Source organism: Pongo pygmaeus, chromosome 13, assembly GCF_028885625.2.
Source record: "Pongo pygmaeus isolate AG05252 chromosome 13, NHGRI_mPonPyg2-v2.0_pri, whole genome shotgun sequence".
NCBI lineage: Eukaryota > Metazoa > Chordata > Mammalia > Primates > Hominidae > Pongo > Pongo pygmaeus.
The window spans coordinates 16,554,350-16,698,528 of NC_072386.2; the positions used below are offsets into that span (position 1 = coordinate 16,554,350).

At 41.8% G+C, this 144,179-nt stretch overlaps 3 protein-coding genes and 1 pseudogene across 5 annotated transcripts; 1 reads left to right on the forward strand and 3 right to left on the reverse strand.

Annotated features, from left to right (window-relative positions):
* Positions 1–21,021: 21,021 nt before the first annotated feature.
* Positions 21,022–27,339, reverse strand: LOC129044577 (spermatogenesis-associated protein 31A6-like). The gene is made up of 4 exons (XM_054502582.2): positions 27,015–27,339; positions 25,759–25,888; positions 25,124–25,184; positions 21,022–24,885 (listed from the first exon to the last, which is right to left on the reverse strand). Exons 1-4 carry the CDS (start codon positions 27,243–27,245, stop codon positions 21,168–21,170), a joined length of 4,140 nt encoding a protein of 1,379 aa, XP_054358557.1. The 5' UTR covers positions 27,246–27,339; the 3' UTR covers positions 21,022–21,167.
* Positions 27,340–27,873: 534 nt separating this feature from the next.
* LOC129044580 (ankyrin repeat domain-containing protein 18A-like) lies at positions 27,874–101,310 on the reverse strand. 3 transcript variants are annotated; one of them, XM_063650444.1, is made up of 23 exons: positions 98,697–101,308; positions 94,582–94,696; positions 94,246–94,419; positions 89,878–89,984; positions 88,941–89,078; positions 86,082–86,149; positions 83,522–83,575; positions 81,467–81,540; positions 75,805–76,722; positions 74,079–74,228; positions 68,768–68,880; positions 66,415–66,544; positions 58,082–58,363; positions 57,266–57,477; positions 55,692–55,914; positions 53,315–53,360; positions 52,240–52,293; positions 51,020–51,434; positions 49,591–49,763; positions 49,286–49,437; positions 30,306–30,416; positions 29,869–30,121; positions 27,874–28,345 (listed from the first exon to the last, which is right to left on the reverse strand). In XM_063650444.1, the coding sequence occupies exons 1-18, from the start codon at positions 98,900–98,902 to the stop codon at positions 51,421–51,423; spliced, it is 3,078 nt and encodes a 1,025-aa protein (XP_063506514.1). In that variant the 5' UTR covers positions 98,903–101,308; the 3' UTR covers positions 27,874–28,345; positions 29,869–30,121; positions 30,306–30,416; positions 49,286–49,437; positions 49,591–49,763; positions 51,020–51,420. The 3 variants fall into 3 exon arrangements, with proteins under 3 accessions (XP_063506514.1, XP_063506516.1, XP_063506515.1); XM_063650446.1 differs by lacking the exons at positions 27,874–28,345; positions 29,869–30,121; positions 30,306–30,416; ... (2 more) ...; positions 51,020–51,434; positions 83,522–83,575 and having other exon boundaries at positions 52,157–52,293; positions 81,467–81,537; positions 98,697–101,310; XM_063650445.1 differs by lacking the exons at positions 27,874–28,345; positions 29,869–30,121; positions 30,306–30,416; ... (2 more) ...; positions 51,020–51,434; positions 83,522–83,575 and having other exon boundaries at positions 52,157–52,293; positions 98,697–101,310.
* On the reverse strand, positions 99,358–100,359 carry LOC129044579 (uncharacterized). Its single transcript, XM_054502587.1, has one exon. It carries the CDS (start codon positions 100,357–100,359, stop codon positions 99,358–99,360), a length of 1,002 nt encoding a protein of 333 aa, XP_054358562.1.
* Positions 101,311–119,295: 17,985 nt separating the features above from the next.
* Positions 119,296–121,615, forward strand: LOC129044427 (14-3-3 protein beta/alpha-like; annotated as a pseudogene).
* The last annotated feature ends 22,564 nt before the right edge of the window (positions 121,616–144,179 follow it).

Genomic DNA, 144,179 nt, shown 5'->3' on the forward strand with positions numbered 1-144,179 from the left:
AAATGAAAGGATGAATCACGTATTTCTCACTTTAAGTCAAAAGCTAGAAATGATTGAGCTGAGTGAGGAAGGCATCCTGGAAACCAAGACAGACGGGAAGCCAGGCCTCTTTCACCAAACAGTTGGCCAAGCTGTGCATGCAAAGAGAAAGTTCCTGGAGGAAATTAAAGTGCTACTCCAGTAAACACACAAGTGATGAGAAAGTGAAACAGCCTTATTGCTGATGTGGAGAAAGTTTGAGTTCTCTGGACAGAAAATCAAACCAGCCACAACATTCCCTTAAACACTTGTGTGTTTAGTGGAGTAGCACTTTTAATTTCCTCCAGGAACTTTCTCTTTGCATGCACAGCTTGGCCAACTGTTTGGTGAAAGAGGCCTAGCTTCCCATCTGCCATTCCCTTAAACCAAAGCCTAATCCAGAGGAAGGCCCTAACTCTCTTCAGTTCTATGAAGGCTGAGAGAGGTGAGGAAGCTGAAGAAGAAAAGTTGGAAGCTAGCAGAGGTTGGTTTGTGAGGTTTAAGGAAAGAAGCCTTCTCCGTAAATTAGCTTATAAAACTTTTTTAAGCAGGCAATCTCAGACTTTGCTTCAGTACCATTTCCTTCCCCTGCTCTTTCTCATTTTCCCCTTGCTCATGCTTGTACCTGCTCATCTTTCTCTAGTACTAAAGTTTGGATAAATATTTGATCTTTGAATAATATTTTATATTGTTATATGCCTCTCATTTTATCCTCTGGACAAACTTGAGAGACAGTGCAAAAATTTCTTTATATCTTTATAATATAAAGAATTATGGCAAATTTTAAAAGAAGTACCAGCTTTATTGAGGTATAATTTATGTATAATAAACTGCACCCTCTCCACCCCCTCCCCTCACTGTCTACCAAAAAATGTCTGATGATATCCCGGCAATCTGATCCTGCCTGGAAAACACCACAGAGAATGACAGCAATGTGCTTCCTCACTCTGGAGTTCTATTGGATTTTAATGGCCATAGATGTCGTGTGAGCCACACAAACCACTACTAAAATAGAGAATTTTTTTCCAGAAAAGGTGTGCTAAAAAAGCATGTAAATGAAAGCTTTTATTTGTTTTATTTTCAGCAACCAAGATATAAAATTATTAGGTATGCCATGATACACAAACACTAACCACTGTACCATCCTTTGATGTTCATTGCAATGGATTCAATGTTTGTGCCCCCCACACAAATTCATATGTTGAAATCCTAGCCCCCAAAGTGATGAGATTAGAAGGGAGGATTGCTGAGAAGTGATTCAGTCACGACGGGCCCTCGGAAATGGGATTAGTGCTCTTATCAAAGAGACTAGGAGCACTGGCTTGCCCCTGTCACCACATGAGGACATAGCAAGAAGGCACCCATCTATGAACCAGAAAGCAGGCCTTCACCAGACACTGAATTTGCCAGTGCCCTGATCTTGGACTTCCCAGCCTCCAGAACGATAAGAAACACATTTCTGTGGTTGATAAGTCACCCGGTCTATGGTATTTTGTTGTAGTGTCCCAAATGGACGAAGACATAGTTCACTGTCAGTTCAATTGACCATGAAGGATTATGGGGCCTGCGTGTCCCTGGCACTGAGATAGGAACTGGGGAGAACACAGAGGGAAATTAATAATACTTCAGCCTATATTTTAATAACTTAGAGTTTAGTAGAAATAAACTGAAAGGCATAGCAGGGTGAAAAAAAGTGTAAGTAATGTACTAATATTTGTTGAGCCCCACCCACCATATGCTAGACTCTATTGTCTTACTTATATGTCTCAGCAAACCTATAAGTTAGGTCCTATTAGCTGATTTATAGATGGCAAAATAGGCTCAGTGAGGTCAAGTAACTTGCCCAAGGTTATAGAGTTATCAGTGGGAAGGTTGAAAGTGGTAAAGGGCTATTTATAGTCAGGAGAAATTAAGCGAGTTTAGAGTCATTCCTTTTCTGCAGCATTACATTAGTCCTGAAATAAAGCAAAATGTATCAAATTTATATACCATATATAAATATATATTTTATTTTATTATTATTATTTTAAGACAGAGTTTCAGTCTTGTTGCCCAGGCTGGAGTGCAATGGTATGATCTTGGCTCACTGCAACCTCCGCCTCCCAGGTTCAAGTGATTCTCCTGCCTCAGCTTCCTGAGTAGCTGGGATTATAGGCATGGACCAACACACCAGGCTCATTTTGTATTTTTAGTACAGATGGGGTTTCACCATGTTGGTCAGGCTGGTCTCGAACTCCTGACCTCAGGTGATCCACCTGCCTCGGCCTCCCAAAGTACTGAGATTACAGGCGTGAGCCACTGTGCCTGGTCCTATGTTTTAGATAAGAAAGATGCTTTATCTCTCTCCCATTGGAATACCCTTTTGTTGTTCATTTTTTTTAACTTAATTAAACTTGAAAGCCAAGTTTTGTCAAAAGAGAAGAAAATAAAGCAATTTTTTAAAAAATCCAGTATATAAAATAATTGTCATTTATAATAATACACATATAACAGAAAAGAAGAAAATAATTCTGCATTTTAAAAGCTTAGCTTCTACATGGCAAGTGTGGTACTCGACCATTAACTGCATGTATTCTAGATTTTCACATTTAATGATAATGGATGTGTGCGTCTTATGGTCAAACTAAAATGATTTATTTCTTACAAATTATCTTTATCATTAGCAAACAAGTCTTACTTTTATTAGTCAATTATAAGTCCACAGAGATATAGGAGCTCAATTTGTTACAGGGAACTTGAGGATTCCATGGATTATCTGAGCTGAATTTGAAGAATATACTGTGGAAATCTTCTATGTGACATATATAAAGGACGTAGTCAACTACTGGTTATTATTTAGAAAATACTTTTGGAAAAAAATTATCTTCTGGGGCCAATAATTGAATTCTATTAAACTATAGAGGTAGATAATTTTGAAATGAGAAATCAAAATATGTTTTGATTTTATATTACTCATATTTTCATTTTATTCATTAAGTCTTTTGGAAAAAGACAACAGAAATTTTACTTTGTTGGGAAGACTCCTAGGGCCAAATAGTCACACACTCAGAACACACAGAGACAAGCAAGGATGGTTCCAGCAAGCTCCAAGGACACAGACTTGTGAAAGAGGCGCTGAAGACACACGAGGACTGATGCATGGTAGATGTCACCCTGATATGGCTGGGCTTCTGGACTCACTGCCTCCTCCTTCCAGAACCCAGCACCTCCAAGGCTGGGAGAAGAGAAGTTTGGGGTCTATGGGAAATGACCTCTGGAAGTGGCTGTGACTGTTTCCAAAGACAAATACAATCTAGATTCTCGAAACAATGCAAATGAACAAAAAATGTGAGTTTAGTGGTTAGTGAAACATTAAGATAAGATACAGGAGTAAACACATTTTTTTCCATAAAAGTAGTGGATGTTAAATAATGAAATACAGTGGTAAAACAATTACATCCTGGAGACTTTAAGATGTAAATCAAAAATGGAGACCAGTGGTGTTAATATCATATGAGAGGATTAAATATGAGATGCTGGTCCAACTGTGTTCTGCAGGAATTCAGGCAGATGGATGAGAGACAGGCTATGAGTACAGCATTACCACAGCTGGGGGTGCGGTGTATGGAAGCTCATCCTAGCTAGCACTTGGAGAAGAACTCATACATTGAAAACATATCCGGTTAAAAACTGGCATCTGCTGCAACTAAAAAAGTTAAGTGATGGCCTAGGTGAACTGCCTTTTCTTTCTCTCCTTCCAAAGGACAAAATTAAATTTTTTTTTTTTTTTGAGACAGAGTCTTGCTCTGTCACCCAGACTAGAGTGCAGTGGTGCGATCTTGGCTCACTGCAAGCTCTGCCTCCCAGGTTCACACCATTCTCCTGCCTCAGCCTCCCGAGTAGCTGGGACTACAGGTGCCCACCACCACGCCCAGCTAATTTTTTGTATTTTTTAGTAGAGACGGGGTTTCACCATGTTAGCCAGGATGGTCTCAATCTCCTGACTTCGTGATGTGCCCGCCTTGGCCTCCCAAAGTGCTGGGATTACAGGTGTGAGCCACTGCACCCGGCCCCACAAAATTAAATTCTTAATTGAGGAAACTGTTTCTTTTACATCTATTTTTTCATCCCAAACTCAAATGCCGAATATTTAGCTATTATACATGTTTTCATTTTCTTAGGATACACTCTATCCAGCTTGACATTTCTTTTAGATTTTCCCATTACATAATTAGATTCCTGATCCTCATTTATGTGATGTTTCCATCATTTGCTGGGTTTTATGCTCCAAATACATGTCCTTTCATACTTTAATGGACACAAATGTGCTTTATAAATATTTTAAAATCCATTTTAAGGTAATTTATTGAGTGAAAATTCTGGGCTCGGTATTTTATTGGGGTCGGTGATGGGGTAGAAGAAGGAAAGGACATGGCTTTTGCCCTCCAAGAAAGTTGCAGGGAAACCGTCTCTGATTTCATTATCAAAGCGAGGCCCCTTTCTATTTCTCCATTTCAATACCTTTTCTACTGACTTCAGATCTATCAGATGTTATAGTTATTTCCCACTTGTGTTTGTGTAACTGTGTTCTGACTGTCCACACATTAGGTGTGGGCTCTGTGAAAGCAGGTACCATATTGATCCTGTTCAATGTCATACCATATCCCTAGCATAGAACTAGTAGAGGCATAACAAAGATCTGTGAAAAAGTAAATGCATGCATAACTCAGTTGATCAATTAATGTACATCACTTGGCAGAAGAATAAAAGGATCGCGAGAGCAGATGAAAGAAGACTTTATATTTTGCAGGAGAAAATCTTCTGTGTCTTCAAATGATCACAAATCTAATCAATAATGTTGATGAGGCTTTCTTCAAAATGGTGCTTGTAGAAAAAGTGAGAGAAAGGCAAAACAAGAGAAATAATATGGATATTTAGCATTCTGGATGTTTGCTAAGTGACAATTTAACCCCAAGAATACACTTCATGGGCCGGGAGTGGTGGTTCACACCTGTAATCCCAGCACTTTGGGAAGCTGAGGCAAGCAGATCACGAGGTCAGGAGATCAAGACCATCCTGGCTAACACAGTGAAACCCCATCTCTACTAAAAATACAAAAACAAAATTAGCTGGGCGTGATGGTGGGCGCCTGTATTCCCAGCTACTCAGGAGGCTGAGGCAGGAGAATGGCATGAACCTGGGAGCTTGCAGTGAGCTGAGATCGCGCCACTGCACTTCAGCCTGGGCGACAGAGCGAGACTCCGTCTCAAAAAAAAAAAAGAATACATTTCACTCCATTGTCGAGAGAGAGAGAGAGAGAGATAAAATACATATTAAATTATATGTGTATATATATATCTTTTAAGATCAATTTTATTGAGATATAATTTATAGACAGTTAAAGGCACTCATGTTGTGTATAATATAATTAGAATTTGGACAAATGTGTACATACAGTTGTATAATTGGTACCACAATCAAGATATAAAATATTTCCATTACCCATAAAAAGTTTCCTCAGCCCCTTTTGTGGCCAATCAATCCCCACATTCCTGCAACCAATGGTTTTCTTTCAGAGACTATAGTTTTTTGTTTTCAAACTTTCTGTGAATAGAATATTACAGTGTGTATTTGATACTTGTTTTCTTTCAATCAGCATGGTGTTTTTAAATTCATCTATGTTGTGTATATTATTACTTCATCCTCTATTTTTGCTTGGTAGCATTCCTTTTATAGCTAGAAAGTAGTATCAATATACTAAAATATATTTGTTCATCACTTGTTGGTAGGCAACTATAAATAAATTTATTGCCATAAGCATGTGTATACAAGTTTTCTGTGAGCATATGTTTTCATTTTTCCTGTGTAAATTTCTACAAGTGAGATTTTGGGGTCATATGGTAAATCAGTACCAAAGTATTTTCCAAAGTAATGTATTATTCTACATTTTCATCAGCAATATGTGGAAGTTCTAGTTGTTCTACATCTTTACCAATATTTGGAATAATCAATCTTCTTAATTTTAGTCATTCTTTTCTTTTCTTTTCTTTTTTTGAGATGGAGTCTCGCTCTGTCTCCCAGGCTGGAGTGCAATGGCACAATCTTGGCTTACTGCAACCTCTGCCTCTCAGGTTCAAGCGATTCTTCTGCCTTAGCCTCCCAAGTAGCTGGGATTACAGGCGCCCACCACCATGCCTGGCTAATTTTTGTATTTTTAGTAGAGACAGGGTTTCACCATATTGGCCAGGCTGGTCTTGAACTCCTGACATCATGATCCACCCTCCTTGGCCTCCTTGGCCCTCCGGTAGCTCCCGTGTGAGCCACTGCTCCTGGCCTTGATGACGTCTCTCTTTCACTTTTGTTCCTGACATTCCAGACTGCACAATTTCAGATGTGGGAGACTGGGTGATTTCTTTGATCTTCCCAACCAAATATGACTTACTTAAGGATTTTACCTGTAAAATACATTATTAAAGGTTAGGAGAAGGGTGACAATGGTGGCCTCCTTAGCTTAACTGAATGGTTATGGTTTTTAGTTGTAGTTGCAATCTTATGCTTGTGTGGTTCTTTGATTAGCATTTGCTTTCTCTATCCTATACTATTAGCTTCATGAGAATAGGAAAATTATTCCTCTTTGAACTCACCATTGTATTCCCAATTCTAGCACAGTGCCTGGGATTTCCTCTGTATGTGTTTTTGAAATGCACCCAATAGATCCATAGACAGATTTTAAAAATATAAACATAGAAAGAAATCCTTCTGGTCTTAAAGCTTGAAACTTACATTTGTTTTATCTGAGTTTCTTCCTCAGGAAATGGACTCTCAGCTCTCTCAAAAAGTATCAAAGAAATGAAATTCATCAGACCACTGTATCGAGACAATGAGATGCCAGATTCCTTATTTGTCATGATTGCTTCCTTAGCCCTCCCTAGTTCCTGTTTTCCTGCTCATAGTTACATTTCTTCCTTGCTATATAAGCCCCTAATTTTGGCTGGTTGAGGAGATGGATTTGAGACTGATATCCCATATCCTTAGCTGCAGCATGCAATTAAAGCCTTCTTCCTTGGCAATATTCATTGTCTCAGTGATTGGCTTTCTGTGTGCAAGTAACAGAACCTAGATTGACCTCCTGGTATTTCAGTAACATTTTGTGTGTAAGAAAGAGGGTGGAGGAAGGAGAGTAGGGGAAATACGAACAGTGTCTTAATATTTTTGTTGCTATAACAGAATACCACAGACTGAGTGATTTATAAAGAAAATAAATGTATTTAGCTCTGAGGCCTAGGAATGCCAAGAACATGATGCTGGCCTCTGGAGGAGACCTTCTTGCTGCCTAACAACATGGCAGGGGGCATCACATAGTGAGAGAGCAAGAGCAAAAGGGCTTATGATAAGGAACCCACTACTATGCTAGTGACATTAATCCATTCATGAGGGCAGAACTGACATAAATCTATTCATGAGAGAAGCGGGATTAAGTTTCCAATCTACGAACTTTTGGAGGATACATTCAAACCATAGCAGAAAGACAGACAGAGATAGATATGGAAAGAGGGAACAAGCACACATCACACATACAGAAACTGGATAATATTTTTGTAAATGAAATGCCTAGAGCCTTTCTCGTATATTGTATTTGTTGATATTTTCTCAATTTAAACTTATCACTCCATAATTTCTCTTTTTCTTCCCCAAAATGATGTACATGTTTCTTCCTTATAACCATAAAACACAATAATTGTTTCCTGGAAAATTTTAAATGTCTCACTACAATTCAAGTATCATACTTACCATATGTTTCTTTTTTATCTTCTGTATATTTTGAAAATGTAAGAACATTATTGTCTTATACAAAATAGGTGCTAGCAGAGTGAAGAGACAACCAAAAATAACTCAATAAGAAATGGACAAATGATCCAAATAGACATTTTTCAAAGGAAGACCTACAGGCCAACAGGCATATAAAAAAATGCTCAGTATTACTAATCATTAGAGAAAGGCAAATTAAAAACACATTGAGATATCACCCCATACGTGTTAGGATGGTTATTATAAAAAGACAAAATATAACCACTGTTGGAGAAGATTTGAAGGAAAGGCATCTTGGGAAACAGCATGGAGGTTCCTTCAAAAATTAAAAATGAACTACCATATGAACCAGCAATCCTACTACTGGGTATATATCCAAAGGAAATGAGATCCATATGTCGAAGAGATATCTGCAACACCATACACATTAAATCTTATTTATATATTAGCCCAAGATGTGGAAACAATGTAAGTGTCCATCAATGGATGAATGGATAAAAAAAAGTAGTATATATACACAATGAAATACTATTCAGCCATAAAAAATAATGAAATCTTGTTATTTGTGACAACATGGATGAACCTGGAGGACATTATGTTAAATGAAACAAGCCAGCACAGAAAGACCATATGATTTCACTTTTATGTCGAATCTGAAAAAGCTAAACTCATAGAAGTAGAGAGTAGACTGGTGGTTACCAGGGGCTGGACTTGGGGTGGGGAGTGGGGATGTTTATCAAAGGATTCAAAATTTCATTTAGAAGAGGGGAAATATTCAAGAAGAGATCTACCGCACAATATGGTCACTATAGTTAATAACAACATATTGTATTTTTGAAAAAAAATGCAAACAAAGTTAAGTATTAAATAAAAACTGGTTCTTTGAAGCTTTGGCACTATAATATATGAAGGCCAGAAGCCACATTTATACAGTTCCGTTTCTTGAGCATCCAAGCCAATGGATGAGATGACAGTGTTGAGGAGGACAGGTCACTCACTGCGAACACTAGATTCAGCTTCTCCCCCTGCTGTTTGACTAATTCTGCAGAAGGTGAGAATTTATCTGAAGGAGTTTATATATTTTTATGTGACAATGTATTCCTGAGAAGATACTAAATTCTTTCTTCTACATCAAAAATACAGCATGAAACTGATATGAGAGCAAATAAGTGATGATTTTTTTTTTAGTTTCCAGGAACATCACATGTATCATATTACTGAAAAGAAAAAGAGCATTTTATGCCATGAAAAACTTTGGATATCCTTGAATAATGTTGACTAAAAACAGTGAGTTTATTTAGTATTCATTGTGTCTATATTTGGAGTGTATATTTTTAGTGTTTGTCATCTTGCTTATCAAACTTCTGAATCTCACTTAAAAAGTATTTTCCAAAGTTTTTGAAATTTCTCCACAAAAGAAGAAAAAAAAACAAAAAAGCAAGTATTGGAAGTCAAATAGGTTTGAGAAATATTATGACACACGTCCTTCTTGCACATCGTAAAGCCTCTAACACTTTTCATAGTAAAAAATAAATGAAACTCAGACTTCTTGCTTTGCTTAATCAAAAAATTAAAGTTTTCCAAACTTCTTTGACTACAGAATCTTTTGACAACACAATATTGGTCATTGCACACTTTGAGAGATATTGCTCTACAAAAGTCACTGCACAGCACCACTAAAATATGGTGACCGATAAAACGGACAAAGGTCATACAGTGAAAGGTTCAAAGCAAAGGGAATGAATATATATATATATATATATATATATATACACACACACATATACATATACATATACATGAGGATGTTCACTTTTTGGATTACAGTTTTCAGATTATGTTTGTTTTAAATAAGCCAGTCTGCTTTGATAATAATTATAGTTTTAAGCCATTTTCTGATGAGACATTTGTAATCATGAGAACAATGTAGTAAAAGTTTGTTACGCTGGGGATTAACATATTAGAGTTTCCATTCAAGATTCCCTAATACTGGAAGAGGTTCACTTAAATTCCATGATTCTATGAGAGGAGTCAAATCTGAGGTGCAGGCTCTGCACCTTCCCAAGCCTGCAGGGGCTTTGCACCTTCTTGTGGAAGAGTTGCCAGCTGTTATCACTTCATTCTTAGGTCACTGCCTTCAGTCAAGTCTTTTTTTTTTTTTAGACAGAGTTTCGCTCCTGTTGTCCAGGCTTGAGTGCAGTGATGCAGTCTTGGCTCCCTGCAACCTTCGCCTCCCGGGTTCAAGCAATTCTCCCGTCTCAGCCACCTGAGTAGCTGGGATTACAGGCTCCTGCCACCAAGCCCAGCTCATTCTTTTTGTATTTTTAGTAGAGACAGGGTTTCATCATGTTGGCCAGGCTGGTCTTGAACTCCTGACCTTGGGTTATGCACCCACCTTGGCCTCCTAAAGTGTAGGGATTACAGGCGTGAGCCACCGTGCCCGGCCCCAAGTCTTTTTCACAGCCTCGGTTCACCATAAAACTAAGGTGGACAATTGTCATGGACAGAACTGTGTTGCCTCAAATTCATGTTGAAGTCCTCACCTCTAGTACCTTAGAATGGGGCTGTATTTGGAAAGAGGACCTATAAAGAGGTGATTGAGGTAAAATTAGGTTGTATGGGTGGGCCCTAATCAGTAAGACTGATTTCCTTGTAAGACAAGGAGAGGTGGACAGACACCACACACAGACCACGCGACAATCACATGAGGACACAGTAAGAAGGTGGCCATTGGCAAGGGAAGGAAAGAGGCCTCAGAAGAGACCAAATGTGCTGATTTCTTGATCTTGGACTTCCAGCCTCCAAAACTGTGAGAAAATAAATTTATGTTACTTAAGCCACTCAGTCTGTGGTATTTTGTTATGGCAGCCCTAGTAAACGAATACAAATATTTTAGGGACAACAAACCATGGAGTTTGTTATTCTAGTAAGATGACTTTAGCACTATTACCTACTTCTATCTTGAAGTGGTAAAAAAAAGGCAGTGAGAAGCATTTCCATGGAGTGTATAAATTGTGTCCTGTGAAACAGAGTTAGCTAATGAGGTTAACACCTGTCAGCTGTATGTGATGCTGCGTCTCCAATCTCCATCTGGACAGCAAAAGGGAAGGCATGGACAGGAGACCTGCCTTCAGAAGAGCAGCTGACAAAGGGGCCCACAGCCTGGGGACTGTGACGGCAGTAGCCCCCGAGGCCTGGGATCCCACAGCACAATTGTGAAGGGAAAGTCTTACTTGCTGGGCCCAGATGTGTAATTTTCTCCCATCACTGTTTTTTTGTGAAAAATTCTTCTGAATACGTAATTTTGCCCCTAAATAAATGTGGTGTTGGACATTTTTCTGACTAGGAAGTTGGTAGGATATTTGCTTCTCTAGCATCTTTATTAGATGACTTTTTATGGTTGCAAAGTCACTCAGAAAAAACTTCATCCTCCCAACACCTCCCTGGACCACTGTCCCCACAAATGACATTGAACTCACAACATAAAGGAACTCACCACTAGGTAAATAGGTGCTTGACTGTGATTTAACACCTCAATCACTAAAATGGATTGCAATAATTATCCAAAGAAAAACAGCCAAGTGCAGCAGTAACGACAGCCTCTGAACTCTCTCCACATCTTCTCTGGGACAGCCTCTGAGCTCTCTCTTGTTTGGGACATCCTCTGAGCTTTCCATGACTTCTCCGGGACAGCCTCTGAGCTCTCTCCATGTCTTCTCTGGGACAGCCTCTGAACTCTCTGCACGTCTTCTTGTAGACAGCCTCTGAGCTGTTTCCATGTCTTCTCCGAGACAGTCTCTGAGCTCTTTCCACGTCTTCTCCGGGACAGCCTCTGAACTCTCTCCACGTCTTCTCTGGGACAGCCTCTGAGCTCTCTCTTGTTTGGGACATCCTCTGAGCTCTCCACGTCTTCTCCGGGACAACCTCTGAGCTCTTTCCACGTCTTCTCCGGGACAACCTCTGAGCTCTCTCCACATCTTCTCTGGGTCTCCCGTGGAGTCTGATCACCTTTGAGTTAAGGCATCTCCTGTGAGCAGCCCAGTTGGCTACTGTGAGTTCTGGGGGTAGCTGTCCTTGGTTTCTCTGAAGTGCCCGGAAACCAACCTTTCTGTTGCCCATTGTAGTGCATACGTGGCTTAGCTGGAGCCCTACCCTGCTTTTGTTGCCCAACCGATGCCTATGTGACAGAGCCAAATTCCCATTCATCTTTAACTCTGCTTAGTTTTAGAAAGCAGGATGTCTGGGGTCAGAAGTTCCTTCTTAGGACTAAACTGGCTGAAGCTGGCAAAATCCGCAATGGCAGCTTGACCTCTGAAAAACCTCTAGCTTCATTATAATTCAATTTCCATGCTAAACAACACTCCCACTGGCACCTTGACAGTTGACAATCACCATGACAATGGCCAGAAGAGACCAAAAACAGGCAGAAAAGAGGTGGCTCTTTGATTCCAAAAAAACCTACCTCCCTTCCCAAGAAAAGCTATGAATATTCCTCCCTTTCCTCGAATACCCAGCCCCTTCATTAAGAATCCTCAGTTCTCAGGCTCTGAGAAGTTGATTTGCAGGCTATGCTCCCACTTCTGCAATTCCATGGCCATTGAAAAAAGCCTGCACTGTTTGATACTCACTCTCGGTTTCGTGTATTGGCTTCACACCAAGCAAGAAAGAGCCCCTTTTGGGGTAATCAGGACCCTGATTATATTCCCACATAGAAACTATTCCCACTCACTACTGGCATAGCAGAACACGTAAACTGTCAGATGGCTCCGTTTCAGTGATTTGACTTGTAATTCTCAATTGTTTCTGTTCCTAAGATTTTAGGACTTTCTACCAACTCAAAAAAAATCTTTAAAAAGGTAAGGCAACCTTCAAATCTAAGATGCTCAGCTTTAAACTAGTAAGTTCTTAAGGATGTTTTTTTTCCTTCAAGGAAACAATTCTCCTCTTTGCTGAGCAATAATAGAAGTTTTAATATTAAATAAGTACACAAAGTAAAAGAAACAGACAAAAATGTCTTCATAGCAAGGCTGTTAACAGATTTCTTTTTCTTTTTTTTTTTTTTTTTTGAGATGGGGTCTCACTCTGTTGCCCAGGCGGGAGTGCAGTGGCACAATCTCAGCTCACTGCAACCTCTGCCTCCTGAGTTCAAGTGATTCTCCTGCCTCAGCCTCCCAAGTTGCTGGGATCACAGGTGCCTGCCATCATGCCCGGCTAATTTTTTTGTATTTTTAGTAGAGACAGGGTTTTGCCATGTTGGCCAGGCTGGTCTCAAACTCCTGACCTCAGGTGATCCACCCACCTTGGCCTCCCAAAGTGCTGGGATTACAGGCGTGAGCCACTGTGCCCGGCCAGATTTCTAATACATGTAAAGAAAAAAGAAAAATTTTCAAATACTTGTTTAGATAAGTACTGATATTTAAAAAGACAACAAAGCCTAAATCCCTAGATTTACAATTTTTTAAAAATAAGAAAAGCTGTGTAATTCACAGAATAAAATCTTTTGGAGTAAAGTAATATAACTCTAACAAATTGGTAAATCTAGGCAAGAAATGACTTGCCCAAGTAACAGACCTAGTAGGTGGAGAGTTTATCTGACTCCAGAAACCACACTCTACAAAATAAACTTATTGACGTGAAGTATGTATATAATCTGTAACTGGTGTGAAACTGCGGCAGAAATACAAAGAACCGTGGTCTTGCTCATGATGTTCAAAGGCAATATTTGAACTGAGGGATGGCTGTGTGAATTGAAGTGGTCACTGGAGAAACACGGTTGAGATTGTGAACCATGGGGAACAGGGGGTGGTAATTCTGGATTTTCAGCATAGAGGAGAAAGAAAGAACTGCAAACATCATTACAGTGAAGGAGGGTGAGGCCCTCCTAAAACTGATTGCATTTCACCAGATGCACTGATCCAGTGGGGGCAGCTGAAGCACAAAAATGATTAGAACCAGAGTGATGTCACCCACGTTTCTTTCTTTCTTTCTTTCTTTTTTGAGACAGAGTCTTGCTCTGTCTCCTAGGCTGTGGCACCATCTTGGCTTACTGCAAGCTCCGCCTCCTGAGGTCACGTCATTCTCCTGCCTCAGCCTCCCGAGTAACTGGGACGACAGGCGCCCCCACCATGTCCAGCTAATGTTTTTGTATTTTTAGTAGAGACAGGGTTTCACCGTGTTAGCCAGGATGGTCTCGATCCCCTGATCTCGTGATCCGCCCGCCTCGGCCTCCCAAGGTGCTGAGATTACAGGCGTGAGCCACCGTGCCTGGCCGATGTCACCCACGTTTCTTAGGAAAGACGTTAGCAGTCTCTAAATCCTCACCAACTGTGCCTGGCAGAGCATTATTTTGCAGCTTTCTGGGATTTACAGTTGGCATCATTTGCACAGCGGCAGCGTGACGAGGCTGTGGAGAGCACGGAAGCCCTGTCCGCAGGGAAGTGGGCTCTTCTGGTTGCAACATGGTGGAGGCCAACCCGGCCGCAGGTGAGGGCAGGTGCCACAGCAAACCTCTGAGCAACCAAGAAGACAAGCACCTGCTTGGAAAAGGAGACAAGCCACAAGGCCATGGGCCCAGTTATAAGGATGAATTGTGTTACAGGAATGGTTATAAACCTGACCGACCTCAGAAGGTATATGGAGGAGGCAATTATCAAGCCCTCTGATGGTCTGTGGTTGGATGCGCCATACTTTGCCAACGGTGTGAGCATGGCAGAAAACGTAGGTGTGTATATAGGGGAAAACCTCCAGAAAGTTTTTTCTGTGGGAGTTCTTTGTAAAATAATAATAATGCAACTGGCAATTATATTGCAGTCTATAAAGGGAAATCACTCTTAGGGATCAACATTGTAGAAAGACAACTTGTTTTTTGCTTCTTTGCTCAGTGTTAAGAAGTCATCACATCATTGTCACCCTCCCCACATTCTGTTCTGTAGTGCCTGATTTATTGAAAGCAGTATGAGGCCTGTTTCAAACATAAATCTATTCTAAATCTAAATTTGTAATACATTCTGAATGTTATTTAGACAGTCTTTTGCCTGGAGATTAAAAATCACTTTATTTCTAGCAAAATGCTCTGACGTAAAACATTTTAACAACAAAGAAGATCTGTGTTTGTTGTTTTCTCCATTATCTAATTATTGATATCCATTTCATCTGGGCACATATAAATGGTAAAAATATTTACAAGCTTTGAACTAGGTGAATCTAATTAAAAATAAAATATAGATGTTAATAGAGCCTGGAAATATTGTCAATATCTTTTTAATAGATTGAGCCCCGTTGATTATTTCTTCTGGGGTAAAGGCTTAAATTTATTCTGTGAAATTAGACATACAAATCATCTGAGGCAATGTATGGCAGATGAATATACAGTGATTGATGGCAATGTTGCTTTAATGCACACTGTTCATTGCAATTTTGCATAGATTACTGAACTATGAATTACTATTGAGGAACAGCACATTCAACATGTCATAGCAATCAACTATTTAGTATGGACATTTTCTATGTTTCTAGACTTTCTGGCCACTCTGAGCAAATTTAAATCAAATGACTGAAATATAATCACTTATTTTAACTCTGTTAAGTCAATTTGAAAAGTATATTTTTCTGTATGAATTTTTTTTTCTAATTGACTTTATTTTGTTCTGATAACTAAACTTACTTACTTAAGTTGTGCTATTGAAAAAACTATAGGCCAAGCGCGGTGGCCCATGCCTGTAATCCCAGCACTTTGGGAGGCCGAGGCGGGTGGATCACATGGTCAGGAGATCCAGACCAACCGGGCTAACACGGTGAAACCCTGTCTCTACTAAAAAAAAACAAAATACAAAAAAATTAGCCACGCATGGTGGCTGGCACCTGTAGTCCCAGCTATTCAGGAGACTGAGGCAGGAGAACGGCGTGAACCCAGGAGGCTGAGCTTGCAGTGAGCCAAGATCACGCCACTGCACTCCAGCCTGGGTGACAGAGCAAGACTCTGTCTCAAAAAAAAAACCAAAAAACAAAAAACCTGTATATATATGTATATGTATAATCTGATGATCCATGTCGATTCTATTATTTTACGATGCAGTGACATTATAAGGAAGTAGAAAAATTAAGTTAAAATTTTTTAACTATGATGAACACAGAAAGGGGATTTCTTGTTGAAACAAGTAGGCTAAAAGAGTCCTGGTGTCAGCTATGCCTCTCTTAGAGAAAAGACTGTGACCCTGTCATCCCGTTGGATAATCTAGTGATATGCTTTAACAGCTATTTTTAAAATAGATTTTACCAAGGCAAGGACAACAGTTTGCTTATGAGCAATGAGAAGTAAGTAGTCTTACCAGAGTGCACCCTTTGGAAAGTGCTGCGTATATAATTAGTCAGGCCATTCATAATTCATTTTTATTATACAAATGCTGATTAAATGTATACCTTCTTCCACTCAAATGTTAACGTGTCCCTTCCTCAATATATTTTATTAGGCTATGTGTATATCTCAAGCATAGATTAATTTGTTTTGTAAGATTTCAAAACATTCCTTTTTTAGCCCTCTAATGAATACAAAATGGATCCCTACTGCCTATCTTAGAGAATGCGCGTTTCATAGAACTATTTAAAAAATAAATCCTTTTAAATTGCCCATCTGCTTAAGCTATGTTTGTGGAACATTAGGACTATGTCATGTCTTAGAAACATGTGTCATACTACTATTTGAGGGCATTGCTGCATTTTAAGGAATAAAATAATATTAAGAAGTATAATTTTTCCAAGTGATACAATAAGAATATTGCTAGAGATATGACCTATTTGTGAAAAATCTTTGCATGATTATTAGCTTGCTAAAAATAAAATGAACTCTGCAAACATGATCCAAGCTGTTCTGTATGAAATTATATGCTAGTTGCACAGTCCCCTGGGAGACCAGTGTGAGTCCAGAGGCCTCTTTGCTGGTTTGTTTCATTTCTGGGGTTCATTTTCTAGAGGTTTTTATCGTATTTTCAAAGTATAGAAGTCAGGCATCTCAAATTCAAGTCTTGTCTCCCCTATACTTTAAAAAATATATGACATTGATATAATTTGGCTGGATAATAACAAACTGAACAAATAAGATATTTTCTTTCATTGAAAGTTGGTAATATTTTCTTCATTTAAAAATTTTTGGTTGGGCACAGTGGCTCATGCCTATAATCTCAGCATTTTGGGAGGCCGAGGCGGGTGGATCACCTGAGGTCAGGAGTTCGAGTCCAGCTGGCCAACATGGTGAAACCCTGTCTCTACTAAAAATACAAAAATTAGCCGGACATGGTAGTGCACGCCTATAATCCCAGCTACTCAGGAGGCTGAGGCAGGAGAATCTCTTGAATTCAGGAGGCGGAGATTGCAGTGAGCCAAGATTATCCCACTGGACTCCAGCCTGGGCAACAGAGCAAGACTCCATCTCAAAAAATAATTTTAAAAAAATGAATTTTCTAAATTGCGGGTCAGAATTCAAGCTAATGGAAACCTGTGGAAGAAATAATTTTGCAGGTCTGCCTGTGGAATCCATAATTCTTTTCAGAGGCAGCGATATTACCAAAAAAAAAAAAAAAAAAAAAAAAAGTGTGAAGATGTCCCTAAGCAGGAAACCACCTTCACTGCAATGCTGACAGTATCTGGGTGTCCCAGGGTTCCTGGGGAGTGCAACTGATATCCCGGCTGTGCTGCTACTGTGCTAAGTGGTTTTATATCCACTGAGAAGGACGTGTCAACAGGTGGCTGCTCAGGTCCCTAAAGAATGGATGGATGTGAGGTCTCTGTGAAGCCTCTGGGCCAGATCTCTGAGGAGTATCTGTGAGGGGCATCTCACCTACGGCGAGGATGCTGTGTGAGCGCTACATGGGAGGCCTCAGTGCCAGGCTCCCAGTGAGAACTCTAAGTGAGGTCTCTGTGGAGCCTCAGTGTGAGGTTTCTGCGTGCGTTCTGTGTGGAAAGTCTCTGAGAAATCCGAGTCAGTTTCTGTACGAGGCCTGTGAGGCCACATGTGGTTTCTGTGGGAGGACTCCATGGGGCAGCAAGAGGGCTCTATTGCCTCTTGTGAGGCCTCTGTATGAGGCCTTTGCAGAAGGTCTGTGTGGAAGGTATCTTCCAGAGGTCTCTGTGGGGTCTGTGTGGGAAGTCCCTGTGTGAAATCTCCGTGCTGAGGACCCTGTGTGAGGACCCTGTGAGAGCCCTACAAAATCTCTGTGTGGAATGTTTGAGGGAATTCTATGTGAGAGGTTTCCAGGCAATGAGTGTGGAGCAACCTGAGGCCTGTGTGTGAGGAATCTATACAAGGTCTCTGTGGAGAGTGGGAGATCTCCAGGCAAGGTCTCTGTGTGAGGAGGACTCTGAGAGAGGTCTCTGTGAGGCAGTGGGGGGTGCTGTGTGCCATTTCTGGGGCTGGAGGCCGGAGGTTGCAGTGAGCTGCATGAGTCTCTGCATGAGGTCCCTGTTTTATGACTCTGTGTGAAGTCTCTGAGGTCTTTGTGGGGTCTCTGTGTGAGATCTCTCTGTGAGAACCATGGAAGTTCTCTGACATTTGCGGGAGGTCTCTGTGGGACTGAGTGAAGTCTCTCAGCATGGTCTCTGTGGGGTTCTCTGTGTGAGGACTCTGGGAATCTCTGTGCTAGGTCTCTGTGGGGCACCATGAGGTCTCTGAGAGCTCCATGGGGTCTCTGTGGAGGCTGCAGTGTGTCTCTCTCTGTGGCAGTGAGAGGTTCCAGTGTGCTCACTCTGTATGAGATGTCCCTGTGAGGTTCCTGTGGGCGGTCTCTGTGGGTCTCTCCATTGCTGGCCTCGCTGCATGTCATGGGAGACTGAGCTGCAGAAGGGCTAAGGGCTTGTGGCTTCCTGTGTTCTTGCTGGTCTCTCAGCGTTGCCTGTGGCGCTTCTCCTGGCCCGAGCCGTGGGCTCCACGTCCAGCTCCTCCACATCCCAGAACTCGCCTCTTGGTTTCCTGAGGGAACCCAGCAGCAGCCAGGCATGGCCCATCCTCAGTGGTCAGGGTCTCAGGGGACCGGGGCTGCTCTCTGCTCCAGGTCCCAGCTCCTCCTGCTGATCCTGGCTCCGCTGTCACCGCTGGGCCCACCTTGGAGGCTGCTTCAGTTATCCGGGCCCCAGACAGGACCTGGCCCCAGGAGAAGCCACAGGCTGGGGACTGTGCCCACTGACCCCTACACCCCTGGTGCCGGCCAGTCCCACATGTTGGGGGCAGGGCCATTTCCATTGTCATCTAGATCAGTGGCACTGCCTGGCACTAGCCTCTCCACCATTGAAATGAGGGCCCCGGAACTGGGCCTCTTGCACGCCTGTATGTGGCACAAGGCAGAGAAAACTCCCTCTAGAGACCTGGCTCCTCCTGTCCCTGATTTGTGGAGACCTCCTTCTTTCCCATATGGACAGGGCCCAGAGAGGAGGAAAGCTGTGCTGAAAGCAGAGGGAGTCAGCAGGGACAGCAGGGACAGCAGGTATGCCCTACCCATACCCTGCCCTTTCTGGACAGGTCACCTCCAGCTCCCTTGTATGTTCAAATCCTGCCTGCCTGCCTCTTCCCCTGCTGGTCTCTGGGGCAAGCAAGGATGTCAGGAGCCAGGGGAGATTTGCTCTGTGACCCCAGCTCAGCTGCTGGGCCCTTGTAAGTCACCACCTCTCCCCAGGGAGCAGTCCTGAGGCTACGTGTATATTAAAGTACACCAGACTCCGACTCATGCCTGGGGTTCTCTAGTCCTTGCTTTTCCACCTATTGTCAACACATCCTTTAAAAAATTCAATAGGTAGGCCAGGCGCCATGGCTCATGGCTGTAATCCTAGCTCTTTGGGAAGCTGAGGCCGGTAGATCACCTGAGGCCAGGAGTTCGAGACCAGCCTGGCCAACATAGCAAAACCGCGTCTCTACTAAAAATATAAAAATTAGTCAGGCATGGTGGTGGGTGCCTATTCCCACTCGGGAGGCTGAGGCAGAAGAATGGCTTGAACCCGGGAACCGGAGTTTGCAGTGAGCCGAGATCACACTATTTCACTCCAGCCCGGGCAAAAGAGTGAAACTCTGTCTCAAAAAAAAAAAAAAAAAAAGTTCAATAGATTATTATGTGCAAGCTTATCACAGATGTTAAGAAATTCATCTTCCTTATTCACTTTGCCTTCTCACCAATATGGCCCTCTGTGTTGGGGGTAAATGTGGTTTTTCTAGGGGTCTGTGATCTGGGAGCTGGAGCAGAGACAGACCCTGGGGTGGGGCCAGGATGAGACACTAGGCCCCTCTAGGCCTGTCTAAGGGGTTGGAATGTCAGAGTCTCCTGGGTCATGGCACCACTTATGGCTCCCTCACACATACCACTTTGCCTCCTTTTCAGTTCTCTGTCTGCATCCCCTATAGCTCTACAGAGTCCCACCATCAGAAGCCTCTGCACACACAGGCATACCCTACTCCATTCACCCAGAACTACTTCTCTGAAGCTGAGAGACATGTAGGTGAGATAGACAAAGGCTGGTGACCCAGGAGCAGGGTCATTCACTCATCTGGGGCAGGGGAGTTCACGGCCCTCAGCAGCCTCCATGAAGGCCGCCCCCCTGACCCCCCAGCCCCCACCTACACATGCACAGAGCTGGAAGTTCTGTCCCCACCGCCACTCCAGAGTGTGAGAAAGGGAGAGGCAGTGGGATGGGGACTCTGTGCTTTGCATGTTGGCTGAGCTAAGAGGGCCCATCTCTATCCCAGCCTTTGTCAGAGAGAGAAGGGGCTTCCCAGGGGCAGACATTATCTATTCTCCACCAGAATACCCAGGGTCAAGACTTCTCCCACTTCTGAACTCAGGGCCCAGCACTTTCGCACCCAAACTTCCACTATTTTGAGACACATGAAGCTACTGGGCTGTGGCACTTCCTGGAGCCTGCATGGAGATGTGCAGTCCTGTGACATCTCTGCAAACCTTCTCCCTACAGCTGCATGAAGTTTGAGGTAGAGTAAGTAGTGGAAAGATGGATTGAACCTTATTTCAGAGTGGGACCTTCATAGGTTTTTCTCATCTTGTTTATAGAATTTCTTTTTGATTGTGTAAAGATGATATTATGGAAACGTAAGGTTCAGTGAAGGAACCCAGGAAGAAGGTGAGCTTACAGCACCACTGTCAACATCCCTCCATGTCCTGTCGCTTCTGGAAACCAAGCCCACACGAAGCACGGCACAAATAAAAGCCATCACCCTCTTATGAATAAAAAACCATATATATTGTGGAATATTAAATGTTCTGCATGTACTAACATGAGAGAAAATATTTTTTCTCTACATAGAGTGAATTTTTTCTTGGGGACTTGTTTTACTCCAGGGAAGGCTAAAAAAGAATTTGTGACTGACCAAATCAGATACCTTCCCAAAGAAGACAGTGCCTTGGACAGTGGTGATGGTGGCTAGAGGCACCGGATGTCTTCGGCCAGTGCTTAGGGGGACTGACTGGGGATACAGCTTTCTTGGGGTGCAAGAGTTGGGGATGTCGCAGGCCCCATTGCTCATTGTTGCACCGGACACTTTTCAGGAGCTGTTGATCTCTGATTTGCCTGCCTCTGTTTGGACAACCCTGGCTCTTGAGAGTGGCTTGTTGACTGCTGGCTGCATAGCTCAGTATTCTGCCGTGTTCTGAGTAGAAGAGGCGCCTGTGGTTGCAGGGAAACCCACAGACTGGGACTTGAAACTCCTGTTTGTGCTGATTTACCTTCGAGGCATGGCGCGCATGGCAAAGTGACATTTTCTCCTCCAGCATTTGTCCAACTGCTGTCATGAGACCCTGAGCTTCAGCACTGCTGCTGTACACACATGATCTGTTTTTTATTGTTTTTTGGCTCTCAGCAGTGACTGGTGCTGGCTTGCTTGTTTTCTTTGAAAAAATCCACTGAAAAAATTGCTTGATGTTTTCTCCAAAGTGGCTTTTTGATGGCAGCAGCTGGACGCCTTCATCCTGATGGGTGTCTTCTGTTTTCCTGACTGGGGTAAGTTGAGGAGTCCTCAATCCTTCAAGCCTTTCTTCATGTTTTTCTAAGTTGGGCTTCCTAGAGTTCTCACTCTTGTGAGTAGGGGGAAACATTGGCCTTTGGATCTTGCATGAGCCTTGACAGTTTTGCTTCCTGGGCTCCTTGTGCCCCAGGTTGCTCCTTCTGGCTGCCATGAGGTCACGTAGCTCCTGGGAAGCCTGCATGTTCCCAGTGGGCATGCTCTGGAGATGGGCCTGGGGCACTTGAGAAGCCAAATTCTCTGAAGCATAGGGCACAACAGATGCTTGCCCATCTGGAAGAAGCGCAACAGCGGCACAAACTTGAGGCTGGGTCTTTGACTTTGTGGCCTTTCCAGGCTCAAATTCACTAACAACCTCCTCCATAAGACACAGCTTTCTTGGATCTTGGGAGACAGACACTCCAGGGAGTAGAGAGCTTTTGCTGGTCCCTGGAGCCTCGAAACCATGCACATCCTCACTTGTGCCTTGGAGGTTTGCCAGCATACAGGTTTCCAAGGGGACTCTGCATTGTGGCACTGCCTCCCTTGTCTCTCCAGCCTTTGAAGATTGGGCTCCTAAGCTCCTGCTCTGCTGTGTGCTGCCTGTGAAGCTGTATGTGAGGGGCTTAGATGGCCTCCTGCCCTCCTGTCCAGCTGGAGGAGCCTTCAAGGGCCCCTGATCATTCCAAGATGGGATTCCTCGCGGGGCCCTCTGGAACTGCTTACACGCAGGTGAGAAGGCCAGAAGACTCTCTGGCATGTGAACAGATGCTTCAGTCAGCACCTGCTTTCTCAGACTTGCCATTGGTGGCTTTCTAAGGAATGTGGCCACCTCAACTTCTGAGCCAGCCCCAGATTCACAGGTGGCTGAGGAGGGACCGGCAAGCTGTGTAAGGGACAATGATGAAACCTTTTCCAGTTTAAAGCAGTGAATGGGCTTGAGGACCCTGAGGGGTAGACCCCACCTGTGTTTGGCCCAAAACTTCACAATATGGGCTCCCAGCACCTGCTGAGTACACGGCTCGAGGAAGGAAAGCACCTTGGCCGTGTTCACACAGGCTTTCCCACTTTTCGGGGCCGCTAGATTGCTGGTTTTCACGTGGGTGTCGGAAATGGGAAAAGCCTGGTCGACAGCAAGCCAGGATCGACGCACACTTACGGGGATCAAGCCCTCGTTGGTCTGGCCCAACTTCCTGCCCATGTGGGCTTTCAGGATGTTTTCTATATGAGTCTTCTCTGTGCATCTTAATAAGTCACTTCCCAAGTCACTCCTCAAGGGCTTCCTCAAGTTCCTTTCTGACTCCTCAGAAGTCACCCCCAGAACCTTCCCTGGGAAGCTTTCCATGCCCCTGGATAGATTTTGTGGGGTCTCACCCAGAACTTGCCCCAGATGTGGGCACAGGTCCCTCTCTAGCTGGAACTTCACCTTCTGTGCCTCCTTGCTGCTTTCACCTGTGGACCTGGAGGACTGCCAGGGCCTGGGTTTGCCCTTGGCCTGACTTGTCCCTGGTGATTCGTCTCGAAGGTGCATCAGATGCAGAGACTCTTGGATCCTTCCCAGGTTGCCCTCATGTTGGATGATCCACTTTTTTATGTGTTGCTCCAGTTGTCTTCGGAGTTCAGGACTGATTGGAAAGTTCTCAGGCAGAATGGATTTCAAGCTTTCCTGGGGAAGGTTAGGAGTGGAGACACTAAAGACGTCCTGAGATTTTTGGACCCTAGAGGGTAAAGCCAACCTATCTTCTAGTTGTTTCCTCAACAAAGGCCATTCAGGGTGCTGAGTTTCAGGTAGGGAGAGAGCTTGCACTTTATTCTGCAATGCAGGGCAAGCTATTCCAATGTTCCTAATCGGGGATGGAAAAGCAGGAGATAGGACTGGGAAAGAGGATGGAAGATGGGCCTGACCATCGGCCTGAGCCACAGGTGTGGGCTGGAATTGGGGTGTGGATGAAATAAAGGGTTGGGACTTGGGCCCCAGATGGGACAGGGGCTGGGCCTGGAAAAGCAGTGGGGACATTGTAGTCTGCCTTTGAATTGGGCAGACATTGGACATTTCATTGAACAAGAAAGGAGGAGACCGTAAAGTATAAGACATGTCAGTTACCCAGGCATTAGCCACCAGGGACTCGCTGTGCAGAGAGGGGAGGCCCCAGAAAAGCTGGCTATAATTCTTCTGAAAACTTTCCTGCAAGAGCCTAGGATCTGAGAGCTTCTGAGGTCCGGGCAGCTGTTTCGAGTTCTCTCCCATGTTCCAGAAGGGTTTTGGGGTTGTGGTGTCCTGCTCAGCATCCAATGATTTAACCAAATTCCCCAAAGAATTTAAGTGCTTTTCTGGGGTCATTTGGTTTGTAAATGATCCATCATTTTCTTTTTCTTCCCAAATGTTGACCTTGGCTGTTTCTGTGACTTGTATCCCCACGACATTCTGGCCATCAGAGCTGAGCAAAAATGGGTTACCAGCTTCCATCTGACAGGTCTCTGGTGGGTGGCGGGAAAGATGATCTTGCTGGACTGACGAGTTGAGGGCGCACCAGGTTCTGGTAGTCTCCTGCCACCAGGAGGAGGCAGAAACATGACTGTTTGAGCTGCCAAGGCCTGAGATGGCTGGGACAGAAGCCGCCAAATCCTCATGTGTAGACAAGCTTTGAGGGACGGTGCCCGGTGGAAGTGCCACTGAGTCACAGTGAGATGGAGTTATGAGTGTGGAGTCCCGCAGGGGAGGAGCAGTGAAGCCTTTTGGAGGAGGCGGAGAGCAGGCCAAAGGATCAGGGGTGTGTGGTGGGTGAGGGAAAATTGCAGGTGGCTCGGGTGAGGGGCGTTCTAGGGGAAGCGAAGGTTCTGGTGGCTGGGAGGCACTTAGGGAGGAGACTGAGGTGGTCATTGGGCCTGGTGATGGGGTGGAGGCCAGATCCTGAGGATGCTTGGCTCGAGGATCCGGGGAAGCTAACGGGGAGAGAATGGGAGCAGCATCTTCCATAGGCTCATGAGAGGACCGGGAGGCTCCATCAGGTGCTCTTTTGCCCACCTCACCTGGGGGGTCTGGACCGGAGAGCTGACCAAAGTCACCTTTGTGAAGGTGTGGCCCCAGGAGGCTGCAGGAGACAGGAAGCACGAGCTGCAGCCAGGAGCAGGTGGGGCCGGAGGGCAGAGTGGGCGCTCGGGCCACAGCCCCTCCACCACCCCACACCCTGACCGCCCAATTCTCCTGTTACCCCTTCCATCCTCTGTCCCCCTGGTCTCCCCATCCCAGGTCAGCTCCAGGCTGCCTATGGCCCTGGGGTGGCATCCCAGCCCTGGTAGGAAGGATGCAGGGAAGGGGAAGTGCCTCACCTCTGCAGTTGTGAAAGCAGGTCACAAGTCTCTTCCAGGCCTCTCGGGCACTCTCTACAAGCTGGAAATCAAGAGACTGGGTTAGGGCAGTGAGGGAGGGGCCTGGGATCTCACAGGAGGCTGAGTGGCTGTTTCTTTAGGGAAGACCATGGGGAATTAGACCCTGGAACCCACCCATCTGTGTCCAAAGCCACATGGCCCCGACAGTAATAGCAAGGCATGGAGGACAGGGCTTTTTCATTCACAAAGGGCTTCCACACACGGAGCCCCCCCTCCCACCCCCACAGTCCTCACAACTGCCCTGTGGGGAGAAAGGACTGGGGTGGTCTCAAAGAGGAATCAGCCTTAGCAGAGTTGAACAGCTACTCCCAGGGAGCGGGAGGCCCCCTCACCCCCCTCCGCATCCAGGCAGGCATTGGTCTCCCCAGGACACACACACTGCCCCCTGCTGGGTAACGCCCAGTCCCTGGCCCACCATGGCTTCATTCCGGCATGGAATCTGAGAAGGACCCGGGGTTCTGATTTCCTTCCTAGGAACCCCCACCTCAGGCTTCTTCAACTGACTTCTTCAGAGTCAGTTCCCTCTGGGACAGATGAGATCAAATTCACTCTAGTGTGCTCTGGCAGAGCCTTACCTCTCAGACTGTGGTTTTTCATCCTGCCTCTGGGCCTCCCCCTCCGCCCTACTGGACAATAGGAGACACGATGACGTGGGGAGACAAGATGACGTGGAGAGACAAGATGACGTGGAAAGACAAGATGACACTGGGAGACAAGAAAGGGCGAGAAGCTAGGACCGGCTCTCCCTCTCCGCCCCAGCCCAGCCGCAGCACGCTGCACTCAGGAACCGCATAGCTCTCTCTGTCTTGCTCAGGGAGCTCTGTGTGCTTCCTCCCACTCATGTTTAAATGGATGATAAACTGCTTTTCTTCTTAGAAAAACAGCAAGAGGGGGCCGGGCGCGGTGGCTCACACCTATAATCCAAGCACTTTGGGAGGTCAAGGTGGTTGATACCTGAGGTCAGGAGTTTGAGACCAGCCTGGCCATGGTGAAACCCCGTCTCTACTAAAAATACAAAAATTAGGCGGGCATGGTGGTGGGCGCCTGTAATCCCCAGCTATTCAGGACGCTAAGACAGGAGAATCGCTTGAATTCGGGAAGCAGAGGTTGCAATGAGCCGATATCGCTCCATTTCACTCCAACCTGCGCCACAGAGCGAGACTCCATCTCAAAAAATAAAATAAAATAAAATAAATGAAGTAAAAATAACACACACACACACACACACACACACACACACACACACAGAGAGAGAGAGAGAGAGAGAGGGATTTTCAATATGAGGTCCACCACGGACGCCTTCAGTCCCTGTTCCTCCGCTCCAGGAACACCCAGGCTCAGGCCCGCAGGCACTGCTGAGCTGTCAGGTAGGATTCTGCTTCCCAGGAGACCAGAGGAGACACCAGGCCCTGGTGGGAGGCCCTTGGGGGCCCAGCACAGGCCCCAGATCACCCCACACAGAGGAGGATGGGCCCTGAGCCACCTGCCCCAGAAAGGGGCTGATGAGCCATGGCTCAGGGCCTGGTCTCGGACAGAGACCTCCCTACTCAGCTCATGACTGGTACTGGTGCTGAGTCCACTGGTTTGATTTTGCCTTGATGCCTCCTGTGCTCCCCGACAGATGGACTGAGAGCTTGGGATGGAAATCCCAGTACACTATCTACCCCTACCAACCCCTGGCTGCCCTGCCTCTCCCTGGAAGGATGATGTTCTGGTCTCTTCTGAGACTTCCCATCATAGAAGGCTCTCCACTGGATTTGGAAAAGTGGAACCAATAATAAAAAGAAAGGAGAGAGTCAAGCTCTGTGGGTCCGGCCTGAGGGCTCCTTACCTTTCTCTTCCCAGGCGATGGTGAGGGTGGGTCGTCACAACGGACGTAAGAGAAGTAGGGGAGTAACAGGAAGAAGAACCCCAGGGCAAACACCAAGGTGAGGAAGATATCCAGCACCCATGGTGTGGAGCTGGGGGCGTTTAGCGATGAGGCGCTAAGTAATCTTAAAGGAAAGGGAAGATTCTCCATGTGAATAGGCGCGTTGCTTTCAAGCAACTGAGCTCTGGGCATCCGGGTGGAGACTAGGGACTGGGGCCCAGGCCTGCGTCACAGAGCTGGGGCCTTGACATCACAAAGGGCTCCCTTGTTGGGGAGAGGCAGTGGGAGGGGAGGGGCAGAGGGAGGGGGAGGCACAGAGGGAGCCGGAGGCCCAGCAGGAGGGGGAGGGGAGGAGGAGGGAGGGGGCAGGGGGAGGGGTAGACTGAAGCACAGCCCCTCCCCACCCCCCAAGCTGGGGATCCCTCCACCATCCCACCTTCCAGATCCCTCCTTCCCACTAAGTTTTGTCAGTGGTAGCCAATTTTCTATTCTTTCTTCCTGGAACATAGATATTACCTGGTTCCTTTTATCTTTTGGAGACGGTGGCTTGAGGTTACCTATTTTATAGCCCTTGAAAATCTGAAGTTCTGAAATTTTGGCTATGTACCAGGGATTTTTATTCTCAGAATCTCATTCATCCTCAACTCCAGCTTTCCCACACAATGTTTTTGTCTTGTATCAATCCAGGGACAAAATGTAAATTTCTTTTACTCTTATTTAGTTTTGCAAATTTTGAATAGTAAGTTTTAAAAAATTATTTCTATCTCACTTTCAATCAAAGGGACCTACCCATATACAATTAAGACTTTTTTTATCTTTTAAAATTTTATTTATGTACATATGTATTTATTTTAAGTTTCGGGATACATGTGCAGGACATGCAGTTTTCTTACATAGGCAAATGTGTACCATGGTGGTTTGCTGCACCTATCAACCCATCACTTAGGTACTAAACCCAGCACGCATTAGCTATTTTTCCTGATGCTCTCCCTACCACCGGCCCTCCCCTGACAGGTGCCAGGGTGTGTTGTTCCCCTCCCTGTGTCCATATGTTCTCATTGTTCAGCTCCCACTTGTTAGTGAGAACATGTGGTGTTTGGTTTTCTGTTCCTGTGTTAGTTTGCTGAGGATAATGGCTTCCAGCTTCATCCATGTCCCTGCAAAGGACTTGATCTCATTCCTTTTTATGGCTGCATAGTATTCCATGGTGTATATGTACCACATTTTCTTTATCCAGTCTATCATTGGTGGACATTTGGGTTGATTCCATGTCTTTGCTATTGGGAACAGTGCTGCAATAAACAAACATGTGCATGTATCTTTGTAATAGAATGATTTATATTCCTTTGGATATACAATAATGGTATATCTGCCACAGCCTCTGTACTGCACTGTGGGGAATTCTGCCCAGTGCAAACCACCCAGTCTGCGGGTCTAGTCGCTGCCCAGGGAAAACCAGCGACTAGACCCGCGGTAATGGCGGTCACCCTTCCCCCCAGGAACTTGGTCTTCTTAGGCAGACTCCAGGTGCTGTGCTGGCCAGTGGGGATTCCATGCCAGTGGGTCTTAGCTTGTGGGGTTCTGTGGGAGTGGGTCTGCTTGGCTCCCTGGCTTCAGCCCCCTTCTCATGGGAGTTGATGGATCTCCTGCTTCACTGGATTTCTGCGAGCCGCCAGAGTATGCAGAAACTTCTACAGCTCAGTACCTGCCCAAGTGGGTGCCAGCTGGAGCCCCTGCTATGGGTCTGCACAGCTTTGTGCTTGGGACCCAAGGCCCTGGTGGTGTGGACTCACAAGGGGATTACCTGATCTGGGATTTGCAAAAATCTGTGGGAAAAGCATAGTTCCCCGGGCGGGTAGCACAATCCCTCACTGCCTCCCTTGGCTGGAGGAGGGAGGTCCCTTTGCCCTGTGCAGCTCTTGGGTGAACTGTCACCCAGCTCTGCTTTTCCTTGCTCTCCATGGGTCACACCAACTGCCTAGTCAGTCCCAATGAGGGAATCTGGATGCCTCAGTTAGAAATGCAGAATTCACTTGCTGTTTATGTTTGTCTCAGTGGGGGCTGCAGAGTAAGTAGAGCTGTTTCTACTCAACCATCTTGGCCCCTCCCCCCCATTAAAACAATTAATATTCAAAATGTGTAATTCTAACCAGCATGGTACATGTATACTTATGTAACTTACCTGCACATTGCGCACATGTACCATAGAACCTAAAGTATAATAATAATAATAACAAATACTAAAAAAAAAAAAAAAAAGAACCTGCGTTTTAAACAAGCATCTCAGGTGATTCGGATGCAAATGGGCTGGTGAGCATGCCAAGTGGAGTACTGGTCTGGACCTTCATTCATTCATTCAAGAAGTGTTTGAGGCTGGGCACGGTGGCTCATGCCTGTAATCTCAGCACTTTGGGAGGCCAAGGCGGGCAGATCACGAGGTCAGGAGATCGAGACCATCCTGGCTAACACGGTGAAACCCCATCTCTACTAAAAATACAAAAAATTAGCCGGGCATGGTGGCGGGCACCTATAGTCCCAGCTGCTTGGGAGGCTGAGGCAGGAGAATGGTGTCAACCCAGGAGGCGGAGCTTGCAGTGAGCCGAGATCGTGCCACTGCACTCCAGCCTGGGTGACAGAGCAAGACTCCATCTCAAAAAATAAATAAAGAAGTGTCTGAGCACAAAAAAAAAAAAAAAAAAAATTATAAATAGTTAAACCTTCAAGTGGTATTTCTGTAAATGTATAGCATTTACAGTTCTCGACGTGGTAATGCTTAAAGTGCATGATAACTTATGGGACTGCTATATAGGCATACCTCAGAGATACTGTGGGTTTGGTTTCAGGCCGCTGTGGAGATGAGCTCTTTAGGGCAGTGCCCAACGGAAGTGCCATTGAGTCACGTTGAGACGGAGTCAGAATGCAGTCCAGCAGTGGGGGAGCAATGAAGGCTTTTGGAGGAGGTGGAGGGCAGGCCAGACAATGGGGGTGGGGTATGATGGGTGAGGGGAAAATGCAGGTGGCTTGGGTGAAGGGCGTTGTAGGGGAAGGGAAGATTCTGGTGGCCGGTTCTGCAATAAAACAAATATGGCAATAAAGCAAATCACACAGAATTGTTGGTTTCTCAGTGCATATAAAACTTAGGTCTATACTATACTGTAGTCTATTAAGTGGGCAATACCATTATGTCTAAAAAAGTCAATGTACATACCTTAGTCAAAAATTATTTTACCGTTTAAAAATGCTATGGATCACCTGAGCCTTTAACGTCATGATCTTTTTGCTGGTCGGTGGCCTTGCCTCAGTGTTGTGGCTGCTGACTCATCATGGTGGAAGCTGCTGGAGGTGAGGTGGCTGTGGCAATTTCTTAAAATAAGACAAAGAAGTTTGCTACATCAATTGACTATTTCTTTCAAGATTCCTCTGTAGCATGCAATGCTGTTTGATAGCACTTTACCCACAGTAGAGCTTCCTTCAAATCGGAGACAATCCTCTCAAACCCTGCCACTGCTTTATCCACTAAGTTTATGCAATTTTCTAAATACTCTGTTGTCATTTCAACAAGGTTCACAGCATCTACACCTGGAGTAGTTTCCATCTCAAGAAACCACTTTCTTTGCTCATCCAAGTTCTCATTTGTTAAAATTTTGTCATGAGATTTCAGCAATTCAGCCACATCTTAAGTTCTCTTCACATTTTTTAATCTTAGTTCTCTTGCTATTTCCACCACATCTGCAGTTACTTCTTGCACTGAAGTCTTGAACCCTCAAAGTCATCCACGAGGATTGGAATCAACTTCTTCCAAATTACTTTTAATGTTGATATTTTGACCTCCTCCCATGAATCACAAATGTTCTTAATTTTAACCTCCTCCCATGAATTGCAAATGCTTCTAGAATGGTGAAACCTTTCTAGAAGGTTTTCAACTTACTTTGCCCAGATCTATCGAAGGAACTACTATACATGGTGGCTACAGCCTTATGAAATGTATTTCTCAGATAATCAGCCTTGAAAGTCTAAATTCCTCATTGATCCATGGGCTGCAGAATGGGTGTTGTATTAGCAGGCATGCAAACAGCTTTAATTTTCTTCTAGTTCTCCATCAGAGCTCTTGAGTGACCAGGTAAATTGTCAATGAACAATAATACTTTGAAAGAGATCTTTTTTTAAAGCAGTAGTTCTCAGATGTGAGCTTAAAATATTCATGTAGTAAACAGATGTGCTGTCATTCAGGCTTTGTCCCATTTATAGAGCACAGGCAGAGTAGATGTAGCATAGTTCTTAAGGGCCCTAGAATTTTCAGAATGGTAGATGAGCTTTGGCTTCAGCTTAAGCCCCTAACAAAAGAGTCATCCTGTTCTTTGAAGCTTTGAAGCCAGGCATTTATTTTGCTACCTGGCTGTGAAAGTCCTGGATGACATCCTCTTCCAATATAAGGCTGTTTTATCTGCAGTAAAAACTTGTTTAGTGTAGCCACCTTTGTTGCTTATCTTAGCTGATCTTATGGATGACTTGCAGCTTCTACATCAGCACTTGCTGCAGCTTCTACATCAGCACTTGCTGCTTTTCCTTGCTTGCACTTTTATCTTATGGAGAAGACTTCTTTCCTTAAACCTCATGAACCAATCTCTGCTAGCTTCAAACTTTTTTTCTGTAGCTTCCCAACCTCTCTCAGCCTTCAGAGAATTTAGGAGAGTTAGGGCCTTGCTCTCGATTAGGGTTTGGCTGAAGGAAATGTTGTGGTTGGTTTGATCTTCTATCCAAACCACTCAAACCTTCTCCATATCAGCGGTAAGTCTGTTTCATTTTCATACCACTCATGTGTTCATTGGAGTAATACTTTTAATTTCCTTCAAGAACTTTTTCTTTTCATGCACAGTTTGGCTAACTGTTAGGTGCAGGAAGCCTAGCTTTTGGCCTGTCTCAGCTTTTAACATGCCTTCCTCACTCACCTTAATCATTTCTCACTTTTGATTTAAAAGAAGAGATGTGTGACTCTTACTTTCACTTGAACACATAGAGGCCTGTGTAGAGTTATTAATTGGCCTAATTTCAATATTACTGTGTCTCAGAAAACAGGGAGACCTGAGGAGTTGGGGAGATGGAGGAAGGGCAGATCGATGGAACCATTCGAACACACATATGTATCAATTAGGCTCATTGTCTTTTGGAGCATGGTTTGTGATGCCCCAAAACAATGACAATAGTAATATCAATGATCACTGATCACAGATCACCATAACAGATATAATAATAACAAAACATTTGAAATATTGCAAGAATTACAAAAATGTAACACAGAGATACAAAATAAGCACATGCTACCAGAAAAGTGGCGCTGGTAGACTTGCTTGATGCAGGGTTGCCAGAAACCTTCAACCTGTAAAAAATGCAATATCCGAGAAGCATAATAAAGTGAAGTGCAATAAAACAAGGTAAGCTTGTATATGTATGCATGCACACACCAATACACATCCACCTATCCACACACAAATCTTTGTACAAACAAATCCTGTATTTTCAAATCCAAGAATACATCATTTGCACCTTAAAAATATCTGTCATCCTTGTGGTGTCCTTTTCTGTCTTTATCAGTGTAATGCTGGCCTCATAAAAAATGTTTGTGTTGCCTCCTCTTCAACTTTTGGAAGAGTTTATGAAGAAATGGTATTAATTCTTCTTTAAACATTTGCTAGAATTCTCCACTAAGCTATCTGGTCTTGGATTTTTCTTTTTCAGGAGCTTTTTGACCACTGACTCAATATTTTTACTTATTATTTGTGTTGATTTTCTATTTCTTCATGTTTCAGTCTTAGTGGATGTATGTTTCTAGAAATTTCTCTATTTCTTCTAAGTTAAACAATTTGTTGACACATAGTTGTTTAGAGTAGACTATTATTATCCTTTGTATTTCTATGGTACCAATTTCAATATCTGCTTTTTTGTTCTAATTTTATTTATTTGAGGCTTCTCTCTTTTTTCTTAGCCTAGTAAAAGGTTGGTCAATTTTTATTATTTTTATTTTATTTTATTTTATTTTTTTGAGACGGAGTCTCGCTCTGTCTCCCAGGCTGGAGTGCAGTGGCGCAATCTCCGCTCACTGCAAGCTCTGCCTTCCGGGCTCATGCCATTCCCCTGCCTCAGCCTCCTGAGTAGCTGGGACTACAGGAGCATGCCACTCCGCTCCGCTAATTTTTTGTATATTTAGTAGAGACGGGGTTTCACCATGTTAGCCAGGATGGTCTTGATCTCTGACCTCATGATCTGCCCGCCTTGGCCTCCCAAAGTGCTGGCATTACAGGCATGAGCCACCGCGCCCAGCCATTATCTTTTCAAAAAATCAGCTTTTCGTTTCATTGATCTTTTCTATTGTTTTTCCAGTCTATTTCACTTATTTCTGCTATGATCTTTGTTATTTCCTTCCTTCTTGTAATTTTGGGCTTCTTTTTTTTTCTTTTCTATTTATTTGAGGTTTATTGTTTATTTGAGATATTTTTTCTTCATTTAGCACTTACCTGTATAAACTTCTCTGTTAGAATTGCTTTTGCTTCATCTTATAAGTTTTAGTATGTTGTGCTTTCATTTTAGTTTGTCTCAAGATATTTTATTTCTTTTTTGATGTTTTCTTTGATCTATTGGTTGTTCAGGAGTGTGTTGGTTGATTTCCACATATTTGTCACTTTTCTAAGTTTTCTCCTGTTTTTAATTTTCAGTTTTATGTCACTGTAGTCAAAAAGAATACTTGGTAAGATTTCAATCTTCTTAAATTTGCCAAGACTTGTTTTCTGGCCCAATATATGACCTGTGTAGGAGAATGTACTGTGTATGCTCAAGAAGAATGTGTATTTTGCTGTTTTGGAAAGTAATGTCCTGTATATGTCTGGTCCATTTGATCTATAGTGTAGTTCAAGTCATCTGTTTCTTTATTGATTATCTGTTTGAGTGATCAATCCATTGTTGAAAGTGGGATATGGAAGTCCCCTACTGTTACTGTATTATTGTTGTCACTTCTCTCTTCAGATTTGTTAATATTTGCTTTATATAATTAGGTGCTCCAAAGTTGGGAGAATATTATATATTTGTAGTAATTATATCCTCTTGATGAATTGACCCTTGTATCATTCTATAATGACTTTCTTTCTCTCTTGTTACAGTTTTTGACTTAAAGTCTATTTTGTTTGTTGTAAGAATAGCTACTCTTTCTTTTTTTTTGTTCCCTGTCTTTCCTTTCAGTCTATGTGTGTCTCTAAAGGTGAAGTGAGTCTCTTATAGGCGGCATATATTTGGTTCTTGTTTTACTGTCCATTCAGCTACTCTGTGTCTTTTCTAATTTGGTCCACTGATATTTAAAGTAACTATTGATAGGCATTTTGTAGTTTTTTTGTTCTTGTATTTCTCTCTTGCTGTGCATGATTTTATTACTTTGATTATTTTCTGTAGTGGTATACTTTGATTCTTTGCTGTGTCTTTGTATTAATTCTTTTTTAAACATGTGGTAAAATTCTCATTTGTGTATCTATTACATGTTTTGTCTTTGTGATTATCATGAGGCTTACATAAAACATTGTATGCTATCATGTGCCACATAAGGATGTTTTGGTCAATGATGGGCCACATATACAATGGTGGCCCCAAAAGGTTGTAACATTTTTATTGTATCTTTTATATGTTTAGATACATTTGGATACACAAATGCTTATCATTGTATTACAGTTGCCTACAGCATTCAGTATAGTACAATGCTGTACAGGTTTGTAGCCTGGAAGCAATAGGTTATACCATATAGCCTGGGTGTGTAATAGGTGGTATTATCTAATTTTATGTAAATATACTCTATGATATTCACACCATGACAAAATTGCATAATGAGGCATTATTCAGAAAATATCCACATTAAGAAATGTATGATTGTAGTTATAATAGTCTAAGTTGATAACAACTTAACTTCAATCATATACAAAACCCTACACTTTACTCCCCTCCACTTTTTATGTTTTTTTGATGTCAGCGTTTATTTCTTTGTTTATTTTGTAGTTATATTTATTTGTAATATTTTTTGTCTTTTAACCTTTGAAAAGTTAAAGTGATTATACTCCATCATTACAGTATTAGGAATATTTTGAATTTGACTGTATAGTTACTTTTACCAGTGACTTTTTATAACTACATATGGTTTCATGATGCGAATTAGTCTTATTGCATTTCAGTTTGAAGAACTCCCTTTAGGATTTCTTATAAAGCAGGTCTAGTGACAATGGACTCCCTTAGATTATTTTGGGGGGTTTCTGAAAAAGTCTGTAAGTCCTAGCCAGAGCAATTAGGTGAGAAAAAGAAATAAAAGGCATCCAAATTGGAAAAGAAGTGAAAGTGTCTCTATTTGAAGATGACATGATCTTATATAGAGAAAATTCTAAAGTCTCGAATTAAAAACTGTTAAAATTAAGAAACAAGCAAATTTGCAGAACACATAATTAACATTAAAAATACCTGTTACATTTTTATATACTAACAGTGAAGTATCCCAGAAAGAAATTAACAAAACAATCTCGGGCCGGGTGCAGTGGCTCACGCCTGTAATCCCAGCACTTTCGGAGGCTGAGGTGGGCAGATCACAAGGTCAAGAGATTGAGACCATCCTGGCTAACACGGTGAAACCCCATCTCTACTAAAAATACAAAAAAATTAGCCGGGCATGGTGGTGGGCACCTGTAGTCGGGAGGCTGAGGCAGGAGATTGGCGTAAACCGGGGAGGCAGAGCTTGCAGTGAGCCAAGATCACGCCAGTGCACTCCAGCCTGAGCGACAGAGTGAGAGTCTGTCTGAAAGAATACAGTGTCATTTACAATAGCATCAAAAAATTAACTACTTAGGAATAAATTTAAATAAGATAGTAAAATTTGTATACACCAAAAACTATAAAACACTGATGAAAGAATTTGAAGAAGATACATATCCCTATTACTCAGTGTGATCTATAGATATAATGCAACCCCTATCAAAATTTCAATGGGGTTGAAATTTTTCAAAGAAATGGAAAAAAGCAATTATAAAATTTGTATGCAACCACAAAAGACCCCAAACAGTCAAAACATCCTTCAGCAGAAAAAACAAAAGTGGAAGCATCACATTACCTTATTCCAAACTAAATTATAAGGCTATAGTAATCAAAATAGTATGGTACCGGCATAAAAACAGACTGTAGGCCAAGGGAACAGAATAGAGAGCACAGAAAGAAATAAATCCATGCCTTTACAATCAATTGATCTTCAGCATTGGTGCCAAGACTACACAATGATAAAAGTTTAGTCTCTTTATTAAATGGTGTTGGGAGAACCGGATATCCACATGCAGAGGAATGAAACTGAACCCTTATCTCACCCTACATACAAAAATTGTCTCAAAATGGATGAAAGACCTCAACATAGGACCAATATTGTAAGACTCTTAGACATAAATATCGGAGAAAAGCTCCTTGATACTGGTATTGGTAATAAATTTTCAGATTTGATACCAAAAGTATAGACAACAAAAGCAAAAATAGACAAATGGGAGTAAATCAAACTAAAAGCTTCAGCACAGCAAAGGAGACAATCAATACAATTAAAAGACAACCTAAAGAATGGGAGAAAATATTTACACACTATACATCTGATAAGAAGTTAATATCCAAACAAATTAGGAACTCAGACAATTCCAAAGGATCTTGTATTAGTCTGTTTTCATGATGCTCATAAAAACATACCTGAGACTGGGTAATTTATAAAGAAAAAGGTTTGGCCAGGTGCGGTGGCTCACGCCTGTAATCCCAGCACTTTGGGAGGCCGAGGCAGGCAGAACATGAGGTCAGGAGATTGAGATCATCCTGGCTAACACGGTGAAATCCTGTCTCTATTAAAAATACAAAAAATTAGACAGGTGTGGCAGTGGGCGCCTGTAGTCCCAGCTATTCGGGAGGCTGAGGCAGGAGAATGGCATGAACCTTGGAGGCGGAGCTTGCAGTGAGCCTAGATCGTGCCACTGCACTCCAGCCTGGGTGACAGAGTGCGACTCCAAATCCCCTGACCCCCAAATCTCATGTCCTTCTCACACTGCAAGATACAATGATGCCTTCTCTACAGTCCCCCAAAGTCTTAACTCATTCCAGCATTTACTCAAATATCCAAAGCCTAAAGTCTCATCTGAGACAAGGCTACAGTCCCTTCTATCCCTGAGCCTCTGAAATACAAAGCAAGTTAACTACTTCCAAGGTACAATTCTTGTCCAGGCATTGGGTAAGCATTCCCAGACAAAAAGAAGAAATTTGCCAGAAAGAAGCGCAAAACACAGATGGGACTTACAGACTCCATGCAAGTCAAAAACCTAGCAGGCCATTCATTCTATCCTACAGCTCTAAACAATCTTTTCTGAAACTACATCTCACATCCAGAGCACAGGGTGGTGAGATGGCTGGGCTCCCAAGGCTTTGGGCAGCTCAGCACCTGTGGCATGACAGGGTCTTTCCCCAAAGTTGCCCCCAATTGCTGGGCTGCTGTTGAGTGCCAATAGCTTTTCAACACTAAGGGTGCAAGCTGTTGGTGGGTCTATGAATCTGGGGTCTGGAAAATAGCACCTCCTTCTATGGGGGCTCCAACCCTATATGCTGGTTCTGCAATGTCTGAGTAGAGGTTTACCATGAGGCTCTGCCTGTTGGAAAAGCTTCTGCCTGGACACCCAGGCTTTCCCATACATGCTCTGGAGTCTAGACAAAGGCTCTGAAGCCTCCAGTTTTGTGCTGTGTGCACCTGCTGGATTAACACTATGTGGAAGCCCCCAAGGCTTGGAGCTTGCACTGCTGAAGCAGTGACAGAAGCTGTACCTGTGCATCTTTCAGCCATGGCTGGAGCTGGAGATGAAGGTGTAGGGGTACACGCAGCAGTGTCCTGAGGCTGCACATAGCAGTGGGGCCATAGGGCTGGCCCAGAAAAAGCATTCTTTTTTCCTAAGCCCCAGGGCCAGTGACAAGGGTTGCTACAAAGGTCTTTGAAATGCCTTCAAGGCCTTTTTTCCCATTGTCTCGAATTATTAGCACTGGGCTCCTTTTTTATGCAAATATCCAAAGTCTTCTGGAATGTTCTCCCTGAAATTCAGCTTTTCTTTTTGACCACTTTACCAGGTTGCAAATTTTCCAAAGGATTAAGCTCTGCTTCTCATTTAAATATAAGTTTCAACTTAAGGTCATTTCTTTGGTCACACATAATACCACAGGCTGTTTGATGTAGGTAGGACAACTCTTGAGCTTTGCTGCTTAGAAGTTCATTCCACCAGATAGACCCTAAATCTTCACCCTGAAGTTCAAAGTTTCCCAGATCTCCAGAGCAGGGACACTGTGCAGCCAAATTCTTTGCTAAGGCAAAACAACAAAACCTTGGCCCCTGTTCCCAGTAAGTTTCTCATTTTCATTTGAGACCTTCTAAGCCTGGCCTTCACTGTCCATCCTTCTGTCAGCCTTTTAATCACAACTAACAAGTCATTACAATGGTCCAAACTTTCCCTCATCTTCCTGTCTTCTGCCAAGCTCTCCAAACGCTCTAACCTCTGGCCATTGCCGAATTCTGAACCTGCTTCTACATTTTCAGCTATCTTTGTTGCAGCCTGGCAATGTGATAAAAGAAGAAAAGTCCATTACCAGGGGAAAACTTCAAGAAGGCTTCAGATATTAGCATCAAAGAAGCCCAGTGCTAACAGCCAAAAGATTGGGGAAAAGGCCTTGAAGGAATTTCGTAGCTTCACTTCACAGCATTGATTTTCTGAATGTACATAAAGAAAAGAGGTTGAATTGACTCACAGTTCTGGAGGCTGTAAGGAAAGCAAAGTGGTTTCTGCTTTTAGGAGGACTCAGGAAGCCTCCTATTTATACCAGAAGGCCAAGCAGCAATGAAATGTTTCATATTCCAGGAGTAGAAGCAAGTCAGAGAAAAGATGCCACATCCTGTTATACAACCAGATCTCACGAGAACTCAGTATCAGGAGATCAGCATCAAGAAGATGGTGCTTAACTATTGGTGAAGGATCCACCCAATACCCCACATCCACCCCTCAGTGTTTCCAAGCAGAAGCCTGAGGCAGAGGCAGAGCCTCTTGGAAAACCTCTACTAGGGCAGTGCAGAAGGAAAATATGGGCTTGGAGCCCCCATGCGGGATACCACCATCCTCCAGACCCTAGAGTCATAGACCCACCAAAAGCTCCCACCCTCAGTATGGAAAAGCTACAGGCACTCAACACCAGCCCAGTCCATGAGAGCAGCCATGGGGGCTAAAGCCTACAAAGCCACAGGTGCACTGCCCTAGTAGAGGTTTTCCATGAGCTCTGCCTCTGTAGCAGGCTACTCCCCCTTCCTACTACCCACCACCCTCACACCACCCTACAGCCAACCTACTCCTCCGACCTTACCCACTTCTTTTTACTTCCAACTCCAGCCCTCTCAAGTACAGGAATAAATCACCTCCCACCAGGCCACACCTGCAACATTTGGAATTACAATTTCCCATGTGTTTTGGTAGAGACACACAGCCAAACCATATTATTCTGACCCTGATCCCCCGAATATCATATCCTTCTCAATGAGTAAAATACAATCTTGCCTATTCAAAAGTCGCCAAAAGCCTTAACTCATTCCAGCATTAACACAAATGTAAAAGGTTCAACATCTCATCTGAGAAAAGTCTACAGTCCCTTTTGCCTATGAGTCCCTGAATTTAAAAGGGAGTTCTTTTTTTCAAGATATGATGATGATACAGGCATTGGGTAAATTTTCTCAATCCAAAGGGAAGAGATTTTTCAGGAAAGTAACACAAATGGGATCACAGGCCCAGTGCAAGTCCAAAACCAAGCGGGACAGTATCCATTTAATCTTACAGCTCCAGAATCATCGTGAGAACTCACCATCATGAGGAAAGCATTAAGGAGATAGTGTTTAACCATTTGTGAGGGATCCTCCCCAACACCCACCTTTCACCCCTCACCCCCACCATAATCCCCCCATCCTCCCCAATCCCCACCTTCCAACCCCCACTGCCATCCATGATTAAATCACCTTCCACCTGGCCCCACTTTTAACATTTCCGATTATAATTCCACATGAGTTTCTGTAGGGACACACAGCCAAATCTTATTGTGTCCCTGCCTCCCCCAATCTCATGTACTTCTCACTTTGCAAAATACAATGATGCCTTATCTACAGTCCCACAAGGTCTTAACTCATTCCAGCATTTACTCAAATGTCCAAAGCCCAAAGTCTCATCTGAGACAAGGCAGTCTCTTCTGTCCCTGAGCCTCTGAAATACAAACAAGTTAACTACTTCCAAGGTACAGTGATTGTCCAGGCATTTAGAGTTCCAAGCCAAAAGGAAGATTTTTGCCTGAGAGAACAAAACACAAATGGGACTTACAGGCTCCATGAAAAGTCCAAAACCCAGCAGGCCAGTTATTCAAACCCACAGCTCAAAAGTCATCCTTTTTAAATCCTTGTCCCACATCCAGGGCACAAGGGCGTGAGGGCTGGGCTCCCAAGGCCATGGGCAGCTCTGCACCTGTGGCTTTGCAGTGTTCAGCCCATGCAGCTGCCCTCATGGGCTGTGCTGGTGTTGAGTGCCTGGGGTTTTTAACCCATGGAGGGTGCAAACTCTTGGTGGGTCTATGAATCTGGGGTCTGCATAATGGTGGCCTCCAGTGTGGGGGCTCCAACCCCATATTTTCCTTCTGCACTGCCCTAGTAGAGGTTTCCCATGAGGCTCTGCCTTTTTGGCAGCCTTCTGTCTGGACACCCAGGCACTTTCATACATCTTCCAAAATATATATGGAGGATCTCAAGCCTCTGAACTAGTGCTCTGTGCACCCACTGGCTTAACACTATGTGGAAGCCACCAAGGCTTATAGCTTGCACCTTCTGAAGCGGTGTCCCAAGCTGTACATGTGCATCTTTGAGACAAGGCTGGAGCAGGAGCTGGGGCTGCAGGGATGCAGGCAGCAGTATCCTGAGGGTGCACACAACAGCAGGGCCATGGGGATGGCCCAGGAAACCATTCTTCTCTCCTAGGTCCCAGGGCCTGTGACAGCAAGGACTACTGCAAACATCTCTGAAATGCCTCCAAGGCTTTCTCCCCCATTGCCTTGGCTATTAGCACTGGCCTTCATTTGATTCAAATTTTTGAAGCCATCATGAATTTTCCCCCTGAAAATCAGCTTTTGTTTTGACCACTTGGCCAGGCTGCAAATGTTCCAAACTTTTGAGCTCTGCTTGTCATTTAAATACAAGTTACAACTTGAGGTCATTTCCTCAGTCACACACAAGGGCACAGGCTGTTTGACACAGAGAGGACACGTCTTGAGATTTGCTGCCTAGATGTTCATTCCACCAGATACACCCTGAATCATCAACCTCAAGTTTAAAGTTTCACAGATCTCCAGAGCAAGGTCACCCTGCAGCCACGTTCTTCGTTACAGCAAAACAAAAGTAACCTTGGCTCCTCTTCCCAGTAAGTTCCTCATTTTCATATGAGACCTCAGAAGCCTGGCCTTCACTGTCCCTCCTTCTGTCAGCATTTTAATCACAAGTATTTAACAAGTCTCTACAATGGTCCAAACTTTCCTTCATCTTCCTGTCTTCTTGCAACTCTTCCAAACTCTCCGATCTCTGGCTGTTAGCCACTTCTGAACCTGCTTTTACATTTTCAGCTATCTTTGTCACAGCCTGGCAATGTAGAAGGAAAAAAAGTCCATTTTCAGGGGCAAACTTCAAGAAGGCTTCAGATATTTGCATTAAAAAGACCAGTATTAATAGCCAATGTGATGGGGAAAAGTCATTGAAGACATTTCATAGCTTCAATTCGCAGTACTAATTTTCTGTATGATCATAACAAAAAGGGGTTTAATTGGCTCATAGTTCTGCAGTAGGCTGTAAAGAAAGCATAGTAACTTCTGCTTATGGGAGGACTCAGGAAGCCTCTCAATTATACCAGAAGGACAAGCAGCCGTAAAATGTTGCATATGGCCAGAGTAGGAGCAAGACAGAGAGAGGAAAGAGGTGTCACACCCTGTTATGCAACCAGATCTCATGAGAACTCAGTATCACAAGGTCAGCACCAAGAAGATGGTGCTTAAGCATTGGTGAAGGATCCACCCCCCAACACACTTCCACCCCCCACTGTTTCCAGGCAGAAGCCTGCTGCAGAGGCAGAGCCTCTTGGAAAACCTCTACTCGGGCAGTGCAGAAGGAAAATATGGGCTTGGAGCCCCTATGCAGGAGGCCACCATCCTCCAGACCCCAGATTCACAGACCCAACAACAGCTCACACCCTCAGTATGGAAAAGGTACAGGCACTAAACAACAGCCCAGCCCATGAGAGCAGCCACGGGGCTAAAGTCTGCAAAGCCACAGGTGCACTGTCCTAGTAGAGGTTTTCCATGAGCCTCTGCCTCTGCCTCTGCAGCAGGCTACTCCCCCTTCCTACTACGCACCATCCTATGGCCAGCCTACTCCTCCCCACTCTCCCTACCCCTTTTTCCTTACACTCCCACCCTCCTCCCATCCAGGATTAAATCACCTCCCACTAGGCTTCACCTCCACAATTCAGAATTACACTTCTACATGTGCTTTTCTAGGGAAAAAAAGCCAAACCATAGCATTCCGAACTTGACCCTTCCAAATCTCATGTCCTTCTCACAGGGTAAAATAAAATCATGCCTTTTCAACAGTTTCCAAAATCCTTAACTCATTCCAGCATTAACTCAAGTATAAAAAGTTCAAAGTCTCATCCGAGACAAGGCTACAGTCTCTTATGCCTATGAGTCCCTGAAGTTAAAATGGAGCTCATTTCTTTAAAGGTACAATGATGACACAGGTATTGGGTAAGCTGTCTTAATCCAAAGGGAAGAAATTTCCCAGAAAATAACACAAATGGGACCACAGGCCCAAGCACATCCAAAACCCAGCAGAACAGTATTCATTCAATCTCACAGCCACAAAATCATGAAGAGAACTATCACAAGGACAGTATTAAGGAGACAGTGTTTAACCATTTGTGAAGGATCTGCCCCCCACCCCTGCCTTTCACCCCCAACCCCGCCATAATTTCCCCCAATTCGCCCCACCATCCCCACCTTCCAAACTCCACTCTCCACCATGATTAAATCACCTTCCACCTGCCCCCACCTTTAACATTTCCCATTACAATTCCACATCAGTGGGACACAGAGCCAAATCATATTATTCTGTCCCTGCCCCTGCAAATCTGTCTTTCTCACATTGGAAAATACAATGATGCCTCTCCTACAGTCCCCCAAATCTTAACTCATTCCAGCATTTACTCAAATGTGTACAGCCCAAAGTTTCATCTGAGACAACGGTACAGTCCCTTCTGCCCATGAGTCTCTGAATTATAAAGCAAGTTAACTACTTCCAAGGTACAATGATTGTACAGGCAATGGGTAAGCATTCCCAGCCAACAGAAGAAAAATTGCCAGAAACAAAAACAAAACATCGATGGGACTCACAGGATACATGAATGTCCAAAACCCAGTAGGCCAGTCATTCAATCCTACAGCTCCAAAATCATCCTCTTGGTATCCTTGTCCCACATCCATGGCACAGGAGTGTGAGGGCTGGGCTCCAAAGGCTTTGGGCAGATCTCCACCTGTGGGTTTGCAGTGATCAGTCCCCGCAGCTGCCCTCATGGATGGGGCTGGTGTTGAGTGTCTGTAGCTTTCCCACATTGAGGGGGCAAGCTGTTGGAGGGTCTATGAATCTGGGGTTTGAAGGATGGTGCCTCCCTGTGTGAGGGCTTCAACCTGATACGTCCCTTATTTCCTGCCCCAGTAAAGGTTTCCCATGAGGCTCTGCCTCTTGGAAAGGCTTCTGCCTGGACACCCAGGCTTTTCTGTACATCCTCTGGAGTCTAGACAGAGGCTCCCAAGCCTCTAGTCTCTTGCTCTGTGCATCTCCTGGCTTAACACTATGTGGAAGCCATCAAGGCTTGGAGACACCTCTGAAGCAGTGACCCAAGCTGTACCTGTGCATCTTTCAGCCATGGCTGGAGCTGGAGCGGCAGGGATGCAGGCAGCAGTGTCCTGAGAATGCACACAGCAGCCAGGCCATGGAGCTGGCCCAGGAAACAATCCTTTCCTCATCCCCAGGGCCTGTGACAGCAAGGGCTGCTGCAAAGGTCTCTGAAATGCCTTCAAGGCCTTTTCCCCATAGTCTTGGCTATTTGCACTGGGCTCTTTTTTTATGCAAATACTTTAAGTGCTCTTGAATTTTCCCCCTGAAAATCAGCTTTCCTTTTTGACCACTTGGCTAGGCTGCAAATTTTTCAAATTTTTGAGCTCCACTTCTCATTTAAATAGAAGTTGCAATTTGAGGTCATTTCTTAGGTCACACATAAGAACACAGGCTGTTGGACGTAGAGAGGACACCTCTTGAGCTATGCTGCCTAGATGCTCATTCCACCAAATACATCCTAAATCGTCACCCCCATGTTCATAGTTTCAGAGATCTCCAGGGCTAAGGCCAATCAAATGCAACCTTGGCTCCTGTTCACAAGATGTTCCTCATTTTCATCTGAGACCTTTTAATTCTGGCCTACACTGTCCATCTTTCTGTCAGCTTTCTGATCACAAGTATTTAACAATTATTTTCAGTGGTCCAAAGTCTTCCTCATCATGCTGTCTTCTGAGTGTTCCCAACTCTCCCGACCTCTCTCTTTTACCCACTTCTGAACCTGCTTCTACATTCTCAGATATCTTTTTCACAGCCTGGTAATGTGGTAAATGAAGAAAAGTCCATTTTCAGTGGAAAATTCCCAAAGGCTTCAGATATCTTCATGAAAAGAAGCTGAGTACTGGTTGCCGACACAATGGGGAAAAGGCCTTGAAGGCATTTCATAGCTCCACTTCACAGCACTAATTTTGCGTACAATCATAAAGAAAAGAGGTGTAATTGGCTCACGGTTCTGCAGGCTGTAAGGGAAGCATAGTGGCTTCTGCTTCTGGGAGGACTCAGGAAGCCTCCCAATCATACCAGAAGGCCAAGGGGCAAGGAAATGCTTCGTATGGCAGCTGTAGAAGCAAGACTGAGAGAGGAAAGACATGCCCACCCAATTACACAACCAGATCTCATGAGAACTCAGTATCACAAGGTCAGCATCAAGAAGATGGTGCTTAACCACTGGTGAAGGATCTGCCCCCCGCAACCCCCACCTCCACCTCCCGCTGTTTCCAGGCAGAAGCCTGCTGCAGAGGCAGAGCCAGATTCATAGACCCACCAACAGCTTGCACCCCCACTGTGGAAAAGCTACAGGCACTCAACAGTAGCCCAGTTCATGAGAGCAGCCGTGGGGGCTAAAACTTGCAAAGCCACAGGTGCACTGCCCTAGTAGCAGTTGTCCATGAGGCTATGCCTCTGCAGCAGGCAACTCCTCACTCCCACTACACCCCACCCTTCCACCACCCTACAGCCAGCCTACTCCTCCCCACCCTGCCCACCTTTTTCCTTCCACCCCACCTGCCTCCCATCCGTGATTAAATCACTCCCACCAGGCCCTCATCTTTTTGTCATTTTCCAATCCCTCCAAACCCTCCCAATCTTTGTTACCCACTTCTGAACCTGCTTCTACTTTTTCAGGTCTCTCTATAGCAGGTTGGCTATGTAGTAATAACACAAAACCCGATTTAAGGGGGAACATTCAAGAAGACTTCAGAAATTTGCATACAAAGAAGCCCTGTGCTAATGGCCAAGACAAATGGAAAAAGGCCTTGAAGACATTTCGCAGCTCCTCTCTGCAGTTCTAATTTTCTGTATTATCCTAAGTAAAAGAGGTTTCATTGACTCAGGGTTCTGCAGGCTGTGAAGGAAGCATAGTGTCTTTTGTTTCTGGGAGGAGTCAGGGAGCCTCCTAATTATACCAGAAGGCCAAGGGACAATGAGCTGTCTCCTATGGCAGGAGTAGGAGGAAGACAGAGTGAGGAAAGAGGTTCCACAGCCTGTTAAACAACCAGATCACATGAAAACTCACTCACTGTCAGGAGGACAGCATCAAGGGGATGGTGCCTTATCATTCGTGAAAGATCTACCTGCACCATTTTATGACTAAATCTTTTTCCACCTAGGTCCACCTCTAACGTTAGGGAGTATAATTCCACATGGGTTTTGATAGGGATATAGAGACAAACCATATTATTCTGTCCCTGACCCCACGAATCTCTTGTCCTTCTCACATTGCAAAATACAATCATGCCTTGCCAGCATGAGTCTTAACTCATTTCAGCATTAACTCAAAGTTACAAAGTCCAAAGTCTCATCTGAGTCAAGGCTACAGCCTCTTTTGCCTATACGCCTCTGAAATAAAATGCAAGATCACCACTTCTAAGGTACAATGGTGGTACAGGCATTGTGTAAGCTTTCCAAATCCAAAAGGAAGACATTTTCCAGAAAGCTTCTTATTTCTATCTGAGACCTCCTCAGCCTAGCCTTCACAGTCCATGTTTCTCTCAGGATTTTGGTCAACCATTTAACCAGTCTCTAAGATGGTCCAAACTTTCTCATCCATCTGTCTTCTTTTGAGCCCTCCAAACTCTTCCAACCTCTGTCCATTACCCAGTTCCAAAGCTGCTTCCACATTTTCAGGTATCTTTATAGCAATGCTCCAGTCCTCATTTGCCATTTTCTGTATGATTCATTTTGAAAAAGAGGTTTAATTGGCTCATGGTTCTGCAGGGTGGACAGGAAGCACAGGGCTTCTGCTTCTGGGAGGCCTCAGAAATCATTCAATCTTTGTGCAAGGCAAAGAAAGAGTGAGTTGTCTCACACAGCAAGAGGAAAACGTGCAGAGTAGGGAGGTGACATAGAGTTTTCAATGACCAAGTCTCATGAGAAGTCACTCATGATTGTGAGGACAGTAGCAAAGGGATGGTGCTAAACCATTCATGAGAGATTTGCCTTCAGGATTCAATCACCTTAGACCAGGATCCACCTTCAACATTAGGAAATATAATCTAACGTGAGATTGGGTGGGGACACATACTCAAATTGCATCATCAATCTTTGAATATAAAGACATCCAGAGCAGGCTTTATCCAGCCAGCTTATTTGAGATTCTTCACAGGGTTTGAGGTCTACAGCATATACACTAAAATATTCGTACTTCAAAAAGCAATAAAGTTAAGTGGTATCATTCTTTCAAAAGTTACAATGGTAGTGTAGGAATTCATAGCATGGTTTAGGTCACATTTGCTACTGTTTCTATTCTATCGCCATATTAACTGTTTCCTACACAATTCTATATTCAGCCGAGTTTCAATTGAGAACAAAGCCATCCTTGTACTACTGTCAATACCTGGCATCAGCTCTTTGCTAGTGTTATTATTCTGCTGTAGAAAGCATCCTTGAACTGGAAACAGTGCACAGTCGAGGATCTAGTCATTCAACACTATCAATTCCTGGGTGACCTTTTGAAAAAATAGTATCTCTTGTTGCAAGAAATGCTGCAACTGTGAGTCCATGTTTCTCACTGGAATTGGATGGAAGTGGTGAATTTCAGCCACAGTGTCCAAAGAAATGCTGTTCCTGTGATTCTGACATCATCAGCCTCTGCACCTCGGTCTTCCCTTCTGCCACATGTTGCCTGCTCTCCATGACTTTGGTAAGAGCTTCCTTGTGTATGTGGATGATGTCTGGGATGTTGACCTGGTGTCCCTGAGACAGCACTAACAGGTCCATGACTGGGTCCAGTTCCTGGATGGGCTGATTGGCAAAGAGCTCACCGACGGTGTTGAAGGCATCTCTAGTGAAGTGATGGCCTGGTCCAGCTCCAAGACCTGGCTGAGGCTGAAGAACTGGCCACCTTCTGATGCTCTTTCTTAAAGCCTGTCACCATAATCTGCTTGCATGTCAACTCATTGGCTGAGAAGTTGAGCTGAGTGCCCTGTGGTCCATCTTCTTGGTGAAGCACTCGAAGCCGTCAATTTTGCTCTCCCACTCTTAAAGGTTGAGGGCCACCTTGGGGGTGGGCTCAGGGTCAGGAAGAAGCTGGAATTCACCATCTCATCCTTCTCAGCCTTCCTCTTGCCCTGTCTCCAGGCTGTCTCTTCAGTGCTGGTGTGACACATCAGGAAGTGATGGAAGATGTGGCACTGTGCCCGCACCCAGAAGCTGGCCGTGTGGTTCATCCACCAGATTGGGCCCTTTCTGCACTTGAACATGGAGTCCTTCTCAACATGGCCTGTGGTCTGCCTCGTGGCACCCAAGAAGCCCACAGTGCTGTAGGAGCCCTCATGCATGGACTGGAGCCCCAAAGGCAGCGCACACCCTGCTCCTGAGCCTGCTGCTCATTTCCTCTATGTGTCTCTATCTGCAGCACAGTGGTTGCACTGAGGCCTGTGCATGCCAGGCAAGGCCAAGCTGGCTCAAAGAGCAACCAGCCACCTCTGCAAGGGTGTGCCAGGAGCAGGCGGGCCAGCCACCAGCCTCACTCGCTGCCAGTCAGGGTAAATCAGTTATTCTGCCCTGGAGGTAGGACCCCAGTGCCATCTGCTTTTCCTCAGGCCTCTGCTCCATCAGCCGTCAAGTGGCAGCCCCTCAGGCTGTGGGAACCTGGCCACCCCTGCTTCCTTGAGTGGGTGAGGCTGGTGGCTGGTCCACCTGCTCCAGGCACACCCTTGCAGAGGTGGCTGGTTGCTCTTTGAGCCAGCTTGGCCTTGCCTGGCATGCACAGGTCCCGGGTACCGACACCCTGCTCTGAGTGAGCTTGTCCTGTCTTGGGCCAAATTCAAAACTCTGGCTAGGGCCACAGAAGGCTGAGTCCCCTGGGTGGTAATGCTGACTGCTGCTGGGGGGCCCATAGTGCCCCTCCCCTCCCAGGGCCACAGAAGGCTGAGTCCCCTGGGTGGTAATGCTGACTGCTGCTGGGGGGCCCATAGTGCCCCTCCCCTCCCAGGGCCCAGGATGAGGCCTGACTGGGCCAGGACCCTTTAGGTATGGATCTCGTTCCCTAGCAGGGGGCCTCTGTCCAACAGGTTGGATGAGAAGATGCTGCTGGTTGCCAGGGTTGTTCGGATGCCACGTTCACCCTTCCCTCCAGGGACATCAAAGTTTCCAGCTTCCCCTTTGAGAATGACTTCCCAAGGCCCAGGTGCTATCTGGGGCTGCAGGGCAGCTGGCTGCATGCTGCTCTGGCTTCTTCCATGTTGTGCTGGTCACTACCCACCAAGGGGGGTCAGATGCAGGCACCAAGTAGGGCGGTTGTCTCTGGACCTGCGTCTTGGTTATCATGGAGCCAGACTTGGCCTGGTGACAGGGCCATGATGGGGTTGTCCTGGTGGTCCTGGGGGTGTCCAGAAGAGATGCAGAATGGAATTGCTGCAAGGATGAATGAGATGACTGTCAGCACAGAACAGGCACTTGGTGAGTGCTCAGGGATTACCCTCAGTAGCTGCCCAGAGGCCAAAATCACCCACTTGATAGTGACTGTCCCCAAGACAGGAGGAAGAGAAGAGAGCAGGTCCCACTCACCTGAGTCTGATCAGTCAGCTATGTTGAGATGTGCCTCTCACCTAGAAAACAATCCTTCATGCAGAGCCACTCACAGAGACTGCTGTGTGTCTCTAACTGCTCCAAAACACAGAGGCGATGGGAACTCAGCAAGAGTGACATCGTGGGGTGACACAACCCACCACAACGGGAGCCTGCTTGGGTCAAGAGGGCCCAGTGTCAGTGTCCTCTATCCCCTGAACTGACATGTGTGCATGCATTGTGTTTATGTATGCGTGTGTGTGTCTGTACATATGGGTGTGTTTGTTTGTCTTGCTTCTCTGGCCGGGCCTAGCTGCTCCACTCACAGGTGCACCCAGGTCCTCATCACTGTCACCACCAGGGCCCAGGGCCAGGATTAGAGCCTCCCACAGGTGCTCCCCAATTTCTGCCCTCCCCACCGAGGGTGGTCTTGGGGATGCAGACAGAGGAGGGGCGCCAAGCAGAGCAGAGAGGGCTGGCACCCTCTCTAGGTGGAACTCAGGTCATGTGTAAAGTTGGAGGTCTGCCAAGCAGCGCTGAATTCAACACATCTTCTCACATTCTCTTTCCAGCCACCCTCCAGGGTGCCCTGACTCACCTTCCCTACAGATGGAGGCAAGGAGACTCCACAGACAAACCCCCTGCCTGAGGTCACACATCAGCTAACTGGCCAGGTTCCTGCTGACCAGGTGCCCCCAACGAGGCCCCTAATGAGCACTCCTCCATTGACGAGGTCCCACTGACCAAGTCCCCACTGACCATGTCTCCCTAACCAGGCCCCCATTAGTAGGCCTCATGGACCAGACCCCACTGACCAATTTCCCACTGACCTGGTCCCCACTGACTGGGTTCCCACTGACAAGATCACAATTTATCAGGTTGCTGCTCACCTCACCCCCACTGAATAATTTTCCATGGATCAGTCCCCAGCTGACTGAGCCCCCTTTGACCAGGCTCTCACTGACCAGGCTCCAAGCCACTAAGGCCCCACACTGACCAGACCCCTAATATACTGAATACACCCCACCGACCAGTTTTTTATTGTTTATATTCCAATCAATCAGGCCCTACTAATAAGACCACCACTGACCAGCTCCCCACTGACTAGGCTTCCAATGACTAGGTCACAAGGTACCCACTGGGTGAGGCCTTCACTGAGGAGGCCACCGCTAACCAGGTCCCTGTGATCAGGTCTCAACTGACCAGGTCCTGATGGCTAGGTCATCTCTGACCATGGTCCACTGATGAGGCCCTCGAGCAGCTGTGTTCAAAGTCTCATTACAATGCCGCCATCAGCTCACAGACCCTCCCTCCCTGCATGTGTGCCCAGGGGTCAGGCCCTGGGGGTTTTCTTGGGCCGCAAGGCCTCTCCTCCAAGACACAGGGAGAGAGTCAGCCTCAGGCTCCAGGTACCCAGCTTCACACTCACCCCGCAAGGCCCTCTGGGCCCATCTCAGAGGAGACAATGAGGTAGCCTGGCTCTGCCTGGACATGCCATCTTCCCTATTCCTGAGTGTCAGAGTGGGAAGAAGGGAGGGACATTTGGCAGACAAGACACCCTGTGCTGCTGGGTCTCCCAGGGCCCTTCCTGCAGAGCCCTGATCTAGAGACACAGCACAGAGGCTGCAGGGAGACAAATCAAGAACCCTTGAGGCTGAGCCAGGGACCACATGAGGACTGTCCCCAGACAGCTAGAAGGCCCTTTGCTAGTTTCTTGGTACTTCAGTGGATGTGGCAGTGGTTCTTCTGTTGGGGACTAGTGAGCGCGTGATGGGAAGGGCTCGCCTGTGCTTCCTCAGTGGCTCCAACTCTGCTTCTAAGAAAAATTACTCATTCTCGGGCTGCTGCAGAGAAAATACAACATTAGTTTAGAACACCTTGTGCCAGAAAGTCAAAAAGTGCTGACAGAGTAATGGGGACAAATCAAAAAGACATAAAGTCAGCTTGAAATGTCTACCACTGGCCTAATCTTGGGGAACTGGAGCACCAGAATCATGAGCTTTCCCTTCTCCTTTATTTATTGGTTTTATTTCTCCATGTAGAACAAAGAAGAGAATAAGAAAAATAATCATCTGGCAACCATCACAGTAATACTTGTTCAAACACGTCGTCCATGAAATGCTTAATCTAGTGGGTTTTGAGGAGTAACCAGATATTTACAGAGCTTCAAAGTATCTCCACACAAAATACTATTGAACTACAAAAAGAAAATCGTAACATTAGTATGGACAAACCTGGCGATACTCTTTAAGTCTCCTACTATATATGGTAATAAAAACTGTAAAATGCAAAGAAGCCTTCAATGACCTTTACTAAAGGATCAATGATGACTTGGTTGTTTGGCTGTTTAAACAGCTGACATTCAGGCAATTTGAGTAGGCCAAACTCAATAATACTGGTGTTCATTTGCAAGATCCACTTAAAACTTAAGGAGGCTAAAAAACATCATTTAAAATAACATATAAATATACATCATATATGATATGAAAATATTCTACTTTAGTAAAGATTGTGATGTTTTATATTTTATGAGAAACCATTAAAATTTCATGTAAATAGCCCAGTAATAAAGTTTCATGATCTTTTAAATCATACAACTTTTCCTTAAGATTTTATGGTTAAATATTCTCTTCATTAGATGTGGCTTACCAGCGGATTCTAGAGAAGAAAGTAGACGGGAGCAAGTGCCCATCACAGCAAAAGCTGGAAAGAAAAAGAAAGGATTATGTTCTTTACCTAAAACATTTCAGTTAACGAAGTGTAAGTTTAAAATGTAGAGTTGAGAACGTTATCAGAGTTAATAAGAATGAGAAATATGTACGTGCAATTACAATACAAAATTACTATTAAATCATTTACACATGGCATTAATTCCAACTGTGGTTAAATATCACAGCTTTTTCATTCTTCATTCATGTATTCAACAGCCACGTGCTAAGGTACTAGAGCCAGCACTGGAATTACAAGATGAAGATGGCATGGTCCACCTCCCAACAGTCATATGCTATAACCTAAAAGACAGGCAGGTAATGTCCATATAGAGTCATAGATACCATGACAGGTATACAGCAGGGCACTACTGGAACATACAGAAGGGACATCTATCCCACTTTTGTGTCAATATCATGGGCTTTCTGGTGGAGGGGATACATAGGTTGATGACTGAAGGATGAGGAAAATCTTGCCAGATAGAGGGAAGAGGCGAAGGCAAAGATCCTGAGGTAACAAAGAGCCCTGCGGAGTTCTACTCTGTCCACTTTGGTGCTAGAGCAAAGGGCAGAATGCAGTAAGTGGCGAGAGACAAGGCTGAGTAACCTGACAAGAATTACACTGACGTGGGTGTTTTTATTTCATGGTGAAATTTTTGGAACTTTTCCTGAGAACAGATGTAAGCCAATTGATGCCTTTGTTTTTGGAGAATCGTTTCAGTGTGCTGGCTGACAGTTCCATGAGGATGGCAAAAGTAAACAAATTGTAGAGCCAATAAAAAAGAGATAGATCCACTTCTTGGAAATTTTTTAAGCTATGGAACATGATGATTAATGGTGCATAAGTATACTCTTCACTGTGAAAGTTTTTATTTTCACATCTTTCATTAGATGTGTGTAAGAAAGATACTGAACGTAGTGTCTACTAACCCAACAATGAAAAGGAATGCCATTTGCTATTTACACTTTATTACTAAAATAAACCTAAATTTAATTAATACATTTTGGCAACATACTTTTCTTTGTGTCTGTAATTATTTGTTCTACACAGTCCAGCTCCATCTAAAACAAGTAAAAAAAAATAATAATAATGTTTAAGTTAAACAAGAGACATTATCATAAGATTAATATATCACTTACAAAATGTGACCTTTAGTATTTTTAGTGACTAGACATAACACGAAGTTTGCTTAAATAGAAAAATAATCACATAAGTAAAATTTCTACTTATTCTAAGTTTAGATAATAGAGGATGTATCTGTGTAATGCTGTTTAGAGTAATCTGACAAAAATAGATAATATTGGTCTATTGGATATACATAATTTTAGAAAGGTGGTGTTTTATTAGTACAAAGGTTAAACAATGGCCGGGCATGGCAGCTCACGCCTGTAATCCCAGCACTTTGGGAGGCAAATGTGGGCAGATCACGAGGTCAAGAGATCGAGACCATGCTGGCCAACATGATGAAACCCTATCTCTACTAAAAATACAAAAATTAGCTGGGTGTGGTGGTGCATGCCTCTAGTCCCAGCTACTCAGGAGGCTGAGGCAGGAAAATGGCTTGAACCCAGGAGGTGGAGGTTGCAGTGAGCCGAGATCATGCCATGGCACTCCAGCCTAGTGACAGAGTGAAATGCCATCTCAAAAAAAAAAGAAAAAAAGGTTAAACAATTAAAGTCATATTTTGCAATGAATGCATTGCTTTGAAATTCTTAGCAAAACTGTCCTTTATAAAAGTTTAATCCATGTTTTACTTCAATAAATTTTTTCTTAAAAAGAAATTTATATCCTTTACTTACTGAAAAAAATATGTAAAGTTTTCTTTTTTTTTTTTTTCTAGTTTGTGTTCTAAATTAAAGTGGTACCTGTGTAAGTTTCTTCCAAAAATCTATTGAGGAATGCTGAGGTTTGGAGTACAATTGAACCCATCACACAGGCAGTGAGCATAGGACCCAAGAAGCAGTTTTTCAACCCTGGCCCACTCTGTCCCTCCCCATTCTTATTTCCCAGAGTCTATTGTTCCCATGTTTATGTCAATGGGCACCTAATGTGTAGCTCCCACATATGAGTGCAAATGAGATATTTGGTTTCTGTTTCCGTGTTAGTTTGCTTAAGATAGTGGATTCCAGCTGTATCCATGTTGCTGCAAAGGACATGATTTTGTTCTTTTCATGGCTGCATAGTATTTGGTATATATGGAATTTTCCAATCTACCTTGGATTTTCAATCTACCTTGGGTGCACCTGGCTTGACTCCATGTCTTTGCTATTGTGAATAGTGCTGCAATGAATATACATGTGCATGCATCTTTTTGTTACAATGATTTATTTTCCTTTAGGTATACCCCTAGTATAGTAATGGGGTTGCTGCATGTGGGATTACAGGTGCCTGCCACCACGCTTGGCTAATTTTTGTAGTTTTAGTAGAGACAGAGTTTCATCATGTTGGCCAGGCTGGTATCAAACTCCTGTCCTCAGGTGATCCGCCTGCCTCAGCCTCCCAAAATGCTGGGATTACAGGTGTGAGCCACCACATCTGGCCAAGCACAAAGCTTTTAACAGAAAAATGGAAATGAACCTTTCAGTGTTTTGTTTATTTAATTCATAAAATGCACTTATTTTGGGTTCTATTAAATAATAAATATCTATATGTTGTTAAGTGTTTGGTTGCCTGTCATTCACTTGTGATTATGGGTGGAAAGAGTTAAGTTGGTGCAAAGAAACTTTAAAAGGTATGGGCTGGGCACAGAGGCTCATCCCTGTAATCCCAGCACTTTGGGAGGCTGAGGTGGGTGGATAACAAGGTCAGGAGTTCGAGACCTGCCTGGCCAATATGGTGAAATCCCATCTCTACTAAAAATACAAAAATTACCCAGCTGTAGTCCCAGCTACTTGGGAGGCTGAGGCAGGAGAATCACTTGAACCCAGGAGGTGGAGGTTGCAATGAGCTATCATGCCACTGCACTCTAGCCTAGGCAACAGAGCGAGACTCCATCTCAAAAAAAAAAAAAAAAAAAAAGAAAGTGATATGAACCACAGACAAACTACAATCAAGTAGAGTAAGACAAAGCGTTTCAAAGTATATCATCAGTTATTAGGCAATAACATGCATTTTCTAAAACCTAACTTAAATGCAGCTTTTAAAGAAATTTTAAATGTGTCAGTTTAACCACATTTATTGAATAAAGTTAGCAAATGTGTGTCTCTTGAAAATGAGAGCTCCAGGGAATTAAAAAATGTAAAGTTTCCATTTCCTTTCTGTGTTAACACAGCTAATTATAATCTTTACTTAACATGCATAAGTCAACAGAACAACTCAGTATTTCACCAAATTATAAACAAGAATTATATTAAAGAAATGAAACCCAAAAGAGAAATGGTCATATAACTAACCTCATTCAAGGAGTTCTTGCAGTTATTTGAAGTCTGTGGGTTTGAAGTAGGAATTCTTATGGCCGTTTTGGGAATATATTTTCTGTCAAGACCTATACTATTAAGATTTTCAACACAAGGTAACTCTGGGTCTGGCTTTGTACGAAGAGTGCTGAGAAAATATTTCATCCGCTGTTTCTCCATAAAGAGCTTGGTGCTGATCACTGCTATTTTCTTATCCGATCTGTAAAGAGAGCAAAGACAAATGCTTAGTATTTGATTTTTCCTTGAATGATTCTTAACGACTTGCATTTTTAAAAAAGTTGCCCTGAGAGTAAACCAAATTACCCGTTAAACAGTGTTTTCACACGAAGATGTGTGAGAGCATACCTCTTGTAAGTAACGGTAATTTTAAAATCATTCTAAATAAGTATATGTGTTTCTAAGGTGATTTCTTGAACAAGCAGTTCAAAGTAGACAGGCAAGAGAAATGGCTATCAGTGATGTACGGCTCAACAGATAACCTAGCTGCCTTCTAAAATAGCTCTACTTATGAGATTCTAAAGATTCCTTTAGAAATACCTGTATTTAAAGGGTAACTATGTGGGAAAATGATTATGTTAATTTGCTTGACTATAAGAACTACTTCACTATAAATAATTATATGAAAACATCATGTTGTACTCCTTAAATAATGTAGATTAAGAAAATTAAAATGAACAAAAATAATCTAGAAATACTTGTGTTTAGTAAACCAGTTTCAGGTTTCACCCTTGTACATTTCCCCTATTACCTAAGAACACTTAAGTATTTGGCACTGAGGAATAACTCAGAGCAGCAACTCCTGGGGGAGAACTAGACTGGTTGGTTGATGATCAAAAAGAACTAAAGCATCTCTGAAGGCAATTAGCCCCCAGCACTGTGACCAAGGCACTGGAGGTGGGGCTTGTTCTTTCTGCTTCCACACACCCCTTCAGGCTGAACAAGGTGTTGTTTTTGAACCACCTTGTGGATTACACTTCTTTTCATTCCTGTGATAATATTCCCTCTTTCACAAGGATGCCTTTATGTAACACCTTGAAAATGTTACACCAAGAGTCTTTCTTGAGGCACCCTCTAGTGATAACACCTAAAGATCACACTCAAACAGTCCCTGCCTGAGTGCCAGGATGTGCCCAGAGTAGCAGTATCACTTGACACTTTGGGTTTAGGTTGTGATCTACCAAACAATAAATTAAACTCATTAATATTCCCATTTAGGGAAATTCTGACAAGTAATTTTATAAGAAGATCACTTTATTAATCATAAAGCTTCAAAAATACTTAGTGAAAAAAACTAACAGGTCAGGTTAACTACATGAGACTTTTCAGGGGAAAAAAAGCCACACAAAAACAAAAAAAGAGAAGAGAGACAGAAACTATCCTTGATGAACATTTTAAAGGTAGGATTATTTACTAACATTATTTTCCAAATTACATTATCAAATTAGCATTCACTTCCTACTGATCTCCTGAAGCCATCTCACTAAAAATTATGATTTCAAAACAAATTAATGGGCTTAATTCATTTTCTATGAGTATATGTTTTGACTTACTTCGTTAATTTTTTTGACATGGAATTGTTAGCTTTCAATGTTACTGCAAAGGCTTCCTTATATTCTTCTAATTCAGTTGTAACCTCTTCATAAGCAGTTTTCATTTTGGAGAATTTACATTCCACATCTTTAAGTGTGAGTTCCTTCTTTTTTAGTGAAGCTGTATTATCCTTGTTTAACTGCTCTAATTGTTTTTCATATTCTGCTTTTTCCTAAAACAAATGAAAAGAATACACTTTTAAAACAATTATAAGTTAATTACCATATGTTTGTTGCCTTTCATTTTGAATCAGTGATTCGAAGAGCAATTTTAAATATGTTAAAAAGAGGCTAAAGCTTAAAATATTTATCAGCAATATCAACAAAACTAATAATTGAATTCAGAATTGTCTGATTTATAAAAATTTGATATCATAATTGTGTTACTATTAATGTAATCTGGTCCTATAAAAAGTAATAGAATCCATTTATAATTTTAAAAAGTGAACAATGAACAATGTTGCTTAAGACCAATTCAAAAGTATCATATAATTTCTAAATCACAGTTTTCTCTTATGCCAACTGGTCTTAATCATCAAATTCCCCCTTTTACTCTATAGTGAGAATCATTACTTTGAAAGATTGATTTTGTTATAATAATAATAATGGAAATTTAAATATTTAAAAGGAAAAAAGTCACTTTTTTCTAGAACTCTACAAAGGAGATTGCCCTAAGAGAGGCAGAGGAAACACAATATATACATATCCAAAATACAGTTTGCAGTGAAATAAATGAAAGCCCATTACAGATAAACTTACCTGATTTTAAAAACTAACCTGTAAATGGATTTCTTCTAATTTTTCTATTGCCTTCGTTGCCCTTTCATCCAGCTCCGATTTATATTCTTGTACTTTACCAAGTTCTACCATATCTTTTTCCATATGTGTCTTAAGATTTAATACTTCTTCTTCCAACATCTTTTTATCCTTCTCAAGTTCTTCACATTTCTCTTGTACTTTTCTCATAGATAATAACTCCTGATGAAGAACTTCATTGTCTTTGGCCAAATTGACACATTTTGAAGATACAGCTTCCTTCTCGGCCATAAGATCATCAAACTGCATGAATAAAATAATAGAGCTTGATAATGAAGTAGGCTGAGAATAATCTAATACAAAACCAATAGCAAATTTTGAAATGCATTGACTTGCAATAAAATGTTATCTATAATGTAGTAGATTCTTCAAAGGTGGACGCTTAAATTACTCAGAATTTTAAGAACAAAGTTAAAGCTACCATGAGTCACAAAAATATGCTTTACTGTCATCATCTTTCCACAGAACTTTTGCACTTGCTTTTACTTTTTTTTTTCTGATAATTCGTTATTGTTCCTCCTTAAATTGCACTAAGTTATCTCTTAGTAAAAAGTGTCTAACCACCTTGCCTCATCATCCTTCCCCAAAATTTCTCAAAAAAACTTTCAGAGATATCATATTGAGTTATTTAGGCCAAAGTCAATAAATGGCTCTCAGAATAAGACTTTGAAAATAATGTAATACTCTACGCTAGGCATGGTGGCTCACACTTGTAATCCCAGCACTTTAGGAGGCTGTGGCAGAAAGATCACTGGAGGCCAGGAATTTGAGATCAGCCAGAGCAACATATTGAGACCCCTATCTCTACAAAAAAACAAATTGAAAAAATTAGCCAGGCATGGTGGCTCAGGCCTGTAGACCCAGCTAGTTGGGAGACTGAGGCAAAAGGATGGCATGTACCCAGAGTTCAGGACTGCAGTGAATTATGACCACATCACTGCACTTCTTCCTGGATGATAGACAAAGACCATATCGCAAAAAAACACAAAATAATGAATCCTGTAAATAAGGATTCTGATGCCATAAGCCTTTCCCTAAACCGCAAACGTTTCATGCTAATTTGAATTGCATTTTAAGAAGTAATGATTCTTGGGGTAAAGGCCATAGCATACAGCACCCAGAAACAAATCCACGTATTTACAGCCAACTGATTTTGGAATAAGGTGCCAAGAACATACATTGGGGAAAGGACACCCTCTTCAAATGAATGGCACTGGGAAACTATCCATATGAAGAATGATACTACCTTCCTATCTAACACCATATAGCAAAATAAACTCAGAATCCATTGAAGACTGAAATGTAAGGCCCAAAATTATCAAACTATTGTAAGTAAACAGAGGGAAAATGCTTCAGGACATTAGTCTGCACAAAGATTTGTATAGGTAAGACATCAGAAGCATAGGCAACAAACAAATGATAGACAAATAGTACTACAACTGAGTGAAGAGAAAACCTGTAGAATGGAAGAAAACATTTTGAAGCTATTCATCTAATAAAAGACAAATATCCAAAATACACAAGGAACTCAAACACCCTGACAGTAAACAAAAATAATCTGAGTTCAAAACTAGGCAAAAGATCTGATTAGATATTTCTCTTTTTTTTAAGAGAAAAAAAAGAAATACAAATGGCCAATAAATACATTTAAAAATGTTCAGTATCACTAATCATCAGGGAAATACAAATCAAAGCTACAATGTGATATAATCTTGCTCCATTTCAATAAATGGCTATCATAGAAAACACACAAAAAAGTGCTGGTGAGGTTTCAGAGAACAGTAAACTCTTACATGCTGTTGGTGGGAAGGTAAACCAGTGCAGCTACTATAGAAAACAACATGAGGTTTTCTCAAAAAATGAACAATGGAATTGCCGAGGGATCCAGCAACCCCACTACTGGGTATTCAGGCAATAGAAAAGAAAACAATAGATCACAAGAATACTTGTCCTCATATGTTTATTGTAGCACTATTCACAACAGCTAATGTATAAAATCAACCTACATGTCCATCAGCAAATGAATGGACAAAAAAATTGTGGTACACATACACAGTGGAATACTCACCATACTAAAAAAATGAAATCCTCTTACTTGTAGCCACGTGGATCAGTCTGGAGGATATTATGTTGAGTGCAGACACAGAAAGATAAATACTGCACATTCTCACTCATGTGTGGGAGCTAAAGAAAAATTGAGGGCTGGGCAACATGGCTGATGCCTGTAATTTCCTACCACTTTGAAAGACAGAGGCAGGAGAATCACTTGAAGCCAAAAGTCCCAGAGCAGCCTGAGCAACATAGAGAGACATCTCTACAAAGTGAAAAATCAGACAGGTGCAATGGTGCACGCCCATAATCCTAGCTGCTCAAGAGGGTGAGGTCGGAGGATCACATGGGCCCAAGAGTTTGAGGCTGCAGTGAGCTATGATCAAATCACTGTCTCAAGTCTGGATGACTACAGTTGCCTAGAGCCCAGACTACACTAGCAAGACCCTGTCTCTTAACAACATAAAAGCTCATAGAAGTAGGAGAGGGGAGTCTGGTTAATGGATACAGAATTACAGTTAGATAAGAGGAATGAGTTCTGATGTTCTGTGGCATTGTAGGGTGAATATAGTTAACTATGATCTATTGAATATTTTTAAAAAGCTAGAAGATTTTGAATGTTCACAATTCAAAGAAATGAAAAATCGTTGACGTAGTAACAAGTAGTAAATATGCTAGTTAGCTTGATCATTATGCACTATATAAATGTATCCAAATGTCACTCTATAGCCCATAATTATGTATATACATGTCAATTAAAACAAAAGAGAATCTATATTCATCCCATTAAAAGAATAGAATATGGGTCATCCTTACTGATGGCCTTCTCCTAATGAATAGAATGCAGTAAAAGGGAGACCATGTGGCTTCCCTATCTCAGACTGCTTTCCCTTTGAACCCAGTCCCCAGATTGTGAGAGAGATCAGTCCACAAAGACAGCCTGGGAGTGCCAGTGTCAGTGTTCATGCTGCCTGCCCCAGCCGAGGTTCCCGCCAATGGCCAGCATCAAACATCAAACACATGGGTGAGCAAAGCTTCAGATGATTCACTTTCTCCAACTTCCTGGGGAAGCTGAGGGGAGCAGAGACAAGCTGTCCTGGCCAATCTTTTTCCAAACCACAGGTTCATGAACAAAATAAATGTTTTTCTTTTAAGCCACAAAACTCTGGGTAACTGTTAGAAAAATAAGTTTTAAAAAGAGACAACAGGAAACATAACTTATGTAGCAGTAAAGAGTCCCTTTAAAGTAGGATCTAATAAATATTGAGATTAATTTATTGATGACAAACATTATTGAGAAGCAGCAGACAACCAGGAGAGAGATGTAAGCTGCTGAGGAGGAAATTTTCCTAAAAACCCCTCAATGATGAACTCTGATAATAAGACAAGGGTGTCGCCTTACAATTTCCCCTCAAGTTAGGAAATAAGACTGCAAAGCAAGAAGACATATGATTTGAAAAACAACTGGAAATACTTGGTTACATAACCAAATTCAGACATTTACCTGATTTCAATTAATGAAAATTCTAGAAGAAGAAGCTTTGCATATTTATTAATCAATCTAGTATTTGATTTTCATTTTCCTTTTTCTCAATGAGGAAATAAGAAGGAAATTATGGAATGACTTTTACTCTTCACAGAAGTAAAATAAACACAGCATACTTTGAGTATTAAGACATCAAATGCAATTTCTCCTTTACCTTACTTCACGTTTGTTTGTATGGAGAAGTTAAGACCATCCCATCTCTATATTAGACCACAATGCTTCTCTAGAGCACACAACTTGGCTCTGAAATTTTGAAATTCAAAATATGAATCTACTACTTGTCTCTGATAAATTGCCTGAATATTACCTGATTTTTAAGTGCTGCACTCCTAAAACTTTTTCTTGGAATGAGTTAAACTTTTTATTCCAAGAATCCTTCACTGAGCTAGAAAGCAGAGCTGGGCATCTCTGTTTCAGTAAAAGGAGGTCAATACAGAAACTGTGGTTTCTGCGAATGCAAGATCTGCACCAAGAAAAGGATTAGCCACAGTGTTACACAAGAGAACAAGATGCCAGGTGGAAAGAGGATCTGCGAACTGAAAGACGATGACTTCACTTGATTTCCACTGAGGAAAGCTGGCAGCTCAGATTTAACTCCTCCTTCCTGGATGGTAAACATCTATGGATGATTCTACAAATTATAATGAGATAGTAAAACATAAGGCACTCAATAGTAGGCTATTTCAGCAGATCCTGTGACCAAAATTTACTGAAAATGAAACTATAGAGGGAGGCAGTGGATAAGAGACTAAAGGTTTGAATGGAGAAAGAAAGAAATAGTGTGTCTCGTAAGCCTGACTTGCCATGATGTCTCAGAGTAAGTACGGTATAAGCTGGCCACAGACGCCTCTTGAGACACAAAAGGTGAAGTTAAAGATATTCTAATACATTTAATTTTTATTATGACACAAGACCACTGGTAATATGCAACATGACTGAAAAAAGTTTCTCAGTAAATTCAACTTGGTCCTGGTATAAGAATAGACATAAACTAAGAATAGACATAAACTAAGAATTGATCATCTAAAAATAAACCTGCACATTTACAGTCAATTGATTTTATACAAGGTTAACAAAAAAACAGAATGGGAAAAGAACAGTCTTTTCAATAAATGATATTGGAACAACTGGGTATCCATGTGCAAAAAAAATTATAAAGTTGGACTCTCACCTAATACCATATTTAAAAATTAACTCAAAATAAAACAGTTAACTGTAACAGCTAAAACTATAAAACTCTCAGAAGAAAACATTGGTATAAATCTTTGTGACTGCATTTGGCAGTGTTTTCTTAGCTATGACTCTAAAGGAAAAATGGATTCAATGAACTTCAAAATTGAAAACTGCTGTGCCTGAGAAGACAGTATGGAGAAGTGAAAAGGTAGACATTGAGTAGAAGAAAGTATTTGAAAAGCGTGTATCTGATAAGGGACTTACATATATAGGATATATAGAGAACCCTTGCCATTCATAAATAACAAGATAACCCAATTTAAAAAATGGGCAAAGAATTTGAATAGATATTTCTGCAAAGAAGATGTAAAGATGGATAATAAGCACATTAATAGATGCTTAATGTAATTAGTCATTAGGAAAATGTAAATCAAAACCACCTTGTATCACTTCACACCACAGGATCAAATCTTTTTTCAATAAAAAAGAGAAAATAAGTGTTAGGAAAAATGTAAAGAAATTAAAGCCCTGATCCAATGCTGCTGGGGATGTAAAGTGGTGCAGCCACTTTGGAAAACAAACTGGCAGCTCCTCAAAATGTTAAGCATGAAGTTACCATATGACCCAGGAATTCCAGTCATAAGTATATACTCCAGAAAAATAAAAACATATGCAAGCACAAAAACTCATACATAAGTGTTTACAGCAGCATTATTATTATATTTTTTTTGAGACGGAGTCTTGTTCTGTAGCCCGGGCTGGAGTGCAGTGGTGTGATCTCAGCTTACTGCAACCTCTGCCTCCTGGGTCCGGGTTCAAGCAATTCTCCTGCCTCAGTCTCCTGAGTAGCTGGGATTACAGGCACCCACCACCACGCCCAGCTAATTTTTGTATTTTTAGTAGAGACAGGGTTTTACCATGTTGGCCAGGATGCTCTTGAACTCCTGACCTCGTGATCCACCCGCCTCGGCCTCCCAAAGTGCTGGGATTACAGGTGTGAGCCAACACCCCTGGCCTATAGCAGCATTATTAATAAGAGTCAAAAAGTGGAAAGAACCCAAAGGTCCATCACCTCATGAATGGTTACATAAAATGCTTGATGCATCCATACAACGGAATATTACTCAGCAATAAGAAGAAATTAAGTACTGATACTGATAGAAGCAGGAGACAGCAAAATGCCTAGGCAGATATGGAAGGGTTCCCAGAGAATCTCCAGGCCCACAAGTGTCTACACCAGATAAAACATCTGGTGCAGATCAGGGAACCTGCACAGGGGCCTGCCTGGACATGCCAGCAGCAGACTGGAGGCCCACATGCACTGGGGGGTTGGGGTGGAGCCACCAAGAATTCACGCCTTATGCAGAGGAGGAGCCTGGCCTCTTCAGCTCATGTGTGCTGGTCCTGGTATTCAATTGTGAGGTGGAAATCTGTTTGCAGGACCCCTCTCTTTGCTGAGAGCTTCCCTTTCACTTCATAAATTCTGTCCTTCTCACCCTTCAATGTGTCCACATGGCTAATTTTTCCTGGTCATGAGAGAAGAACCCAGATTTAGCTGAACTAAGGAGAGAAAGCCCTGCATCAACACCTGCTACAGCACAGATGCAGCATGAAAAATTATGCTAAGTGAAATAAGCCAGTCCCAGTAGACCACTTGCTTTTTATTTCAGAGGCTTATAGGCAAATCTGTACAAAGATGGTGGGTGGTCCCCTAGGGCTGAGGGAGGAAGGGAAAACCAGTGAAGATGGCTAAATGATGTGGGGTTTGTTTTTAGGGTGATGAAAGTGTTCTAAAATTGATTGTAATGATGATTACATAACTCTCTGAAAATACTAAAATTCAATGACTTGTGTATTTTAAATGAGTGAATTGCATAGTGTGTTAATTATTTCTCAATAAACCTGTTACACCCCAAAATTTATTTGGTACTGGTGATCTGGAGACATGGGCTGCTTGGTTTCAGATCACTGGCCAGGGTTCAAGACATCAGAGAATCAACAGCATGTCTTTTGTATAGAAAAATATATACATATATATTTTAAAGTATCCTTTCTATTAGTATCAAGTCTGTAAAATTAAATGAAAAATCTTTCACTGCTTAAAGCACTGAGAGATTTATATTAAGGAGCAAGACCTTGTATTCTTTTGCCCCAATTTCTATCTAAAGGGTCTGGGAATCACACCCTTCAAACAATCATATCTCATCAGATGGGTTTTATTAACTCTTATAATGTGGCTTCCTTTCTAACCTGATTCTGGTACAGCATCACAGAGAGAAGAAGCTGAAAAAAATCAAAGTATTTTACCCCCAAATATATATATTTTTGACATATTTTGAAATGGCTGTTGCAGGGCCAAGAGATTCAAATGGCCTTACAAAGCTGTCTTCTGTGGGGGAATTTGCATCTGCAAGAAGTCTTCATTAATGTAGCCCAATCTCTCCCCTTCTAGGTCCCTAGAAGGTCTCCCCTTCCCAGTAGGGAAGATTAACTCAGATCCTGATGCATTTAAAGTCTGAAAAGATATATTTACCCTCTATTTTCTCTGAGGGCTGCCAGCTAGGAGGCTTCATCTACATAATAAGAATCTTAACCTCCATAATCACCTTATCTTAATTAAGGCCTTCCTTTATACTTATTTCCAGTTTTAGACAACAGATTTTCTTTATCAATTGTCACCTAAAGAATCCTTAAAACCCACCTATGACTTGTTAGCCCCTCCTTTTTGATGTCCCACTTTTAGGCTCAGCCAATGTATGCCTTCCTCATATTGATTTACAATTTTCCCTACAACTCTGTCTGCTGGAAATGTACAAAACCAAACTGTAATGTGACTGTCTCATCAAACATTCTCAAGAGCTCTTGAGATTGGGTAATCCAGGGCCACAGTCACCATACTGGCTCAGAATCAACCTCCTTAAACGTATTTTGGCTGAATTTGGGTTTATCCATCATTAATATTTCTCCAAATTGCATAATTTTAATCCCCAAACTGATTTAAAATTACCTTATATTTAAATATAAATTATTGTATTATAAAGATACATGTATTTGTATGTCCACTGCAGCACTATTCACAATAGCAAAGACATGGAATCAACCCAGATGTCCATCAATGATAGACAGGATAAAAAAACGTGGTGTATATACATCATGGAATACTATGGAGCCATACAAATGAATGAGATCATGCTTTTTGCAGGGACATGGATGAACTCAAAGCTGTTATCTTCAGCAAACTAACGCAGGAACAAAAAACCAAACACTGCATCTTCTCACTTGTAAGTGGGAGCTGAATGATGAGAACACATGGACTCTGGGAGGGGAACAACAAACACTGGGGCTTGCTGGGGTCAGGAGGGAGAGCATCAAGATTAATAGCTAATGCCTACAGGGCTTAATACCTAGGTGATGGATTGATACATGCGGCAAACCATCATGGCACACATTTACCTGTGTAACAAACCTGCACCTCTTGCACATGTAATCTAGACCTTAAGATAAAATAATAATTTTTTAAAATTACCTTCTGTTTTAGCTTCTTAATCAGAATATCCATTTTCAGTTGATCTGTATTTAAGTCTCCATGGCAACTGAAGTCTTCATTTCCAAATGCATTTAACATATTTATTGTCATTTCTAGGCATTTCTTGTACCTGTAGAAATGTAAGAACTAGTAAGTCAAGTATTTTTAAGAGTAAATATTTAATAATTGTTTAAACAGATATTATGTTATGGCATATCAAAGAAACAAATCTATAAACTATGATCCTCAGTTTCAACTGAACATAGTTTGAAAGCATTCTATATGAAATTATAATCTTAGATAAATAATATGAAGAACAATTTTATGGTATATATAGCAGGTAAAGTAATAATAGCCATACAGGTTTTTTTTTGTTTTTTTTTGAGATGGAACTTCACTCTTGTTGCTCAGGCTGAAGTGTGATGGCGTGATCACGGCTCACTGCAACTTCCGCTTCCTGGGTTCAAGTGATTCTCCTGTCTCAGCCTCCCAAGTAGCTGGGATTACAGGCATGTGCCACCATGCCTGGCTAATTTTGTATTTTTAGTAGAGATGGGGTTCACCATGTTGGTCAGGCTGGTTTTGAACTCCTGACCTCAAATGATCTACCTGCCTTGGCCTCCCAAATTGCTGGGATTACAGGCATGAGCCACCACACCAGGCCTAACCATACAGTTTTTTATAAATAAACTATTCATATCCATTTTGGTATGCTAAGATGAAATAACATATTAGTAAATATAAGGCATAACAGAGAGATGAGTAACCAAGATTTAAAAAAAGTAAAACACATATATGTTTGAAAAAGACACAAAAATACATTTTGATATCCGTTGACCACAGTCTATAAGAAGAAAAAAAAGTACACACAAAAAGCACAAGGACATTATTCAATGTAGAAAAAGAGAAGAAAACATCTTTAATGTCCGAATTGAGGAGAAAAAGAAAACAGGCAGTTTTAGGAAAAAGGAAAGGTGGATATGTGATGATTTAAAGACTTTGAAGAAGAGATCTAGAGATCTTTACTGACATAATGTCAACAAAATGAAAGATACAAAACCATGTAGAGAAAGACAATGACAGAAAAATGTTGATTAGAATCAGAAAACCAAATTAAGTGCTCAGTAAATATATAGAAAAGCAGCTGTGTTCAGGGCTTCAAAGACACATTCCATTTTTTTTTTTTTTAATCTGTGATGAAAACATGAATGCTCATTTTACTCTTTTTCTTTAGGTTATACTTTTTTATATATAAAATTTACTTCTGTAAAACAGAAGTTTAATAAGATGTACACTTCATGTATACAATGGAGGTACCCATGTAAAATGAGTAAATTTCCATGATACGTTTTCTATCTAAAAGAAAAACAAAGAAACAGAAATAAAATACAAGCTATATATCAAGATAAATTTTAATGTTAAAGAAGGACACAAATAGGTCTTTAAAACATTTGAATGCAGCAGAGAAGAATATTACAAAAGGAAGAAAAGATGACCAAATACAGCAAAAATATCTTCAGAAATCAAAATTCAAACTAGATAATGAAGAGTGCACTTGACATTACATGTCCAAAGCATTGTCATTATTGTTTTCAAAACCATTAAAGAATACGTTGCTAAGCGCAGTGGCTTATGCCAACTTTGGGAGGCCGAGGCAGGTGGATCATGAGGTCAGGAATTCGAGACCAGCCTGACCAACATAGTGAAATCCCATCTCTACCAAAAATACAAAAATTAGCCTGGCGGGGTGGTGCACACCTGTAATCACAGCTACTCAGGAGGCTGAGGCAAGAGAATCACTTGAACCCAGGAGGCAGAGGTGGCAGTGAGCCGAGATCGCATCATTGCACTCCAGCCTGGGTGACAGAGCCAGACTCTGTCTCAAAAGATAAATAAATAAATAAATAAATAAATAAAAATACGTGTAATGTTTTGGCATTCAAAAAAATTTCAGATTGTGTTGTAAGTTTCTTTTTATCACATATTTTTAATATAAATTTTTTCATCCCAACCTCCCCCCAGCAGCTCAGCTGACTCCCACCCCGTTTCTCCCCTTCCATTGGACTCTATGACACACGGTCTCATCCAGAGATCTATTTTTCATCACTTATTGTGTTTTTACACTGAAATTTGATTTTTTTAATAATTCCAACAAAAAAGTCCAAGGGTCATAGACTCCCGCTCATATGCCTATAAAGTTGTGTTGTGAGTTTCTGAAATACATTTTAAAATAGAATTCATTTAATTATGAAAATGAAGACATAAAATGAATTTGTATCAAGGTTTTAGTCAAGTAGTTAGAGTTAAATCAATTACTAAATGGTTACAATGTTCTACAATACGAAAACCATACCCAGTTGCCTCTTGTTCTAATTCATGATTTTCCTTTTTTATTTGATCCACATTATAGTCCAGTGATGATATTAACTCAAAAAGTTTTCTGAATTCTTCACGTTTTTCTTCAGACTTGAAAAAAAAGTGTTTAAAATTATTTTTGTAAAATCTAGAGACCCTCTTCTATCTTAAAAATATTATTTCTCATAAGTTGATGAATAATATGTATTTAGGCAGTTGTATAAAGTGCATTTTACAAACCTGATGCCAATAATGACAGATTTCAAAACCAGTCATTTTCTTAAAACAGCTAAAAAAGAGTCACACTTTCATCATTATCTTTTCTGAAATTTAAACTGTCAAAAATGTTTGTTAAAAATGAGAGTTTTTACACATAAAGTACTAAAGTTAGTAAGATAAATTAAGAGTAGTTATATTTACATTTTAGTTTTTTAAAGATGCTCTAGAAACATTGTCATTAATAGTTTAAGATATTCCAAGTTAAATTACATCTTACTAAGATGATTTTTAGAAAACTCTTATCTAGTTCCCATTACATTTTTGATCCTCATCTATCTTCAGGCTGAGCTAAATACTGTCATTCTCTGTAAGTATTCACCTGTAGGTTTCAGTTTTTCTCTGTCTCTTAACCATTTCTCTTTAAACAAAGTTTATTTTTTTCTATAATAAACAAATAATAACTTTTGTCTACTTTTTGTGGCTTTTCTATTATCCTGTTTCTCCCCTTCCATTGGACTCTATGACACAGGGTCTCATCCAGAGATCTATTTTTCATCACTTATTGTGTTTTTATATTGAAACTTGAGATAAACCAGTGCAAGGCTCTTTAGAGCAAAACCTAGATAACAGACATCTGGGTTGCTTGGCAAAGGTCATGTGTAATCCTAAGTTATGAATCTGTCACAATTTAATTAATTGTTCTGCCTCTGTATCCGTGCTTTCACACCACTGTAACTGTAAGCCTGCTTCAAGCTAGCCCACCCCATTTTTGAAGTGTGTGTCTTTGTTCTGGGCCCAGTTTGTCAGATGTTGAGTCAGCTGGGTCTGAGTACACTTGATAAGGATATCTTCCTGTATACACTCCAAGGTCTCTCTCTGGTCCTCCTGATTCTGCAACAGTGTGATCTCCACTCACTGCAACCTCCGCCTTCTGGGTTCAAGCAATTATCCTGTCTCAGCCTCCCAAATAGCTGGGATTACAGGTGCCCACCACCTCGCCCAGCTAATTGTTTGTATTTTTGGTAGAGATGGTGTTTCACGATGTTGGCCACGCTGGTATTGAACTCCTTACCACATGATCTGCCCTCTTCGGCCTCCCAAACTGCTGGAATTACAGGTGTGAGCCACCATGCCCAGCTGCTACTCCTCTTTTTAAATTCTCTCAGAACTCCTAAAATCTCAAAACGTTAACCCGGATTCCCTAATATAAATTTCCAGCTCTGACCTTTTTACTGAGGCCTCTTCCCTCTAGTACACATATTATAGACAATATTCTCAACCACACACTTATACATTGCTACCTGGTGCAGATTACTTTTGTAGATAGTGAGTCTTGTCTATTTTATGTTGATTCTTATGGATGTTACTTTGAGTACAGTGTTATTTTCTAATCTTGAAGGGGGGCTGTCTCACCCTTAGGATATTCACCAGTATAATTTGTCCTTTCTTTTTCTTTCTTTCTTTCTCTTTTTCTTTTTATCCTTTCTTTTTTTCTTTCTTTCTTTCTCTTTCTCTCTCTCTCCTCTCTCTCTCTCTCTTTCTTCTTTTTTGGACCAGTATATTTTGTCCATTTTTTCTTTTTCTTTTTTTTTTTTTTTTTAGATGGAGTCACACTCTGTCATCCAGGCTAGAGTGCAGTGGTGCCACGTCAGCTCACTGCAACTTCCACCTCCTGGGTTCAAGTGATTCTCCTGCCTCAGTCTCCCAAGTAGCTGGGGCTACAGTTGCACACCACCAGCTAATTTTTGTATTTTTAGTAGAGACAGTGTTTTGCCATGTTGGCCAGGCTCTTGCACTTCTGACCTCAGGTAATCCACCCACCTCAGCCTCCCGAAGTGTTGGGATTACAGATGTGAACCATGGCGCCCAGCCCTTTTTTCTTTTATAATGAAAACTTTCCCATGAGAAACAGATTATCAATTGTTTGCCTTTGTTTTCTTTTAAAGAATTTCCTTTTCCATAGAGATATGGCATGATGAACATCTTATTCTAAAGTTTCTTTTGGGGGACACTCAACTATGTCATTGGGAAGCTCCAGTCAAGTAGAGATCTCCCTTCTTCCTAATTGAGATTCTTCATCTCAGAATGGTGTCCACCAAATGTCTTAATCCAGGTAGTCTCCTGCTTAGGAATTCATGAAACAAGAACCTTCTGGAGAAGTTAGAGGCTATTGATTGAGATGGTTTAAAGCTGCCCCTTATTATATGTTTTACTCCCAAGGCAGACATCAAAGTGGCTAATAATTCTATGCCTGATGTCTAACTCAATTCTATGGGAATCTATACAAAACGTTTTATTTATGAGACAGAGTCTCGCTCTGTTACCCAGGCTGGAGTGCAGTGGCTTGACCACCGTTCACTGCAGCCTTGATATTCCGAGCTAAAGCGACCCTCCTACCACAGCCTCCAATGTAGCTGGGATTACACGCATGCACCACCATGCCTCAGCTGTTTCATTTTTTTTTTTTTCGTAGAGTCAGGATCTCACTTATATTGTTCTGGCTGCTCTCAAATTCCTGGGCTCAAGCACTGTTCTTGCCTCAGCTTCCCCAAGTGCTAGAATTACTGGCATGAGCCACCTCACCAACCAGGTGTTCCATGGAATGGTTTGAGAGGCAGTTCTACACAGAAGCCAGAAGGGCTGGGTCTGCATCCCAGATCTACCAGATACTAGCTGTGTGACCTTGAGCAAATTAATTTTCTGTGTCTCTGGTTCTTTATCTATGAAATGGAGAGAATAATACCATCTATTTCACTGGGATGTTGGGAAGATTAAACCAGGGACTGACATGAAGCACTTAGAAGAGTACGTGGTGCATGGTGAGCTACAGATAAGATTTGCTTAGAAGCACTTAGAAGAGTACATGTACATAGTGAGCTACAGACAATATTTGCTACTAGCATGATAATTTTTACTGTTTTTTATCTCTTGACCACTGTATGTGTTAGGTGGGTGGCATTTCAATGGAAGTGGTCTCCTATAGATGCACTGAATCAATCTTCACACCACTGAAAGTGGCAGCAAATGGGGAGTGTATAATATATAGCTTACTCTTCTCTCTGTCTGACTCAGTGGGCAACAGTCACGTATGTACTACAATGTAAACAGCACCTCCTGGACTGAGTAGTACATAACCGACATGACCAGCAGAGACAGGCTGAGCCACGGAGCTGAAAACCCTGGAATCTACTGCTAAATCAAGTCTTGTGAATCAATTCCCACCAGCAGCTGTTGCTGTGGCACTGGCTTCACGAGTACTCTGCTGAGCGCTAGGATTAAGGAGTTGTGCTTTCCTTCATCAGACAAGCTGCAGCCAGAACTGTTCAGCTGACAAACTGGCAACCATCCAGAAATACAGTTTTGGCTGCAGAGTGAAGGAAGGCAAATTTAGATTCTTTTTTCATACTGAGAAAAACATGAGCATTTGATTGAACAATTCTCCTCTATTAGACTAATTGGTTTTAATTTCATATTTAATTGCTAAAAATACACTTAGAATAAAAGATTTACTGCGTTAATGTCTCAAAGAAGAAATAATTGGTATGGTATATTTTGTTCTATGCTGAAAGCTGCCAAGCTAAAATATTTTCAATTTATACAAGGACAGGTGACATTCATGTCACATATTATTTTTCCTTTAAGCAAATATATGTTAAGACAAAATTATCTTCCATCAAAAATTAAAAGCCATGTCAAATTAAGGGCTAAGTTGTTCTGCAGACTGGGCAACAAGTGCTGAGACGTAAGGTCAGTGAGAGTCAGAACAGTCAGAGAAAGCTTCATGAAGAGGAAATTGCCTGCCAGGTCTGAATGAATGAGGCTAGATGAGCAGGAACTGAGAAGGCAGGAAGGACAGCATGGGTAAAACTGGTGCTGACATCTGCCCAGTTAACTCTGAGGATAGAGTCCAATGGCAGGGAAATAAAAACATATGTCCATAGGATAACCCGTAAATGAATGTTTGCAACAGCTGTTTTCATAATAGCCAAAAAGTGGAAACAACCTAAAGGTCCATCATCTGATGAATGAATGGAAAACTGGTGTAGCCATGAAATAGACTATTATTTGACAATAAGAAGGAATAAACTACTGATATGTGCTACAACATGGATAAAATTCTGAAAACATTCTGCTAAGTGAAAGAGTCAGTCAGAAAGGACTTCATATTGTATGATTCGATGTATATAAAATATGCAGACCATGCAAATCTATGGAGACAAAAGTGGATGGTGGTTGCCTACAACTGGGGTAGGTGGAGAGACATCGAGTGGGGTTGCAGTCATGGCTAAGAGATGTAGGGTTGCTTTTCAGAGTGGTGAAAATGTTCTAGCATTGAATGTGCTGATGACAACACAACGCTGTGAATGTACTAACAGACACTAAGTCGTACATTTTAAATGGTTGAACTGTCTGACATGTGAATTCTCTCTCAGTGAAACTGTTTTTAAAATCCCATGGTAGGATGAAGACAATTTTCTAAGCTCTCTATGTTGGATGTACATACACTATCAGATCTGAATATTTCTATGCCATTACAGTATATTTTAAATGAAAGGAAGATGAAGGCAATGCCTAACTTTTCAAGTAGTTTGTAAATTAACCTAAAATGTGTGCAGTTCAAAGAACAGTATGACGGCCTTTCGGTACAAGTTAACCTAGAATCCATGAAATGTATAGGCACAGCTTCTGTGTCCATTCACAAAAGTGAAGAAATAAGACAACTTTCTGGAATATTCCATTAAACATTCTCTTTTGACTTAATCTGGTTTGCCTCGCCAAGGCAATAAGGAAATTATCTAAAAATACTGTTTAACAGGAAAAAAGTCAACTTTGTGTGAGGAATGATGTATCATTCTCAAGTTTCCAAAGAGTAGATATTATAAGAGAAAACATATGCAACTATTTTTCAAAATGGCAGAACAAGAGCCAGAGTTGAAGAAGTACGTACATTATAAAGATAATAAAATGGTAATGATCAATTATAATGAAAATACAAAATCAAGCTGTCCACTGAAATTAGTATCCTAAAACACTTTATATTATTCAACCAGCTACAGATTAACTGTCTACATGTTAAATTCCATACATACTTGACATTCTACTTGAAATAATTTCTTCTTTGAAGCCCATGTCTCATCCAAATTAATATGACAATGTGATGTACCTTCCAGTGGAGACTCTGCCATAGAAAATTTTTTAAGGTGATTGGCCAGTTCTTCTTGAAGTTGTCTCACAATCACCTGACAAAAAGTTTTTGTTACCAATTTTATAAAGTGACTTATTAAATTGTTAATAATATTTAACTCTAGCATACATCCTTTGAAAATTATTAGCACACACACAGATTCACTTTCTTTTCCTCATATGTACACTTTCTTCTTTATTACTGAATTCAGTGAGGGACACAGAAGGTGCTATCTTCCTGCCAAATCGGTATTCTCCTACGTGACAGATGGATTCAGCCCGCTATTCATTCAGCTTAGACCCTCAACTCAACCTGAGTTCCTCACATATTCAGTCGCCTGTTGAAATCCTTCCAACAGATTCCTATCTCAGAATAAAAGTAAAATTCCAACGGCCTTCAAGGCCCTAGGTAACAAGGCCTCTACCTCTCTCCCCGACCTCAGCACCTACAACTCTGTCCTGTACTCACTTCAATCCCACTCTCCGTGAACTCTGCCACCCCTCATTAGGGTGAAAATGGGGAGTCAGTGTCAAACTCATAAATCACAGACAGCTACAAGTATCTTTGTACTGGAAAGAATTCTATCCAAATAGTAGTCATTGAGACTTAAAATGTAAATTATGAGCTAATTATTCATAAAAATATTCACAGTAAATTATAAATACCTACCAGTGGGAACACTACATCAAATATTTTTTGCTAAAATTTACCACATTTATTCCAAATTGTGATTTTATAACAAGTAGAAGTCTTTAAAATACTAAGTGGTCAGAAAAATACATAATGTGAGACTGACATATTTTCAGACTTAAGTCACATTGGTATGAATCAAAACAAAGTTATACCAACTAAAATACATAAAAGAGAAAGCCACTGAAGGAAAAGCATCACAAGACACAGCAACACACTTCAGTTCATCTGGAAAATCTAGAATTAAGTGTCAAAGCGGCTCACTTAATTCAATCTTAATTTCAAAATACACATTTCAGGTACAAGCATTTCCACTTACCCACTTCATTATGGTCTTAAAATGCGGCAACATAAAGACGTTACATTTATTATTTCAGTAGTATAAGACTACATACCTTATCAACACTGCTCTGCATCTACTAAAATTTCATAGGTGACATAACGTCTTTACTCAAAGGAAAGCATCTGTCAGCTCTACCTTTTACCTCCTGGAAACAAAGTATGTTTCCAAGCTGATACAGTAAACACTTCTTTGGTTTACTAAAACAGCTTTGTTGAAATATGATTTTTATTAAAACAGCTTTGTTGAAATATGATTTATAGAATTTATGTTTCAACAAACAGTTCAAAGATTTTTAGTAAATTTCCTGTGTTGTGCAACCATCTCTACAATCCAACTTTAGAACATTTTCATCACTCCAGGACAATCCCTAATGCCCATTAGCAGTCACGACCCACTTCTAGCGCCAGGCCTACACAAACATTCATCTTCTTTCCATCCCTATACATGTATTTCCTGGATGATTCACGTAAATGGAATTATACAGAATGGTAAACACATTTTCATCTATTTATTTTTATATTGAACTAGGTTCAACATATAGCCAGAATGAAATGTCTAAATTTTCTTTCCAGAAGGTTATAGGTTTCTTCATACTTACTTTTCCTTCAGCTTCTTCTTTTTCATACTGAAACAGTTTTTCTTTTAAGTAATTATATTCATTCATTAATTCCTTATTTTTTTCTTCTGGAAGAAGAGCTTCCTTTCCATTCTCAAGACAGTCTCCTTGGATATTAGTGACTATCTCTTTGTTATTGCCTTCCTTATGAGCAGCCTCTAGTTGTCGTTCAAGCAAGGGATTTTCAAGTTCTTGTTGACTTATTCTCTCCTCTAAAGAGTTCTGCTTTCCAATGGATTGACTCTCTTTAGCTTCCTCATTTGGATGCATCTGCTTCATTTCCTTTATTTGATGCTGCGCTTGCTTTAGGTCCACCTGTACACTTTCTAAAGCCAATGTCTTTTCCCTGAGACCATCTCTTGTCTCACGGAGCTTACCTTTTAAGGTATTGAACTTCACCCGAGCTTTATGGAGCTGTTCAGTAAGAAACTCATTCTTATCTGTTAGTTGAGAAATATTAGAACCCATTTTTTCATGTCTAGAAACATCATCTGCTTTCCATAAAACTAGTTCTAGGTTTTTTCTTTCCAAAATTTCATTGTAATTATTAATAGCAGTGGCCAGGCTAGACTGGAGGGATTCAACTTCAGCTTCTAGTCTTTCTTTCTTGTGTTTTTCCTTCTCCAATTTTGAATTCAGCCTTGCATTCTCAGCTTTCAGATCATTAAGCTGTTGCGAATACTGGGCCATTTTTTTTGTTATCATTTCTTCATTGAGTCTTGTACTCTTTTCAAAGTTAGCATTTATTTCTGTAATACTTTTAATTTCCTGAATATATTTCTCTTCCTTTCTGAGACTGTCATTTTTTATTGCGTATAATTCCTGTTTGAGCATGGCAATGTCTCTCTTCAACATGTAATTTCCATACATTGCATCCTTTTTTCCATAACTTTGAGAATCCTAAATAAAACAAAACAAATTGATAGTTAGCACTCAATAAAATAACATATGATGGTTATTTCTGAAGTGAAAGAACAACCTGAACATTCATGCAATTAAAAGTTGCTGTAAGTGGATATCCAACTGGAGAAAAAATTGAAGCAAAACCTTGAACCTTAGAGAACATACATTTCAAAAAGTTCAAAAATTTATTTGAAGTCAATGAATCCATAAAATACACACACACACACACACACACACACACTCTAGAGAATTTTTAAGATATCAGAATTGGAAAAGCCTTTCTCTGAATTACAGCAAACTCAAAGCATAAAGTTCTTAAAAAATTTGACTAAATTAAAATCTTGGAAAAAGGAAATTGCATTCATACTCTGATATCTAACCCAGACACCACCCTATAGTAAGAGCTTTACCTCCACATCTATTCGGACAGATAAAATCTCTCAAAGTTTTAAAAGTTCTGTTTCCCTGATCATATTCTATTGTGATTTGATTCAACATTTTTTAGTCAGTTGTAAGAATTACATTTACTAAATCATAAATCTAGACGTTGTACTAAGCACTTCTACATACATACATTGATGAACTTATTTAGTTATCACAATCCTTAATAAAGACAGGTTAAAAATATAAGCAAGCTGCAGGATTTTCCTCAGGGCTTCTGACTCTACTTCTAGTTCTCCATCAGATCACAGTTACTTATGTGGTGTAAATCTATCAACACAAAAACAGAGAAACAAAAAGACACAGGCATAAAATGTGTCTTCTGCCTTTGTCACCTGGATTCTCCATGAAATAGCCAGATTGATAGGATGTGACCTTGTGGGGCTTCAGAAACAGAAAAGAAGCTTTCCCTTTTCTGTGCTAAGATATTCTATTCCCCACTGCCTTTTCTCCTTATTTTTTCATTTGGTTCCTGGGATATCAAAAAAGGGAAGGTGCTCACTGAAATAGAGGAACCAAAGTTTGCCACAACACAAGGAGCTGAGTGAAACTGCTGAGTTGCTAGTGTGGAATCCTGGAAAATGAGATGTTCCTCAAATTTACATTCAATTACCACAAAAGTTTATATCTGGAAGATATACAGTACAGTTGTCCACTCTAGCCCCATTATCTACTTGATAATGGAAGTAAAACCAAGAAATATTAAGTAACTCACCCAAAGCTCCTAAGGTGGCATTCCCTAGCATTTCATGGCACCGAAAGGGAAGAACAATTCCATATCGCTGAATTACATACATTACCAGATAAATACATCAAATTCATCAAATAAATTAAAAGTGTGACTTTGGCAAAACAATTTAATGGCTCAGAGGGTGGTCGGAGGCCTCATCTGCTTTTACTTTGAAAGAAGAAAATCTCTAGATATTTGTCTATCTTTGGAACACAATGTACAGAACTCAGCCTTCTACCATAGAGTCAAATGCTAAATTTTTGGCTGAGGAGTTACGCTACTTACATGATAAAATCCTACATGTCAAAACCTACCGTATTTTATTAAACAACATCATGTAAAAGTCTGATTCAACAGAAACATTGGAGAGTGGTGATTTTCTTAAATATGTGAAAGTATGTGTATTTGTTTCCAAAAATATGTAAAGTGGCCACGATGGAATTAGAAGTGTGCACAGTTTGAGTGAAACAGATAAACTTGCGTGCATGAAAGCACACTAAACAGACTTGTTCGGCCGGGAATATTTGTCGCAACTCTCAAGGTCAGATACATTTTCATGTCTCTTCTCAGTCATTGCTTTCCTCCCATTGGATTACCATTTTGTCATTTAAATAAATGTAATTCATCTTTAAATGAATATAGAAAAGAGAATGTAGACAGTATCTCTTTAGCAATTTCCCTTATGCTTACCTGGTTCAGAAGGTCACATGGTATACGGCTAAATAACTTTCCAAGCCCATATGTCACTTGGAAAACTCACAGTGAGGCTTAGGTTGATGAATGAACAAAGATTATGAGAATGTTTTCCAGAACTGTCATTTAGATAGCAGCACTAATCTACTTTGACACATAATTACACATTTAGATAACCCCACTGTAACTAGACACATGAGATTTTCTTGAGTAGAAAACCAGAACGAATCAGATAACTCATAATAAGAGAAACAGCAAGGGAACCTCTTTTATAGTTGAACTTTTTTTCTTCAAAGCCAGGAACTCTACTTGTAACAAGCCTATCTCATTCTTAAGCCTTTGCATATCTTGCTGTAAGTCTTCTTCTAGATATGCTTTTGATGTTCTGTCACTATGTGGTGGAGAATAACTCACATTTTCTAATTCAGGTTTCATGCTTTTATAGATATTAGCAGTGGGACTGTCACATGTGGGTCCCTGAAACACACTTGCTAAACACCTAAGCTTTAGAAGAGCTTCTAAGTTCCATGTGGCTTGTGGAACAAGTGCTGTATTGGTTTTCGGTTTTTGTAAGTGTCTGTAACAGCAGAAATACTGTAGCTTTCTATTCGTATCACATGCTTCCATTCTTTGGAGTGAGCAAACCACAAATCAAAAAGACTTTTTAGATCTCCAGACTGAGGCCAATGTCTAATGACTAATTTCCAATCTGTGGTATTTTGGGTTATATTTTCTTGTATCTGCATATCAAACTCTTAGTCTTTTTTCATTTCAGCCATAACTACTGGGTTCCTTAATTTTTCAATTTCTGTATCATTACAACAATTCTCTTTCTTCTTCATCTCTGTGAGAAACAGGCTACATGTCTGCTTTGTTATAATTTTTACAGTCTGATCTATTTTCATTTGAATAAAGCTTAGAAGATGACTGGCAAGTGTGTTGGAGGGACCCAGAGTATGAATACAATGACAAGACCTGAATGAGATGGGCTCCTTCTGTTCAGACAATGCCTGGAATACTACAGAGTTAGATACTCCTCCAGGTGCATCTGCTTCCTCACCATCAGGGATATGATTCATCAGATTACGGGGCACTCCCTTTAAGTTTGTCCCTCTTTAGAGTTACAATGTAAGAGCTCTTCCTCAGGACAAACAGTAATTCTGGATTTTTCAAAACTTTCACCAATCTTCAGTTGAACTTTTTTGTAATGAATTTTTTTTTTTTTTTTTGAGATAGACTTTCACTCTTGTTGCCCAGGCTGGAGTGCAATGGTATGATCTTGGCTCAACACAACCTCTGCCTCCCAGGTTCAAGCAATTCTCCTGCCTCAGCCTCCCGAGGAGCTGGGATTACAGGCATGCACCACCACACCCGGCTAATTTTGTATTTCTAGTAGAGACGGGGTTTCTCCATGTTGGTCAGGCTGGTCTCGAACTCCTGACCTCAGGTGATCCACCTGCCCCGGCCTCCCAAAGTGCTGGGATTACAGGTGTGAGCCACTACGCCCAGAATTGTAATGAATTTTAAAGGAAGTCCTGAATATACAGATATATCCTCTTTATTACAATTCTTACTCAGTTCTGGTTCTTGAGACACTTTTTTGCAGGTGCAAAAGTGAAAATTAATTTGCTTCTTTTGTTTCTCCGATGCCTTTTCTGACAGGGTGCATGTTTTAAAATTAACTTTATTCTAAATTGTTTCTCAGATGTCTTTTCTGACAGGGTGCATGTTTTAAAATTAACTTTATTCTAAATTAAGTATGAACAAAGAAAAAACAGAAAATAATTAAAATTGAACTGTGAAACATAATCTATGTTTTACTACTCCTAAGTTACTGGATTATAACTAAGAAGTAAAAATAATTTCCCTTGGCTTAATATAGGAGAAAAACATGAACCACGAAGCTTAACTCTCACTGTTTGTTTGGAGTAAACTTAATTCATTATCAATTAAATATGACAGAAATAGGTTCACAGATGATATGTAGTATCTAAAGGCTTTCTCTCTTGAAAAGATTTTTACCTCAGCATACCCTAAATAGTGAACCCCTACAGTGAATTCATATTTCTAAGATTAATTAAAGAGTAGGCAAATGCTAAATTATTATAAGCCAAAAGGAATACCAATCAGAAAGAGAAGAAAATTTTTAGATTCTACTTCAAGTGTTATACTGTAATATGATAGTGTTATCTAGATAGGTTATCTGCTTATATCCAGGTCTAATATACTCTAAGCTCCACTAGTGACAGCAGTTTAAAAATTTTAATAGCATCTTCTACTTATGTTAAAACACGAAACTTATTGTTTGCACCCTGACACCAAAGTCCCATTCTGGAAAGCATAATTCTCTCAATAGGCAGTTGGATTGCTTTTATGACCCCATCTTCTCCCTGAACATAGACACTGAAGGCAACCAAAAACCAAAAAACAGAAGAAGTCTTTAACCTCAGCACTGATGACTGGCAACATAAAATTGCAGTTTGAACCACCGGGAATGATGACTCCTTTAACGTGAGGTGAACTCAGTGGCCATCACTGTTCAATTGTTCATAACTTCTCTTGCTTAGTAATACAGCTCAATTTTTGATGTTACCTTCTTTATCATGAAGAAGATTATAAAAATAAAAGAGCAAAGAGAGTTCTGGAAATTTCTGGCCTCAATTCCAAGGGTACAGATAGCTGTGAGTTACTACAGACTATAAGAATATTTTAAATTTTATAACAGGCTAAAATATTTTAAAATTCAATATGAAATTATGCTCTGTTGGATTCTAAAAGGATAGTCTAAAAGGTCACTTCATTTGGACTATGCTATGTTATTAAAGAAAAACAAAGAAACAAACCAATATCAAACCAGAAATTTAAATTGTTATATACCTGTGGCTGTTTATTTTCACTTCTTTCAAGCATTTCTTGCTTTTCCTCTGAAGCCACTTTTAAGTCATGTTCTGCTGACAAATCCATATGTTTAGTTAAAATGAATGACTTAAAGACTATAATCTTTATAAAAATTGATACAAAACAACATACGCTTTTCTTTTATAAATTGAGAGTTTAAATGAAGCTTAATGTTTACTGGAATATTTACATTTTTAAGAAACACTTCTAATTGTCTAAAACTTTAACAAACCACTTGGGGAGACACTAGATATCAGCAGGTTCAAGCCATGCAAAAGTCTCAGGGTCACCCAAAAATTATTCCACCCAATATAAAAAAACAAAACTGCTGGAAACAAAACAAAATTTAAAAATACAGTAAAAACATATAAAGTAACACTTTACTATTCTCTACTTCGTAATAGTATCTTTTTAACAACATGCTAAGCACATTATTTACTAATAATTTGCAAAATTTTTGTTACTATTATACCTTTATAGTGTATACACTGTTTTTTACATCTGAAATATTTTCCTCTACAATTCTGACGAATTGATTTTTGTGTTTTAAGGCTCAGAATGTAGGCTGGGCACAGTAGCTCACACCTGTAATCCCAGCACTTTGGAAGGCCCAGGTGGGATAACTGCTTGAAGCCAGGAGTTGAAGACCAGCCCAGGGACCACAGTGAAACCCTGACTCTATAGAAAATTTGCCAGGCATAGTGGTCTGTGCCTATAGTCCCAGCTACTCAAGAGGTTGAGGAAAGAGGATCTCTTAAGCCCAGGAGTTTCAGTTTGCAGTGAGTCTCGATCATGCCATTGCACTCCACCCTGGGTGACAGAGTAAGAACTTGTTTCCAAAAACAGAAAAAAAAAAAAAAGGAAAAAAGGCTGAAAATGCTATGTGAAGTCCTCCCTGAATCTGGCTTTCTCCACATACACAGGTGTCTCCTTTCTTGGGGCTCCCTTAGTACTTTTTGAATTTTTCTAGTGTCACTTCACCATCTGGCTCCCTACCCAAGAGCAGTTCCTTGTTGTTTCTTGCTGGAGAATCACAAATCTATGTGGATATTTATTATCCCAATACCCCTCCTCAGCTTCAAAACATAAGTGATTATTCTAAGCTAATCACATAACTACATTTGCTTTCCCAGTGCCTGGTTTAGGAACGAGCACGTGGTGTGACCCAGCTAATAAAATATTACAGAAAGGGCTGAGCACAGTGGCTCATCTCTGTAATCCCAGCACTTTGGGAGGCCGAGGCAGGCAGATCACGAGGTCAAGAGACTGAGACCATCCTGGCCAACATGGTGAAACCCTGTCTCTACTAAAAATACAAAAATTAACTGGGCGTGGTCACATGTGCCTGTTGTCCCAGCTCCTCGGGAGGCTGAGGCAGGAGAATTGCTTGAATCTGGGAGGTGGAGGCTGCAGTGATCTGAGATCGTGCCACTGCAATCCAGACTGGTGATAGAGCGAGACTACATCCCTGAAGGAAAAAAAAAATTACAAAAAGTCCCCTGCATGCTTCTGAATTTTCTCCCAATTTAAAAGACACATGTGAAGAAAAGCAGCCCTTCCAGCCTTTAGATACTGTCTTATGAGAACATGACGTTTGGAGCTGTTGCTAAATAGCCAACCATGAAGGGAGACATAAACAAGACACTGCCAACAGCATAGCTGAAAGAAGAACAAGTGGGATCCAATAATATCACCGGACAACCAAAACAAGTCTGGTTCTTATGGTTGTGGCCACTTTTAGGTCGTCTAGTATTTGCAGCCAAAAGCATTCTACCTCAGAAGTTTCCCCTGGCCTACAGGATAAGATCTACTCATTTCTATACTATTAGAAGTCTTTTATTGAACTTGTTTCTAGACACGGGTAAAACAACAACAAAGTCTTTCCTAAGCATGCCTTCACTGACACATACTAAACATAATAAATAATAACTATAAGCTATTTTCACCTCATTACCAAGCACTCCGTATATATTTTTTTGCACTAGTAAATTTGAACTGCTCATAGACTCTACAAAGTTCACTCAGGTGTCCTACCTTTTGAACTTGCTCCTTGTGTTTTAAAACTTTCATTCTTCGTGGCTGCTGCTTCTGTCAAACATGCAAGCTTGTTAGATACTCTTTCTGCCAGGCATCATCCCTCTGCCTCCTTACCTGGCAAAGTTCCACTCACTCTGCATGCTTACCCTAAATCCCACCCACATTTTAGAAGACTGCATTCATCACCACAAACGTAAACGTGCCTGGCACATATTGAGCATTATACATACGTAATAAATAATAACTATAAGCTCCCAGATGACATTGGACACACAGTAAGCACTATTTCAGGTAGTAAATAAAATAAATAACAGTGGTAATAACAATCTCCTAACTGTATTTTTTAAATGTATTTTGTAACATTGGAAAAATGCTTAGTCTATAACAGATACATGATAGTTATTATTTAAGTGGACAAGTATTTGAATGAATTAAAATATTTTTCTTAAAAACTCTGTTGAAAAAACACAAAAATTAGTTATCTATATTCTATTATGAGCACCTTAAAGACAAAAACTATGTCAATTCCATCTTTGTCTCTTGCAATTTGCCAAACCTAACTTATAGAAGTGGTTTGATAATTATGTACTAAATTAATGGTGTCTTTATACAGTTCAGATTGTACAATGCATTAGGTGTTACATTTTTGTTATTGTTAATCATTTTTATAATTTTATTATAATTTTTTGAGCCTAGAGTTTGGCTATTGTAATATTTATTATGATTATCTCTTGCCTAATGGTAACAGAGCATGTTTTTTTTTTGAGATGGAATCTTGCTCTGTCACCCAGGCTGGAATGCAGTAGTGCATTCCGGCTCACTGCAATCTCCACCTCCTGGGTTCAAGCAATTCTCTTGCCTCAGCCTCCAGAGTAGTTGGGAATACAGGTGCCCACCCCCATGCCTGGCTAATTTTTGTACTTTTAGTAGAGATAGGGTTTCACCATGTTGGTCAGGCTGGTCTCAAACTCCTGACCTCAAGTGGTCTGCCTTCCTTGGTCTCCCATGTGCTGGGATTACACATGAGCCACCACGCCCAGCCTGGTAACAGATTATCTTGTTCCAATAAAATTACTATTATTATGATAATTATCCAGCATATAAAAAAACACAGCCTGTTCTAAGAAGTGAATATATCTCATGAGGTTCCAACTTATGGTGAATAAATTAAAAATAGACCTGGTTTGTAGAAGAATATGTAACATAACTTCTGCTTCTTGGAAAGGAATTACTTTTCTGTTTTCTGCATTCAGTAGGTATCTTCAAAAATAATCTCCTTTTTGTATGGGTGCACATTGGCTCAGTTTTATGGTTCTTATTGCCATTTGTTTATGGTATCAGAAAGGGATTGTTGAATTCCTAGTTCTAAAGACAGTTACTTTCTTAGTGACACAAATTCCCGTGTAATGCAGTTGACCCTTCAACAACAAGAGTTTGAACTGCAGGGGTCCACTTATATGCAGATTTTTCTTCTGCTTCTGCAACCCAGAGACAGCAAAACCAACCATTTTCTTTCTCCTCAGCCTAATCAACCTGAAGATGATAAAGATGAAGACTTTTGGGAGGATTCGCTTATGTTTATGAATAGTAAGTATATTTTTTCTTTTCTATGATTTTCTTTATAACAGCTTCATCTCTCTAGCTTACATTATTCTAAAAGCATAGTATATAATAATGCAATACATACAAATACGTGTTCACTGACTGTTCATGTTATCAGTAAAGTTTCCAGTCAATGGTAGGTTATTAGTAGTTACGTTTGGAAGGAGTCAAAGTTATACTCAGATTTTCAACTCCACAGGGATCAGAGTCCCTAACCCCCACAATATTCAAGAATCAACTGGAATTAATATTTATTTACTAAATGTAAACCATTTACTATAAAAATTAAATAGAAGACCATTTGCATAACAAGTCCAATTCGTAACAATGTAATTATAGAGGAAATTGCAACATATTAACTTAATCTAATTTCTTACTTATATTAATACAAAAATATGTAGAATTTCAGGGATCATAAGTAGGTAAATGAATTTTTTCAGACAATACTGTTTGAGACTGAGAATTAGCTACAACTTCTTAAATAACTCTGAATTCTAAACTAAAGAAATTAAATTTAAAAAATTAATTTATATATAAACATATATATTTTAAACTGCTCTTTTATGATTAAAAATATGTAATCTTACTTTTTTTGTTTTCTTTGGCGATAGAGTCTTGCTCTTCCATCCAGGCTGGAGCGCAGTGGTGCAATCTCAGCTCACTGCAACCTCCAATTCCCGGGTTCAAGTGATTCTCCTGCCTCAGCCTCCCGAGTAGCTGGGACTACAGGTGCCCACCAGGATGCCCAGCTAATTTTTGTATTTTTAGTAGACATGGGGTTTCACCATGTTAGCCAGGCTGGTCTCAAAATCCTGACCTCAGGTGATCCACCCACCTCGGCCTCCCAAAGTGCTGGGATTACAGGTGTGAGCCACCATGCCTGGCCTGTAATTTTGCTTTTTAAAATCAGTAAGATCACCAAGGGAAACGAGAAATTTACTATCAGAAGTCTTACCTTGATTGTCGTTTCGAAGATGATCTTTAAGTATCTTATTTTTATGTTCCAAAATTTGTTGTTGGATGCTATGCATAATAAATGTAATAAAATTAGTATTTTAATAGTGATATGAAAAATATTTACCAAACAGATTAAATTCTTAAAGCATTTCAGACAATATCAGAGCTAATATCAGAAATCTAATGTTTAATACACTTTAAAATTTTAAGCTTCTAATTAAACAAGAAAAACAGGAAGTACTCATAAACTGAGAAAAGCATAGCTCAGTAAATTAATTCTAGTTAGCTTAACAGCCTGGAAACTGTCCTGCATTCACAGTAAGTCCTCACTCTGTAACCAATAGGTATTTTGTTTTCAGACCAGTTGTTTCTCTTAGCCTCCATGGCTTCTTCTAAAAAATAAAGGTTTTACTACTTGACTTCACTAGGTCATTAGGAGGATGCAATGAGAAAACATGTTTAAATGTTCAGAGAAAGAGTAAAGCAATGGAAAAACTTATTCTTGAACTGCATTGCTGAAACCATTTTGGAATCTCAAATAAAACCTGAGGAGTGTTTTTCCATAGTTTGTAATATTTGAATGTCACAGTTTTCAGAGAATGTTATTAAGTGCTAATTTTGGTTATTAGTTCTATTCATTGTGGCTTGTAGTTCAGAGCATTTTAGCTAGTTCATAACCTGTAACTAAATTTATATACAAATATATTATTATCTCATTAAAACATATACCCTAATTGTCCCCTATTACTGAGCTCATCAATCACACCAAGGGCAGAAAACTAATAGGTGTCAAAACCTGGCTGGGACAACTACCATTCCTTCTCTACCTCCTCAAACTCAGAGGCAGCAGGTCTGTGTTAGAGGCTGCATCTTTTTGGTCCTCTCCAACTGACATACAAGACAAAGCCCTGCTTGTATTGTTTTTCAGTTCCATGAAAGAGATGCAAGTTGATGTTTCCTCATTTCCAAGTCATGTACTCACAACATATTTGCATGTAACAATCTCGTGTGCTACTCAGCTCTGTTCTCATTTCACAGATCACCTTACATGAATATTTTTATAATGATTTTCATTATAATGTAAGAGATTATATAATCTATACAATTATATTATATAATAATTATATAATCTATAATTACATAATAATTATATAATCTATAATTACATAATAATTATATAATCTATAATTACATAATAATTATATATTATTTATAATAATATTAATATAAAATACAAAATATAAATAAAAATATAAATAATATAAATATAAAAATAATATAATTATATATAATATTATATAATAATTATATAATATATAGATTATATAATCTACATATAATATAATCTCATATAAATATAAGAGATTTTCATTATTATGGAAACACATTACTTGAGGGGCCAACTCCAAGTTGGTCCCCATTACTCTATTGAAGGATAATGTACACAGGTCAGAAAAAAGCCTCAAGGTACAGATGTGATAACAAAAGGCAAAGGGACCTCTGTTCTCTTCCTGCAACATTATTTGAACATCCCTAACTGTTGAGTACAATCCCAACTAATATTTGCTAGAGAAAAAATGGACACTGGTCTCAAAGGATAACATACCATGAAAGTATAGGCTAAGCCTAGCCAAAAGGTGGGCTACAAATAAGATTTTTAGTGTTGGGGGAAGGTCAATTTACTCACTATGTGTGTAGGTAGAGCCAGGAGGCCTCGCTGCCAGAGCAGGTGCTGGGAACAATGGCTGAGACTATGTACATGAACTAAAAAACACTGTAGCTGTGGGCTGGGTGTGGTGGCTCACGCCTGTAATCACAGCACTTTAGGAGGCTGAGGCGGGAGGATCACAAGGTCAGGAGATCAAGACCATCCTGGCTAACATGGTGAAACCCCGTCTCTACTAAAAATACATAAAAAATTAGCCAGGGATGGTGGCGGGTGCCTGTAGTCCCAGTTACTCAAGAGGCTGAGGCAGGAGAATAGCATGAACCCAGGAGTGGGAGCTTGCAGTGAGCCGAGATTGCACCACTGCACTCCAGCCTGGGCAACTGAGCAAGACTCCATCTCGAAAAAACAAAACAAAACAAAACACTGTAGCTGTGGACTCTGTGTATGAGTCACCATGAAGAGTGAGGGATCTGAATCAGTAAGGGCATCCTGGTGGCAAAAGTCAATCATTACCAGACTGCAGGACCAGTTACAATGGCAGCAACACAGCAAGTCAATCAATGGAAACAACAGAATGACTAGAATGGCCTTTTCCCCTCTTCTTCTGACTTGTAAAGCAAGATTGTCTTCCTTGGGCTTAGGGAACCCCTTAGCTTTTTGAAAAATTCAAAGGAGGAAGGCATAGGAGGTAGCCCCAGGGGATAATACAAGATTTTCTGCTAAAGTGGACATTTCAAGACCCAATAACTAATTAGAAAAGTCAGGCCAGGCATGGTGGCTAGCAGTTTGCGAAGCCGAGGCTGGAGAATCACTTGAGCTCAGGAACATGAGCAACATAGTCAGAACTTGTCTCAAAAAAAAAAAAAAAAGGAAGAAAGAAAGAAAAAGCAAAAGATGTGACATTATTTCTATCTCACATATAAGAGTTATACTTGGAATAAAATGAACAACACTGAGATTCCTAGGGATAAAGGTCTTTAAAAGTTTGGAAAGAATCTTGCACTCATTGCTACTTCTAACTAATCTAGCTTTCTGTGTGATTTCTCACTAAAAAAGTGGACTAACTTGTTGCCATTCCAAACTACCTCAACCAAACTATGAACTGTCACCTAATGTACAAGATGCAATAGTTATAATTATTTTAAACCTTAATTTAGTATTAACTGGTCTTTCAATATAAGCACATACCTTCTCAAATCACAACAAACAGCATAATCCTCGGCAGTTTGGCCAGACATGTCTTGAGAAGAGATAGGTATATTTTGTTGAAGGAGGAGGCTGACGATACTTGACAAGTTATGCCATACTGCAAGTATGAGGGCTGTTCTAAAATAATAGAGAAATAACAGCACTCAGGAACTCTGATAAAGATATTTAATTAGCAAATTGGATACACTTTACCAATTTCATATCTTGCCTGTCAGGATAGCCATAATAACCATTTACATGTACTAGCTTATGTGTATAAGCATCTTGGGTGCTCAAGTGTTCATCTTGGTAAATTACCACAAAGGCTAAAAGGCAGGGACAACAAGCAAGCTTCGTGTCCCATTGGGATATGACGTAATACAGTTGCTAATTTATAGTCCTTTGATGGCCAAGAAACTGTGCTGAGGTCACTTATCTAAAGTAGGCAAAGATTTAGGTGAAGATTTTCCCATTGCTTTCCTAGTCTGATATATTGTAATTCAAAGTCAGCTAGGGATCAAATAAGTAAGAGCTATCTGCAGGCTGAAAACAACAGCAACAACAACAGCAACAACTATAATAATAATAATAATGATAATGGTAATAGTAGTAGTTGTAAACTGAAAGTTAAAGTCTACACTTCATAAAATTCATGAAATACAAAACCCCTTTAGCTAATATAAGATTATAGGACCAAAAACATCAAATTACAAATAACAGTCTATAAGAGAAGATGAATCCTACTATATACTGTTTTTTATGTTGCTCAGTCCAAATAACTGCTTTTCTACCTAACTGATTATTCGTGTTATTTTTTACTATATGCCAATAATTATAAGTTTAATCTTATTAACATATCTGACTTGAGTGACTGTTACCGCTCTAGAACACTCAGATTTTTAGGAAAAAAGAAAACAAAAAACAAAAACTATTGCACCTTTTGAAATTGTCAACGGCATGTATATTTGCCTGGTTCTTCAATAAAAATTCCACCATATGCTGTCTCCTGGAATTTATAGCAAACAAAAGTGGAGTGTTTCCCTCCTGTAAGAAAGCAAAAACAATTTATAATTCACAAAATTACGTATTTCTCCACTGAACTAAAAATCTTCTATAAGATGCTATGAACTTAAACATGCAATATAGAGAGAAAGTAAATGCAAAGCAATCCCGTCCTTTTCACTCCTCTGTGCTTTCCCACACACTGCCTTGAAACACCCCTCCTCTGCCTCCCCACGTTAACTTCGATCATCTCCAAAACTCACTTTATTTACCAGTCCCCAAAATCCTTGCTTCTATCTCAGCATTTAGCACAGTACATTGTAATTATTTCGTTGTTTCCCACTGAAACCAACAGATTCTCGAGGGCAAGGGCTGTATCTTTTTTCTCTATAACACTAAAACCTAAGACATAGTAACGAATGCTTTAAGTTTTTAAAATAAATTGATCTAAATTATTATCTCTAGAGCAGTGTTTCTTAAACTATATTTCAAAGAATAGTTGTTTTACCAGAAGAACTGTACCCCAACAAAAAGATTCCGTGATCATCTGCATTTGAGAAGTATCACAAAACTCTATTACACGGCCAACAATCTAGGAATCCCTTGAACTTTGCCTAATCTCAATTTGACAATACTTTTTGTGGCAAACATTAACATTTTAGGAACTAGAGTTTCAGGGATACAGTTGCCAGAGCTTCCCAATACAAGTGGAGCTTTCCTCTGGGTGGCACAAACTTGCTTGATTTACGTCTATCAATGGTCTCAGGATGCCAATGTCAGGCACTCCTGATCCAAAGGGGCCACTAAGGAAATGAGCTCTGAATTAAGAGAGATTGGCTTCAAATGCACTTATTTTGCTTATTATTAAATACTCCATGGGATATCTCCTAATGCAAGAGGATAGATTTTTATCCTAACTATTAGAAAGCTCAGTATGTTCTGTGTAAGAGAGACCAGTTAAAATTTTTTGAAAATAAATATTAAAAAGCAAAGCTCAGTAAGAAATTCTATTCTCAATTATAATGATAATCCTGGGATGCTAATGCAACTTTACTTTTTAAATCCATTTGTATTGATTTCCATTTAAATTGCTATTTAACATTTTTTTTTACTTTAGGCAAAATATAAATCAGAAATAAAAATACAATGGCTTATCAAAAAAAGTTCTAATACTGATGCATAGGGCTTATTTCTAGCATAATAAGAGCCAATAAGTCACTTGCATTTTTTTCTTTCTTTTTTTTTTTTTTGAAATGGGGTCTCACTCTGTCGCCCAGGCTGGAGTGCAGTGGCATGATCTCCGCTCATTGCAAGCTCCACCTCCCAAGTTCATGCCATTCTCCTGCCTCAGCCTCCCAAGTAGCTGGAACTACAGGCACCTGCCACCACACCTGGCTAATTTTTTGTATTTTTAGTAGAGTTAGGATTTCACCGTGTTAGCCAGGATGGTCTCCATCTCCTGACCTCGTGATCTGCCCGCCTCAGCCTCCCAAAGTGCTGGGATTACAGGCGTGAGCCATCACACCCGGCCGTCACTTGCATTTTTAAGGGACATTGCTGAGAAGAAAGATATAATGTCTGCAATATTCATAATCTATCCACTTCTCAGCAGGAATAACCTAAAAGGGCTTCTAGGTATTCTTATGAGCAGATGACTATTTGTGGTATAGATATAAAAAAAAGAGTTAAAAAACTTCTGAATTCTAAAATTCAACTCTATAATTGAGGGATTTATATAAACTCTAGACTATATATTATGAACCAATATATGCCGTCTTGAAAACCTTGAAATCTTTATGAAAATATACTATAAAAAAGGAGTTGTAAACTCAAATACTTATAAGGATGAAGGAGGTTACCTAAGTAAGTGAAGTACTCAGGTGGGCACAGTAGCAAACTGGAGAATGTGCCTCCTACACAGGGCAACCTCTGTGTAGCAGACCAAGCAGTGATGTGGTTCAGGGGACACCAGATTTGTTTCTTAAGCCTGAGGTCCAGATTTCTGCATGAGTCCACTAAAGTTTACATGTTGACTGAATTCAAAGAGGCAAAGAACAAATCTATACGCCACATTTAGACTATAGCCCTTGTATTTTTATATTTGCTATGAATGTGTTGCTAAATGATTGTGTATAAACCAAGTATTTGCATGTGGAACTTCTTCTTTGTCTAGTATCATACGTTTAATTTAAAAACTCAGGCCCTGATATATACATAATAAAAATTGCTGTTAACACTCATACCCACCTCAAGAATTTTCCCAACATTTATTCATTTGCAATCTATGTGCATATACTTTTCCCAGATTGTTAACCAAATAGACAATTAGTTCTTAGGAATGCTGAAACTAAATTATTAAAAGAATTTCTATTGTATTCTCACTAACTTCAAGGATTTCAGTGTTTAAAACTGACATCCTGATAATGCCAAAGCTCTGTAAACTTAATAGACATACTGAGATAGCCCCTAATACAACTGCAACTGAAAAAAAAAGGTTCAAGATTTGCTACTGATCTGAGAAAATCTCACTTGTAATGAACATTTGTTGACACATAATCACTTGAATGGTGACAAAGGAACATGCAATTGTGAAAGGGTCAGCCTCTACTTATTGAAATTTACCCACAAGTAAATTGCTAAAGACTTTCTGAATGGCAGTGAATGATTCATGGTGGGAAGCAAAAGGTGTTATTCTGTAAGCTGAGAGCTATTGCCAATGATATTTCCTTTCACTTCCCAGTCACAAACGTAGAGAAAGACAGATAAGTCAGTTAAATGTTATTGGAAAAGGGAACTTTGAAGAAAGTAGCACCTATCAAATGCCAACTTTTTTAGACATTTCTTATGTCTTTGAGATACGGGAATTTATATCCTGCACTGATCTATTCTGTGCTTCTTAATCAGGAGTGTATTCGAACACTGAGGTTTTTTTGTTTTGTTTTGTTTTTGCTCTTGTTGTGGTAAGAGACAAGAGTCTTACTATGTATTTTTAGTAGAGACGGGGTTTCACCGTGTTAGCCAGGATGGTCTCCATCTCCTGACCTCGTGATCTGCCCACCTCAGGCTGGACTCAAACTCTTAGGCTCAAGCAATCCTCCCACCTCAGCCTCCTGAGTAGCTGGGACTACAGGAACATGCCAGTGTGCATGGCTTCAAGAAAATATTTTTAACCATACATGTTCAGAACTTATGAGATCTATTACATCAAAATCCTCAGGGGAAAGCCTACACTTGTAGACTTTTAACAAAATTTCCCCAGGTCATTGTAATGCACAATTCTAGCTGAGAATTACTGCAGCAGACATCAATTCAGTTTCATCTCTCACCCACATGGCCAATATCCTTTATCAGCTTGGGATGCGGCCAGAGAGAAGAGTATGAGATAGAGTTATGTATTAAAACTCCAGTTAATTTTCCTGGGTGTGGGTATAACAGGGACAAGTAAACTCAAAATCCCAGTTGATTTTGCTATTTATAAGCTGCTTATCTCCCACCTTCCCACCAAGATATTCTAGATTTGAAAGGAGAGTTTAGACTCTTATCTAAGTGGCTGTTTCTGCCAGGATGGGTAATAAGTCAGTTACTAATTTGTTCCACCCTTTGCTGAAGTGTTTCTCACTTCATCACCGTATATTCACTGCCAATCTGGTTTCCTCAGAGTCCTCTAAAAATTAATCTTTAGGCAAGTTTCAGTCACTCTTTTTACCAAACCAAAAATGATTACCCCAAAGCTGAAGAGCGCTTTGTCTCAATACATAAACTGGAAAAACAACAAACTAAAAAACAAAACCTCTTCTTGGCATTTTCCCTCATTACCTAATTTCCAAGTGACCTGCATGCTTTTGATTGCTCTCCTTTTCCCTTCCTATTTTTCCCTCTTAAACCTTGCCCATGAAAGATACATCCATTTTGTTAGAAAACCGTCAGCAGCAGCAAGACTTCCATTTATTGTAAGTTGCTTTAGTTTTGAGTTTTAAGATAAAGCCTATTACCAGGGCAATTTTTTTCCTGTGATGTTTTTACACTAATTCGAAAAAAAATACACCTGGGGTAGGAAACAAATACTTGAAAAGAAGAAGTTTTACCTTAACAAATTCACAAATACTTCCCATAAGTGCACTAAAATAGCTGTGCCCTCTAATGCTTCTTTAAAAGTATCAACATTTAAAGTAAAATGTTAGACAATTAAGTTATTTCAAAACATTTTCATTCAGGAATACTTGAGTTCCAAATATGAAAAATTGACTCTTACCTAGTCAATATTAAAACAAACATTTTGAAAAGAAAGTTGATTGATCTGTACCTCATTCAGTGCTTCAATATTTGCATGGTGGGAAAGCAGTTTTTCTGCCAGTGAAGTCCCCTTATTATACACGGCATAATGGAGAGCAGTGTTGCCGTAGATATCCTTAATGTTTGGATTGGCGCCATGTTCCAGGAGAATAATGGCACAAGCCTCTTCCTGGCAGTGTACAGCCTATTAGTGTTAGATAAAAAACTAGACTGTAAATTCTAAGGATTCAAAATACATATTCCACAGGTTTCACCAACTACTTATATTTAAATGAGACAAATTCATTTGAGTTCTATGTATTTAAATCAAATCCATTTCATGCTGAAAGAGTTGGCTACTATATACCTTCATTAAAGGTGTCCTGCTGAGTCTGTCACAGATGTCGATCTGGCATTGTCTTTCCAGCAAGAGGGTGACCACTTCCACACGGCCATAGGCACAGGCCAAATGTAGAACAGTCCTAGGAGAGCGAGAAGAGTTTTCAGGAAATTGTAATGCAGTATGTCAAAACCTACAATGGGTTCATGTAATTGTAAACACTGAATGGCATGTTATTCCTCTGCCTTCAAAACAAATAATTTTCTTTTGAAGAAAGTACAATATTTATTAGCTCTTACTGCTCCCTACCGTAATGAAACAGCAGCCTATTTGGATAGAATGAGCTTGGTGTTTGGATTCAGTTCAACTAGGGCTTGAGTTCTACTTTGAACTTGGTCACGTACCAGCTATTGCTTAGCCTTTCTGTGCCTGAATTTCCTCATTAATAAAGATGACCACAGCAGCTAGCTCACAGGACACCACTGTGATGCTTAAATGAAAATCTATGTAAAGCATTTAGAACTGTTTCCAGAACAAGCAACAACTCAATAACTGTTAGACTTTTGTTTGTTGAGACAGGGTCTTGCTCTGTTGCCCAGGCTGGAGTGCAATGGTGTATTTATACCTCACTGCAGCCTGGCACTCGTAGGCTCAAGCAATCCTCCTGTCCCAGCCTCCTGAGTAGCTAGGACCACAGGAGTGCACCAGCATGATCAGCTAATTTTTAAAAATTTTTTGTAGAGTAGGAATGTCACCTTGTTGCCCAGACTGGTCTCAAACTCCTAGCATCATGGGAACTTCCCACCTCAGCCTTCCAAAGTTCTGGAATGACAGATGTGAGCCATGCATCCAGCCAGATGTTATAATTATATTACTACTATTTAACAAAAATATTTTAATTAAGTAAAATGATACATTATTGCTATTTTGCAGGATGATTTAAAGATTAGGTCACATTTTAGCATATCTGATATTGGAGCGGTATTTATAATTCATAATTTTTTATAACTATAATTGGTAGCATTTAAAAATCATCTTCTTAATATAGAAAATAGTAGGGTATCACACAATCCATGAGGCCTTACATTAAGTAGAATACTGTATACACAGCAGGTCTAGGGCAATTCTAGGCATCTAATTGACACTTAAATACATTTGAATTCCTAAAAGTACCATGGGGAAAGAGCACTGAAATAACAACATATTTTTTAAACAAATTACTTCTTACTTTGATTTTTAAAAACGTGAAGCTGGCCAGGCACGGTGGCTCATGCCTGTGATCCTAGCACTTTGGGAGGCCGAGGCGGGTGGATCTCTAGGTCAGGAGTTCAAGACCAGCCTGGCCAACATGGTGAAACCCCGTCTCTACTAAAACTACAAAAATTAGCTGAGCATGGTGGCAGGCACCTGTAATCCCAGCTACTTGGGAGGCTGAGGCAGGATAATTGCTTGAACCTTGGCAGCAGAGGTTGCAGTGAGCTGAGATCACGCCACTGCACTCCAGCCTAGGCGACAGAGTGAGACTCTGTCTCAAAAACAAAAACAAAGACGTGAAGCTAAAGGAAACTCATGAATGAGATGAACAGGTAGGGCTCATTTTAGTCAACACTTAGATTTACAGAATATATGCAAATCAGACTTTCCAATGATTAATATTAGTATTTAAGACTGATAAATTTTCAAAAGGGCAATTAAAGGTTATCTCTTACTGTTTTCTACCTTCAGAAATGCTTTTGCTTGAAAGGTGGGAGGAAAAGCTTCAATGAGATTAAGTCCTACTATTCCCATTTTAAATCTCTCATCTTGCTCAGGCAGAACAGGTAAACATAAAGTTTTTAAGTATGGAAGGGTCCTGAGAGATAGTGCAAAATGTCTTCTACATAACATATTCAAGTTATGTTTGATGAATAAATGGATTGATAGAATACAGGTGGGGAGCTCAATATTTTTAAATACAACTTCTATAAACCAATATTTTCATGATAGTAATAATATTTGCTATGTTATTTTGATGACTACAACTATAATGAAATGATTAATCTATCGTTTGCCTATATGTAATGAATCTATACATAAGAAAAACATATATACATAATAAAGTATATACATAAAATCTGAAAGCACAAATAAAAAGATTCCCTTTTTACTTCTGAAGAAGCTAGAAGTTCAAACCCTCACAATAATAATGATAAAAATAGTGAGAAATTATTTTTATCTGTACAAGATTCATATTTCTCTTCCCCAAATTTATTCCATTAATAATAAATTTTTACTAGAAATTTTATAAATGCTCACTTCAGAAATCAAAGGTAAGAAAAAGGAACAAAAACTTTAAAATACAAATGCTCAGAAGTTTCAAATTTTATCCTATTTTGTACATAGTTTTGCCTAACACAAGACCATAGTATGTTTGTGTGTATGTGCAAGTAAACTGATTTTTTTTCCTCACTGGGTATAACAAAGTGCATCTTCACACATCAACATACTTCTCCACCTATTGCCACCTTCAATGGCCACATATCCATTCTATGGGTTCTTGTTAACATAAATGCTGGGGAGAAAAGTGCATGCATCTCTATTTTCTAAAGGTATTTTAATACAATGGAGTTGATGGGTGAAGGGCATACACATTTTTAAAATGTGGTAATTATCTCCAAATTATCCACTTGAAAAGTCATCAGCAACTTAAACTTCAAGCAGCAGTGTAAGCACCACTGCTCTTCATTCTCACAAACACTGTGGATAGAACACAGTCTCACTCTTTTAACTTAAATTCTCTTATGAGAAACACTAAGGATTTTTTCCTATGTACATAAGTAACTTGTGAATCTACAAAAAGTGCTTTGCTCACTTCTAGAGTTCTTTTCTTGTGGATTTGATTGGAAAGAATTCCCTGTAAAATAAAGATGTGCTTTTTATCTGTATATATATAACTGATATATATATAACATATTATACTAGTAATATATACAATTTGTTATGCATATAATCAGTAATATATATTATATATAATAAAGAATAAATTCCCTGTAGGATGAAGATACACTTTTCATCTGAATATATATTTTTATATATTAGTAAAAATATATATAGGAAATATTTTTCGAGTGTGTTATCTTTTGTTAATTTTTTTCTGATACACAGGGGATTTTAATTTTTAGTTTGCTAAATCAACCTTCAGAATGCCTGCTTGCGAGGTCATTCTTATGAAGGCCTTTGTTAACGTAAAATGTACCTGTATAAATAAGTCTTTGTGTTTTCTTCTGGTACTTTTCTCATTTTGCATGTGTAAAAATTTCAGTCTGAATTCCATCAGGAACTCATTTTTGTGACATAAAGTTTCATGAGTTTTCTTCACACAGCAGGCATTTTATTCATAACTCATCCTTTCCTACTCATCTGAAATGTTACCATTATCCATCCCTATGTAAATATCTTACATATATTTCAGTGTTTTTGGATTTCCTGTTCTGTTCCATTTGTTTATCTGTTTTCAGCTGTTAGTAAATAATTAATTGTGGGAATTAATAGCACATTTTGATATCTAGAGGAGCAAGTCTTTTCACTCCATTATAAACATTTTTAAATGTCATCACAATGGTAAGATAGACAGCAAGTGTCATGCAAAAATGATAAAACCTTGATATTTTCATTCAGTTTATGTAAAACTGATAAACATGGAAACAGTTCACATTTTGAGAAAACTGAGTCTTCCCATTCAAGGAACCCACCTCCCGCTTCCCAGTGTCCCTCGAAGAAGCCTCAGTAAAGAACCTATCTATCTAGGTGGATTCGGATGTAAAACCGACACAGGGTTTTATCTGAGAACTCTTCGCCTACTGAAAAAGGCTCATGGTATTTTTGACAGGGGAATGAGTTCTCATTAGGCACCTCCCTATCATGTATATGGCCCCATGTTTTAAACGTGGATATGCCTAACTTCGGGAGTTAAATCGCTCAAATTCTCCACCAAGCGCGACGGACGGGGAATTGCCAGCGATGGAAAGCAGCTGAGGCTCCATCTGGCACCGCTGCTCCGAGGGTGCCCGGCGCCCTCCAAGGCCCCCGCCCCAGGGGCTGCAGGGCTGCAGGGAAGCCGGGCTTGGGGCCCCCTCCCACCGCGGGCTGAGTCCCCGAGCTACCTGTCCCTTCTGTCACGGGCGTCCAAGTCCTGGAACCTGCGCATCAGGCAGCGCTCCACCTCCGCGGCGTCGCCCTTGATGGCAGCCCTGTGGATCTTCCGCAGTTCCCAGTCCCGAATGTGGTACTTCCCACCGGAGTACTCTTGGTCCGTGGAGCTCAGGAGCGCCTGGCCCAGGCGTCTCCCGAAGCTAAAGAGCTTCATCATGGTGGCGACTTCTCAGACGCCCACCACCCGCTCCTGAGCCGCGGCGGCTCCTCGTGGCCTTTCCACCCCCACCCAGCTCCAAATCCGCGATCCCCCCCGCAACCCGCGATCCACCCCCAAATCCCAGATCCACCCCCAAACCCGCAATGTAGCTCAGAATCCGCGATCCAGCCCGGTCCACCACAGCCTTCAGCAGCGACACTCGCAGCCTCCGACCTCTCAGACCGAGTGAGCCCAGTCAAGCCGTTAGGCGCGCGCCTGAACCTCAGCGCTCCGACCTCTCAGACCGCGTGAGTCCCCGCGATGCCAGTGAGGCGCGCGCCTGAACCTCAGCGCTCCGACCTCAGACCGCGTGAGTCCCCGCGATGCCAGTGAGGCGCGCGCCTGAACCTCAGCGCTCCGACCTCTCAGACCGCGTGAGTCCCCGCGATGCCAGTTAGGCGCGCGCCTGAACCTCAGCGCTCCGACCTCAGACCGCGTGAGTCTCCGCGATGCCAGTGAGGCGCGCGCCTACAACTCAGCGCCAGCCGGGACTCCGGAAGCCGCTCCCAAGCCCTCGTGGCCGGCAGGGGGCGGCTGCAGCTCGGGCGCAGGCGTCGCTGGCTTGCGGGTTCTCCTGGGCTCGAGCGGGACGTTCCGGAATCCCAGGAATGCATCCCTTCCGGCCTGAGAGCCTGCCTGGCCCTGACTCCCGACCCGCTCCTCCTCCGAAGAGAGATCGGGGCCGCTGACAGGGGCCCACCGCAGCCACCGGGGATGGGACTGGGGATCGGTTCCTGTCCCGGTGCAGCCGCCGCCGGGCAGACCGCCTGGCTTGGCCGCAGCCAGGGCGACATGTAGCCCCGGTTCTGCCAGGCTGGGAGCGCCAGCCATCTTGGAAGTTGCCAGGCAGCTGTCGCCAGCAGGTAGAGGGCGCCTGCAGCTTGGTCGCCCAGGTGGTGGAGCACGGCCTGGGCGGCCTCTGGATCGCGAGTGCACCTGGCCTGAGAGCCCGCCAGGCCCTGCCCCCGCTCGGCTCCTCCTCTGCTGAAGCTCGGGACCTGTAGCCAGTGGCCCTCTGCAGCCACGGGGAATGGGGCTGAGAGCCGGTTCCCGCCGCAGGGAAGACCACCTAGCTTAGCCGCAGCCACAGGGACATCTGGCCCCGGTTCTGAGATGTGGGGAGTGCTGACGGGCTCGGGGGTTGCCTGGAGGCTGCTGCCTGCACACAGAAGACGGCTGCAGCTTGGGTGCCCAGGCGGGCTGGAGGTGCATGGCCTGGTAGGCCTCCGGATCGCCAGCGCGCCCAGCCTGAGGGCCCCCAGGCCGTGCCTCCCGCCCACTCTTCCACCGGAGGGGGATCGGGGTCGCTGGCATGGGCACTTGGCAGTCACCCCAGATGGGGTTGAGCAGGGATTCTCAGTTTTCGCCCCTGTGCAGCCGCCGCCGGGCAGGATGCCTGGCTTGGCCTCAGCCATTGCGACACCTAGCGGGTCGGGCGGGCCAGGGGGTGAAAGCGCTGGGAGGCGGGTGCCTTCTCGCCCTATGGCGCCTCTGGGCCCCACGGCTTGTCGGCCTCCGGCGCGCAGGGCTCCCCAGCATCCTGGGCGCCGGCCCGCTGCCCGCACAAAGTCAACTCAGACAGGATGAACTCCGGTTGCCTTGTCTGGCTGGGCTGCAAGGCGGGGCAGCTGACCTGCTGATGGGGTGACTTTCTTCATCTTCTTGCCCACAAGACAGCGGGCTGGGAAGCCAGGGGCCGCCGGGACCTGGGGCTGGAAACCACATCTGCCCACAGCCGCAGCCTCCTGCACCTGTCATCCTGGCGGCGCCCTGACGTCGGAGAAGCAGCAGGCGCGGAGCTCCTGCAGCGGGCACCGCTGCAGCAACCCGACCCGGCGTAGGCGGCAGTGGAAGGCGGCCTGCTAGCACGGCTCCCGCGGCCCCAGGACCAGGGGTGCGGCCAGCACCGCCCTCACTCCCCGCGTCTCGTGGATGTTGCCCTCCCTGGAGGCGGCTGGACCTAAGCGAGGCTCGCAGCGATCGGCCCCGCGAAGACTCACATGCAGGGCTCAGGATCCTGCATTCTGGCGCCGCCGCACCGCACCTTTCAGCAGCCCTGCTCCTCTTCTTGTTAAACTTTTGTCACTCTGCCATGAAAAGCATCCAGGCGTCCTTGATTTCGACACTGCGTGCACGCTCAGCCGAGCTCATCGGACGGGTGGTTGTCCCCAGAGCCCGCGGGCAGCTTGTTCCCGGGCGGCGGCTCCTCCTGGATGCAGCTCCTTGTAGGCCTAGCAGGCTTGGGGGAGCCAAGGCCCGCCGCGGCCAGCAGACCTGTGGAGAGGAAGAGTAAGGCGGGCTCTGCAGGGCAGTGGGCCGGGACCATGAGAGAGGCGGGTCACTCTGGGCTCCAAGCTCAGCCTCTCGGATTCCCCGGGACCCACGGCTTATAATGCGCTTAAATCCCACGCCTCGCCCGAGAGACAGCACGTCACCGTCACCGCCTAGCGCCCCCGACCCGCTCCCACTCTCGCTGCAGCGGAGGGTGTGTGAGGGAGAGAGGGACGCAGGGAGGGAAAAGCGTTGAGAGGGCGAACATCTTTTCATAAGTTTTTCCCCTTCTATATGCCATCTCTGATGGGAGCCTCTTTAGATCTTTCGTCCATTTACTAATTGGGTTGTTTGATTTCTTATTGTTGAGTTGTAAGTGGTTTTTAATGGTCTGGATGCCAGACAGGTGTTTTGCAAATTTTTTCTCCGTCTGTGGCTTGTTTCTCCATTCTCTTAATATTTCCTTTCCCAGAGCAAAAGTTTTTAATTGTAACGACTTCATACCAATATCTTCTTTCATGGTAGAAATTTGTCTTTTATGTACTTTAGTGTTGTATCTACAAAGTAATTGCCAAACCCAAAGTTACCTAAATATCCCTTTTGTTATTTTACAGAAGTTTTACAGCTTTTGGATTTAAATTTAGGTCTAAAAATTGAACTCATAAAAGTAGAGAGTATAATGCTGCTTACCAGAGGCTGTGTTGCTGGGGAGAAAAATGGGAAGTTGTTCACAGGTGCAAAGATTCAGTTCAACATGAGAAATGCGTTTTGAAATCTATTGCACAGCAGGATGACTATAGTCAATAATAATGTACTGTATATTTAAATAACAAAAAGTAAATTTCAAATATCTAACCACAAAAAATAAAATTGAGGTGATGGGTATTTTTTATTTTATTTATTTATTTATTTATTTATTTATTTTATTTATTTTTTTTTTTTGGGAGAAGAGTCTCGCTCTTTCGCCCAGGCTGGACTGCAGTGGCAGGGTCTCGCCTCACTGCAAGCTCCACCTCCTGGGTTCACGCCATGAGGTGATGGATATTTTATCCTCGATGTAGTCATTCCTGATTTTATACACATATCCAAGCATCACATTGTACCCCATAAATGTATGCAATTGTGGTTTGACAATTTAAAATATTATTAACTTAAAAATGTGTCCTTCGAGTTAATTTTTGAGGAGCAAGATCTGTGTCTCAACTCTTTTTTTTGCATATATGTATATATACATACACGCAATGGATTCATCACTGTTTTTGAAAAAGCTACCCTTTCTCCATTGAACTGCCTTTACCTTTTTGTAAAAGATCAATTGACTGTGTTTGTGCACTCTTATTTCTGAGTTCTCTATTCTGTTCCATTGATCACTTTGCAAGTCCTTGAACTTTGTTCCTTCCCTACATTATTGTTGGCTATTCTTGTTAGTCTGTCTTTCTATATAAACTTGAGAATTAGTTTGTCAATTTCCACACAATAATTTGTTCATGTTTTCACGAGAGTTGTAATGAATTTGTAAATCACATTGAAGAGAACTGACATCTTAACAACACTGGGTCTTATTTTGTGAATACAGATGTCCCTTCATTTATTTAGATCTTTAATCCCTTTCAACAGATTTTATAGTTTTTCTCACATAGACCCTGCCCATATTTTGCTAGATTGTGTCTATTTCATTTTCTTGATGCTAATGAAAATGGTACTGGGCTTTTAATTTCAAATTCTCATTGTTCATTGCTGGATGTGGGAAAGCAATTGATTTTGCATATTAACCTTATACTGTGCAACCTTGCTATAATCCAGAAGGGTTTTTGGCTGATGCTTTGAGATTCTCTATATAGAAAATAGAAAATCAGGTTATCAGCAAGCAAAGGGCATTTTAATGCTCCCTTTCCAATCTGTATACCTTTTATTTTATTATCTTGTCTTATTGCATTAGCTAGGATTTTAGTATGATGTTGAATAGGAGCAGTGAGAGAGGATAACATTTCCTTGCTTCTTTTGTGTAAAACATCCCATTTTTCACATTATGTATGATATTGTCTGTAGGGTGTTCTTTTGGTGTATGTTCTTTATCAGTTGAGGAATTTCCCTTCTATTTCTAATTTGCTGAGAGTTTTAACCATGAATGGGCTTTGGATTCTATAAAATGCTTTCTTGATCTATTAATATAATCAAATAACTTTTCTTCTTTAGCTAGTTATCTGAGGGATTGCCTTAACCATTTTGTGTTAAGCCAGGCTTGCATACCTGAAATAAATCTCACTTGGTCTTGGTGCGTAATTCAACAATGTATTGCTAGATTCAGCATGCTGATATTTTGTTGAGAATTTTTGATGAGAGAGATTTGTCTGAACATTTTTCTTTAAATGTCTTTTTTTGCTTTTGGTATTAGAACTTCATAAAATGAGTTGGGATATGTTCCTTTTGCTTCTGTTTTCTGGTAGCAATTGTAAATAATTGGTATCTTTTCTTCCTTAAGTGTTTCATATAATTCGCTAGTGAAACAATCTAGGCCTGTTGCTTTCTTTCTTGGAAGGTTGTTAATTATTCATATATTTCTATACTAGATAAAGAGTTATTCGAATTATCTATTTCTCCTTTTGTAAGTTCTATGGACTAAATTTTTGTGTCTCCCCAAAATTCACGTGCCAAAACCAGTCCTCAATGTGATGGTATTTGAGGTCCTTTGAGAAGTGATTAGGTCATGAGGATGGAGCCCTCATAGGTGGGATTAGTGGTTTTTTCTAGAAAGGTTCCTCACCCCTTCTGTTATGTGAGAACATATTGAAAAGATGGCTTCCATGAGCCAGAAATTGAGTCCTCAGCAGACGTGAAATCTGCTGGTGCCTAGAATTGATGTTGGATTCCCCAGCTTCCGGAATTATGAGAAATAAGTTTCTGTGTTTATAAGCCACCCAGTTTATGGCATTTTGGTATAGCATCCTGAACAAACTAAAGGAGTTTTGGTAGTCTGTGTCTTTCAAGATATGGATGCATTTTGTCCAACTAATCAAATTTGAGAGCACACAGTGTTTATACTATTCATTTATTATCCTTTTAACACCCATGGCATCAATACTGATAACCTTTCACTTCTGATACTAGTAATTTTTGTCTTCTGTCTCTGTTTCTCATTTGTCTCCTCTCCTTCATTTCCCATCCTCTTTCTGCCTCTTCTTCATCCCCTTCTCCTCCTCCTCCTTTTCCTCTTTCTCCTCCTCCTCCTTCATTGTCTTCTTCTTATCCATTAGATTATATAAAAGTAAGCAAAATAGAGATTTTATTTTACCTTCATGTATTCCTTCTCTAAGCTCTCCCTTCTTTATGTAGATCCAAATTTCTTATAAGTTTTCTTCTTCCTGAAACTCTTCTTTGAAATTTTTTACAAAGTAGGTCTGCTCGTGACACATTTCTTCGTTTCTGTTTGTATGAGAAAGTATTTTTTCTCCTTCACTTTTGAAGGATAATTTTACTAGATACAAAAATATCAGTTGATTATATTGTTCTTTCAACATTCTAAATATTTCACCTTACTCTCTTTTGATTGGATGGTTTCTGAGAAGAAGTCCTATGTAAATCCTATTCTTGCTTCTTTATAAATCAAGTATTTTATTCCATTCACTTTCAACAATTTGTCTGTCTTTGATTTTCTAAAGTTGAAATATAATTTGCATATGTGTATGTATTTTTGGTATTTTTCTGGACTTCCTGTATTTGTGGTTTCAACACTTAATGTTGGAAAATTCTCAGTCAGTATTACTTCAGATACTTATCTGCATTTTTTCCTCTTTCTTCTCTTTCTAGCAATCCCATTGTGCATGTGCTACATGCTACAACAATTACTGAATATTCTGTTCTTTTTTCCCATTGTTTTCTCTTTGCATGTCAGTTTGGGAAGTCTCTATTGACATATCTTCAAGATGACTGATGTTGTTCTTGACCGTGTTCAGTTCACTGGTAAACCTATTGAGGACATTCTTCATTTCTGTTGCAGTATTTTGTTTTCTAGCATTTTCTTTTTTCTTTTACTTTTTTCTTTTTTTTAAGAAAAAGGGTTTAATTTATGTCACTGAGGCTGGAGTGCAGTGGTATGAACATAGCTCACTGTAGCTTCAACATCCTAGGATTTAGGAATTCTCCCATGTCAACCTCTGGGACCACAGGCATGTGCCACTATGCCTGGCTGGTTATTTGGTTTTGGGTTTTTTTGTTTTGTTTTTTTTTTTAGAGAAGGGTCTTACTTTGTTGCCTATGCTGGTCTTAAACTCCTGGACTCAAGCGATCTTCTTGCCTCAGCCTGAGATTATAGATGCGAGCTGGGATTATAGATGTGAGCCACTGCATCCAGCCAAAATTGATACATTTAAAATATACTGTTTTTAATATAAATGGAAGATGGAGAATCACTATGAGTATTTCATTAATATTTTGTGGGAAGCCTAATAAAAATGAAATTTCCTGTGAGTATACATACCTCACCCTTCCAAATGTTGAGCGACTTCTCCAAGGAACAGTTCTTTGGCTGATTTTTGGTGTTTTATCTTCCGCCAGTAGTAAAATGAATGACATGACTTAATAGCCCAAGGCTTTACTCAGAAGCTTGGTGCCTGTTACCAGCGCTGCTGGGAGCTCCTGAGGTAGACACAAAGGCCAGGTGTCAGGGAGACTACCCAAAAGCAAAGAGCCGGAGAGGGGAGGCATGTGCTGTTGGACAAAGTTGCCATCACTAGGCGGGTACTGTGAATCCAACATAGATCTGAGTCAGGTTCCATATGCAGGGTCCGGGGTGAGTGCCTGGGATCACTGTGTGGCTGGAATTCTCCAGAAACCTGGTTTATACAGTGTAATTGAAACTTGAAGCAGCATGTGATGCACCTGGAGCAAGGCTGATTAGAACTGGGTGATTGGAACATGGTCTGGCTAGGAAGGAAGGGACCATGCGCATCAGGGCGGAGACTGCAGGTGGGCAGATGGCCATCACAGCCCAGCAGGCTGCCCTTTACTCTCCTCCAGGCCCAGGAGACTAAACACACTTGAGTCGGAACTGCCTCTGGGCGTGGGAACTGTGGTCTTGTTTCCAGTCACCCGTCCCAGCAAGAAGGAGCTTCCGTTGTGCTTGCAGACTTGACCCTACTAGTCTGGGCTGGGGAGTTCTGTGTCTGCCCATGGCTGGTCATTATTGTCTACAAAACCTGCTGTGTGATCTGTAAGAATTTTTGTGACTAGCTAGCTCAAGGGCATGATGACATACCTATGCTATTGCTGAGGGAATATCTCTATTTTCAGGTGAAGATTGTTTCTAATTTTATGTTCAGAATTACATACAAGAGGCACAGTGGAGGTATATAAATGAAGATCCACCAGCATTCTTTCAAAATACTGAACCACACTTTCTGATAGACATTGGGGTGGGGTGGCTGCAAGCAGAATGTCTGGGTTGGAATTCTCATTCCACAGCTTCGTGTGGTGTGATAGTGAGTAACTTACTTTCCCTCTCTGTGTCACAGTTTCTTATTCTCTAAAAACAGATAATAATAATGACCTACCTTATAGACTGTTATGAAGATTAAATTAATTTATATATGTAAATAAGACTTGGAACATAAATTTTCTGTAAATTTGTTTTTGTTTTTTTGAGACAGAGTCTTACTCTGTCGCCCAGGCTGGAGTGCAGTGGCCAATCTCGGCTCACTGCAATCTCTGCCTCCTGGGTTCACGCCATTCTCCTGCCTCAGCCTCCCGAGTAGCTGGGACTACAGGCACCCGCCACCACACCCGGCTAATTTTTTGTATTTTTTTAGTAGAGGCGGGGTTTCGCCGTGTTATCCAGGATGGTCTCAATCTCCTGACCTCGTGATCCGCCCACCTTGGCCTCCCAAAGTGCTGGGATTACAGGCGTGAGCCCCCGGCCCGGCCCATTTTCTGTAAATGTTAGCCATTGTTATTGCTCCTATTGACCTGAAGTATAAAAACAGAAATGTGACCCTGGTCCTTGACCTTGGGTGGAATCACAAGATAAGCAATAGTTTAGGGAAAATGTTTGTACCGGGTATTTTCATTATTTAAAATATTATTAATAATAATGTGCTATTAAGATAATGTTACAAAATTAAAATATTGAAAAGAAGCCTATGGTACAGAATCAGAAAGTCTTACTGTGCATGTGTGTATTTTGGCTTTCTATAATTCCTCTGTCAATCATAAGCTTTGCAGATTTCAGTTATTTGGGTCAACTTGCCAGTAATAACTGCTTTGGTCTCCCCGTCTCTAACGCACCTCATGATCTATTTGCTGTCCTGCTGCTACGGTAACCCTGCTGCAGTTCTCTTACCTGAAGATCTTCCTTTCCCAGCAAAACATTTCATACTTTCCCTCACAACACATCACACACACACACACACACACACCATAAACACCCCCCATACACTCACACACCACACACCAAAAACTCACACATTCTACACACATCACACACATGAACACCCCAGTACACACATATTCATACCACAAATACCACACACATCACACACACATCACACCCACCAGCTACACTAACATACATACCACACACACACACCAAACACACATTCCACACACATACTATGAACACCCCAATACACGCACACTCATACCACATGCACACCACACACATCAAACTCATACACACCGCACTCATTTCCTACATCCACACACACCACATACACACACCACAAACACTCCCGCATACACTCACACTCACGGTACTACACAATACCACGCACTGATGCATTCCACACACACACCATAGACACCCCAATACACACATACTCATACCACACATACCACACATACCACCCCCACACACACCACATCCACATCACGCACACTCTCACAAACACAACACTCACTACCTCCACTCACACACATGCCACACACACACACCATACACACCACACGCATAAAACACACACCAAAAACACTCCCTATACACTCACACTCACATACCACACATAGAAAACACACACATTCCACACACACACACACCCTGAACATACACACACTCATCACACACACCACACACATCACACAAACTCTCACACACCACTCATACACACACACCACATACACAGACACCACACACACCACTGCCATCCCTGATACACTCACACTCACATACCACAAACACACCACACACACCTTCCACACACACACACCTTCCACACACACACCTTCCACACACACACACACCTTCCACACACAACCTTCTACACACACACACCACACGTCCTCATACCACAGTCATCACATATACCACTCACACACACCACACACACATCGCACACTTACACACACCACACATCACACTCACCATCTACTCACACACATTTCACACACACACCACAAACATCCCCCATATACCCACATACCACACACACACCACACACTCCACACACACACCATGGACACCCCATACATACACTTATACCACACCCACACACCAAGCCCACCACACTCCATATATACTCACATACGCCACATAAACACAAACCACCCACACCCACACTCACACACATCACACACACCCTCACACACACACAAACTCACACTCTCACAAACACACACACCCACACTCACACACACTCACACTCACTCCTTGAAACCCTTCTCTTCACTTACTGATCCCTTCCTGACTGTAATCCACACCCACCGGGCTCCCCGGGCTTTCTTCCACCAGGACCTCCATAGCCCCTCCCTCCAGGGGCTTCTCTCCGCTCTGGGCTCCCTATGGAGCCTCTGTTCCTTCTGCAGCTCTCGCTCCCCACCTCCCCATGCATTTGCCTCACTGATTGCGCTGGACCATCTTGGTGGTTTTTCCAGTGTGTCCCCCGTGGTAGGTCTCCTCACATACACTGCAGGCACCTTTTGACAAGCCCAGATCCTGGCACCGGCAGTTCCTTGGGCATTGTACATCCCTGCATGTAGGACCGCATCTGGCACACAGTGTGCACTCAGCTATAATTTCAGAGCATGAATGCTCATAGGTATTAGGATCAACGTTCAGAAGGTGCTTTCCTTTTTACTGAACCTGTGGCCTACTTGATTTACCTGATAACTTGTAATTCAGTTCATTAAATTTCTGTTAAAATATTAATACACCAGGTGAATGTCAATATTATTGCTGCAAATTATGTTTTCATTAAGATGGACAAAGACTATTAATAAGCCACATGTGCAGGGCACTGAGTTAGAGAATTAGCCTAGAAGACTGAAGTCTTCAGTGATTTCTGTTTATATCAACATACAGAAGAAAAAGGATAGAAAAGACAAGTATATAGAAATGAGATTAGAAACTGAAAAAAATTAATAGTTTTGTAAAATTAGCTAGGTGCTGTACAAATTCCATATAAAATCTCTATTTTTCATTTGGGGTGCAGTGTCTCAGGATTTTTGCTTCCTAACTGACTAATTGGAGGGTTGTACCATGATTACATTGCCAAAACTAATAGCATCTGCACTAAATATTTTTTTGAGATTTTGTGGAGGTTTACTTGACATATACAGAAAAGCACACATTTAAAATGTGCAGGCTGGGGGTGGTGGCTCAGAGCTGTAATCCCAGCACTTTGAGAGGTCAACACAGTTTGATTGATTGAGTCCAGCAGTTTGAGACCACCCCGGGTAACACAGAAAAAAACCCTCCCTCTACAAAAAATACAAAAGTGAGCAGGACATGGTGGCCCCCGCCTGTGGTCCCAGTTACTTGTGAGGTGGAGGTGGGAGGATGGCTTGAGCCCAAGAGGTCAAGGCTGCTGTGAGCCATGATTGCACCCCTGCACTCCACGCATCCTGCCTGGGAGACAGAGTGAGATCCTGTATTTTACTAAATAAATAATAAAAGGTTCAATTTGGTAAGTTTTAACATAGGTATAGAACTCTGAAACCATTACAACCATCAAGATTACCAACATATTTCTTGTTTTCCTTTTTTTGGGGGGGATGGGGTGAGAGTGTTTGGCTCTGTCACCCAGGCTGGACTGCAGTGACACGATCTTGGCTCACTGCAATGTCTGCCTCCCAGACTCAAGCGATCCTGCCTCCTTAGCCTCCCCAGTAGCTGGGACCACAGGAGTGTGCCACCACACCCTGCTCATTTTTATGTCTTTTGTTTGTTTGTTTGTTTGTTTGGTGTGTGTGTGTAGGCACTGGGTCTCCGTGTGTTACCTAGGCTGGTCTCAAACTCCCGGGCTCAAGCACTGCACACACCTCGGCCTCCCAAATCATGCTGGGATTACAGGCGTGAGCCCCTGTGCCCAGCTATACATATCATTTCTAAGCACTTCCTTGCTTCTCTTTCCCTCCACTTGTCCCAGCCTTCCTCATTCGCATGCAACAACTGGAAATAATTTTGATTTAGAATATAAACACATTTTATATGTCTAAAGAGATAACAGGGAAAATGGAAACAGTAAGAGACTTATTTTTTATATCAAAATTATCAAGTAAAATTGAAAAAACAGTATTTAGAATGAAAATTGAATTACGGAAATGAAGAATTTAGTGGATTCTGAAAGAGCAGATCAAACGTACATGAAGAGAGACTCAGCAAATTAGAAGAAAGCTCTGAAACGGCCAGGAGCAGTGGCTCATGCCTGTAATCCCAGCACTTTGGGAGGCCAAGGCGGGCAGATCGCGAGGTCAGGAGATCCAGACCATCCTGGCTAACACGGTGAAACCCTGTCTCTACTAAAAATACAAAAAAATTAGCTGGGCATGGTGGTGGGCACCTGTAGTCCCAGCTATTCGGGAGGCTGAGGCAGGAGAATGGTGTGAACCCAGGAGGCAGAGCTTGCAGTGAGCCGAGATCGCGTCACTGCACTCCAGCCTGGGTGACAAAGTGAGACTCTGTCTCAGAAAGAAAAAAGAAGAAGAAGAAGAAAGAGAAGAAGAAGAGGAAGAAAAAGAGGAAGAGGAAGAGGAAGAGGAAGAAGAAGAGAAGGAGGAGGAGGAGGAGGAGGAGGAGGAGGAAGAAAGCTCTGAAATAATTAACCAGCATGCACAATAGAGAGACAAGAATTGGGAAATGTGGAAGACATGTTAAGGGATGGGGGAAGAGGAAACACTGGAGAGATAATCTTCAGGAATGTCCATCTATGTGACTAGAGATGGGCACTGTTGCTGTAGCATTGTACAGCATCGCACTGTTGAAGGGAAAGTATCTCTACAATGAGGAATTGTATGGGTTCATTCACAAAATGTTTTGTCTAGTCTAGAAATATTATGTATCTTTATCACAAATTCTCCTTTTAAAAATATAGGTAATTATACATTAAGAGAATTTTGTAAAGAACAGTATGGATAGCTGAAATATACTTGGCAGCATTTATTGAACACTCCCTCTGCATATTAAAGTCTGGGTCACACAAACAAAATAGTCACATAGGGGCTGCTGTCAGCCAGTGAGAGAAATACTAAATCTACTGACTGAACTCAACACGCTGACAGAAAGGCATGCTGAAATAGAAAAAGTGTAAGAAAAAGTCAATTCAACCAAAACAAATGTCCCTAATCAAATAGGAAGCTTGGCTTTCAGCAAAGTAATTTCGGGAAAATGAACACATGATTTGCCCCCTCAATCATATCATTTGTCTCTCAACCCAACATTCTCACCTTAGGCAGCACAGAGTACCAGATTCTTCAAGGAAGATGAACAACCATCATTACATGGGAATAACTCATGCAATGTTACACACCGATTGAAAAAGGGAAAGTATTTCTGTGAATGATGTGCTGTAACTAAATCAAATTTTTTTTTTTTTTTTTTTTTTTGAGAGAGTCTCGCTCTTTCGCCCAGGCTGGAGTGCAGTGGCACTATCTCGGCTCACTGCAAGCTCCGCCTCCCTGGTTCACGTCATCCTTCTGCCTCAGCCTCCTGAGTAGCTGGGACTACAGGCGCTCGCCACCGCACCTGGATAAGTTTTGTATTTTTAGTAGAGACGGGGTTTCACCATGTTGGCCAGGCTGGTCTCGAACTCCTGACTTCGTGACCCGCCTGCCTCAGCCTCCCAAAGTGCTAGGATTACAGGCATGAGCCACTGTGCCTGGCATATGTATTTCTTTCTGAAGATTTGTTTTTGTTGGCAAGATTGTTCTTTTTTGTTTGCTTGTTTTGTTTGCTTATTTGTTTGATGATATATTTTTCTTTCTTCCCTATATGCACATTTATTGAAGTGTAGCAAACTAAAAAGTGCACACATCATGAATGTCTAGCTCTACGGTATTTTTCCAAGGTGAACCACCAGGCAGATTAACTCTTAAGAGAATTATCAGCATCCCAAAGCATTCTTGTATCTTCTCCCAGTCACAATTCTTTCCTCCCATCTTGCCAAACTATAAGTTAGTTTTATATCTTTTTTAAACCTTTTTATAAGTGAAATCATCCTATGTATACTATTTTGTTCAACATTATGTTAGTGAAATATATTCATGTCATTGTTTGCAGTAGTGTTTCGTTTACTACAATATCTAGAGAATATATTATTATTTAAAGCTTACAAATTTAGGATTGTCATATCACTTCTTTGATGGCTGTTATTCTTTTTTTTCTTTTTAGCAATATATCTTGCATTAATGTCAACTTTGACTTATGATTATAAAGCTATATATTTTTTTCTTCTCTTGTTTGGTCTTAACAAAGACTATATTTTTCTAACCTTTGACTTTCAACTATTTTATGTATGCCTACTTAGTGTTTGTTTCTTGTAAGTATAAAAGAGTTGTTTTATTTTCACCCAATCAGTTTTACTATTTATTTAGAATGTAATTACTGATAAATTAGAGGTTTTTTATTGCTTTTTCTTTTTGATTAATACATTTCTTTTTAATTATCTTTTATGTCTGTTAGCCTGTTTCACTTTCCCAACATTTCAAGGACGCCATTTTGTTTACCTCCTTTGTGTATAGTAAGACACTGTCTGTCAGCCTTATATTGATATTTTCTCTTTTGAAAATAACATTTCTTTGTTTGTGCTGCTTTTAAAATCTTTTCCTTGCCCTGTTTTTCTGCATACTTATTATAATGTACTAGGTGAAGTTTTTCTTAAATTAATTTGCCTGCTTTGTAGAATTTCTTAAATCTCTCTTTTACTGTCTATTGTCAGTTTGGGGAAATTGTTGGTGATATAGTGTTAAAATATTGCTTATGTCCCAATTCCTCTCTCCCTTTCTTCTGGAACTTCAATTACACAAATATTTTCTGTACATACTATCAATTTTTTCTGCTTCAGTTAAAATGTTTCCTACTAATCTATCTTCCAACTCAACCCATATGTATGCATTTTGTATTTCAGATATTTATTTTCAATTCTGAATTTCTATTTGATTCATTATGGTTTCTAAAACACATGAATCATAGTTAACTATTAAAGTTCCTGTTATTATTGATAACAGTGGTATCCGGATACACTGCTCCCTTTTTTTTTTTTTTTTTTTTTTTTTTTTCCAGACGGAGTCTCCCTCCGTCGCCCAGGCTGGAGTGCGTGGAGCAATCTTGGCTCATTGCAAGCTCCACCTCCCAGGTTCACGCCATTCTCCTGCCTCAGGCTCCTGAGTAGCTGGGACTACAGGCGCCCACCACCATGCTCGGCTAATTTTTTGTATTTTTAGTAGAGACGGGGTTTCACCATGTTAACCAAGATGGTCTTGATCTCCTGACCTCGTGATCCGCCCGCCTCGGCCTTCCAAAGTGTTGGGAGTACAGGCGTGAGCCACCGCGCCCGGCCCCTGCTCCTTTCTTATTGTGTCTCTCTTGGTGTTGGGTCATGGGATGCTGTTTCTGGATGTTTCAGGTGAGTTTGCATTGATTCCCAAGCTTGGCTGTGCATTCTTGTCTTCTCCAGAGAGGACTTGGTTTTCTTCTGGAAGTCAAAGGACCGCCTTGATCCAGTCAGTCACGGGACTGAATCAAGACTACATTTCAGCCTAGTGACTTTCCCAGTGCTTATCTCTTTTTAAGTCACAACTCCAGAGACTGTGATTTTTCCAAGCAGATCTCCTTTAAAAGATAGGCCATGAACTCCCACCTCTGTCTCCCAGCACCCACAATTCCAAATGCTCTGCTAAGCTTTCTAGACCACTGAAAGCACCTCTTTTATTTGGTTCTTTTGCTTCTAATCTTAGAAAAAATATTAGGATCGGGCAAATCTATCAAGAACCGAAAGCCAGACAGATGTCAGGCTCACTCTCTTGTAATTCTTCCTGGATGATAGGTCCCTCAAACTCTCACTGCTTGATAGCCCAGTTCAGGGGCTCTCCTATCCTGTGTCTCCCAAAACCACTTTATCTGAGCTGCAGATTCCTGTTTGGCTGCAATGCCCTAAACTGAAACTCAGCAGCAAATCCCCTGAAAAGAAAATGATTTGCAAAATGTGAAAATAATCTTAATAGATATGCCTGTGTCTTGATTTTATTTTAATTTTTAATTTTTTTTTTTTTTTTTTGAGGCAGAGTCTCTCTCTGTCGCCCAGGCTGGAGTGCAGTGGCGCAATCTCGACTCACTGCAAGCTCCGCCTCCCAGGTTCATGCCATTCTCCTGTCTTAGCCTCAGAGTAGCTCCTGCCTCAGCTCCCAGAGTAGCTGGGACTACAGGCGCCCGTCACCATGCCCAGCTAATTTTTTGTATTTTTAATAGAGACGGGGTTTCACCGTGTTAGCCAGGATGGTCTCAATCTCCTGACCTCGTGATCTGCCTGCCTCGGCCTCCCAAAGTGCTGGGAATACAGCGTGAGCCACCGCGCCCAGCCGCCTGTGTCTTGATTTTTTGACTTGTAAAAATCCTGTCTGCCTTTTATCATTCTCCTAGACCTTAAAAGATTTGCTTTTCTGTTATCATTATATTCAGATTTCAAAACTATTCTCAGTGGGAGTTAGGTCTGAGATATTTGGGGGGGAGGTGGTTCCAGTTACAATTTTTTGTTTTGTTTCGTTTTTTGTTTTGTTTTGAGACTGAGTCTCTCACTGTCGCACTGGCTGGAGTGCAGTGGCGCGATCTCGGCTCACTGCATCCTCTGCCTCCCGGTTCAAGCGATTCTCCTGCCTCAGCCTCCGGAGTAGCTGGGATTACAGACGCCCAGCACCATGCCCGGGTAATTTTTTGTATTTTTAGTAAGACGGGGTTTCACCATGTTGGTTAGGCTGGTCTCGGACTCCTGATCTTGTGATCTGTCCGCCTCGGCCTCCCAAAGTGCTGGGATTAGAGGCGTGAGCCACGACGCCAAGCACCATTTTATTTTGTTTTGAGACAGGGCCTCGTTCTGTGACCCAGGCTGGAGTGCGATGGCATGATCACAGCTCACTGCAGCCTCGACCTGTTGTGCTCAAGCAATCATGCCTCCTCAGCCCCCCAAGTAGCTGGGACTACAGTCATGTGACACACACCCAGCTAATTTTTTTTTTTTTTTTTGGTAGAAATTGGTTTTTGCCACGTTGCCTAGGGCTCAAGTGTTCATTCCTCCTTCCTCAGCTTCCCAAAGTGCTGGGATTACAGGTGTGAGCCACTGAGCCCGGCCCCAGTTGCTCAGTTTTCTATCTGGCTCAGTTTCTGTTTCTTTCTTTCCTTCTTTGGTTTACTATTCCTTAAGTTACGTGAATATATAAAGGAAAAAAATGTATCTTAAGTCAAATTCGTGGCTTTGGGTGGAAGAAGAGGGAAGAAAGAAAATGTATTGTTGGCCGGACGTGGTGGCTCCTGCCTGTAATCCCAGCAATTTGGGAGGCCAAGGTGGGCAGATCACGAGGTCAGGAGTTTCAGACCAGCCTGTTCAATATGGTGAAACCCCATCTCTACTAAAAATACGAAAATTAGCCAGGCATGGTGGCATGCGCCTGTAGTCCCAGCTACTCGGGAAGCTGAGGCAGAAGACCCACTTGAACCTGGAAAGCAGATGTTGCAGTGAGCTGAGATTGTGCCACTGCACTCCAGCCTGGGTGACAGAGTGAGATTCTGTCTCAAAAAAAAAAAAAAAAAAGTTTTGTTTTATTTTACAGTTAAAAAAGAAAGTGTTCATAGCCATTGATTTTTCCCTACATGGTAATATATTCGTGGCACCTGGGTCGGAGCTTCCCAGGTTCACACGATTCTCCTGCCTCAGCTGATTAGCTGGGACTGCAGGCGCCCGTCACTACGCCCGGCTGATTTTTTGTATTTTTAGTAGAGACGGGGTTTCACCGTGTTAGCCAGGATGGTCTTGATCTCCTGACCTCGTGATCTGCCCACCTCGGCCTCCCAAAGTGCTGAGATTACAGGTGTGAGCCACCTCACCCGGCCAGTCAGATCTGCGTTCCCCACTTCCACTCGCTTCTCCCTTGTTACATGCCTTTGACTTTGAGACTCATGCCACCGTGCAACATGACTCTACTGATGTCCATCATAGTCCTCTCCCTTCCTGTAGCCCCGGGCTTCTTGTCACTGCTCCCCATGGGCAGTCTGATAATTCTTGTAAAGTGACTCATGGTTCCTTGACTCTTTTGACCCAATAACTTTTCTCTCCACTCCACTGCAAGGTGTGACATCAAGATTCAATATATGAAATCACTGGTCATACCTTGCAACTTCCTACACTTCATCATAAAAATCTTAGGCACCTAACCAGTCTTTCTGTCCATACTGCCATGTATTTCAACTGTTGTATGCTTGCACTTCCTGAAACACTTTCCCAATACTTGGGGACCTCTATTAATGGTTTTGTCAAATTTTTACCCAGCCTAAAGAAAATAATTAAAATACATTCAGTGTAGTCTGAGTGTACTGTGTTTATAAAGTCAGCAGTAGTGTACATTAATGTCCTAGGCCTTCATGTTTACTCACCACTCACACACTGACCCACCCAGAGCAACTTCCAGTCCTGCAAGCTCCATTCATGGTAAGTGTCCTATATAGGTGTACCATTTTTTGTCTTTTCTACCATATTTTTACGACACCTTTTCTCTGTTTAGATATGTTTGAATAAACAAACACTTACCATTGTAATACAATTGCCAGCAGTATTCCGTATAGTAACATGCTATGCAGGCGTATGGCCTAGGAGCTACAGGATATACCATATAGCGTAGGTGTGTAGTAGGCTTTATCATCTAGGGTTGCGGAAGTGCACTCTGTGGTTCACACAATGAGGAAATTGCCTAACGACACATCTCGGAACGTATTACTGTCATTAAGAGATGCATGGCTTCATATATTTTTTACTCTGTTCTTATGCTTCTCTCTATAGAACTCCAGTGGCACAAATGTGTCATTGTATTGTTACACAGATCCTTAAGGCTATGCTCATTTTTCTTCAAACGTTTTTCCTCTCTGTTGCTTATATTGAATACTTTTTATTGATCTATCTTTAAGTTCACGGACTTTTTCCTTTGTCATTTCTATTCTGCTGTTGAGATCATCTTGTGAATTTTTAATTTCAGTGTTTTTATTTTTAGTTCTGAAATGTAACTGTCTTTTCACTTGCAGGTTGAGATTTTCCTTGTTCTTTACATGCTGAACCATTTTGGATTATATCCTGGATATTTTGGATATTATCTTATGAGACTCTGGGTTTTGTTGAAAACGTCAGGACAATGTCTTTCACTGTTGTTTTCAGTGGCAATCAGCTAGATCAGATTCAATATGCAAATTCCCCCAGTGAGCTGTAGTGCTATTGTGGTTCAGAGCCATGTGGTACAAACACAGAGAAAAAGAGCAGTGAAGATTCACTCTGAACTCCTGGAACCATAGATTCTCAGGTAAGAGAGAAGGGTTTCTTCCTTCAGAGTTGTAGGTGCTTCTTGTTGGTAGCTGTTGGTCTTTGCCCAGTTGCAACCACTGAATCACCACCACAGTATTGCTTAGGTTATAAAGAAAGGAAAGCAGAAATATAGGAGAGAATTCATCCCCCTCTTTCTCACCTGTAGGGGCTCATTTTCCTTCCCCTCAGATCAGAAAGTGAGAATCTTCGGGAATTCTTTTTGTCTGTAACCAGGATGTATTTTGTTTCTTTAAGCCTCCTCTGATTGGCCAATTTTGCATATTGCTATTTTTCAGTTTTCAAAGTAAGAAAAATCCTATGATTCTCCTGATGCTTTATAAGTCTGTGCTTTCAGATTAATGCAAAAGATTATTTAAAAATAAGCTTTCGGTAAAAATGAAGGGCATCCAAAGAAGCCTGCTTTCCACCTGCCTTCTGGCCATCTTTCCTTTCTGCGGGTGTTCAAGAGCTTGGAGGCATTGGATCTGGTATCAGAGTGGTCACCTTCCCCTCTGATGGGGAAGTCCCAGAGGCTTTAGGAATAAACGAAGCTGGTACTGAGGAAAGGGAAGCTGAGAGGACTGAGGAAACACTGACTTTACACACCTGCAGACTGCAGGAACCATTTATGGCACAAGCGGGTCTTTATTTATTTTTTTATTTTTAAATTTTACTTTAAGTTCTGGGATACATGTGCTGAACATGCAGGTTTGTTATGTACACAGGTATACATCTGCCATGGTGGTTTGCTGCACCTATCAACGTGTCATCTAGGTTTTAAGCCCCACATCCATTAGGTATTTGTGCTAATGCTCTCCCTCCCCTTTTCCCCACCCCTTGACAGGCCCTGGTGAGTGATGTTCCCAGGAGTGGGAGTCTCTAAGGGATGAAAGGAGAGAGAAAACATGCTGGGCTAGCACTCTGCTGAGTTCTGCACTGCACTGGGTACCTAACTTTGTGCTGTTTGCCGCTGTCACCCCTGCTCCTGCCCCTGGGTTCACTTCCTAGAACAGAGCCCTGGGGAACCCGGGAGCTGTGGAAAGCCAGGTCTCCCTTGTGGTTCAGGAAACACAGAAGTTCAGCTGGCCAAGAGATGAAGAGAAGTAAAACCAGCACACGGAGATAAGAAAGTGAACATAACTTCAGAGCACTATCATCAGGCCTGGTGAGGCATGCTTGGATCTTGACACAAAAATCCGTCTTTGACTTGATCTGGCTCTAGTATGGATCTTTCACTTTAGCCCAAAATGCCTCCTTGAACTCTCAAATGCATTCTGAGCTGAGCACGATGGTGATTTGGGGTCAATCATGATATCCCCCATGGGGGATTTCTCTCTCTCAGAGCGCAGACCTCATGATGACCCCGGTGACCCCCCTCCTAGAACCGGGGGCTCCGAGGAACGCCTGATGTGCCTCGGGACAGAACAGGTATGGTCCACCACCACTTGTGCTAGCCGTGGAAACAAAGGGTACATGGGGTATAGCTCAAGGGTTATGTGCAATCTTATCAGAAAATAAATGCAATTTATTCTAACACTGAAAAATGAATTAGGTCCTCATGCTTCTTTTCTTCTTTTTTTTTTTTTTTCCAGACTAGGTCTCACTCTGTCATCCAGGCTGGAGTGTAGTGGCATAATCATGGCTCACTGCAGCCTCGACCTCTCTGGCTCAAGCCATCTTCCCGTCTCTCCTCATGTTTCTTATGTCTGATTGACAGGGGGATAAAAGCACATATCTGGCACCTCTCCTTGTCTGGGAGGACTGGCCACAGAGTCATTTTGCGGAAGTTGGAGAGGAGTACACTAGATGGGGCTGTTGGCTTGCATTGTACAATTCACATTGCATGGGGTAGAGAATTGAATTTCACATTTGAGAAATGGGAAAGGAGGAAATAAAAACATGGAATGCCCTAATCTTTCTGAAAATCCAAAAAAGGCCCAAGGAAAGCTAGTTCAATTATTCCTACCATGACAAACTATGATATGGTCAGACATGCGCACTCTGATGGGGTGTTCCTAGCCTGGGCTGCCCAAGAGGTGGCAGCTATTCTAGGACAGATGGAGTGTGGACCCCTTCCCTGTAGTGAGCTGGGATCACTTAGGAATGACCATCAGCCCAGAGCCGTGGGGCTTATTAGATGCAGGGGTGAGTGGGGCTTGTAGGAAATGGCCCGCCATCAGTGCTCTGATGTCCGAATGCCACTCTTGTCACCTCGAGATTAAAATTTAGAGGCAGACCATCCTGTGTGGCCTGTTGGTGAGACAGGGACTCAGAGGAACACAGGAACCACCCACACCTTTGCCCTGCGGTGGCTACCAGCCACCCTGGCACGCCTGGTTCCCTTTGAGTTCGCCATCCTCGTTGCCACATCCCTTCATTTTCCAGACACTTCTATTTTTTTCTCACACCTGGAAATTACACCTGCTGGCAGTCTTCAGAATTTTCCAGAGAGTTGGCAACTTGGGGCTCCTTTGTTTCTGCTCATTTTTATTTAGTTTTTCAGATGTGCTGTGCTCCAGGCAAGACATGATAGTAGCTCATCAAAGAGAGGCTGTTTTGGGGAAGTGGAGCAGCCGCCGCTGATTTTGGAGCTGGGGTAGCTGCCACTGCCACAGTCACTGCAGTGGCCTAAGGAGTCAGCTTGGGAAGGTAGTGGTCACCAAGCTCAGAGCTTTGCTTGGAAGTGACAATGGATAAAAGTGTGCTGGTACATACAGAAAGCCAGGCCCGCTGAGCAGGCTGAGCATGGTGATGAAGTGGCTGCAGCTGGGAAGGCAGCCATGCCACAGGGGCATGCACCCCCAGCTGAAGACAGCAATCTGCCCTCTGCCGCCTACAAGAACACGGTGAGGCCCGCCGTTCTTCTTGGATTCTCATCTCCAGCACCGAGCGGAGAACAGGAGGAATGAGAAGCAGCAGATGGGCGAAGAGTACCGTGGAAGACAGAGGCAGAGCTGCTGGACATCTGCAATGAGGTTCCGGAGCTGTTGGACAAGTCTCTTATTCCCCATGCTACACAACCTGAAAGCAAGGCGTTCTGCTTGAAAATGAAAGGAGATCGTTTCAGGTATCTTTCTGGGGTGGCGTCTGGAGACAATAAACAAACCACACTGTTGAACTCCCAGCGGGCTTACCAGGAAACATCTGAAATTAGTTAGAAAGATATGCAGCCTACACACACAATTCGACTGGGCCTGGCACTTAATTTCTCAGTCTTTTGCTAAGGGATTCTAAACTCTCCTGAAAAGGCCCGCAGCCTGGCAAACATGGCATTTGATGAAGCAATTGCTGAGTTGGATACACTGAATGAAGAGTCTTATAAAGACAGCACTCCCGCCATGCAGTGACTTCGGGACAATCTCACTCTGTGGACATCGGGAAACCAGGGACATGCAGGAGATGCTGGGGAGGGAGAGAACTGTGTCTGCCATGCCTCACAATCTGTTCAGTGTCACCCTGTACCATCCACATAAATCCCTTTGTGAGATTAAAAAAAAAAAGAATTGTACCTTGTCTTGCGATTTTTCACAGCCTCAGCCTAGCAAGAATGGTTCATAGGATAAACAGCTGGCATTTGTATCTAAAACCCAGATTGGTTGCATAAACACCATGGCATTCTGAAGTTTTGGTTTTGATTGACATTGGCAAGATTACTGTGTGTTTAATTTTCTTAAAGCTGAACACTGTGGTGATGGGTTTTGTAATTCAGCATAATTCTTACTGATAGGAAAAATAGACCTGAATGTTGTGTAACTCTTTGGAAAGTTTAATCCAATATTAAAATAGTCACTGAAATACAATTTCATTGTAAAGTCGTACAGAAAGTTATAGAGGTTATGTTGTGATGCTGGGATGTGGAGTGAGACACCATCATTTGGCATTCAAGTTTAATGGTAATTCACAGTGATGCTGCCTGTTCAGAGCTTATAGACACTGGACCTGTTTGGGCTATTGCCACTCAAAAGTTCATGACCACAAATGTCCACAGCGTCTTCCTCTGAGGAAATGCAAATCCTGAAGCTGAAATACCTTGTGACAGATAACTGGCTGTGACGCCGTGGAAAGTTCTGGTGCTCATATGACACACCTGACTAAATCCCCCTTCCTACAGCAATAGGAATATGTTACTGATTTGAAACTTGTGCCTCAATAATGGAATAATTTTTCATTGTTAACACTGAGCTAAAAAAATGCTGTCTGTTTTATGAATGCTCTTTTCTGTTTCCTGGCTAATATCTCCTTCTTTTTTTTTTTTTTGGTGTGAGGAATTTAATAAGATAATGCATACAAAGTGCTCAGAACCCCAGCAGATACACAGCATTCACTGAGTGTTAGCCAGTCTCATTATAGCACAGATGTCCCTTCCTCCACATGCCTTTGCCCCACATTCCTGGATAATACCTTTAAGAATAATGTTCTGAGTCAGGCATGGTGGTGTGTGCCTGTGGTTCCAAATACTTGGGAGGCTGAAGCAGGAGGATCACCTGAGCCCAGGAGTTTAAGGCCATAGTGTCCTGTGGTTGCACCTGTGAGTAGCCGCTGCACTCCCGCATGGGCAATATAGCAAGACCTTGACTCCAAAAAAAAAGAAGAATGTTCTGTAGAGATTGCCTTTCACTTGAGGAGTGCTCAGTCTTCAAGTTCTTCCTAGATTGGGGCTTTTATTTATTATTATATTTTATTTTATTTTATTTACTTATTAATTAATTAATTTATTTATTTATTTTGAGACAGGGTCTCCCTCTGCGGCCCAGGATGGAGCGCGATGGCACAATCTTGGCTCACTGCAACCTCTTCCTCCTGGGTTCAAGCAATTCTTCCGCCTCAACCTCCTGAGTAGCTGGAATTACAGGCACGTGACACCATAGGTCACCTAATTTTTGTATCTTTAGTAGAGATGGGGATTTATTTTATTTATTTTTTTTTTTTTGAGATGGAGTCTTGCTCTGTCACCCAGGCTGGAGTGCAGTGGCGCGATCTCGGCTCACTGCAAGCTCTGCCTCCCGGGTTCAGGCCATTCTCCTGCCTCAGCCTCCTGAATAGCTGGGATTACAGGTGCGTGCCACCATGCCCAGCTAATATTTTGTATTTATAGTAGAGATGGGGTTTCACTATGTTGGTCAGACTGGTCTTGAACTCTTGACCTCGTGATCTGCCCGTCTTGGCCTCCCAAAGTGCTGGGATTACAGGCATGAGTCACCGTGCCTGGCCTTTTGTTCAATTTTTTTTTTTTTTTTTTTTTTTTGAGACAGAGTCTTGCTCTGTCACCCAGGCTGGAGTGCAGTGGCGCGATCTTGGCTCACTGCAAGCTCCACCTCCCAGGTTTACGCCATTCTCCTGCCTCAGCCTCCCGAGTAGCTGGGACTACAGGCACCCACCACCACGCCTGGATAATTTTTTTTTTTTTTTTTTTTTTTTGTATTTTTAGTAGAGATGGTGTTTCACTGTGTTAACCAGGATGGGCTCAATCTCCTGACCTCGTAATCCACCTGCCTCGGCCTCCCAAAGTGCTGGGATTACAGGCGTAAGCCACCACACCCGGCCTGTTCACTTTGTAATGCTATATATGGGCAGGGGTGAGAGACAGGAGTGAGCACCTTGGTGAGCAAATCTTGCTGTAAAGAGTTGAGAAGAGCTGCCCGCACCACAGCTCTGCCTTCCTCCAGTTCTCAACACAGTGTTGCTCTGCAATCACACCATGATCTGAATCAAAAAAGTATTTTTAAATACCCAGGATTTCTCCCTGTATTGAGGCTGACCCTGATCGTGCTTGCAAGTACCTGTCACCAGGTGTCCCAAGTGCACTCATCCAGCTCAGCTCTCAGAAGTGCTTAAACAAGACGCTACCACTCAGGGCAGTTGTGTGGACACTGCAGGGGAGAGGCTGGAGAGGATCCAGGCCCATCAGTCTCCCAGGGTTTCCCCTCCACCTCTGACATTCCAACTGGCTGCAGGGTCCATCTGTCCATCCGCGGAAACAAGAAAAGAAAAATTCATGCACTGACTGAAAACAAACCAAAAGAGAAAAAACAGTCTCTACTAAAAATACAAAAAAAAAAAAAAAAAAAAAAAAAAATTAGCCAAGCGTAGTGGCGGGCTCCTGTAGTCCCAGCTACTGGGAAGGCTGAGGCAGGAGAATGGCGTGAACCCGGGAGGCGGAGCTTGCGGTGAGCAGAGATCACACCACTGCACTCCAGCCTGGGCGACAGAGCGAGACTCCGTCTCAAAAAAAAAAAAAAAAAAAAAGAAAGAAAAAGGAAAAAACAACATTAAAAATCCCTCTTTTTTTTTTTTGAGACGGAGTCTCGCTCTGTCGCCCAGGCTGGAGTGCAGTGGCGCGATCTCGGCTCACTGCAAGCTCCGCCTTCCGGGCCATGCCGTTCTCTTGCCTCAGCCTCCCGAGTAGCTGGGACTACAGGCGCCCGCCACCAACGCCCGGCTAATTTTTTGTATTTTTAGTAGAGACGGGGTTTCACCGTGTTAGCCAGGATGGTCTCGTTCTCCTGACCTCGTGATCCGCCCTCCTCAGCCTCCCAAAGTGCTGGGATTACAGGCATGAGCCACCGCGCCCGGCCCTCCTTTCCAGCTGAACAAAAAAATGTGCTTTCGGTTAATACCTGCAGCTTGAAAATGAGTAGTGAATGTGCAAACAAGCTTGTCTTGTGTATCTGGTAGCTTTGTTTTTCCTTACCAGTTTTCTGCCTAATGTTTGCTTCTGTGATAGTTCTATTGCCTAGCAAGCATACCTGTTTTTGGGAAAATAGAATAGCAAAAAAGAAAAAATGCCTGGTTATTGATGTACTAGATTTGTGTATGTCTTTTAAACAGTTATTGTTTCACCTTACATGGAATAATCAAGAAAAACGTAAAAACTCAAAAGTGAAATAAAAATTTTATCAGTTAAGAGAGACTTTTAATTTTCCTTTTTAGGTGGCACTTAGAACACTTCAATTATATATTCTATTATTACGTGTGGATGTTAGCCAATTAACCTGTTGAGTAAAAGGCTTGACTTCCTTACATCCATTTAAAAAATTTAGTTTCAATTTTTGTGCCTACATAGTAGGTGTATATATTTATGGGGTAATGAGATATTTTGATACAGGCATGCAATCAATGCATTGCATCAAGGCAAATGGGGTATCCTCTTCACTTTTATTTATTATTTTTATTTTATTTTATTTTTTGAAATGGAGTCTTCCTCTGTTGCCCAGGCTAGAGTGCAGTGGCACGATCTAGGCTCACTGCAGCCTCTGCCTCCTGGGTTCAAGCAATTCTCTTGCCTCCGCCTCCCAAGGATCTGGGATTACAAGCATGCGCCACCACACCTGGCTAATTTTTGTATTTTTAGCAGAGATGGGGTTTCACCATGTTGGTGAACAGGCTGGTCTCGAACTCCTGACCTCAAGTGGCCTCCCAAAGTGCTGGCATTAGAGGCATGAGCCACCACGCCTGGCTTTCCCCTTTACTTTTAAATGAGAAATATTTTTCTACTTTTTCCATCATGGAGTTTATGATTTAAAACAGAAGATGGAAAGCCATCTTACTCTCCTGCACTTACTGTACTATTAGGTTCATTTAAAAGAAAACATATTTCTTGACGATATTGGCTGCCCAAGTTTTAAAATCTGAGTGGAAAGGTTTCCCATTAAGAGGTTTTGGATTATGAATTTTAGGGAAATTATTCACTGGACACGGCTAGGTGTCCTGTTGTGTATTGTTGCAAAGTATGAAGACTTTGTTTGGATCTTGCCCCATTGAACATATTTTTCTCTCTTTGGAGTCTTTAAAATCTACCAGGTGAATATACGGTGAGGACAAGGCAAATGTGCCCTGCCTGTAACATGCCAGTTTAATTGCTCATGGCATTTGTGAATGACGTGGAATGAAAAGTGAGGGGAGAGGGAAATGTGGGGATGGAAATCTCAAGAGCTGGTCTTGACGAGGTGTGACTTGCAACAGTCAGGCCAGGTATGGTAGCTCATGCCTGCAAGCCTAACACTTTGGGAGGCTGAGTGGGGAGGATCACTTGGGGCCAGGAGCTCAGACTAGCCTGGGCAACATAGCAAGTCTGTCTCTACAAAATAAGAATAAAAATAAAAATTACCAGGGTATGGTGGTGCCTGTGGTCCCAGCTACTTGGTTGGCTGAGGTGGGAGGATCCCTTGAGCCTAGAAGTTCAAGAGTACAGTGAGCCCTGATGGTGCCACTGCACTCTAGCCTCGGTGACAGAGCAAGACCTTGTCTCTAAAAAATAAAAAATAAAGAGCAAACCTATGTGAATGGTGGAGTTCATTGGCTTTGTTCAAAGATGGGGATCACTTACAAAAGGGGGACCCCTTGCTGCTAGATTAGCGTGGCTCCATTGTGACATGTTTTCAGAACTCCTGCACGTTGCCATTTTGGAGGGTTGCTGTGGCTATTAGTGTGAGAATTTGGTTATCATCTTTCTCCCCAACAAGACTAGAACCCTGTGAGCCCCAGGGCTGAGCCCATTTTGCTCATCGTGGTATTCCCACCACCCAGCCCAGTGTCCAGCACAGGGAAGGTGCTCAGTGCACTTAGAATCAAAGGCATATCCTTTGCTGTGGCTCACACAGCTGTGTGACTGGCCTCAGCCCCTTCAGCCTCCCCATAGTTCTTGGAAATGACTACAGAGAAGTGTGGATGTCTGGACTGGGAAAGGGGAGATGGGAAACTTTCCTGTATGGCAGAAGAGAAAACACCACACCTACTCATTGTTTAGTCAGATATTGATTAAGAGCTTTTGATATGCCTGGTACTGGGGAGACAGTGGTGACCTAAACAGACATGAGCCTTGCTACATGTTTTTTGTTCTTCTGGAATTTACAGCCTAGTGAGGGAGATAGACTGTCGTAAAACAGCCACAGACATGAGTGTACAATTACAAACTGAGGGCAGCAGGTCAACCCTGCAAAGTCAAGAAACAGGCATCCATAAGGGTATTCATCGGTGGAGCCCAGCGTAGACCTGAGGAGTCAGGGGAGGCTTCCCATAGGCAGTGACACTTCTGCTGAGTCAAAGGGATCTGAAGCAGAGGGGTCTGTGCAAAGGCCCTGTGTCCAGAGGAAGCCAAACTTCTTCAAGGACCTGCCAGAAGATGAGATGTCTGGAACCCTGAAAGTAGGGGAGCCTAGTGGCCAGGTGAGGTGCAGAGGTCAGCAGAGTCCAGGTCACAAAGGCCCTTAGGTGTCAAGGGTTTTAGTCTTTATTCTTAAAGAATGGGTGATCTTGAAGTAAAGAAGAGTGTGGTATAATAGCTGTATCAGTTATCCATTGCTGGGTAACAAATTACCCCAAAGGGTAGTGGCATAGAACAACTTATATTATTATCTCACAGTTCTTTGGGCTAGGAACTTGGTCATGGCTTAGCTGGGTCCCCTGTCTCTGGGTCTCCCGCGAGGTTACCATCCAGTGTCAGCGGGAGCCGCAGCTATCTCAAGGATTGCCTAGGGAGAGGATTCACATTCAACGTCACCAAGCGGCTGTTGGCAGACCTCAGGCCTTTGCTCACTGCTGGCTGGAGGCATTTCTTCATTGTCTCATGGGCCTCTCCCTAAGGCTTCTCACAACATGGCAATTTGATTCCCCCAGAATGGGAAGGCAGGAGAGAGAGAAAACATTATTTTTGTAACCTAATCTGAAATGTGACATTCGGTCACTTTTACAATATTCTATTCATAGAAACAAGTCACCTGATACGGCCCACACTCAGGAGGAGATTGTACCACAGAGTGAATGCCAGGGGGTGGGAATGTCTGGGTGCCAGTGGAGATGCTGCCTACTGCAGTGTGGAGAATGGATTGGAGGGGTCAGAATGAATGTAGAGAGAATTCAAAGGCTCCTGCAGGAGTCCAAGCAAGAGGATTGCAGATTGTAGCCTGGAAGAGGCCAGTAGCTGTGGTGACAATGGACACCAGGTGGATATGTTGGAGAGACACTTAGAAGGTAAAATTGACAGGTAGTAGCTTAGAGACGGGTTGAATATGAGAGAAAAGGAAGAGCGTGTTACAGAGCATTCTTAGGTGTCTGTCTTCTACACTGCGTAGACTGGTGCCATTTGCGGAGTCAAGGACTATGAGACGAGGACCAGGTTAATGGGGAAAGATCAGCGGTTCCGCCTTGAAGAGACTGGCATTGAAACAATGCACAAGCAACTTAAGACTACGAGTCACTTTACTGGACATCCTGTGCATGCAGGAAGATGTCTCAGTCTTGAGCTCAGAGGTGTAGGTTTGAGATTTAAGAGTGGGAACATCAGCAGGTTGCCTTGTGAAGAAAGTTCAGGGTGATGAGGCCTGGATCCAGGCCTGAGTCTTGGTAAGCTCTCCATGTCATGTAGGGTAGAGAAGGAGGAGGCTAAAAGAAGATAGATGATAGGCCGGGTGTGGTGGCTCACGCCCCTGTAATCCTAGCACTTTGGGAGACCAAGGTGGGCAGATCACCTGAGGTCAGGAGTTTGAGACCAGCCTGACCAACATGGAGAAACCCCGTCTTTACTAAAAATACAAAATTAGGCCGGGCGTGGTGGCTCACACTTGTAATCCCAGCACTTTGGGAGGCCGAGGCAGATGGATCACGAGGTCAGGAGATCGAGACCACGGTGAAATCCTTTCTCTACTAAAAATACAAAAAATTAGCCAGGCATGGTGGTGGGCGCCTGTAGTCCCAGCTACTCGGAGAGGCTGAGGCAGGAGAATGGCATGAACCCGGGAGGCGGAGATTGCAGTGAGCCGAGATTGCGCCACTGCGCTCCAGCTTGGGCCACAGAGCGAGACTCCGTCTCAAAAAAAAAAAAAACCAAAATTAGCTGACATGGTGGTGCATGCCTGTAATCCCAGCTACTCGGGAGGCTGAGGCAGGAGTCTCACTTGAACCCAGGAGGCAGAGGTTGCAGTGAGCCGAGATCATGCCGTTGCACTCCAGCCTGGACAACAAGAGCAAAACTCTGTCTCAAAAGAAAAAAAAAAAAAGACAGTAGATGAGGTGGGGCTATATCAGAGAGACAAAAGTCAGGGAGGGGCGATTTCAGAGGCACAGGGAGGAGAACATTCAGGAAAAGGGAGTGGCTGACAGCACTGGGGCTGCTGGGAGGCCAGGTCAGGTGGGGGCCACTGACGACCATCACTCATCAGCAGACACTTACAGAGCACCTGCTAAGCGTCAGGCCCTGTGAACACAAAGATGAAATGTCTCCATCTGTTGTCACCTTCCTGCACATCTCAGAGTAGGGGCTGTGTGGGAACCGAACACACTGACGTATACTTTTAAATCCCCCAGCCACAGTGTTAGCTGCCAAATCAATGTTAGCAGCTGCTTGACATCTCATTTTTTCCAAGGGCCTCAGTGGGTGACTGGATGGGGTGACTATTTTGCATGCAGGCCCCTAGCCTGGCTACATAAGGCTGGGAACTTTATAACAAAACAGACACCAGGACCGTGGTCCCAGGAGATTCTAAGTCAGTGGGTCAAAAGGAACTAAGCAACTGATTTTTAAATAATCACGGTTTTTTTCTGGTGCACAGGCAGGATGGAGAGCCCCTCAGAGGCCTGGACTGAATTCCAATTCCTCCAAAAGTTAGTGCTTTCCACCCCGTACGGGTCACTTGCTGAGCCTCCTTTTCCTGCCATGTGACATGAGGAGGATAGCAGCTGCCGCTAGGTTGCTGTATTGAATGGGATCCTGTTTGTGGAAGCACTGGAGTAATCCCTCAAAAGAGTCCCAAACTCCAGGGTGGCTGAGGATGGTGCCACTCAGGCATTAATGTGCACAAAGCACCTGCAGATCCTGTAAAATGTACATTCTGCTTCAGTCGCCCTGGATGGGGCCTGTGAATCTGCCTTTAGAGCACACTCCCGTATAAGTCAATGTTCTGTTGCGTGAACCATGGGTCCTTTGAGAGGTAAAGGTTGAGGAAATTTGCATGTGGTGTTATGCATGACCTCCTAGTTGAGGTCTTCATGATGTTGGTGTTTGAGAAGATCATCACAAGATTGCTTCATATTTGATAAATGGTATCTTCTGCAATACTAATAACCAAAAAAAAAACCATTCTAACCCCCAAGCCAGCAATCATAGAAACAGTGAACCCTCCAGCTCTGAGCACTGTGATAATAAAAAGCAAGCAGCCCATTAGAGCACTGGCTAGAGAAAAATAGAACAGTCAAACTTGTGATTGTCGTAAAGCACTGCATAAGCAGCATACGTTGCATAGGCAGATGAATAAATCAACCCCACCCACTGCAAATGCAGCCTATTTCAATATGCTTCATACCAAAGTACTTTTGATTAGAACGTTTATCCAGGAGGTAAATGCAAATTACTCTGGATGTGTTCCCTTCAGCCAGCTGTTGAGGAATCTTAAGTGCAAGGGTTCAGCACCCGTAGATTTTATTTCGTGCAAGCCCAATGATGCACTGTTTTCTTAGGCAGGGATTTTGAGTATGTCTTTCAGAGCTGCAATTTTCAGCAGCACAGCCAGGGCACTTAAAAGGATGATCATGAGAATGAGATTCAGGTGATTGGAGGTGCTCACAGTTTCATGAAGAGGGTTATTCTTATGGGATACAGCCCAGGATGGCACATGCCAGACCTCTTTTAAGTTGATGACATTTGCAACAGGCTCTAACAAGCAGAGCATGTCAAGAAATAAAATACATTCTGAAATCATGCAGGTAAAAGAAATCAAGCTCTTCGTTGCAGAGAGGGCTTGAGAGCAGAGAGAGGAGAAAGCAGAAAGGGTTTGCAGAGGCCCCAGTATTCCAGAATAGCCTTGACTTCAAGGAGACTGCCCTAATGTCCCCATAATCACCCCAGTATTTGTCACACCAAAAATATCATTACCATGAGGGGCAGGCACTAACATTTATTTGTGCTCATGTTGTTTCCAGGCACATTACATTCTTTTTCTTTTCTTTTCTTTTTTTTTTTTTTTGAAGACACGGTCTCGGTCTGTTGCCCAGGCTGGAGTGCAGTGGCACAATCTCAGCTCACTGCCAGCTCCGCCTCCCAGGTTCAAGCAATTTTCCTGTCTCAGCCTCTCAAGTAGCTGGGATTACAGGCACATGCCACCACACCTAGCTAATTTTTGTATTTTTGTATTTTTGTGTGTGTGTGTGTTTTTTTTTTTTTGAGATAGAGTCTCACTCTGTTGCCCAGGCTGGAGTGCAGTGGTGCACTCTCGGCTCACTGCAAACTCCACCTCCCGGGTTCAAGCAATTTTCCTGCCTCAGCCTCCCAAGTAGCTGGGACTACAGGCACCTGCCACCACACCCAGCTGATTTTTTTTGTATTTTTAGTAGAGACGGGGTTTCACCGTGTTAGCCAGGATGGTCTCGATCTCCTGACCTCGTGATCTGGCCTCCTCGGCCTCCCAAAGTGCTGGGATTACAGGCGTGAGCCACCGCACCTGGCCTAATTTTTGTATTTTTAGTAGAGACGGGGTCAGGCTGGTCTTGAACTCCTGACCTCAAATGATTCACCCGCCTCGACCTCCCAAAGTGCTGGGATTATAGGTGTGACTTTTTCTTATTTAATACTCAAAGCAGCTTTAGGAGGTGGGACTATTATTATTCCCACTTTGGGATGTGAAAACTAAGGTTCAAAGTCATGTATTTAGAAGCAATGGGGACAGGATCCAAGCACGACTGAGCAGCACGTGGAATTCCATTGCATGGAATTGCATGATGCTGTTTCCTCTCTGCTCACGGGAGCCTGGCCCAAGACACAGCAGCAGCCTGGCCAGTGTTGTCCCCACTTTCTACTTCTGCCATTTACTGCTTCCCACTGATGACAGCTCTGCCACCCACACTTCTCCAAGGTCTTGTCTTGTCTAAGAGTGGTGTCCCTGATGTATTTTAAATAAAAAGTGGCATTTTTACAAAATGCATATGGCAGAACTCCATGAAAAGGAACCACCCTCAAGTCTGTGTGTGTGCATGTGCGTGCCCGTGTGGGTTTCAGATCCCTTGCATTTCCCTCCACTTTGAAGAGGGAATGGGGAGGTTGTCCCAATCACGACTGTATTTTGAGCCTGGTGTGATAGAGCCCAGAATGGAAGTTAATTTGTTTTAGAGAAAATAATGTGGCATTTTACATACACACAGCAGTGAAGTCAAAATTTCATTCCAGTTACACATGCAAAGGAGACAGACTGACTCCAAACAACGGAGTTTGTCCTCAGTTTTAGCTTCTGCTGTGTCCCTTCTGCACCACGGACCTTTGTTGATTTCTCCACTGATTGTTAGCAATGCTGCTGACTCCAGAACGCTTAATCACTCTCGAAACGACTCAACTTGGAAGACAACTCTGGAGGGGTAAAGATGGAGAATGTTTCACGTCGGTATCAAAGAGGAGGCTGTGCTTGTGTCTTCTGGGGTCAGTTTTTTTTTTTTTGTCTTTTGTTTGTTTGTTTGTTTTTGAGACGGAGTCTTGCTCTGTCACCCAGAGTGGAGTGCAGTGGCGCAATCTCGGCTCACTGCAAGCTCCACCTCCCAGGTTTACACCATTCTCCTGCCTCAGCCTCCCGAGTAGCTGGGACTACAGGTGCCCGCGACCATGCCTGGCTAATTTTTTGTGTTTTTAGTAGAGACAGGGTTTCACCGTGTTAGCCAGGATGGTGTCGATCTACTGACCTCGTGATTCGCCCTCCTTGGCCTCCCAAAGTGCTGGGATTACAGGTGTGAGCCGCCGCACCTGGCCTTCTGGGGCCAGTTTCACAGAAATTTTGTCATGTCTGACTTTCTGAAGACTGCAGTGCCATAAATTCTTTGTTCCTTCCCATAGCTTTCATCAATTGTAAGGTTTTGTCCTTTGTGAGAATGTAAAAGCTGAAGTCTTCATTATATCTTACTGAGAAAGATCTTATTGATTTTTTTTCTGATGGGAGGTGGTGGGTGAAGCAAGCAGAACAGAGGGTCTAGGAATAATCTGGACAGGAACCGAAAGGGTGGAAGGGGACTCTAGTGAGCCCCAGAGGAAACAGCCTGGGCTCCCTTTTTCCAGGTAGAATAGGGCCAGTTGGGCGAAGTTTGCAGGGAAAACAAACAGCAAATATAACATTTGACTGTGTTAGTTATGGTGAAAGGGTCTGAACTTAATCTGAGAGGTGAGTCCATTTTGGGGCTTGGCTGTCACACTTAAATGGTTACTCCTGGGAACTGTGAAATAAAGCCTTTCTGTCCTCTATGTACCAGAATCATTGCTTTTGTCTGCATATTTTCTGAAAGGTGCTTCTCATCCTATTACCCTTTAATTATCAGCGTCACCAGTGGGAACATTATGAATGAGTTTTATGCCCTGCACAAAATATCATTGTCAGAAACATATTCTGAAGCAGGGAACATTAGATAAAATCAACAAGGGTTGGAGGAGACCCCTCCGTCCCCTCTGCCACCACCTGTGTGCAGGTTCTCATTGCCTCTTTCTAGACCACTGCAATAGCTTCACAGCTCCTCTTCTTCTTGCCCCAGGTCTCTTCCTGTGAAAAATCTGTGCTGCTCTGCACAGCCACTCAGGGACACATGCTTCTGGCACATTGTAACTGGGAGTCCTCTCCATGCAGCCACGAGATGAGGAAAGAGCCAGTAAAGAGCTTGTCACATGCCATTACCGAGAACCTGTGCACACGGCCCCACTTAACAGTGACAGAGCTTGGGAAATGTCATCCATCTCTGTGTCCAGGGAGAAGAGGAAGGCATGGGTATTGGAGAGCACCAGCAGATTCTGCCACAGGGGCCAATCCTTCGCAGGCTGGCCCCAGCTTGCCCTCTTCCTTGTTCCCCCATCCCCAGCCCCAACTGTGGGACTGCATGTCTTTGTTGATGCTCCTGCCCACAATTCTCATCTAACTCCTGTTCTAGGTGTGTTCCACCTGAGTATCTCACTCTTGTGAAACTGCCCTAGAACACCCAAGTGGAGAAACACTTTTAAGTGTAATGGGCTGTGTTTACTCATGAAGTTGCAGCCCGTTCAGAAATACAGTGCTTTGTATTTATATAGAATTATAAAGGATCTTGGATAGTCAAGGCAAATGTTAAAGAATAAAAACAAAGTTGAGGAACTCTCAATGCCAGATTTCAAGATTTGCACTAAAACTTTGTTAATGAGGACACTGTGGTATTGACAGAAAAACAAATAGTCCAATGGAAGAGGCTGGTGAATCCAGAAATACACTGCACATAAATGGTCACAGAATCTACACAAAGCCACTCCTACAGTTTAGTGAGTGAAGATTTTTTTTCAATAAATGATGCTACATCAACTGCATATCTATATGGAAAATATGGACTAAGTTCTTAGCTCACCCCATTTACAAAAATTAATTTGACATGGATCACTATCTTAAGTTGAAGGTTCAAACGATGATTTGAGAAGAAAATATAAAAGAACATCTTCATGACCTTGGGATAGGCAAAGATTCCTCCCATAGGCACCACCCATCAGCACTAACAATAAAGAAGTGCTAAATTGAACTTCATTAAAATTAAGAAAATCTACTCTTTGATATACACTGTTGAGTGAAAACACAAGCCAAAATCTTGGAGAAGATAATCACAATGCATATGTCCAACAAAAGACTCATGTTCTAAGTATGTAAAGAACATGTTCAAATTAATAAGACAATTTTTTAAGGCAAAAGAATTAACAGGCACATCCCCAAAGAGGATATACAAAATAGGCAAGAAACATATGGAAATATGTTTAATATCATTACTCATGAGAGAAATGCAAATTAAACCCACCATGAAAAATCACTGTACATTCAACAGAATGAATAAAATTAAAAAGACTGACAATGCTGAGTGCTGGCAGGGATGCCAAGTATACGGAACTCTCACACACTGCTGCACGGGGCAAAGGGTGGACCAACTGCTTTGAAAAACTGGAACTACCTGCTAAAGCTAGACCTATGCCTGTCTTATGACCCAGAAATACCAGTTACCTGTAGGTGTTGTCGGGATTAATTCAAGTAGGCTAGAATTAGCCTGAGCTCTTTTGCTAAAGCACCCGCTGACCCCTAGTCAAAGCATGAAACATAATGATTAATTAATGGTAGTGCATTGCACCCATGGATTTGAGGGGCATTGTGTGAGTTGTGCCGGCTTGTCATCGTGGTTCATTGGTAACAGATGATTTGTACCTGGTGTTGCTGAGAATCCTAGAGGGCTCTGCCATTGTAGCCATGATGTTCTGAAGTGTCTGATATATGTTAAAATTAGAGGTAGTAAAATAACATGTTTTGCAAATATCTTTTTGTTAAAATTCATATGAAATGTTGTTTTTGGGGAAGAATGGCCAAACCACCTGTTGAGTAATACACAGTGCGTTTGAGCCCCGGTTCAGGGGAGTCAGGAGAAGGGTGAAGTGGAGAGAGCTCTGTGCCACTGTGCTTACAGTGAGGCAAGATGAACCATTATCTCTATGTCTGTGCATTTTGTTTTACTTATCTCTGTATACAGTGTATATAAAGGACAAACGAGTCCAGTTTACATCTAGTTTTTCTAGATGTTAAAGAGGTTGCCAGTGTATGGCAAAAGTAGATTAGTGAACTAATGTATTTTGTACATTTTGTTTTAAAATTCCTAGGAGAGATTGTCTTCTGAAAATCTGAGCATTCTTTCTCACTGGGTTGTTGGAGCTGGGAAGGGTCCTAGGCCAGAATGTCCATATTTCAAAGACTCTTTCAGATTATAACTATGGTTACATGTGTGCAGTTTATTCCAGACTACTGTGTACATAGACGACAAATTAACTCCTTACCTGAAACATCTAGTTTACCTAGTTACTTTAAACATCTGTTTAAAGTGCCTGATATATGTTAAATATAGAGGTGGCAACATAGCACTTTGTAAATATCTTTTTGCTAACACTAATAGGAAATACTGTCTTTTGGAAATTGAATTGTGAAGCCACCATTGTGAGCAGTAGAGTACTGTCTATACCTGTTCAACGGCTTAGAGGAGGTGGGAGGGAAGAAATTGCAAAAGCTAATATGCTAGTGTGTTCATACTTGGACATCTTCAGGCACCATTTTTTCTCTATGTTTTCTGCATTTTGTTTTTCTCTATATATAGTGTATGTTACGAAAAAATGAGCACTAATTTTGCAACATCTAGTCTCTAGATGTTAAAGATGTTGGCAATGTATGACACAGTACTTAGAAAATTAGCATATTTTTATGCCTTGTGTTGAAATTAATAGGAAAATTTGTCTTCTGCAAATGACTTTTGGATAGAAATTTGTTCATCTCTAAGCATTACATGTGTCTGCAGTTGTCCACTGGATTGAAGGCAGAGAGAAGGGAGTGAGGAGAGAATGGTTTGAGGCCAAAATTGTCATATTTAGAAGATACCTCAGATTATAACGATTGCTATGTGTGTGCAATTTTATTTAACAGTGCTGTGTACACGGTGAACAAGTTATCTGAAATATCCAATCTTTCTAGATATGTGGAAGTGCTTGATTATTCATTTATTTATTTATTTTTGAGACAGGGTCTCACTCTGTCACCCAGACTGGAGTACACTGGTGTGATCTCAGCTCACTGCAACCTCCACCTCCCAGGCTCAAGTGATTCTCCTGCCTCACCCTCTTGAGTAGCTGGAATTACAAGCATGTGCCACTACCACCCTGCTAATTTTTGTATTTTTAGTAGAGATGGGGTTTCACCATGTTGGGCAGGCTGGCCTTGAACTTGTGACCTTAAATGACCCACCTGCCTCAGCCTCCCAAGTGCTGGGATTTTAGGTGTGAGCTGCTGTGCCTGGCAGGTGATTATTTAAAAGCAGAAGTAGTATAATCACATTTTTTTTGTAAATAGCTTTTTAAAAATGGATGGGAAATACTATTTGGAAGTGGAGTTGTTGAACTACCTCTGCGAACAGTATACTCTCTCTACTTGTTCATTGGGTTGAGGGTGGTGAGAGGGAAGAAATTGCAAAAGTTGCTTTGCTAGTGTTTATTAGCACGTTGTGCACGTGTACCCTAAAACTTAAAGTATAAGAATAATAAAATTTAAAAAAAGGTTTAAAAAAAAAGAAAATTTCAGCTTAATCCATTGCCTGTATGTTACATGCGTTTCATTTACCTTTGCTATACTGTATATATTGTGTATATACTGAACAAATGAGTCCTAATTTTATAATATCTAGTCGAGTCTCTAGATAGTAAAGAGGTTGCCAATGTACGACAGAAAGAGAGTTAGTAAACTAACGTATGTTGTACACTTTGTTAAAATTCATAGAAAGACTGTCTTCTGAAAAGGACTTTTGGGAGTGAAATAACATCAGCTCTAAGTGACTCATGTGCCTATATCCACCTGGTTGGTGGTGAAGAGGAGTTGAAAGGAATGAAGGATTCTAGGACAGAATGTTCCTATGAGAAGACACTTTCGGATATAACCACTGTTACACGTGTGTAGTTTATTCAACACTACTGTGTGTATAACGGACAAACAAATCATATTTAAAACATCATCTAGTCTTTTTAGATGTTTAGAAGTGCACAAAGTATGTTAAAAGTAGAGGTAAATAACACATTTTGTAGATATCCTTTTGATGTGAAATATTGTCTTTTGGAAATTGAGCAAACCAATTCCCTGACCCATACACATTATTATATTTGTGTCAGTTTGGGGAGGAAGGAGGAGCAGAAAGTACAAAGGGCTTTTCACCAGTGTGTTTATGGTGAGGCACTTTGACCATTATCTCTTTTTTTTTTTTTTTGAGATGGAGTCTCGCTCTGTCACCAAGCTGGTGCGCAGTGGTGCAATCTTGGCTCTCTGCAATCTCCGCCTCCTGTATTCAAGCGATTCTCCTGCCTCAGCCTCCCGAGTATCTGGGACTACGGGGTGCGCCACCACACCCAGCTAATTTTTGTATTTTTAGTAGAGACGGAGTTTCACCATGTTTGCCAAGATGGTCTTGCTCTAAGTCTGCATTTTCTTTGTGCTGTGTAGATAGCGTACATAAGAGGACAAACCAATCCTAATCTATATCATCTAGTCTTTGTAGATTTTAGAGAGGTCCAGTGTGGGACAAAAGTAGAGTTAGTGGATTAAAACACTGAGTACATTTTGTGTTAAAATTCATAGGGAAGACTGTTGTTAAAAACACAGAAGTGGGCCGGGCACTGTGGCTCAATCCTGTAATCCCAGCACTTTGGGAGGCTGAGGTGGGCAGATCACCTGAGGTCAGGAGTTCAAGACCAGCCTGACCAATATGATGAAACCCTGTCTCTACTAAAAATACAAAAATTAGCTGGGCATGGCAGCAGGCACCTGTAATCCCAGCTACTTGGGAGGCTGAGGCAGGAGAATTGCTTGAACCCAGGAGGCAGAGGTTGTTAGAATCCTTTCTACACAATACATTTGGCTTATAGCTGTCCACAGGGTGGACAGAGGTTGGAACAGGAAGGGTTCCAGGCCAAAATGTTCAGGGGAGGGGTGCTAGGCCAGAATGTTCCTATTTAGAAGACACTTTCAAATTACAGTCTATGTTATGCATATGCACCGTTTATTCAATGCTACTGTGTATATAGGGGAAAACCTAAGCCCTCTTTGAAACATCTAGTCTTTCTAAATGTTTAAAAGTGCACAACATAAGTTAGAAGTAGAGGGCTAAAGTGACACCCTTTAAGCATTTTCTTCATTACTTTTTAGGAGTGTTTGCATTTGGAAACGGAATGGTTAAACTTGATGCTTTGGACTGTTCATAGGGTGATGGTGGGTGTAGGAGGAGGAAGTATGCAAAGGGAAGGGTTCTGTGCCCATGAGTTAGATTAGTTCACATGGTCTAACTATTGTTCTATATGCATTTTAGTTAATAGTGGTTTGTTTTTTTTTTGATGGAGTTTTGCTCTTGTTGCCCAGGTTGGAGTGCAATGGTGTGATCTAGGCTCACCTCAACCTCTGCCTCCTGGGTTCAAGTGGTTCTCCTGCCTCAGCCTCCTGAGTAGCTAGGATTACAGGCGCACACCACCACACCTGGCTAATTTTTTTGGTAAATTTTAGTAGATTCGGTGTTTCACCATGTTGGCCAGGCTGGTCTTGAACTCCTGACCTCAGGTGATCTGCCTGCCTCAGCCTCCCAAAGTGCTGGGATTACAGGTGTGAGCCACCACACCTGGCCAATAGTGGGTATTAAAAGATAAATAAGTCTTAATGCTCAAAGTATGTTAAAAATAGATGTAGTAAAACAATCCGTCTATAAATGTTCTTTTGTTATATTTTAGGAGGCCTGTCTTCTGGGAGTGACCTTTGTTACTCCACCTCTTGGAGCTAGGCATAGTCCTATACCTAGTCACTGGGATGGTGGAAGAGGGAGAAAAGGAAGGATGAAGGAAAGAGCTCTTTGCTAGTATCTCCATATCTAGAAGATGGTTTTAGATGATAACCATAGGTCTACATGAGCATTTTTAGTAAAGTGCCTGTGTGTAATTCTGGACAAAGTTTATTATTTTGCACTATCTAAGCTTTATGAATGTCCTGGGGTGATAATGTGTGGTAAAAAGTAGAACTAGTGAATTAGCCAATTTGTAAATTTTTTCTTGTTATAATTTATAGAAAAGATGCAACTCGGACATGGAATTGTTAAACCATCTCTGAGCTTTCTATGCCAGGACTTGTTCATTAGGTTGGCAGCAGAGAGGCAAAAGTAAGTATAAAGAGAGAGATGTATGCAGATGTGTCAATATTTACATTTTGATGATAGCCATTGATATATGTGCATCTCTTTTAGCTGTACTATAGGAATACATTAGGTATTTCAATGAAAACATACCTTGCTAATATTTGAATAGTATAGATCTGCTAATGGATTCTCTTAGAAACATTATACTTAGTGTATTCTATTGCTGTATATTTCATTTTAAAGTGAGCACTAAAGGAATGCAGTATTTTAATAAAAACTCTGCCAATGCTTTTATTTAGAGGCGTGTTGCCATTTTTGTCTTTTATGAAAATTTGGCCCAAGAAAGGCAGGATTGCATTGTTTTTCCAACAGATTGAGTGGGTGTAGTGTATTCTTGGTTATCAAAATACTCATATAGCTTTGAGATTTTGAATTGGTAAATACTCAAGATGTGTGAAAAAGCATGATACATACTATATGATCTCAGTCCCATAAAATTGACTATTGTATCTACATCCACACGGGACCTAGAAGGACATGTTAAACTGTAAACTGCTTGTGATTGTGGATGACTTTTTCATTGCTTCTTGTGTTTTTCAGTTTCCTTATAATGCACATAGTAACTTAAAAAAATAAAGATTATTTTTAAAATCTAAAAAGGTTACAGAATTGAATACTCCCTGAGACAAGGTAAAACCACCTTATGCTAATGGTTGCAAGATAATGGTACGAGTAAGCTTTTGCTGTATGTATCAGTGAACTTTAAGATTTGGAAGACAAAATTCAGTTTATGTATTCAATTAAATGTGCTCAGATTGTATCGTGCTAGATAGGCACATTATTCTAATATAATATGAATGAATCAATAAAATCCTTATAATACTGATGAAATGTGGTCATTTCCATGTAAGTCTTATATGGCTATTTCCATATGAATATTAATAATATGTAGACCATTTGTTACTAATAGATATTTAAATTCCTTCAAATACTTGTTGATGTAACTTTATGCCACAGGTTTATCGTTGGCATGAAAAGAAACAATGGATAAGAGAGATGACTTGTAGAAACCTCTTGGGGGTTGTGTAACATCTCGTTTCTGCCCAGGTTCTGTGTGTATTCACAGTATTCTGTGGAGAGGAAGCAAGTATAAGTCAAATTCCTGGTACCTTGAATAACACTCAAATCTGTGTCTCTGTTTCATTATCCTGCAGTGAGCTAGGTGGATTCCCCTATCCCTTCTCATCCTTCCACCCAATACTCACCTGTCCACTCTGACTTTTATTTTGACTTTCGAGGCTGGGGATGTTAAGGGTTGGTGGAGGCAGTGCAGTACTGCTGCTCAGCGAGAAGCTTGCGTGGCCTTGCCAGGTTCCCAAATCACAAAACCACACACTGTTCTCATTAGTGTGAAGTGCAAGATTCTCTCTCCTATGCTAATTTGCAAAGAAATTAAGATGGTACCTTTCAGTAGAAAAATTTCCCTCAGTACCCTAGTTCAGAGGGGTGATGAAATGTAACACGCAGAGAGTCAGATGTTTAGGTACTCCTCAAGTTTCCTGTAAAAGAGCAGAACTGCAGGCTGCTGGAAAGACCGAGGGTGGGGCTGGTGCTGCGGCAACTAAGGGATGTCTTTGCAAATGTGCTCATGTATGTTTTTATGTGAAAATAATCTTAAAATTTCTCAATTCAGGCTAAGAAGAAAGAAAGAAGACACAATTGCTAATATCAGAAATGAAACAGGGATCATCATTTCTGATCGAATGGATGTTAAACGGACAATAAATGAATATTATGAACAATTCTATGCCCATAAATTGTATAACTTAGATGAAAAGAACCAATTCATTGAAAGACAGAACCTACTAGAAGTCACATAAGGAGAAATAGATGATCCGATTGGGCCTATATGTACTACAGAAATTGAATCGATAATTAATAAACTTCCAAAACAGAAAGCACCAAGTTTAGAGGGGTCCAAAGGTGAATTATACCAAACAACTGAGGAATAAATGGTATCAGTTATTCATAATTTGTTCCAGAAAATGAAAGTAGAATGACTACTTCCTAACTCATTCTATGAGGCCAACATTACCCTAATAACAAAACCAGATAAAGATATTACAAGAAAGGAAAACTCTAGACAACTATTTCTTATGAACATGGATGCAAAAATCCTCAACAAAATATTAGCAAATTGAATCCAATAGTATATAAAAAACACAATATGTATGTATACACCACAATCAAGTGAGGTGCATGTCAGGTATGCAATCTCAACATTCAAAAAACAATTAGTGCAATCTAACACATCAACAAGCTAAAGAAGAATCAGATCAAACGATCATATCAATAGGTTCAGAACAAACATTTGACAAAATCTAACATGGATTTATATTAAAAATGCTTAGCAAACTAAGAATAGAGGAAAAATTGCTCAAACTGATAAAGAACATCTACAAAAAGTTTACAGCTAACATCATACTTAATGGTGAGAAACTAAATTCTTTCTTTCTAAAATTGGGAATAAGGACAGGATGTCCCCTCTCATCACTCCTATTCAGCATTATACTGAAGTCCTGGTTAATATAATGTGAAAAGAAAAGGAAATAAAATGTATGCAGATTGGGAAAAAAACCCAAAATTATCTTTGTCCAAAATGACATTATTCTGTATTATTCAGTAGAAAAATCTCAAATAATAAAAATTCTCCTGGAACTGATACATCATTAAAGACAGGTTGCAGGATGCAAAACCTTTAATTGGTTTAAACTTAAACCAAATTTAATTTGGATTAATACCCAAAAGTCAGTTGGTTTCCTATATATCAGCAATAAACAATTGAAATTAAAAGCAAAACACCAATTACATTAGCACTAAAAAAGTGAAACACTTAGGTATAACTTAACAACCCAGGTATCAGATCTATATGAAGGAAAACTACAAAACTCTAATGAAAGGAATAACAAATCTAAAGAAATGGAGAGTTGTTTAATGTCTGTAGATAGGAAGACTCAATATTGCCAGGAGGTCAGTTTTCCCATCTGGGAATCTATAGATTCAGTGCAATTCTTTTTTTTTTTTTTTTTTGAGATGGAGTCTCTCTCTGTCTCCCAGGCTGGAGTTCAGTGGTGTGATCTCAGCTTACTGCAAGCTCCGCTTCCCGGGTTCATGCCATTCTCCTGCCTCAGCCTCCCAAGTAGCTGTGACTACAGGCGCCCGCCACCACGCCTGGCTAATTTTTTGTATTTTTAGTAGAGATGGAGTTTCACCATGTTAGCCAGGATGGTCTCCATCTCCTGACCTCATGATCTGCCCGCCTCGGCCTCCCAAAGTGCTGGGATTACAAGCGTGAGCCACTGCACCTGGCCGATTCAATGCAATTCTAGTCACAATCTCAGCCGATTACTCTGTGGATATCAACATACTGATTCTAAAGTTTACATGAAATGGCAAAAGATCTGTGGATAGATTAATAGAATATTGAAGAAGAAGAAAGAATGACATTACCCAACTTTAAGACTTATTTTAAATTTACAGTAATCAAGAGTCTGGTATTGGTGAAAGAATAGACAAATAAGTCAATGTAAGAGGATAGAGAGCCCCAAAATAGACTTATGTAAATGTATAGTCACCTGATTTTTGACAAAGAAGAAATGCAGTTCAATGGATAAACAGACAGTTTTATTTTTTGGTTTTTGGTTTTTGTTTGGTTTGTTTTGTTTGAGATGGAGTTTTGTTCTTGTTGCCCAGCTGGAGTGCAATGATGCGATCTCAGCTTACTACAACCTCTGCCTCCTGGGTTTGAGCGATTCTCCCAATTCAGCTTTCTAAGTAACTGGAATTACAGGTGCCTACCACCACGTCTGGCTAATTTTTGTATTTTTAGTAGAGACAGGGTTTTACCATGTTGGCCAGGCTGGTCTTGAGCTCCTAACCTCAAGTGATCCACCCGCCTCGGCCTCCCAAAGTGCTGGGATTACAGGTGTAATCCCGTACCCGGCCCAAAGGTACAGTCTTTTTAACAAATGGTGGTGGAACAACTGGACATCACATGCAAAAAAAATAAAAAGGATCTAGACAAAGACCTTACACCCTTCACAAACTGAACTCAAAATGGGTCATAGGCCTAAATATAAAACATAAAAGTATAAAACTTCTAGAAGATAACACAGGAGAAAATTTACATGACTTTGGATTTCATGATGAGTTTTTGATGCTACATCGAAAGCATAATCCATGAGGGGAGAAAATAGGTAAGTTGGACTTTATCGAAATTAAAGCTTCTGCTCTGTGAAAGAAACTGTTACAAGAAAAGAAGACAAAGCCACATGGATGAGCTTAGACATAGTTGTGAAGAGACACCAGTATGCTTTTTGTGAGTCATTTCCCTCTCTCCCTCTCTCTCTCTTTCCCTCTCATCCCTCAGGTCAGTGGGGAGTGGTTCTTTCTGCCTCCTTTGAGGTCCTTGTTAAGAGGTGGAAACTTGGCCGGGCACGGTGGCTCACGCCTGTAATCCCAGCACTTTAGGAGGCCGAGGCGGGTGGATCATG

Bases quoted from the DNA above. Each gene is read 5' to 3' on its own strand.
- LOC129044577 (XM_054502582.2), bottom strand. From the start codon at position 27,245: ATGCCCAGAGCTCAGTTGCTTGAAAGCAACGCGCCTATTCACATGGAG. The intron at 25,185-25,758 runs GTAAGGCTCTGC...CTTGATTTCCAG, and splicing joins GAAAAACCACAGTCTGAGAG to CTTGTAGAGAGTGCCCGAGA. The intron at 24,886-25,123 runs GTGAGGCACTTC...TGTCTCCTGCAG, and splicing joins CTGCTTTCACAACTGCAGAG to CCTCCTGGGGCCACACCTTC.
- LOC129044580 (XM_063650444.1), bottom strand. From the start codon at position 98,902: ATGATGAAGCTCTTTAGCTTCGGGAGACGCCTGGGCCAGGCGCTCCTG. The intron at 89,985-94,245 runs GTACAGATCAAT...GCTTTCTTACAG, and splicing joins ATATTGAAGCACTGAATGAG to GAGGGAAACACTCCACTTTT. The intron at 52,294-53,314 runs GTATGTTGCCAA...TTTTCTTTCCAG, and splicing joins AATTACAGACACAAAGAAAA to CTTTTGCTGTGATGGGCACT.
- LOC129044579 (XM_054502587.1), bottom strand. From the start codon at position 100,359: ATGGCTGAGGCCAAGCCAGGCATCCTGCCCGGCGGCGGCTGCACAGGG.